General features: G+C 40.3%; 2 protein-coding genes across 4 annotated transcripts; one reads left to right on the top strand and one right to left on the bottom strand.

Moving 5' to 3' along the window:
• The first annotated feature begins 10813 nt into the window (after positions 1–10813).
• On the top strand, positions 10814–78241 carry UBTD2 (ubiquitin domain containing 2). 3 transcript variants are annotated; one of them, XM_049874322.1, is made up of 4 exons: positions 10814–11028; positions 11757–13443; positions 56951–57187; positions 74446–78241. In XM_049874322.1, the coding sequence occupies exons 2-4, from the start codon at positions 13434–13436 to the stop codon at positions 74841–74843; spliced, it is 645 nt and encodes a 214-aa protein (XP_049730279.1). In that variant the 5' UTR covers positions 10814–11028; positions 11757–13433; the 3' UTR covers positions 74844–78241. The 3 variants fall into 3 exon arrangements, with proteins under 3 accessions (XP_049730279.1, XP_049730278.1, XP_049730277.1); XM_049874321.1 differs by lacking the exon at positions 10814–11028 and having other exon boundaries at positions 11079–13443; XM_049874320.1 differs by lacking the exons at positions 10814–11028; positions 11757–13443 and adding an exon at positions 11080–11294 and having other exon boundaries at positions 74446–78240.
• Positions 78242–82300: 4059 nt separating this feature from the next.
• On the bottom strand, positions 82301–89809 carry EFCAB9 (EF-hand calcium binding domain 9). The gene is made up of 5 exons (XM_049868994.1): positions 89674–89809; positions 85878–86026; positions 84398–84574; positions 83396–83513; positions 82301–82308 (listed from the first exon to the last, which is right to left on the bottom strand). Exons 1-5 carry the CDS (start codon positions 89807–89809, stop codon positions 82301–82303), a joined length of 588 nt encoding a protein of 195 aa, XP_049724951.1.
• Between the last annotated feature and the right edge of the window lie 13109 nt (positions 89810–102918).

Here is a 102918-nt window from a genome sequence, read left to right as displayed (position 1 = left end):
CTGTAGTCTTAAGCAGGTTGCCAGGCCTTTCTGCAGAGGTAACGCTGGGTGGGTTTGAACAGCCAACCTTTAGGGGAGGGCAGACTGTTTGCATCACCTAGGGATCTTCACACAGGCTTAGGGGAATAAAATTAAAATTTATAGATTTATAGAACAATTGCAGGGAGTAGATTCAGGCACAGCTCTATTCCAGCTCAGACGATTTTTAGGAATTGGCTTCTTCCTCTTTCTTAGCTTTGTTTTTCTGTGTGTTGGCTTCCCTCTTGGGTAGGCTTTCCCCTTTTGGTAATCTCAAGTTTTCACCTTACGCGGGTAAGACAGGGAGCAAAAGCCCTGAGATCCAAGGGTGCATGTTTGAGAAATAGCGAAGAGACTGGTGTGGTTAAAGGAGAAGCAAAAGAGAAATAGACTATACTATCAGGGAGGTAATAGGGGCTTGAGTGTGGAACCTAGAGACTTAGACAGAGAACAGAGATGCCCCCGAATCTACAAAGTAACAAGAAATGGGCCAGGGTGCAGACACAAAGCCATTCCCCAGAACAATGGGGCAGGGTATCTAAAAATAGCCTGCAAACTCCTTTAAAGTTGCCTTTCAGAACCAGCTGGAGAAAACCAGCCCAGGGACATGCACAGAACATCCACCTGTGACCGCTGTGTGAACTTCCACCAGGGGCAGTGATGGGCTGTAGCCCCAGCCGGGGAATTGAACCCGGGGAGCGAGAGACTGCCCAAGCATGACACCTCATAGTAAGTCCTGCTACGAATTCCAGAGGCCTCCAGGACAGGAGCCATCTTGGAAAGCTACTGCGTGCACCTTAGTTAACATATCCCCGCCTGTGCCTATGAATAAACATGAATCCTTTTCTGCCCAAGAACTTTTAAAAACTCAGGCCGGTCTTTTGTTCTGTGAGACAGGGGTATATGTTGCTCTAGGCTCTCCTCGTCTCCACTTGCAAGCCTCTTCAATAAAGTGTTGGTCGTGTGGAAAACTCTACGTGCCTTACCTGCTCATTCTTGACCAGTGAGAGCAAGAACCTTATTCCTGTAACAGGGACACCAAGCAGCTCTTCCTCCTGGATTCATGTTCAAAAGACAGATTCTTCCCAACAGTTAAAAAAAAAAAAGTCTTGGATCTGACACTTATGGGCCCAAGGTAGATCACATGAGTTTGGAATACACTGACTGTCTCAAACAGGGGTCCTGTGCCCTCCTCATGATCAGTTGGAGTTCAGACCGTTGTGATCCATAGGGTTTTGTAAAAATAGCATGTGGGAGGCATCTGACCTTCTGTCTCTTCACAAAGGGAAGGAGAATCAAGATCAACAGCCCAAGGCTGATTCCTATGAGGCAGAAGTCAGACATGCCTCCTCTCTCCGCCATCTTTATCAATTCTGACACCAACCGTCTCTCCCATGGCACTCTACTTCTCTGCTAAGGTCGATAACTCATTGCAATGGCCACACAGAACTCACAGACAATACTCACAATTATGGGGTTTATTAGGGAAGTAACCGTTTACAGTTCAGGTTCAGGAACGCTCAGGATACAGTTCTTCCCTCAGGACAACCTCTTCCCAGCAAGAATCACAGACAGGCCTCTCCCTGGCCCTCAGCCTCTGCCTTGCTTGGGCAAGTGTTACAAAGCTCTTTTACCTCGGGCCGATAAGCGCCTAAAGGCACCCCACTCTGCTAGTAAGCCTCAGCCCAAAGGCACTCAGCTTTCTCTCTCCGTGGACCAGAAAACCCACTGCGCTGTCTCCTGCTGGTCTCTCCTGCTGCCATTTCTCTGCCACTGCTTCTTTCTGTCCAGTGCTACAGCTCTCTCTCTGTCTCTCGTTCTCCTGGTTCCAGGAGCTTCTCAGCACAGGGATTCCCACTTCTGGCTCCCCTACCTTGATGGCAGTGGGATCCTCTCTCTCCTGCCTCTGGGATGGCTCACCATAAGCCCAGCAGGATGGCAAAACTGACCAATCCCTTTAGTGGGCCACAATTACCTTAGCTGCACAGTCCCGCCCAATCACCTGGATGGGAGTTATAAGACCATGGCGAGCAAGGCCACACAAAATTGATCCATCAGTTTTTATTGGCTAATTTTCAGAAGTAGATCGCCAGGCCTTTCTTCCTAGTCCATCTTAGTCTGTGCCATGAATTGAATTGTGTCCCCCCAAAATAACCATCAATGTGGCTAGATCGTGATTCCCTTGTATGATTGTCTACCATTTTAGATGTGATTTCCCTACGTGTTGTAAATCCTATCACTACAATGTAATAAGGTGGATTAGTGACAGTTATATTGATGAGGTCTATAAGATTAGTGTCTTAAGCTAATCTCTTTTGAGATATAAAAGAGAGAAGCGAGCAGACAGGGGGACCTCATACCACCAAGAAAGCAGTGCCGGAAGCAGAGCGCGTCCTTTGGACCTGAGGTTTCTGTGCTGAGATTATCCTAGACCAAGGGAAGGCTGGTGACAAGGACCTTCTTCCTGAGCTGACAGAGAGAAAGCTTCCCCTGGAGCCAGCACCCTGAGTTCAGACTTCTGGCCTGCTGGACCGTGAGAGAATAAACTTCTCTTTGTTAAAGCCATCCACTTGTGGTATTTCTGTTATAGCAGCACTACATGACCAAGACAGTCTGGAAGCTCCACTGAAACCTGTTCAGCATCACAGCAACACATAAGCCTCCATTGCCAGATGGGTGGTGGCTGTGCATGAGGGGCATTGGCCGGGAATTGAACCTGGGTCTCCAGCGTAGGAGGCGAGAATTCTATAATTGAACCACCAATGCCTCAAGCCATATCCCTTTACTCCAAAATATATCAGTGTGTTTTTCCTAACAATAAGGATATTCTCTTTCATAAACAGAAAGTAGTTATTAACTTTAGGAAATTTCACATTGATACACTATTTTTGTCTAACCTGCCATCCATATTCCAATTTTATCACTTGACCCGATAATGTTCTTTATAGAATTTTTTTTCCCCTCCAGTTCAGGGACCAGTCCGTGATCACACATTGTATTTATTTCTTGTGTTTCTTTAGTCTTCTATAGTCTGGAACAGTTTTTCAGCTGTTCATTTATTATTATTAATATTAATATTTTATTGTTTCTGGTGAAGATTTACACAGCAGTTTAAGTTCCTATTCAACAATTTCTACACAAGTTATTCAGTGACATTGATTACATTCTTCACACTGCATGAACATTCTCATTATTTTCATTCTAGTTGTTCCGTTTCCACTAATCTAGTTTCCCCGTCCCCTTACATTCTCATCTTTATTTTAAAGTAATTGTTGACCAATTGATCTCATATAGGTGATTTTTTAAAGGAGCACAGTACTAACAGATGATATTCATTCAGTATTTTGTGAGTCAATCTTTTATTTAACCCTCAGGGGTTAGTTTTGGTTCAAGGTTTGAAGAGTATCTCAGGGCAATAGTCTTAGAGTCCTCCCCTCTTGACCGTCTAGTAGGTCTGGTTAGCTTTTCTTAGGAATTTGAGGTTGTGTTCCACATTTTCCTCCCATTCTATTAGGGTCCATCTATTGTGGTCCTGACTAGAACACAGTAGTAGTAGCTGGGCACCACATAGTTCTTCTGGTCTCAGGTAGATGAAGCCATATTCATTTTTATGACATTGATTTTAAAAAAGCCCCTCCCTTCTTTTTATTATAGAACACCCCTCCATTTGGGCTTAAGCGATGTTTTCTCATGATTACAGTCAGGTTATGCATCCTCAGTGAGATTACTACGACATAAATGATATTCTGTCATTCTCCAGGAATCCTGTTTACAGGCACATAATGTCCATTTCTTCTCATTGCTGATACCAATTTTGATCACTTTGTCAAGACAGTGTCTATTTTTTTCTACTGTCTAGTTATTGTTTTTTCCCCCTTGCAAAGAATAAGCAATTTGTGGGAGATATTTTAAGACAATGCAAACTCCCAGCTCCTCATCAAAAATTTCTTTCATATATTTAGCATCCACTGATGATCCATTAATGATTTTTGCCTGATCCAATCCTTATTGTGATAGTTGAAAAATGATGATTTTCCAACTCTAGCACTTCATATTTACAAGTCAGCATTCAGCATTCCAATGTAAACAAGAGCCTTTCCTTCTCTCTTATTTACTTGTCTATTATTAGGACTCATGCATTCCTAATGTTTTAATGGTTTATAATTCATTACTGTCCTGAATTATTTTAGTCCTCAAACCACCCAAGATTTGGCCAATCAGAACCCCTTCAAGCTATCTCCAGTGTTCCTTGTGACATGTCCCCATCATTTTTTTTTTTTTTTTTTTTTTAGTATCTCCTCACTTTATAGCATAACAAGATGTTCCAGTCTCATCTTGTCCTTTGTCTTCTCTAGTCCTGGAATTTACCATTTCTACAAAAAGCCCTGGTTTCTTTTAGTGGGAAATGGTATTAGAGATCAAGATCTCGGTGCTATATGTATGTATTACTATCTTGCTTCTAAGTACACACACACATAATCTCACATACATATAGAGTATATATATACACACATATACATTCATACATATACGTACATATGCATATATGTATGAATGTACGTGTGTGCATGTATCATATACATATATAAAAGTACCTGTATGTGTAAACACACACACACTGTATTATATATTTCAGAAATCATGATTTCACATTAATACCAATTCTAGTTCATCTCCACCAAGTTCTTCTTTGCCTTTTCATCCTTATTATATCTTTCTTCTTCCACAGTGAGAACCCCAGCTCCCAACAATATCAACACATGTACTTATTTGCTCAATCATATATCTGGAGGCCTGGTGGCACAGTGATTGAGCGCCACAGCTGCTAACCAAGAGGTCGGCAGTTCAAATCTACCAGCCGCTCCTTGGAAACTTTATGGGACAGTTCTACTCTGTCCTATGAGGTCACTATGAGTCGGAATCGACCCGATGGCAATGGGTTTTGGTTTTTGGTCATAATATATCTAAGATAGTTCCCAAATTGTTTCACCCATATCAGTATAAACATCAAACCTAATAAAAAATAATTCAGGATTTATTTAGAGTTTCTCCTTCAACCCCAACCCTGACCAAAAAACTAAGAGCATAGTGTCTTTGTAAGTGACTTGGATTAGTTCTTTTTTTTTTCCCTTCAGTGTTGTTTTGTTATCCACAGAAACGCTGGCAAGTGGATTTGTTTGTTTAGCTTTCAGTTGTAGGTAATTTTGGTCTCCTTATTTTCATTGATTTAAATTTTTTAACACGCAGAACATTAATGTCTTAGTTATCTAGTGCTGCTGTAACACAAATACTGGATGACTGTAAAGAACAGAAATTTATTTTCTCACAGTTCTGGAGGCCGAAAGTCCAAATTAGGGTCTCAGCAGTGTTGATTGTCCTTTTTGATAGCACTAGGCATTCCTTGGCTCCTTTGTGATTCTCACAAGGCATTTGTCTTTCCTGTTTGTGTTCACCTCTGTGTGTAATCTGCTCTTTTTGTAACTCAGAAGTGATTAGGTTTAAGACACACCTTGCATTGATATGGCCTTACTAACATAAGAAAGCAAAAAACACTATTTCCAAACAGGATTACATCCACAGGTAGGGGTTAGGATTCCAACACATATTTTGGAGGGACACAATTCAATCCACAACAGTTAACATGCTTCCAAAGGGGGGGTTGGGGTGGAATATTGTCTTAGTCTGCGTTCGAGGAGCAAAACCACTGAAACATATATATATATAAAAACATAGAGAGAGATTTACTTCAAGGAAATAGCTCACACAATTGTGAGGAAATGGCTCGCACAATTGTGGGGCTGGCAAGTCCCAAATCCATGGGTCAGGCTGCTAGGTAGAGAATATATTGGAGGAGAAAGCAGAAGAGGATGCAAGAAGGCCAGTTAGGACAGTATTACGGTAGCCAAAGTAAGAGGTGGTGGTGAGGGCAGAGATGGAGAAGAAGTGGACAGACTCGGAATATATTTTATGGATAAAGAGGACTTATTAATGGTAACAAAAGAAGTGTCAAAACTTGTACATTGAAAACCATAAAACATCATTGAAAGAAATTTAAGACATGAATAAATGGAAAGATGCACATGTACCTGGACTGGAAGGCTTAATGTTATTAACATGGCAGTTAACCTACATATTCAACGCGTTCCCTATCAAAATCCCAGCTGCCTTTTTTTGCATAAGTTGGCAAGCTGATTCTAAAATTCATGTGAAAATGTTAGAGACCCAGAATAGCCGAAACAATCTTGAAAGAGAACAAAGTTCAAGGACTCACACTTCCCAATTTCAAAATTTACTACAAAATGACAGTAATCAAAACAGTATGATGCTGGCATAAAGACAGATATAAAGATCAAAGGAACAGAATTGAGAGTCCAGAAATAAACCCTCAAATTTATGATCAGTTGATTCTGAGCACAGGTGCCAATACAATTCAATTGAGAAAGAATAGTCTTTTCAACAAATGGTGCTGGGACAACTGGATATACACATGCATAAGGCTGAAGCTGGATCCTTACCTCATACCATATAAAAAAATTAACTAAAGATGGATCAAAAACTTAAACATAAGAGCAAAAGTTATAAAACTCTTAGAGGAAAACACAGGAATAATTCTCCACGACTCGGGTTTTAGACAATGATTTCTCAACTATGTATCCAAAAGCAAAAGCAATAAAAGAAAAAAAAAATAGATAAATCAGATTTCATCAAAATTAAAAACTTGTGCTGCAAAGGACACTATCAAGAAAGTGAAAAGACATCCCAGAGTAGGAGAAAATATTACAAACCATATATCTAATAGGAGTCTTTACCTAGAATACACAAAGAACTCTTAAAACTCAACGATAAGTATTTTTAAATGGGCAAAGGATCCAGATAGACATTTCTCCAAAAAGGATATATGAATGGCTAATAAGCAGACAGAAAGGTGCTCAACATCATTGGTCATTAGGAAAATGCAAATAAAAACTACACTGAGGTACTACCTCACACCCACTAGGATGATTGTAATAAAAAAGATAGAGAATAACAAGTGTTGGTGCGGATGTAGAGAAACTGGACTGCTCATACATTGCTGGGAGTAAGGTAAAACAGTGTAGCTGCTTTGGAAAACAGTGTGGCAGTTCCTCAAAATGTTAAACTTTAGAGTTACCATATGACCCACCAATTCCTCTCCTAGGTATATACCCAAGACAACTGAAAACATATATCCACACATAAACTTGCACACAAATGTTCATAGCAGCGTTATTCATAATAGCGGAAGCAACTCAAAGGTCCATCAACTAATTAACGGATAAATAAAATGTGGCATAGCCATACAGTTGAATATTACTCCATTTATGGTTATAAAAAGAACTTATAGATGGTACAACATGGTTGAACCCTGAAAACACGCAAAGTGAAAGAAGCCAGTCACAAAAGGCTACACTGTATGATTCCATTTATATGAAATGTCCAGAATAGGCAGAACCATAGAGAGAGAAATAGACTAGTGTTTGCCTTGGACTGGGGAGAGATGAGTATGGGGTTTCTTTTGGGATGACGCAAACGTTCTAAAATTGATTGTGGTAATGGTTGCACAACTTTGTGAATATATTAAACACCACTGAATTATATCACTTTATAAGTCAGTGAATTATATGGTATGTGAATTATATCTCAATAAAGCTGTTATTAAAAAAACAGACACACACAAGAAAGCACTGGCTCTACGGGAACATGTTAAGTGGATTGGGCCGTGCTGGGAAGTTTAGATCGATAATGCTAGACATGATACAGACAGGACAGTTAATAAAGAGCCCCACAGAGCTATTATTATTGACCTTGCTTTATAGGTGAGAAAACTGAGCTCTATAGAAATTTAAGGTCACATAGCTAGTACATAATGGAACCTGGATCCCAACCCAGGAAGTTTTAAAGCAGAGCCTGGTCCTTTCACTGCTGTACTACTGTGCTTCCTAGAAACATGTCTCTCTGCTTTAAGATGAAGACAGGGTGGAGAACATTCGTAGCTGTGAATCTGTAAAATGGATGAGACTGCTCTCTTTCCTAGTGCCAACTCCACGGCGCTCATCAGAAAGCACTTATCGCTTGGTTGCCTACCATCTGTTTAATAGACATCGTAGAAGTCAGCCTTGGTTTCTGCAATTTCTGAAGCAAAATTCAGGATAAAGCAGTCTCTTTGAAAAGATTTAGCTTGCAGCTTCTCTCCTTCAGGGAAGTGATGTCTGTCTGCCAACGTGAATACTCAGCTGAGAATGATCAGATAGAAGTCTTTGTGGAACAGTTTCTGAATCTCACGAGCCACCCTGAAAACTCATAAAAACATCGATTGTGTGTAATTTCTTTTTGAAGATTCATGGCTACAGTTGAAAAAAAAAAAATTTTTTTTTTTTTTGGACAATGCTAATTCTTCAGTAAAAGTTTAATACAGCAGACTTCTATTTTTCACAAGACATTTGTGCTTCAATATAAATGTAGAGGCCTGTGTGTTGTGTATGTTTAACCCTTATTTTTATCTGATTAGCAAATGAATACAAGGACCTAAATCTTTGTCTGCATTTTGGACTCTTCCTGTGAGCTGGCTTCCCAGATGTGGAATAATCCCAAGTCAAAGGTATGAACATATTTAAGGCTCTTGATCCACATTGCCAAATTGCTTTGCAAAAAGATTGAACCAATTACACTCCCACCAGCAGTATATGAGAATATATTTAAATGCAAATTCCAACTGCAGTGTCTTTTCTTAGGTATTTCACTTAAAAAAATGTTGCTTTTTTTTTTTTAAATGCTAAGCAAAAGCTGACCCAGGATGTTAAAAAAAGAAAGTCTGAAAGAAAAATGGAGCAGATAGTTAAAACAGCTCTTAGATATAAGCTTTACAAAGGCCCAAACATGAAGATAACCATGTTGTTAGATGCCCTCGAGTCAGTTCTGACTCATAGCCACCCTAGGTACAACAGAATGAAGCACTGCCTGATCTTGTACCATCCTCACAACCATTCCTATGTTTGAGCCCATTGTTGCAGCCACTGATTGTCAACCCATCTCGTTGAGGGTCTTCCTCTTTTTTGACGACCCTCTACTTTATCAAGCACGATGTCCTTCTGCAGGGATTAATCCCTCCTGATAACAGGTCCAAAGTAGTCTAGAAGAAGTCTTGCCATCCCCGCTTCTAAGCAGCATTCTGGCTGTACTTCTTCCAAGACAGATTTGTTCGTTCTTCTGGCAGCCCTTGGTAAATTCAATATTCTTCGCCAACACCATAATTCAAAGGCATCAATTCTTCTTCCATTTTCCTTATTCACTGTCAAGTTTTCATATGGATATGAGGTTACTGAAAACACCACGGGTTGGGTCAGGCACACCTTAGTCCTCAAAGTGACATCTTGGCTTTTTAATAGTTTAAAAGAGTTCCTCTGCAGCAGATTTGTCCAATGCAATATGTTGTTTGATTTCTTGATTGCTGCATCCATGGGTGTTTATTGTGGATCCAAGTAAAATGAAATCCCTGGCAACTTCAATCTTTTCTCCATTTATCACGATGTTGCTTATTGGCCCAGTTGTGTGGATTTTTGTTTTATGTTGAGGTGTAATCCATACTGAAGGCTGTGGTCTTTGATCTCCATCATAAGTGCTTCAAGTCCTCTTCACTTTCATCAAGCAAGGTTGTGTCCTACGCATATCGCACTTTGTTAATGACACATCATAACTCACTACCTTAGAGCCGATCCCGATAGAGACCCTAAAAAACAGAGGAGAACTGCCCCGGAGGGTTCCCAAGGCTGTAATGTTCAGGAAACAGATTGCCATCTTTAGGAAAGCAGACTGCCACGTCTTTCTCCCGTGCATCGGCTGGTGAATTCCAACTGCTGACGTTTGAGTTGGCAGCCGAGCGCTTAACCACTGCACTGCCAGGACTCCTTCAATGAGGCATCAAAGGAAGCACAATTCTGTAGGGGCCATTAACAATTTGGCTTAGATTGGAAGAGCAAAGGCCAAGAATGTGGGGTGTGGTCAATGGACCACATTCTAGTTTTAAAAACGCAGGCTAATTTTATTTATACTCCACGTTGCTCTAACAACTACTTAAGGTACCTAAAGGCAGGATCTGGAGAAGCAGTACTGTGTCTTCACAATCATCCCTGTGAAAATGAAACAAACCCACGCCCCCTGAACTGTGGTCAGTCTTATCTCTCCCCACACGGGATGCCCCACCTCGGTAATCTGAGTCCAGTCTGCAATCATAGTGACAGCCTCCCTCTCCGACTCTAATACGGGGACACAGTGATTTAAGGGGGGGGTGTAGGGATACGGACGGTAAGTGGAAGCCCAGACTTGAGATACCAACCCAACTGAACTCTACACGATTCCAAAAGGTGCTGGGACCTCAGCATTGAGCCAGAAAACCGCCCCTCCCTCCAGCTATTTGGGAAATCGCCAGCCCTCATCTGCGAGTCTTCCATTATTTTCTGTGGCCCACTCCCGACCCGCTTCTACCAGAAAGATAAAGAGCAGACGTCCGAGAAGCCAGAAACTCGACTTTGTTCTCATTTCTCACGTTTGTTCATCCTTTCCTGCTACATCTCTCTTCCCCCCTTTCCTGTCCTCTTCCCGTCTTCCTTCTCTCCCCCTTTCCCTTCCTCTTTTCCTGGGACTGATCCCCCTTCGCCTCTTTCTCTCCCCTTCCACACCCCTCGCAGCCTCCCGCAGCCAATCAGAGCGCAGGCCTCCCGAGGCCACGCCCCCTCCCGGCCGTTCCGGGCGGGCCAGGCAGAGCCCAGGCCGCGGAGCTGGAGGGCGGCGCCGCGGGGCGGGGAACCGATGGGGCCTGGCGGACGGGCGGCGTCGGCGCGGGGGTCGCCCGGACGCACGCGTGCGGGGCTGTGAGGGAGCGAGTCGGGCGCTGGGGCCCGCCCGGGATGGGCCAGCCCCGGCCTGGCGGGACCGAGCCGGAGGCGAGGGCGGCGCGCGGGCCAGGCCTGGCGGGCGGACGGCCGGGAGGCTGAGGTAGAAGTGGGCGCGGAGGAAGGGGCCGAGCTAAGGCGGTGGGTGGAGCGGCGAGGGGGGCGGAGGCTGGGCCGCGACGGGCGAGCGGAGCGGCGCGCCTGTCCGGAGCTCGGCGGCGTCGGCGCCGGAGGAGGCTGAGGCGGCGGCGGGCCCGGACGAGCGCCCGGAGGTGGCGGACGAGGCGCCGGGTGCCCCCATGGGCGGGTGTGTGGGCGCCCAGCACGACTCCTCGGGCAGCCTCAACGAGAACTCGGAAGGCACCGGAGGTAGGTGAGCGCCAGGGGGCAGCCTCGGCCCCCCATTGTTCCCGGCCAGGCCCGGCCACCTGTCCCGACCCCCTGCCGGCCCGCGGGCGGCGCAGCCGGGGCCCCCGCGCCCCTTTGTCATCCCCTCGTGCACGTCACTCCCCGCGTCCCGCTTCCGGCTGCCCCACCGGCCTCGGGGGTTGCCCCCTTTCCTCCGCAGCCCCGGGGAAAAGTCTGCGCGTGGAGATGCAGCCCCGGGCCTCGCCGACCCCACCGCCTCGGCTCGGAAAACTCGGACCAGAAACTGCCTTTCTGGCCACCTCGCTCCGTCTCCAGCCCGTTTAATTATTCAGGAACAGGATGGCGGCGCTGGGGTTGCAGAAAAGCGAATTGATGGGGCGGAGGGGGGAGGGGGCGGGGAGCCTGATGCCTTCCCTCCGACTGGCCCCGCCACATCTCTCCGCACCCTTCCTTGTTCAGCAGAGTTGGCCGGTCTCAGCTTTCCTGAGTTTCAGATGACAGCTGCCCTGGTTGGTTCCAGTTTGGCCATTTAAACCTGCAAGTTTCTGGAGCTCGACTGGGGAAGTCTCAAGTGGCCACAGGCATTATTTTAAGGAGGAGAGAGGAAACGATCTGCCCGAGTAAAACGTGGCTTTTCTTGCAACAGGATGGAGTTTTCGGGCCAGTTTGCTGTCGGGGTGGGCTACTCAAATTCCGATCAGTGTTACGTAAAGGAAAATATGTAGGATAAAAGTGCAGATGCATAAGAGTCTGACTTAACCGAGTAGGACCAGTACTTTTAAATTAAATTTTCGAACACGGAACGCACTTCTACTTTCTTGTAAACAGCAGTTGGCAGGGGAGAGGTGTTTTAATTCAATCGGTGTTGTCGTATGGGATGTCATAATACAATTCATTTCACCAGTACTCGAGCTAAGTAATCTTTTGCCGTGTTCATGCTGTGATTAGTAGAGGTTAGAATGCTTTAATTAAAGAATAAACAGCTGCTCAGGGGTGGCAAAGATAACAAAGGTTTTGTACGGACTCGATGTTAGATGTCTCAGAATAACGAGCTGTATAGAGAGAAGTTCCTAAACTAAATTGACGAGGGTGAGAGGGTGTACAACTTTTTCTTAACATACTGACATTTAGATCAGTTGCTTGTCCAGTCACTTAAAAAAAGTTGTCTGTAAATCGTATGCACTTAGATTTAAGCCGATGAGTTTCCTGAACTACTGGATGTGACTTTTAGCCATGCCACTTTGTTAAAATCTGTGAGTATCCGTATGACTAAATCCTGAGCGAATAATTTGAGAGCTCAGTGAAGGGTGTCTTGGAAAAAAAAAAAAGTTCGTGAAAACACTATAGTGCATTTCATGTCGTTGCATTATTTTTTGGTGACACATTAACAACTAGATCCTCAGTAGCAAACAGGAAAATAAAAGGGTCCTGATTTAAAACAGCCTTGGGTCAAATTGGCGTCAAAAAAGTTCTTCCTCCTTGAGGTGATCATTAATTGTTCTGAAACCTATTAGTATTTGTTATAGGCAGTATTTAGTTTTAATTAAAAATATTTTCTTAACACTCTAGTTTAAAATTCTACCCAGTTTTTCTTCCCTTAGTAATGAACTTGAACCAATTTATTTAAACCTTTTGTTAGTGTGATTTAAGACCAGCCAAACATTATTTGCATGGGCTTTTAATAGTATGAAGCCTTAGATTTGGGTAATATATTACCAACAATGTCCACTTACATAGCTATAGTGTCAGTATCTTGGAGGGCTGAGTTCTTGGGAAGGAAAGCTATGCTCCACTTTTCTGAAGTAAAGTTTGGGAAAAGACACATTAATCATCAGCCAATCTCTTTGTTTTCTTCTGGAGAGAGGGGTGACCCTGGGGGAGGGGCTGTGTGAGATAAAGTGGTTAATTTTGGAATTTAATTATGGAAGCCTTTATTTTCTGTTACTGTCATGATAACCCAAACCAAACCCGTTGTCGTCAAGTCGATTCCAACCGTAGTGACCCTACAGGACAGAGTAGAACTGCCCCAGAGGATTTCCCAGGAGCGCCTGATGGATTCGAACTGCCGGCCTTTCAGTTAGCAGATGTGGCTCTTAACCACTATGTCACCAGAGTTTTGAGAGTTAATTGTTTAAAAGAATGAGCTCAGGTGAGTGTTCCAGGTTAACATATTATGTTAAGTAGTTCTTGCGTACTATATAGAATGTTTTTGTTGGGAAAAGGCAGACTTTTTCCTAAGGGTGTTAGCACAGAGCTTTAGCTTTTCAAGCATAACAAACATGGTTAGTAGTTTTAATCTGGATGTAACAGGTTATGACAATTCTATCAACAAGGAGTAAAATATATTTTTCAGATGCTTTTCATGAAAGATTTAAAATGGTAAAAATTTGGATGCTTCCTGTGTATTGATCATGTGACTCATTTTACAATTGGTTAAACCCTTTCTGAATATCAGCCAGTCTTAGTTAAAAAAATTACTGTTTTTTTTTTTTTGTTAACCTTTTTGGCCAGTTGAAATAGTGTAGTTTCCTTTTGGATCCAAGTCTGTTATATATGCAAATGATCAAGTGTAGATTGTGAAAAGCTTCCTTATTAGCTGGATTACTTTGAAAGAATGGGGGAAATTTTTGCAGGAGACTGTTGAATATGGAGATGGCTTAATTCAAATGATAAGATTTGTGTTATCTATTATTTTGGAATCATTTGTAGTATCTTCTCCTGGCATAACTTGCCTAGAATTCAGTTTTTGAATTTCAGCTACTTTGAGCATTTTTTAAATGCCTAATTTTAGCCAAAACAGGTATATAGCAGAGAGGTTATGCAAGATTATTTAACAGCTCTCTCCAAGCTATCATGCTTCTAGGTTTCCAGTTATTTTGATATATTTAGATGGCGTATTCTGGGTGGCTCTCTACCTTATGATGATGACATTGCGATGCTGGAGTTTGCACTTAGGACCTCTAGAGGAGGCTTTAGCCCATGGCATTTGCTGAGGAATTAGGTCCCTTATGATTTTTTATAAAATGAAAAAAACAAAATTAAATAGTCGAATACAGCCAACTAGGTTCTTTTCTCACTTTGTTCACCTCTTTAAGGAAGGTGTAGTAATGTGCAAAGTAGGTTCTCTGTTTTCTGGGTGTATCATTCATTCTGTACATTCAGTGATATCCCAGGTGGACTGATTCTGGTGGTCACAAGTTTCCAGGCTCACAGGTGGATAAGGTAATGCTGAATGCTGGACCTTGATTTCTTTAGTCTTTATTTTTGAATATCTTGGGAACATCATGGAGTCTTTTCAGATTACAGACACCTACTCAATGAGTAACAATGGGTTTTTGAATAACAGCTACCACTTATCCAGTATTTATTATGTAACAAGTATTGTGCTAAGTGATTACGTTATCTCATTTAGTCCTCATCAGCTTTGTGAGGTGGATAAGTAACCTCTATTTTATATGAAGAAATTGAAGTCCCCCAAAATTAAATAACTTGTTTAACATCATGTAGCTTCTAAGTGGCAGTCAGAACTTGTACCCACGGCTATAATAAAAAATACTAATTTCCTTTTTTTTCTCCTGGTTTTATTTTTTAAATCTATATAACCAACCCTTCATTGATGAAGAAGATAGATTTATAACCAATAATTCGTGAACCTTATAACTGAAATTTGCATTCTTAACTATGAGTAGAAAAACTGTTTTCAGTTTATTTCCTCTGTCTAATCTGATGAAAAGGCTTATTTAGCAGTGAACTTTTTTTTTCTTTTTAAGTTGACAGGTAATCCATAATCCCTTTTCAGCTTCTTAATGAAGAGATGATGGTTGTATTTTTGGGGGGAAGCATTTTGCAATCAAGCATTGGATACCCACTAAAATATGCCCAATGTTGTATTGGTTACCGTAGCTCAAAAACAGAAAGAAATCATAATCCTGTTTCTTAAATGCATCAAGATCTTTTTTTTTTTTTTGAAAAACAATATAATATGCACAACCAGTTATAAAATACAACATAAAACATATAGGTAGGTAAGTAGGTAGCTAGATCATAGCATGAAGTGTGCAAGAGCTGAAAGAATAAAGGAAAACAAAGCAGTCTTAGCAGGATAGAGCTAGTTAGAATAGGCTCTTTCAGAGTGACCAATATAAGCTGGTAAAGAGAACATACCAGATGGAAGAATGGTTATGAGTTAAGACTTGAAAATGGTTGTAAATAATACATGCACTGGGTAGTGGTCAATAAGGTGGCTGCCTTGATTCGGGCAGTGTGTGTGACAGGAAATGATGGAGAAGTTGGACAGGTAGTGAGTAGAATGCTACTGTGGACTCTTGAGGAGGGCACATGATCTGATGAAAAGAGAGACTGAAAGAGTATTGTTGTTAGGTGTGTTTGAGTTGGTTCCAACACGTAGCAGCCATATGTACAACAGAACAGAACACTACCCAGCCCTGCACCATCCTCACAATTGTTACATTTGAGCCCATTGTAGCAACCACTGTCAGTCTATCTCCTTGAGGCCCTTCCTCTTTTTCACTGGCCCTCTACTTTGCCAAACATGATGTCCTTCTCCAGGGACTGGTCCCTCCCAGTAACATGTCCAAAGCATGTGAGATAATGTCTTGCCATCCTTGCTTCTGAGGAGAAAGAGTATACTGACTATATTCATTTAGTAAATACTTGTTTAGCCACGGTTGTGTGCTCATTGCTGAGATTACAACAGGGAGCAGAAAAGTCCCAGCCCTCAAGGAATTTACAATCTAGCACATTGCTACTCAAAGTGTGGTCCCTGGACCAGCATCATTGGCATCACCTGGAGCATGTTTAACACGATCCCCAAATGATTCTTAGGCACATTAAATCTTGAGAAGCCCTGGTCTAATGTATTCGTTGGTATTGCTGTTAGTTGCTGTGGAGTCGATTCCTACTCCTGGTACCCCATGTGTGCAGAGTAGATCTGCTCTGTAAGGTTTTCAGGACTGTGACCTTTTGGAAGCAGATCACCAAGTCTGTCTTCGAGGAGCCTCTGGGTATGTTCCAACCACCAACCTTTTGGCCAGTAGTCAAGCACTTAATTGTTTGTTCCGGATTGCTTAAAGTGGGAAGAGAATAGAGTCAGGAACCCATTAGGAAAAAAGAAATGGCATGAGTTGGTGACGTATTGGATGCAGGAATAAGGAAGAGAAAGAAAAGTGAAGTAATTCCATATTTGTGAACCTTGGTGACCAGGAGGATTGAGATGGCTTGACTGGTATTGGGAAATAAGAAAGGGGTAGCTGGAGAACACCCTAGTTTAGCTTTCAGTATATTCAGGTTTAAACAATAGAAGAATTTTTAAGTGGAGACATCATTTAGGGTGGTACAGAAGGTTAGATATGAAACTCCTAGATGTTTAGAATTATGAATGTAAATTTTGAAGTTTGAAGATGTAAAATGACTGCTATAGGTAAGTGAAAAGAGGAGGAAAGTACTAAGAATTGACTCATGAGAGATTCACATATTGTTTTATGATGTTCGTTACTAACCCCACGACATGTCAACGCTCTCCCTTCTCCACCTTGGGTTCCCTATTGCCAGCTTTCCTGTCGCCTCCTGCCTTCTAGTCCTTCCTCCTGGGCTGGTGTGCCCCTTTAGTCCCTTTTTATTTTATGGGCCTGTCTGATCTTTGGCTGAAGGGTGAACCTCAGGAGTGACTTCATTACTGAGCTAAAAGGGTGTTCGGGAGCCATATTCTGCAGTTTTCTCCAGTCTCTGTCAGACCAGTAAGTCTGGTCTTTTTTTTTTTTGAGTTAGAATTTTGTTCTACATTTTTTTCCAGCTCTGTCCAGAATCCTCTATTGTTAACCCTGTCAGAGCAGTCAGTGGTAGTAGCTGGGCACCATCTAGTTGTGCTAGGCTCAGCCCGGTGGAGGCTGTAGTACTTGTGTTCCATCAGTCATTTGAACTAATCTTTCCCTTGTGTCTTTCGTTTTCTTCATTCTCCCTTGCTCCAGATAGGGTGAGACCAATGGATTATCTTAGATGGCTGCTTACAAGCTTTTGAGACCCAGATGCTACTCACCAAAGTAGAATGCAGTACATTTTCTTTATAAACTATGTTATGCCAATGGAGTTAGATGCTCCCCGAGATTTCTTGACTCCTGCTTCCACGGGTATTGGTTGTGAGTCCAAGTAAAATGAAATCCTTGACAACTTCAATCTTTTCTCCATTTATCATGATGTTGCTTTTTGGTCCAGTTATGAGGACTTTTGTTTTCTTTATGTTGAGGTATAATCCATACTGAAGGCTGTGGTCTTTGATCTTTATCAGTAAGTGCTTCAAGTCCTCTTCACTTTCAGCAAGCAAGGTTGTGTCATCTGCATATCCCAGGTTATTAATGAGTCTTCCACCAATCCTGATGCCCTGTTCTTCTTCCTGTAGTCCAGTTTCTCGGATTATTTGCTCAGCATACAGATTGAATAGGTACGGTGAAAGGATACAACACTGACGCACACCTTTCCTGACTTTAAACCAGGGAGTATCCTCTTGTTCTGTCTGGACAACTGCCTCTGTGTACAGGTTCCTTTTGAGCACAATTAAGTGTTCTGGAATTTCCGTTCTTTCCAATATTATCCGTAATTTTTTTTGATCCACACAGTCGAATGCCTTTGCATAGTCAATAAAACACAGGTAAGCATCTTTGTGGTATTCTCTGCTTTTAGCCAAGATCCCTCTGACATCGCAATGATGTCTCTCGTTCCACACCCTCTTCTGAATCTGGCTTGAATTTCTGACAGTTCCCTACTGATGTACTGCTGCAACCGTTTCTGAATTATCTTCAGCAGAATTTTACTTGCATATGATATTGTTTGATAATTTCCACATTCTGTTGGATCACCTTTGGAATGGACACAAATATGGATCTCTTCCAGTCAGTTGGCCAGGTGGCTGTCTTCCACATTTCTTGGCATCTTTTTTTTGAAACATCTCAATTGGTATTCCATCAGTTCCTGGAGCCTTGTTTTTCACCGGTGTTCTTCAGTGCAGCTTGGACTTCTTCCTTCAGTACCATCAGTCATTGTTCATATGCTGCCTCCTGAAATGGTTGGATGTTGACCAGTTGTTTTTGACATGGTGACTCTTGTGTATTCTTTCCATCTTCTTTTATGCTTCCTGTGTTGTTCAATATTTTGTCCATAGAATCCTTCAGAATTGCAAATTAAGGCTTGAATTTTTTCTTCAGTTCTTTCAGTTTGAGAAATGCCAAGCATTTTCTTCACTTTTGCTTTTCTAACTCTAGGTCTTTGCACATTTTGTTATAATACTTTGCCTTCTTAAGCCGCCCTTTGAAATCTTCTGTTCACCTCTTCTACTTCATCATTTCTTCCATTCACTTTAGCTACTCTGTGTTCAAGAGCAAGTTTTAGAGTCTCTTCTGACACCTGTTTTGGTCTTTTCTTACGTGTCTTGCGTGTGTGTGTGTGATGCAGGACGAGTAATTCTCTATAAGACATTCCTTTATTCTTTCACCAAGAATATCATACATCACTTTTCCTTATGTATTTTCAGTGTCCCATACGTTACTTCTATACACTGCCTGCGTTGTTTATTGACTGTTGTTTTATGCTTGTACTCTTTCGCCTATACGAAAGAATGAAGCAGAACCGAGTATGAGGGGGACTGAAGATTTCATCTCCTCCTTTAATCCGTAGAGTCACAGTGGAAGTAAAAATCATATTTTCTGAGTTGGTGAACTTTATGAGAGGGGTGCAGAAAATTTCATACCACTTTGGTGAGAGACTTAGACTTTTGAAAAAGACAGTAGTCATCGAGTTAATTCATGGAGATACCATGTGTGTCAGAATGGAACTGTGCTCCATAGGGTTTTCATTGGCTGTTTTTGCAATAGTAGTTCATCAGGCCTTTCTTCCAAGGCCTTGAACCCACCTGGAAATAGGAAGCATTTTACTTGATGTGAAGCAGGTGGCCGCTTTTACCAGGGAGAGTGTTGTGGGGAGTGGGCTCAAAGAAAAACACCCAGCAAGAAGGCGTTGGTTGAAAATACCTAGGTAGGTAGGTTTGGCAGGTATAAGAACTGTAGATCAGGGAAGCTACAGTTGGAAAATATTGGACATGGGGAAACTGAAATGATCTTTGTGGAGATACTTAAGCATTAGAATTTGTATTAAAAACTAACATGGGCTGTTGTAGCTATTGCCTAACTGGCTACCTTCCACTGGGCTAGTCCCACTCTGTTTTCAATCTTTTATCAAGCAAAGTGGTTGAATTTTTCCCCCAATCAAAATATTCTTGGAATTTATGTTGGAGAAAGGCATTTTAAAAGAAAATCCTGGTTATGGATATTAAATGAGGCATTTTTCATCTCTAATTTATTTAGGAACTGGTATTAACACTATGGACAGAAGCTTTAATCCATTGGAAATTATAGTAATCTTCATTCTTCTGTCTTTTGATAGACCAGTCTATAACAGCTTTCTTCTTTTTGGACAGATTTTGATAGACGGATTTTATTTTAAAGCAAACCGATTTTCTGACTCTTAACTGCAAAGCCCTGGCAGCATTTTGTTAGTACGGTTGTAATATACCCAGGTGAGTCTTCTAATGGCAGTGGCTATTGAGTGTTAATCACTAATAATAATGAACTTATGCCTTTAAGTTACTGAATTAGTTATGTATCTCTTGTGGCTTTTGGACAAAACACATTCTTTGGCTCTAAGAGAACATTAGGTCGATTTCGGTTAAGCACATGATCGAATTAATTGGGCATAATGATACATTTGCTAATTTAGCGATTCTCTCATTTTTCCTTACTGCAGACCACCTGAATGGTTTATCTTCATTTGGTGGACCACTGCACCTGACTCTTCCTGCTACCCCTCACCATCCCTACCCAGCTTTCTGCTTCTGCTTATCGGGCAGCACTAGGCTACCAGCAAGCTCCTCATGATTCACTGGTAGTTCAAGGACCATAGGTTGAAAACTTTACTAACGTGTATGTACTTAAAGATGCACGTGTGTTGGCCGAGAACAGTTAGCATGTATTCATTCGTCTTGCATCAGCTACATTGAAATGTAGTCAGCAAAAATTAAGTTTATTTTTAAATATAGCCAAATATTGAGCTCTGAGAGGTTATATATTCCTGAGTGTACATTGGGTGTTGTACTGTCATATTTTTGCATGCGTGCAATTAAACTTTTAGAAGTTTGCATTATAGCTCTGTTTTCAGAAATGGAATTTTTCTTGAAATTAGGTGTCTAGGAAAAAATATTTACATGTGAGAGTAACTGTAAATGAATTTTTTTGAACAAGAGGTCTTAATGATACATATTTGCTCCAGACTTGATTAAATGAATAAGTGACTTTTAGGCTTTTCTGACTGAGTTCTTAGCCTCAAAGGGAAGCGCTTAGATAATTTTTGCTTTTATTATAATTGGCTGTTAGGTATAAGCAAGTTCAGACTACTTTGCATCAGTTCACATAGTTTCCATGCTTGTGGGCTGTGTGACAGGAGTATAAAAGGGGCAGAGTAACAAATAGTCCAGTTCATTTAGTCATAAACCTGCTTTATGATAAATGATCATTTCCAACTCAGAACAGACATATTTCTTAGATGAGTTAAGATGCTTCTTCCTGTAACTTAAAATAGCCAGCCGCCATTATTTTTAACTCCCGAGCACTTGAAGCTAGCTCTAACTAGAGCTATAAATAAGACCTACTTGTGATATTAAATAGCTTATGTTCTAAGGGAGGGTCCATACAGGTAAATAGGTAAAGTTTTAAAAGTTTCTATGGCAATGAAAAAAATATTATGGAGATTCGAGGAATAATACAGAGCAGGGACAGAAAGCGTCACTGAAGAGGTGGCATTAGAAGTTGGTCTTTGGAAGAGGGGTGGGACTGGAGTTCAGTAAATGAAGAAAAAACAGAAAAACATTCTATAGGTAGAAAAAATTACTTCTACAGTAACATGACATTTCGGGGCATTGGCAAGAAACTTGTGGAAGGGATAGGTGAAATATGAAGTTTTTAAGGTTGTTGGAAACCCTGGTTGCGTAGTGGTTATAAGCTACGGCTGCAAACCAGAAGGTTAGCAATTTGAATCTACCAGGTGCTCCTTGGAAACTCTATGGAGCAGTTCTACTCTGTCCTGTAGCGTTGCTGTGAGTTGGAATGGACTAGATGGCAACAGGCTTAACAGGTCAAATTTTGGGAGGCCATAATTGCCGTTATCAGTAGACCAAGACCAGTTTCATAGCTAGTTATTTAAAAAAAAAAAAAAAAAAAAATTTTTTTTTTTTTTTGTGCTTCTAAAGAAATAGGAGCCCTGGTGGTGCAGTGGTTAAGAGCTCTGCTGCTAACCAAGAGGTCAACAGTTCAGATCTACCAGCCACTTCTTGAAAACCCTATGGAGCAGTTCTGCTCTGTTCTGTAGGGTCGCTATGAGTTGACATTGATTGACAGCAACAGGCTTGGGCTAACTAATTGCCATGGAATGCTATATTCTGCAAGGTTATTTTATACAAAATTCTGATGTACTAGGTTGTTACAGTCTGTAAAAGATTCTTAATCTTTTATAACTTTAATGGTATTGTCAGAAAAAGCATAAGACACGTGTTCAATTTTTTTTTACATGCACTTATATGTATTTGTCCCAGATCGGCCTGTCTCTTAATTAGGTCCCAGTTTTCTGGCACATTGAAGAGTTTGGAGTGATTCTGCAGACGTTAACTGTGGTATTTTGAGCTCAGTTTCTTCCTTCCTTAAAAGAGGAGATTGGGTTAGTTAATCTTTACGAAAATTGTATCAAATTCTTTTTTTCAAATGACATTTTTCAACCATTGAAAAGTTGAAGGACTAGTACAACAAACTCTTGAATAAAAAAACTCTTGAATAGTCACTGGTTATTTTAAACAGTTTTGTTGTATTTGCTTTATATATTTGTGTATATATCTTTTTTTTTTTTTTTTTTGCTTAACTGTTTGAAAGTGGATGGGAGAAAGATGTGGCAGTCTTCTTAGGTAAAGATTATAGCCTTGGAACTCGACGGGGCAGTTCTACTCTGTCCTATAGGGTCACTATAAGTCGGAATCAACTCCATGGCAGTGGGTTTGGTTTTGGTTTTTGGTTTGAAAGTGAGTGCGGACGTCAAGACACTTCAGCATGCATCTCTTAAATATAAAGTTGTTCTCCTACAACAGTATTTCACTCCTAAGAAGATTAGCACTTGTTCTGTAATATTTTCTGAGATCTAGTCCGTAATCAGAATTTCCCAGTTGTCTCACAATTGTCTTTTATAGCTTTTTTTTTTCCAAAATAGGGTCTAGTCAGTATTTACACATTACATTTGTTTGTCTCTTTGTTGTTGCTGTTAGTTGCCACGGAGTCAGCCCGACTCTTTGCAGTCCCATGTGTGGTGCAGAGTAGAACTTGCTCCATAAGGTTTTCTCGACTGTAGTTTTTTTTTAACCTTATTTATTTTGTTGTTGAGAATATACACAGCAAAACATACACCAATTCAAGTTTCTATATGTACAGTTTAGTGACACTGATTATATTCTTTGAGTTTCAGAACCATTCTAACCCTCCTTTTCTGAGTTATTCCTCTCCCATTAACATAAATTCACTGGCCTCTAATCTGATGTTTCAAGTTGCTGTTGTTAGTTTGATCCCTTACAGATAATTCTTAAAAGAGCTTAATGCCCAAGGTAGATATTTTTTACTAGCTAAGCTGAAGTGTTGTTTGGTTCTAAGAAGACTTGGGATATTTTTAGTGTCACGTTTAAAGATAGTCTCAGGGTACTAGTTTCAGGGGTTCATCTAACCTTCATAGCTCCAGGAAGTCTGGAGTCCATAAGAATTTGAAATTCTGTTCTGCATTTCCTCGTTTTGATCAGCATTCTTCTGTAGAGTCTCTGATCAAAATGTTCAGGAATGGTAGCAGGGCACGATCCAGTTTTTCAGGTCTCATGGTAAAGGGGGGAAACCCTGGTGGCGTAGTGGTTAAGTGTTATGGCTGCTAACCAAAAGGTTGGCAGTTCAAATCGTCCAGGCGCTCCTACTCTGTCCTGTAGGGTCACTACGAGTCAGAATTGACTCGATGGCACTGGATTTGGCTTGGGCCTGATGGTAAAGGGGATAGTTGTTCAAGGAGGCAATTAGCCACACGTTTCGTATCCTCCTCCTATTCCTGACATTCCTTCCTCTGTTGTACCAGGGGGCTAGAGACCAGTTGTTGTGCCTTTGATGGCCACTTCAAGTTTTTAAGACGCCAGACACCATGCAACAAGCTAGGAGGTAGAACTGAAGCACTAAACATGTTGTTAGGCCAGCTAAGTGGTATGAAACCGTAAACTTAAACCTACAAACCAAGGAACCAAATCCCATGAGGATGTGGTTGTACATAAGCAGCCTTAGCAGCTACTTTTTTTTTTAAGTTGATGTAAATATGCCTAGCACACGGCTTTTGCCAGTTCAGCTTTTTACAAGTGTACAACTATTGACAGCAAGTACACTAATCAGCTGTGTAACCCTTAATCAACACATTATTTCTATCATGGTTACCCCCCCCGCCCCCGTCCCTGGTAACCACTAATGAATTTTGTTCTCTATACATGTCTTTTCTTGTCTTTTTAAAAATATAAGTGAAGTCATACAACATTGGTCCTTTTGTGATTGACTTATTTCATTCAGGATAGTGTCTTCTAGCTTCATCCATGTTGTAGCATGTACTGGCTGTAATCTTTATGGAAGCAGTTCCCCAAGCCTCTTCTGCAGAGTCTGGGTGGGTTCAAACGGCCAACCTCTGGATTAGCAACCAATTGCAGACTGCTTGCACCACTCGGGGTTTTTTAGTCTCTTTTAACCTAAAACAGCCCCCTCCCTTTTATCCCACGACATAGACTTTTTGAAGAGTTTTGTAGAATGCTCCCCATTCTGGACTGTCTTATTGTTTCCCTGTGGTGTCATTTAGTGTGTTCTTCTGTCCTCTATATTTCCTTTAAACTGAAAATAGGTACATCTGATTCTAAAAAGACTATGATTCTTTAACCGTTTCCCAGGTTATAGTGGATCCAAACTCTTCTCAGTTCTCTGCTGTCTATCCCGACACTGGAATAATCTTTTACTACTGAACAAGTCTGAGCTTTTTTCTCATCTTCCACCCAGAAATAATCCTGCCATCCTTCGAACTTCTGTAGTACTATTCTTATAGTACTACCCTTCCCACCTCTTTTTTTTTTTTTTTTTTAACCTTTATCATGGTTATTTTGTCTTCCCTCGGTATCTACTGGGGATTGAGTCCTTGTATAAAATGGTTTCATGTTTGCATATAACCTATGCACATCCTCCTGTATGTTTTAAATCATCTCTAGGTTACTTATATTACATGATACATTGTAAATGCTATGTAAATAGCTGTCTTATCGCAACGGAAGACTTGCTCTGGGAGGTAACTGGAGTTTCTTGAGCTCTTCTGGGAATGCTGATGCAGCCTCGGCTCCTTCCTCCTTCTCCTCAACCCCCTCATGCTTAGCCTTTGAGGGGTTGCTTTGACCACTTCATTGCTTTTTAGGAGACTTTTTTTTTTTTTCCCCACAGAAACAAAGGGTGCATACAACACAAGTAGTGAATGAAGGAGACACCAGGCAAACAAAGCTCAAAACGAGTGCTGGAGGGAGACTGAGGATCTGTGAAATGGCAGGAGGCTACAGCCGGGTGTGCCAGCACATCGCTTCATTCGAGGGAATTCAACATAGTGCTTTACGTGCAGCAAATTCAAGTTTTGGTTTTTGGAACTTTCCCTGTTTTTCCGCCTGAATATTTTTGATCCATGGTTGGTTGAATCCGTGGATGTGGGCTGACTGTACATTATTTCTCAGAATGTAAGCTACACTGGACCTGGGAGAGAGTCGTAGCTTTGGTTCTTTCATAATGCTTTAGCCTCAGTTAACATTTGTGTGGAACATGTCCTTGACTTTAGAATGGCATCGGGGAGAAAGTAGTATTCACTTAATTACATCGTGACTATATGAGGTGGTAAAAAGATCTGGGAGTCAGAACCCTTGAATTCTTGTTCCACCTCTGCCTCACTATAACTTGTTGCCGTCCAGTTGATTCCAACTCATAGGAACCCTATAGGACAGGGTAGAAACTGCCCCATAGGGTTTCCAAGGAGTGCCTGGTGGATTTGAACTGCCAGCCTTTTGGTTAGCAGCCAAAGTCTTAATCACTGTGGCGCCAGGGCTCCTGCGTCTCTTTATATAGGACCTTAAATAAGTGACTTGGCTTCCCAGCTTCTTAGTTTATCCTCATCTATAAAATGAGCATGTTGGATGAGATCAATAGAGTCAAACTTTTTAACAGTTAAATCTTCTCTTTAGATGCATCTTGTATTGAGCACTAACATATCAGCCTTAGAATTTTATCTTTTTATTTCATTTTGGTTGTACTAGGTCAAGAGAGTCTTGATTGAGAGAAAAATAAAAACAAACTTGAAAAAAAAAAGTCAAATCCTCTTTTAGGTGTATCTTATATTGAACCGAATCAACCTCACTGGTCTGGGTATATTGAACAGCAACATATCAGCCTTTGATGTACCTTTGGTCGTGTTGGGTCAAGAAAGTCCGGATTCACAACAAGTAAAAATAAACAATTTAAAGTCTCATAAAGTTCTGTAGGAGATTTTTTTAAGGTTGAAGCATCAACACTGTCAGTTGTACCTACAACTTAAAAATTAACATTTGCCTGGCAGCATTATGACTTCCATTTCCACTGAACATTGTTCATTTATGTGTGACGAGGAGCGCGTATGCTCAGCAGGCACATTCGAGCTTGCTATGGCCTTTAAGTGAGCCTTGATGTCCGTGTGCTGTATTAGTGTGCTCACTTCGACAGTTTTACGTGAGTAGATATATGTGTGTCTGTCTTAACAAAAGACACCATGCAGAGATACAGTCTTCCCAATTGGTGACACATTTACTAGAAGTTTCCTATGTTTCCGAAATGTATAGAGGTAGCAAGAGAACCTTCATTCCGATGTCTTCACAATAAATGTGACTCAGTAGCACAAGCTAACATGTTTTGTGGTGATCCTTATGTTTGAAATTTAACGTCTGCTATGTGATGCTTTTTATCATGGTTCTTAAAAATAGCAAAAACATATTTTACAAAGTAATTTTAATCATATTTGTGGAACTCTGAAGCAAGTGTTTATTTTGTTCCCTTGGACTCTTTGGAACTCAGTTTTAAAGCCCAGTTTTACAAAATCATGTGACTAGATACTAGGAAAAGGTATTTACCTAGCAGAACTTCGGTCCATTTTTCCCAACTCTGAGAATATTGTACTGTGTTAGGCATTGTATTAGATGTTTGGAGTTTTATGGAATTACTGAAAGAATAGTACTACATTAAGAAGTTTACACAGAAGAACTAATTGCTTCCCAAATTAACTTTAATGCCAAGAGAACTGTTTAAAAGCAAACAAACGAGAGATAAAACATTTAAAAAGACAAGGAATCAGTGAAGTGTAGTGACCATTGTCTGGTTACAGATTCTCAGAAGTTATTTACTTACCCAGTGCCATCACCCTTTTCACCACCTCCCTACCCCTGCAAATTGATGTGCGTGTTTGCCTGGAATTCCTAGGGTGGGAAACAAGCCCTCAGGTGGTCTTTCTCTTCCCAGAGCAACTCTTGCCTTCCTAATTCACTCTATAAACAAAATTGTTTCATTATTTAAGATGTGGACTTTATCTCTCACCCCATCAGAAGCTGAAAATGCACCTTAGTGCTGTGAGGCCAGCTCTACTGTCTTCCCCTCAATATTGTAAGCTGTATGAGGGCAAGGACTTTCCTGATTTGCTCCTTACTGTATCCTCAGTATCTAGCATAGTTTTGGGTATATATACAATAAATAGTCGTTGATTGAATGAATAAATGTGAAATAATGAACAGTTGTGACTTTATCACTTAGAGAGTGAAATTTTAGTATTTGGCTTTAATGGTTTTATCTAGTTTTTGGGTGAAGTTATTTTATTACTAACTAATTCTTTAGTTGTACAAAAGCCCATTATTTTTCAGAGACTGTCTAACTCTGGGATAGATTCTTGTGCATTTGATGAAAGGAGGCAATGACCGAATTTTTTGTTAAGGCCTCCCTACTTATCTTGTGTTTAATTGTGTATTATTTTATTCTGCCATCCATAGCAAACCTTGTGGTGATTTGTATTGCTTTTTATATGAACAGAGGACTAATTATATTTCTGGCCCACCCAGCCCAGGAGTTGTGTAACGCTGCAGTTGGGCCGATTTTGTGCTTATGTTGAATGAAAGATCCCAGGTTTCATGAGGATCTTTAACCATACACAGCCAATGATGGAGACACCCTTTAGGAATTAGCTGAACTTTTTTTTTTTTTTTTTAAGCAGAGGAGGCTGGAGGAAGAGAAGAGTCTGGAGACAAATTGTAGGTTTGGAACTTATCTTTGAAGTACTTTAAAAAACCCAGTTGATTCTGACTCATAGTGACCCTATAGGACAGAGTAGAACTACCCCTTAGGGTTCCCAAGGCTTTAATCTTTGTAGAAGCAGACTGCCACGCCTTTCCCCTGTGGAGTGGCTGGTGGGTCAGCTGATCTTTCGGTTAGCAGCTGAGCGCTTACCCACTGCACCACCAGGACTCCTTTGAAATACTTTAAACCCATAGCTGTTGAGTAATTACAACTCATAGTGACCCTATAGGACAGAGTAGAGCTGCCCTTTGTGGTTTCAAAGGCTGTAATCTTACAGAAGCAGACTGCCACATCTTTCTCCCATGGTTTGGCTGGTGGGTTCAAACAACTGACCTTTTGGTTAGCAGCTGAGTGCTTAACCATTGTACCACCAGGGCTCCTGTGAAGTATTTTTAAAGTCTAATTTCACTCCTTTTTTATTAAAATCTTCCTTTCTGACCTTATTTGCACAAGAAGCATTTATTGACCACACTATGAGATATAAAAATATACTTGTGTGTAAATATCTGAACAGCCTAGCACAGTGGCTTATAAGTAATAGGTACATATTTAGTGAATGTGTGAATCTTAATGGCTTTTCAATACTTTAAAGTTCACAAATGCAGTTAACAAATATGTGAGAAGAACCATGATTTTTTATTAACAATACATTACATTTTTTGTTGTACTTTTCAGTTTTTAAGAACATTCACATCATTTTGTTGATTCTTAAAAGAAGCTTTTGACCTTCGGAATGCCAGTGTTTTACAGAGGAGGAATCTGAACCCCAGAGAGTGTTTTATTTGAATAAGGAGTAAAAGGAGTAGTCTAGCCTGTAAGCTCTGCCTTCTAATTTTTAACTCAGTATTCTCTTCACAGATGGTGAGGGTTTTGGGTTGACATTTTTCCCTTGCAGCAGAAGTGTATGTGAGTGTTTTCCTTCGTGGCAATAAACACAGTTGCGTCGAAGTTAATGGAATATGGTTCTTAAGAAGCTTGTGCTTATACTCCAAAATAGAGATGATGGCACTAGGAAATGAGGCGGGTAATTGTCTTTGGTCTTAGTCAACAAATTTTACCGTAAAACCTGTGAAAGCCAGAACCTGTGTAAGGCGGAAACCTGTCAGAGAAGGAAAATGCAAGTGTTTTCCACTAAATAGTGATCGAAGAGTGGTGACTCACCCTGTCAAAAGCGGAAGACTTTCAAGACCTGGAAAAACAAGGCAGTCCTGTCAAGTTCCGGCTCTCACAGTTTTCACTTGCTGTATATTGCATTTCACGAGATAGAAATTTTGAACTAAGATCTTAGTTATTTATCTAACTGGTTCATAACAAAAAGTGATAATTCCCTTACTCATCTTTCTTTATGCCCCTTGGTTATAATCTTTTTCATCATTACCTTTGCCTCCTATCTCAGACTGAATGTTGTAGCTTAAAACTCTCTTCAAGCTTGACGGGAACTAAGCAATTGAACTGTGTGGAGAACAGTTTCCTTGAGGTTCTCAAAGTACAAGAAAGGAAGGCTTTATCTAACCTGGAGAAAGTTTAAGTTTTTCTAGGCCAGTGCCCTTGAATCATCCATAGTAGAGTACTGGAAGATCTTTCTGCTTCAGATTATAAAGCGGTGATTGTCCCAAGGGGTGAGTTGAAGGAGATTACATGAAGGTGCTGTCTGATTGGTATATCCAGCAGTTAACAGGATGGGGTTGGAGCCAGAAGTGAATGAGCTCTTGTGCTTACAGTATCAGCATATGAACATGTGGAGCCACGTCTTCATGTTATAGCTGGTAAAAGGGGCGGAGGAGTCAACAGTTAACATGCTTGGCCGCTAACCAAAACGTCGACAGTTCGAGTCCATCCAGGGCCCTCGGTGGAAAGGGCTGGTGATCTACTTCCGAAAAATCAGCCGTTGAAAAGCCTACGGAACACAATTCTACCCTGACACACATGGGTTTGCCGTGAGTCGGAGTCGACTCAGTAGCAACTTGTTAGTTTTTAGATAAAAGGGGCAGAGACCATCCTGTCTCCTGAAGTGCCTCACCCAGAAGTAGTGAAAGGAGGGACCCATGGTGATTCCATAATATAAAATTTCACTGGCATGGCTTGTGCTTTTTCTGGCAGTCATCAGTAAATTTCTGCCTTGGACTTCAGTTACCTTGACAATAATAATTTTGGCTTTTGGTCATCCTGTTGCCAAAAATTAGTGTATTGGGCTTTATGATTAAACCCTGCTGTTAATCTGGCTTTTTCTGCTCTGGGTTGTGATGTCATGTTATGTATACCTCTCTCAGCCTAAATGATTTCAGAGTAGTCTGTATGCCTTTTAAATTCTCATAATTTTCAAGTGAAAGATTGAGATGTGCCACTACATATAGCAGGTAGGACATAGTGAAAAGGAACTTGGAGAGCAATAAAATGATACCCAATAGTTCTGGAATGAACATTGAATAAGTCACGTAAGCTGTAACAGGAGCTCTGAAAATGGGGAAATTGCTTATCTGTTATTGAGTGAAATGTGATACTCTTGGAAGCAAGAGGAGAGACTATCTTTTTACGCTGGATAGATTGTGGGGTAGAAAACATATACCAACTGAGAACTAAATATACTGATTAGAAATTACAAGATTATCTGCACAGGACAAATAAATGATTAAAAAAAACTTTTCCATAACAAATGATCCTTAAATAGTTTAAGAAGAGAATAATAAATGGGGACAGAACTTGCATTTAAATGATGAAGGCAGGTTTTTCAATTTGGGACAGGATTCTTAAATATTAAAACTCATACATGGAAGATTTTATCATTTGTTAGAAACAGAGGAAAGAGAAAATTTCAGATAAAATGCTGAGGGAGATTAAAAGAAGAATTAAGATATAGAAAAAATTCAGTTTCCATGGAGAAATAGTTCTGATTCAGTTATAGGAAGTGTAAAACACATTGGCAGGTTATTTTTGTAGGAAGATCTTAGGGGAAAATGTTATACAATTTTAATGTATAGGAAAATATTGATTAATGTTATCTCTGCATTTTCTCTTGCTAGTCTGAAAGCTTATTCTAGCATTGCCAAACTAAATCAATACCTGGTCAAAAGTTCAGACTAGAACACTTGTAAGGTCATTTTTGCCTTCTAGGTAAAACAGAATAGTTAAAGCTTTTGATTCTTAGGTGCTCTCTGTTTCTCTATGCATACACACATGCGCGCACACATATATATATGCAGACATTATTATTTATAGTCCTCTTCCACTGTTTTATATGAAAACTTGTTTAGGATTAATCTTTCTTGCTGTATTTATGGTTATTTTTAGCACTTTTATAAACTCGGGGGGGGAGTCAAAAAGTATATTTAAGAAAAAGTAATTCATATGTATCCTGCCATGTAACATAAACATTTTAGTGTACATCTTTTCAGACTTGATACGTGTGTGTGAGAGAGAGAGAGAGGGAAAGGAAGAGAATAAAAATGGGATCACATGTTCAAAGAAACTTAAAAATATTACTGAGGTCATTGCAGCTATGGCTTCTAGTGTTTGACTTTACTGATATTCTAGCTTTGGAGTTGTAATGGGAATGTCATTATTTTCATTTGGGAAGGGATTGTCAGTATATTTTTTTCCAAAATTGACCTTGCTGTTTAAGAGTTAGGAATTACTAGAGTTTATGTTGACACCACAATGATGTGAGTGATGCAAAACCCAGGATTTAATCTTGAGAAATGCAGTGTAGATTACAACAAAGGGAATACCTAGCTAGTAATGGACACGTTTCCCAAGACTTGTTTTGTGTGTAGTTTGCAAGCATATAGTAAATCTTACTATTATTAACAGTACTTTATAACGACCCTATGGAACAGAGTAGAGCTGCCACATAGGGTTTCCAAGGCTGTAAATCTTTACAAAAGTAGACTGCCACATCTTTTATGAGCCAGTCTGTCTTTTGGCTGAAAGGTGACCTCTGGGAGTGATTTGAGTCTATGTAAATAACTTGCTTCTTATCAAACAACCACAAGTTTTAGCATCAGTTGTTAATTCTTGCTGGAAACATTTATTACTGTGATGGTTGCCTAGTGATGATTTTCAGTCGTTTCTTCTATATTAATTGGTATTTTAATGTAAGGTAAAGCTCTCTCATCTTCCCCATTCCATTAGTATGGATTCAAGGCTTTATTCAATGAGTATAATTTGTTGCTGTTGTTATTTTGGTGCTCAAATCATACGAGATTGCCCAGTGGGAGCTCCTCCAGGCCGGGCCTTGTATCCTTTTACATGCCCCCATTACTCCTTGAGTGCTTCATTGCTTTCTGGCTTAATAAGATGTTTCAGGTTTATCTTTTATTTTACTTGTGCCAGCCCTGGAATCTGGCACAAGTAAAATATATCAGCCAGCGATCCCTAGTTTCTTTTAGTGGAGGATGGTATTTAGAAGCCAAGATCTAGACTGTGTGTGCTGAGTGCTATTGAAGTGTCATTACTGGTCCTCTCAGTAGAAAGAGCTAGGAGATATGCAGTCAGTTCTCATTATTCATGGTAGTTATGTTGTATAAAGTCACAAAACTCAGTGAATAGAAAACCAGCCATGTTTGACCTCAGCTGGGAATGTACACGTCAAGTAACTCAAGTTTTTTACTGTTCTATGCATGCACATGTCCATGAATGACTAGGAAAGCTCTGCCAAGTGTTGATTTTAGAGTTACAAGTAAATTTTAGGTGAATTCGCAAATACAGAATCGGGGAATAATGATGCTCAACTGTTTTAAGGGCATAGGCATACAACTGCTGTATTTGGCTCTATATATTTTAATACATTAAAAACAAATTCATACTGGTATCTCTAATTCCAGTTCAGCACTACAGGGTTAATTCTAGCCTTCTCTATTCGTATTTATAGCTCCCTTTTCTCTTCCTGGGAGCCCTGGTAGTGCTGGGTAAGCGTTCAGCTGCTTACCAAAAGGTCGGCAGTTCAAATCCACCAGCTGCTCCTTAGAAACCCTGTGGGGCAGTTCTACTGTGTCCTGTAGGGTCTCTGTGAGTTGGAATTGACTCTAGGGCAACGGGTTTGGTTTCCCTTTCCTGGAGCCATGGTGGTGCAGTGGTTAAGAGCTGTGGGTGCTAACCAGAAGGTCAGCAGTTTGAACCCACCAGCTGCTCCTTGGAAACCCTATGGGAGTAGTTCTATTCTATCCTATAGTGTCACTATGAGTCTGACTGGGTGGCAACAAGTTTTTTTTGGCCTTAGGGTGCCTCATCAACTTGTATCTACTCAGGGTACATCTATATAAACATGCAGTAATCATACATAACAACTAGATTTTTGTGTGACATTTGGTATGCAGTCTCATTACTTTACAGTTATACCTGATATAGAGCAGGTTTTACTATGTTCTGATACTTTGAATGTCTCATTGAACTCCTTATTTGAAGTGAGGCTAGTTTCTTTCCATTGTATATTGTTGTTGTTGTTAGGTGCCGTCGAGTCAGTTCTGACTCTTAGTGACCCTACACGCAACAGAGCGAAGCACTGTCAGTCCTACGCCATCCTCAACAATCGTTGTTATGCTTGCGCCTGTTGTTGCAGCCACTGTGTCAGTCTGTCTCATTGAGGATCGTTCTCGTTTTCACTGACTCTTCACTTTACCAAGCATGTGTCCTTCTCCAGGGACTGATTCCTTCTAATAACCAGTCCAAAGTATGTGAGATACAATCTCACCATCCTTGCCTCTAAGGAGCCTTTTGGTTGAATGCTTCATATAGTCCAGCTTCTCGGATTATTTGTTCAGCATACAGATTGAATAGGTATGGTGAAAGGATACAACCCTGATGCATACCTTTTCTGACTTTAAACCACACAGTATCCCCTTGTTAGGAAACCCTGGTGGCGTAGTGGTTAAGTGCTACAGCTGCTAACCAAGAGGCCGGTAGTTCAGATCCACCAGGCGGTCCTTGGAAACTCTATCGGGCGGTTCTACTCTGTCACTATGAGTCAGAATTGACTCGACGGCAGTGGGTTTTTTTGGTATCCCCTTGTTCTGTTCAGACGACTGCTTCTTGATCGATATATGTACAGGTTCCTCATGAGCACAATGAAGTGTTCTGGCATTCTCATTCTTCACAATGTTATCCATAATTTGTTACGATCCACACAGTTAAATGCCTTTGCATAGTCAATAAAACACAGGTAAACATCTTTCTGGTATTCTCTACTTTCACCAGAATACATCTAACATCAGCAGTGATACCCCTGGTTCCATGTCGTCTTCTGAATCTGGCTTGAATTTCTCACAGTTCTCTGTCAATATACTGCTGCAGCTGGTTTTGAATGATTTCCAGCAAAGTTTTACTCTCGTGTGACATTAACGATAACATAAACGGCAAGTATACACATGGACTTTGCCAGATGGAATGCACAGGAATCAAATCAACTACATCTGTGGAAAGAGATGATGGAAAAGCTCAATATCGTCAGTCAGAACAAGGCCAGGGGCTAACTGCAGAAGAGACCACCAATTGCTCATGTGCAAATTCAAGCTGAAACTAAAGAATATTAGAACAAGTCCATGAGAGCTAGAGTATGACCTTAAGTGTATCCCATCTGAATTTAGAGACCATCTCAAGAATAGATTTGATATGTTGAACGCTAACGACCAAAGACCAGACAAGTTATGGAATGACATCAAGGACATCATACATGAGGAAAGCAAAAGGTCATTAAAAAGGTAGAAAGAAAGAAAAGACCAAAATAGATGTCAGAAGAGACTCTGAAACTTGCTCTTGAACGTGGAGTAGCTAAAGCAAAAGGAAGAAATGGTGAAGTAAAAGCTGAACAGAAGATTTCAGAGGGCGGTTCAAGAAGACAAGGTATTATTACGACATGTGCAAAGACCTTGAGATAGAAAACCAGAAGGGAAGGACACGCTTGGCATTTCTCAGGCTGCAAGAACTGAAGAGAAAATTCAAATTGCAATATTGAAGGATGCTACAGGGAGAATATTAAATGATGCAGGAAGCATCAAAAGAAGATGGAAGGAATATGCAGAGTCACTGTACCAAAAAGAATTGGTCAGTGTTCAGTCATTTCAGGAGGTAGCATATGATCAAGAACCAATGGTACTGAAGGAAGAAGTCCAAGCTGCACTGAAGGAATTGGTGAAAAACAAGGCTCCAGGAATCGATGGACTGTGAACTGAGATGTTTCAACGAATGGATGCAGGGCTGGAAGTGCTCACTCGTCTGTCAAGAAATTTGGAAGACAGCTTCCAGCCAACTGACTGAAAGAGATCCATATTTATGCCTATCCCCAAGAAAGGTGATGCAACCGAATGTGGAAATTATTGAACAATATCATTAATATTACACACAAGTAAAATTTTGCTGAAATTTCGATTGTATGTAGTGCCATAGTGTCTTTCTGTATCAGTGCATTGTTTAGCTTGATTGCACAGTGAAATGAAGCATACTTACACAATACACTTTTTGATTTTTGAATGTTACTGTTCTGATTTCTCTTTCTCTGTTTAAACAATAATAAGAATTTCTTAGCTTTTTATTGACATGAAATCTAGAAGAGACTTTTTTTTGAATGGGTTAATTCAGCAACTCAGTGATTTGGGCATCTTTTAATTAATAGGGAGAAATATCTAGTGTTTGAGAAGCATTAAACTGGGAGATGATCCTATATTTTGCTGCTTCATCCTTGTCTCTACCCATGATGAAAATCCTCAAATATTCCTATAAGACTATTGTTATAGAATAGAGTTGCATTTAATTGGGGATATATCCTAAAAAAATACCTAGATATCATTATAAAGTGATTCTATTGTAAAAAAAAAAAAAAATTAAAAACCCCAATAGCATTGTATTAAGGCATCAGTGTACTCATTCTATAAGGAGATATTTGAAAGAATGAACTGTCTTAAATACAACTTAGTATGATTTTTCATCTTTAGACTGACTTAGAAAATGAAACTATAACAACTTGTTAATCAAATTCTCTTTATACACAATGGAAATAACTATCCAGTTTGTTTCCCTTTCTGGGAGGAGATGTTCTTAAGCTTAGTTTCTAGCCCTTGTCAGTGAAATAACTATGTCTTTCCCTGCCTCTACCTGTCTTGGTTAACTGTGCCTTCTTGCTCCCCCTTCTCAGTTCATCCGTATCCCATAATCTTAGCGGTGGAGACAGTACAATTTCTGTAACAAGCTTCTAGCTCGTTTTAGGGGTATACATTGATTTAATTAGCATTGTATGTTTTGGTTTTAACAAAAGAGAAGGATGGTTTGTTTTGGTTTTTTATGTAATATCCATACTTAATAAAAAATATTTTGTTTTATTAATATGCTAATATTCTGATTTACAGTCTCCACATTTATTTTGCATTACTTAATATTCAAATTGGAAACCCTGGTGGCATACTGGTTAAGTGCTGTGGCTGCTAACCAAAAGGTCAGCAGTTCGAATCTACCAGGCTCTCCTTGGAAATGCAACAGGGCAGTTCTATTCTGTCTTACAGGGTCGCTATGAGTCGGAATCGACTCAACGGCACCGGGTTTGGTTTTGGTTTTTTTAATATTCAATTTTATACAGTGCTTACACATTTTAGCCACTTGGTAATAAAGGCTCATTAATGATTCTGGCAGAGATTGTGACTTTGGGCCCTTATTTAGTTGGAAGTGAGTTCCTGGGTGGTACAAAGTGTTAACATGCTCATTTGCTAACCAAAAGGTTGAGGTTCAAGTCTGCTCAGAAGTGCCCCAGGAGAGAGGCCTGGCCATATTCTGAAAATTAACGCCATTGAAAACCCTATGGAAGAATGAGGCAAAGAGAGGTAAACACTGTGATTTTCTTTCTTTCTTTTTTTTTTTTTTTTAGGGATATTTTCAGGTGAACATGGATGAGATTTTAAGATTGGGGGTAGAATATCTGTAGCATGTATTCCTAACTTCCTATGCAATTGGGAAGAATATTTTTATAATTCTTAGAAAATAATCAAGTAGACCCTGAAGATTAGGATAAACCACAGCGTAAAGTGGTAATTGTTGCAAATGAGCACTAGTTCTCAACAGAGGATGATTTTGCTCCTTGGGACAAGTGGCAGAATATAGCTGGAGACATTTTTGGGTGTTACAAATAAAGAGGAGATGTGGTACTTGCATCTAGTGAGCCGAGACCAAGGATGCTGCTAAACTTTTGACAATTCACAAGACAGCCCACACAACAAAGATTTATTTGGCCCAAAGTGTCAGTAGTGTGAAGGTTGAGAAACCCTACCATAGAGAAATGGCAGATATTTTGAGATCACTTGTGTAGTAGGTAGTAGACTCTGCCCTACCTGCTTCATTAGTATGTAACTTTTTAGAGTTCTTAACATCTTTTATTGTTTCCTGTAGGGATGCTTCAAAGACTAGGGTTACTAGCTGTCCCAATTTGCTGAGCACAATTCCAGTTTATGCCTCTTGTCCCAAAGTAATTATTAATTGCTTCCCATTTCACTCAGCGACCTTGTTTGAATGATAAATTACATGCTCATCTTAACTAAGACCTCATTTCCTTTGTGGTTGAAAAGTAAGGTGCAAGGTTATGGTATTTTATTTTCCAGTTGACTGGTTAAGCTATTGCAGGAACAAATACGTCTCTTATCACTGCTGAAAATAATAAAATCATGCTATCTCTTAACATTTTGCTCTTTTTTAGGTCTGACTTTATATACCTTCTACTGTAATTTAAATCCATTTCCTTTGATTCTATCCTTAGAGGTAGTTGTCACCCTCTTCCACATAATTTTCCAATTAATTGGTGTATTGAGTGTTGCAGTGAGTGATAAAAAATAACAATGGCAGGCAGACCACTGAATGAATCTAACACAAGCACACATAAGAGTCAATAAATTGATCAGTTAGGCAGCATGGAAAATTTCGGGAACTTCTAAAATTTAGAAAATCCCTTAGCTTCAGTCACATTGGCCTTCTTTAATTTTGGGTGCTACACTCTGCTCAGAAACCCTGGTAGTGTAGTGGATAAGAGCTTCGGCTACCAAAAGGTTGGCAGTTCAAATCCACCAGGTGCTCCTTGGAAACCCTATGGGGCAGTTCTGCTCTGTTCTTTAAGGCCGCTATGAGTTGGAATCAACTCAGCGGCAACGGGTTTTTTAATACTCTGCTCATTCTTGTATCAGGCTTTCGCGCAGGTTGTTCTAGACAGAGAGAACAATTTTGCCTTCCTCTCTTTGCGTGGTATACTCATTCATTTTCTAGAGTCCCACTGAAATATCACACACTCAACGAAGTTCCTTACTGACTCTCTTCCACCTTAAACTCCAAACTAAATGAGATCCTCTTGTTGTATACTCATATTAGAAAATAATCAAGTAGGCATATACCTTTCCTTTGTGGTTTTTATCTTAGTAAATGTTTTGTGTGCACTTGAAAAGAACATATTCTTCTGGTGTTAGCTACAGTGTTCTTATCAATATCAATTAGGTCAACTTGGTTGACAGTGTTTTTCACTGTTCTGTATCCTTACTGATTTTCTGTCCACTTGTTCTATCAATTACTGGGCAAAGGGTATTGGCCCCACTATAATTGTGGCTATGTCTGTTTCTCCTTGCAGTTTTATCAGTTTTTGCTTCATATGTTGTGAAGTTCATTTATTGGTACACATACGTTTAGGATTATTTCCTCTTGATGAATTTATCTTTGTCATAATGAAATCATCCTCCTTATCCCATACTATTTGCTCTGAAATCTACTTTGACTGATTCTAAAATGGTCACTACGGCTCTCTTGATTAGTGTTAAAATAGTATATCTTGTTCTGTTCTTTTAAACTGTGTATATTTAAAGTGTGTTTTTTTGTAGGCTTCATATACTTGGATCTTGCCTTTTTTTTTTTTTAACCTAATATGATAATCCCTGCCTTTTAATTGGGATGTATAGACGATTTACATTTAATGTGATTGTTGCTATAAACCAAACCCATTGCTGCAGAGCCAGTTCTGACTCATAGTGACCCTGTAGCACAGGTAGAACTGCCCCATAGGGCTTCAGAAGAGACAAGGACCTTCCTCCAGAGCTGACAGAGAGATGGCGCCTTCACCTAGAGTTGGCACCCTGAGTTTAGACTGCTAGCCTCAGAAACTGTTAGAAAATAAATTTCTATTCATTAAGGCCATCCACTTGTGGTATTTCTGTTATAGCAGCACTAGAGAACTAAAACAGTGTGTTTAGGCCATTAATATTTTATATAATTATTTATATGGTTAGATTTAGACCTAGCATTTTATTATTTGTTTTCTGTTGCTTCCTTTGTTCCTCATTTCCTGCCTTCATTTGGATTGTTTGAATTTTTTTTTTTTTTAATATTGTACTTCAGCTTACTTGTTTTTTTTCCCTGTATTTCTTTGTATTACTTTAATGGTAATTAAAGGCCCCTTTACTCTTCCTTCTTTATATATAGTTGTCATTTGTATTTCATCTACATACGTAGAAAATCCTAGTACAGAGTGTTGTTATTTTTGCTTTCTACAGCCATAACGTAATTTAAAGAACACAAGAGAAGAAAATTTTTATTTTCCCATGTATTTACTTTTTTGGGGCTGCTCTTTGGGTCGACTTGATAGCAACGGGTTTGGTTTGATTTGGTTCGTTCATTCTTGAAGCTCCATATTTCTTCAGGGATCATTTCCCTTCTCAAGAACTTTTTAAACCTTTTTAAATTCTGTTTTATAGGACTGCTGGCAACAGGTTCTCTTAGTTTTCTGTCATTTGAGGATGTCTTTAATTTGCTTTTCTACCTAATGGATATTTTCATTGGATATAGAATTCTGGGTTAGCCACTCTTCTTTCAGCCCTTTAAAGATGATGTTTCGCTTTCTTCTGGTCTCTGGTAAGAAATCTAGTCACTGAAATTGTTATTCCCATATATATAATATATCACTTTTCTCTGGCTGCTTTCAAGATTTTTATCTTTGGTTTTCTGCAGTTTGACTGTGATGTGTCTGGGGACTGTTTTCTTTTTTGGGCTTCACTGAGCTTTGTGAATCTGTAAATTTAAATCTTTCACCATATTTGGGAAGTTTTCAGCTATTTTCACTACATCAGTCTCTTTTTCCTCCTCTCTAGGATCCCAGTATCACAAATGTTAGACCTTTTGCTTATGGTCCCCAGGGATCTTAATTTTTTTCTCAAATGTTTTTGTTTGTTTCCTTCAGATTATATGATTTCTATTGATTGATCTCTCAAGTTCGTTAACTTTCTTCTGCTATCTCCATTCTGCTATTGCACCCATCCAGTAAATTTTTTAAATCTTGGATATTATATTTAGCTCTAAAGTTTGCATTTGGCTCTCTTTTACAGTTTATCTTTCTGTTAAGAACTTTTCATTTGTTTTGAGAGTGTTTTTCTTTACCTCACAGAAATTGTTATAATAACTTCTTTAAAGTCTTTGATAATTCCAACATCTGGGTCATCTTGGAGTGTGGCATTTGTTGATTGTCTTTTCCCTTGAAAATTGGTTACATATTTCTGGTTCTTTGTATGTTGAATAATTTTGGATTGTATCTCGAACATCTGAAATAGTATGTGAGAATATAAGTCCTTTTAAAAACTTATGAAGAATGTTAGCTTGTTTTGTTTCAGCAGATCATAGACCCTGTTAGGTTCAGACAGCACTTTTTCTGCTTTTATTGTCAGTGGTTTTGATGTCAGTAAAGCTTTTAAAACATTTGCTAGGGGATGTTTTATATCAGAGTTCATTTCTCAGAGCCTTCGCTGTATATTGGCATGATCCCGTGTATGTACCTGGGACTTGTGTCGTTTCTCTGCAGTTTCCCTTTTGGTGTCTACTTCCTAGGGGCCCTTTTCTTTGCCCTCTGACTAGAAAGACACATTCCTCACAGTGTTTGCTGCCAGTGCTACTGTACGGTTGTCTATAACTGGGACTGTTCTCAGGGCAAAGAAATGATAATAAGGAGAGAGAAAAATTAACCCCTACTTTTTTCTGAGTACATTATCCCTTCTCTTGGTTTCTCTGGCTAGAAAAATGGGTTTTCCCACTGAGTTTTACATGCCTCTCCCACCACTATTGCCAGGAGAGTTAAAAAAAAAAAACTGGGATTTCCCTCATACATTCTGCTTACATTGGCTCCTTTTTCTGGTACTCTGGCCAGAGACAAAACCTCTCAGGGTTCTTGCAGTGCCCCCTGCTGTTCAGGTCTGCCCAGGGGTCACCCTTAGCTCGCCCCTAAAAGGGATGTTTGAGTTTTGGCTCCTTCCCAATCTGCCCACTATTTTTAACTTTTCAGAGTCAGGGCTTAAGGATATAAGTTGGAATCTGAACGTAAAAATATGTAGGAAGATTAGGCATTTGCCTAAAAGACATACCTAAATAGAACTCTGAATTTACAAGTTTGAGTAGCAAGGATTCAGCTTCTGCCTTATAAGCTTGGTATTTCAAATTTACAATTCCTAGATCTTTTATTATAATCAAATATGGAGGATTTCAGTAATTGTGTACATATAATGGTGAGTATACAAGAATGATGTGGTATATGGGTCAGACCTGAAGTGCCATTAATGTTGCTTTTGTGTCTTACTATATTTTTCGCAACTTACACACACATGTAAATAATTGCGTGCACACATATTACATGCAGAAATGGTGAAATTATATAAAAAGTTTGGACATAACGCACCCGTGCATATACCACGCATGTCTCATGACATTTCCAGAAGTGACTTTTGGCGCATTCACCCTCCTTTAATAGTCCAAAAATGGTACTTTTTATCATATTTCTATAATAAAGGTATAAGCCATGGTCAAGGAGCCGTGGATCAAGTTTGGTAGTACCCCAGTAATAGGAAAATAAACAGTTGAAATTGGGTGTTTATTAACGTAGGTTGATACTTATATCCTTACTGCTTTCGAGTCATCAGTCGGAACGTTCAACCTACTGAAGCCTGTCCATAAATCACGTGCTCTCAACTGGAAGGGTAAACAAAATAAAGCCTGCACTAGCATAAATGGCATCAAGTAGCTCTTAGTAAGGATCTCAATTCAGTCTGCATTGACATAAATGTCCAGTCTTCTGACTCTGGCTTTTAATTGGAGGAGATGGCTCTTGGCTCAACAGTTGAATGTGCAAACCTTATCAGATCATCTTAAATGTAACCATTAAGTTATGTTAGTTCTGCATATAGTCTGATTGTCTTATTAGCAGAAATGTCTTTGATCATAAGTCACCTTAGTCACATGCTTGTGAGCATATAAAAAGACCCTTGCTTCTTATACACATCACATTTGAATTTTGTCATCTCTCGAAGAGGTTCCTATGTTTTTGACATTCCGGCCACCAGGACTGTAGGTGCTTCAGGTATGAAAACTCGCCATTACAACTGCTGGGCACGCATGAGAGGGCTGGCCTACTGTAGTCCTGAAGTAGGCAGTCATGAAAGGGTTATTAAGGGTTATTAACCATCCCATAGTAGTTGTTTTTCAGAAAAGTCTACTCTTGTGACATTTTTGTTACTTTTATAGCACTTCACCATGATTGGTCAAATCCCCAGGTTTCTTGTTTTCTCCTGGCAAGAGGCCAAGGCACAGGAGCGCTGACTCCGAATCTACTCACTGTATGACCTTCCTGGGGTGGCAGTAGTGAGCCGTCACCATTTTTTCAGGGCTGTGTGCAGTATTTTTAGAGCTGTGTGCAAAAACCCATTCACTAAAATTACACAGACTGTGCATGCATCAAGACTGAAGATCTTCCCCTCATTGTTCATGCATATGTATGTCACTCCCTGTAAAAGGAGCAAATCTGCCCTGCTTCAGAGAGCTGGCAGCCTTAGGTCACGAGACCCTGCCTGTCTCCCAGTTTGCAAACTGAATAAACATTTCTGTTCTTCCAACCCTGTGTCTGGCTGACTTCAATTCGCTAGTCTGCTTGACAAAAACCTATTAGTTGATGGCTTCAGTCCTTGGTTGCACTGTGAGGGAGGTGAAATGAAAGCCGATGGTGATTTTTAAGAGCGTTATGATGCCCTGTGAAAAACTGCCCACCAGTGTGGTTGTTCATTGTACAGTAGTCTCCCCTTATCCACAGTTTAGCTTCCTGCAGTTTCAGTTACCTGCGGTCAACTGTGGTGCAAAAATGGTAAGTGAATAGCGTGATGAAATCTCACGCAGTCCTGCTCCATCCCACCTGGGGACCGCACTCACATAACTTTTATTACAGTATATTATAATCTTTTATTATTATTTATTGTTAATCTCTTACTTTACCTAATTTATAAATTAAACTTTATCATAGGTATTATGTATGTATGTATAGGACAAATCATAGTATATATAGGATTTGGTACTATTGGCAGTTTCAGGCATCCACGGGGGTCTGGGAATGTATCCCTCAGGGACTACTGCAATAAGAAGGGAAAGATGGACTGTGATGTTATGAAAGTATGGGTAGATAAATGTTGTAGGCAGGGGTGATTCTTTTTGAAGAAATCTTTACTAATTTTTAATGCCATGGCTGCTCACAAAGAAAAAAACATTCAAAATTATATATTCAAAATATAGCAGTCATACCTGGTGGCCTTACCTGCAAGCTGCAACCACTAGATATAGCAGTCAATCACCTGTTCAAGACTTTGTGAGAAGAGAGTGGGATATATGGATGAAGTCTGCAATTCATGGGTTCACACCACCAGGATGACTGAAGCAGGTGAGGTTTGCAGAAGTCTGCAAGTAGGTGGCCTCTGCGTGGGGGAAAATAACTCCAGGAACTATCCACAGTGGCTTCAGAAAGGCTGGAATTGTGTACCAGCAGAATACAGGTGACGAGGATGAAGATGCTGAAGGCAAGGATGATGATGATGTATATCGGTTCGGAAGTCACAGAAGAGTGTCTGCAGGCAGCTCTGAGATATTTCAGTAATGATAGTGACAAGAGATCAGACTCTGAAGGGTTCTGGGAGTCAGATGGTGATGATAACGAATAAACTAAAATGGCTTATTTTAAGATGAATATACAGTTTCTTCTGGTAACTTTTGTTGATTTCAAAGACATTGGTTATCAGAATTAGGCTTCAGTTTAAGATTTATGGAAGCAATAAAATATAAACACCACCTTTTTCTTGTAGTTCTAGCCCTAGGATCATTTCTTACCTGATAATTTCTAGTTCTTCGTGCATTCATACTTTTTTAGTTTCAACATGGTGTCCCATATCCGTCACAAGCCCATTCGGTTCACCATTGGTCGCATTTGGTTTAGGGAAATACCTACCTTAAATGAAGTTTCCATCAGATCAGCTTTATCCCAGTAACATTAAATCTGCTAGACAGAAAAATAACTGAAATTGAAGTAGGCAACATGTAAAAAAGTACTGGTATAGCACACTTATGAAAATAATGCAGGGGTTGCACCATTTGCAAAAAACATACGATGAGTGTATTTGTATAAAAACACGGTACTTTTCAAGGAGTTTTCCCCAATTTTTTATTGGAAAAATATTCAAACATGAATAAACAGTACAGTGAGCACCCATGTACTTTCCATATAGATTCAGTAGTGGTTAACATTTTGCCATATTCATATTTGTCTGTCTTACGTATATACGTATAGACACACTCCCCTTTTAATAGCTGAACCATTTGAAAGTTGTAGATATCATGACACTTTGCTCCTGAAACTTCAGCGTGCCTCTCCTTTATGAATAAGATTGTTTTCCTATATCACTATAACACCATTACCATACCAAAGAAAATTAAATAACATCTATTGTCTAGTCTTATTCATATTTCTTCAATTGATTTTTTAAAAAATCAGGGTTCGATCAAGGTTTATATGCTTCATTTAGTTATGTCACTTTTGATCTAGACCACTGGTTCTCAACTAAGGACACTTTTGCCTCCCCACCCACTTGGCATTTTGCAATGTCTAAAGACATTTTAACTTGTTCTTTTATCCTTTGTATTTTCTGTAAACAGGAAATTCGATTTAGAAGCTTAATTAGATTCGAGGCGAGAATACTTCATATTACAACATGTGATGAGGCACAGAATGTCATTTTATCCCACTTTTTGTGATGCTAAGTTTGGTCATTTGGTTAAGGTAATAAGTGCCAGATATCTTCAGTGTAATTTCTCCTTTGTAATAAGTAGTATATGGGGTGATCCTCTTAACACCTTGAATATCTTGTTAACCATGATGCTTTAGTAACTATTGACGTTCTTTATCTGAATAAGATTTGGGGTTGCAAAAGAGTGATTTTTATAAATCTGTCATTCTTTTTCTTCTTTTGTTACTGGCATTCTTCTGTAATGAAAAGCCTTTCTTCTCCCATACCCTTTTTAGTAGTACTAGGGATTCTTGAATTTTTATTTAATACATTAAAATCTGTTTCAGTCATTGTTAATTGTTAGAAATGATCCAGATGTTGTCTTTTATAAACTGTCTCCTCTGTACTTTTGATAAGTTGTCATTAGTCTTTGAGTACTTTCTTGTTCTCTTGACAAAACCAGGCATTCCAGGTTCACTTTTAACTTTTTCTGCTCTGGACTTGAAATTAGTCATTTCTCTAAGTAGCCCCGGTTCTTTTTAATGGGAAATAGTATTTAGAACTAAGGTCTGGGAGGTAGGTATGCTCATTGCTACTTGGTTGTCATTGTTTCTAAGCCCTTTTAGTCAACAGAGCTATAAAATACCTTTTATCTTTAAATCATGAGTTTATATTGATATTTCCAATTCAAAATTAACTTTTTTTCTCTCTCTTAATTGTGTTTTCTCTTTCATTAAAAATCTTGGTTACTATTGGCATAAATATAGTTCCTTGTTTGCTTTATCCTCAGTAAGCATCAAATATTTCTGAATTATAATACTTAGTATTATAATTTTTTGTATTCTGACCTACTGAGTGAAGTTTAAGATGTCTTTGATTTTTTTTCTTAGAATTTATCCTATTAAAGTTGTATTATCAGTGTATTATGTTCAAAATTAACTTGAAATAATTATATTCTTTGTTATATTATTTCCTTGATGTACAGTTAGATTTATCTCTGTTAAGTTTTAGGGTTTGGTTCTTTCTGCTTTTTGGTTTTGATTTTGTGTTTTTAATATGAAGAATATTTACAATTTTTCAAAAGTCAAATTTGTGTAAAAAGCTGTACTCAGAAGCCCTCTTCCCATTCCTGTCCCTTCCAACCTATATCCCCTGTAAATAAGTGTTTTTATTTTTTTCTGGTTTATACTTCCAGTGTTGTTTTTGTTTTTGTTTTAAGAACCGAATATATACATAGATTCTTATCTCTCCGATTTTCTTAAAAAAAAAAAGGTTCCACTGTATACACACTGTTCTGTATATTGCTTTTATTTGACTTACATATATCCTGAAATTACATTAATCCAATATCCTCAAATATTACATATATCATGGGAATCATTCCCTAGGGCTCTTCCTCATTCTTGGCAGCTGCATTATAGTTCACTGTATGAATGGACCATAGTACATTTAGGTTATTTCCAATTACAAATAAGCCTGCAGGAAATAACTTTTTATGTTTCATATTTATGAAAGTATATTTTTGAAGATGGAATCCTAGAACTGGGTTTGCTAGATCAAAGGGTGAATAAATAGTGATTTTGTTAGATGTTGCCACATTTCCCTCCCTGTGGGAATCCTACCACCACCCATCTGTCGGTTGTACTGTGGTGGCTTCCTTGTTACAATGTTGTTGGAAGCTATGCCAATAATATTTCAAATACCAGCAAGGTCACCTGTGGTGGACAGCTTTCAGTGGAGCTTCCAGACCAAGACACACTAGGAAGATAAAGGCCTAGCAATCCACTTCTATAAATTAGCCAGTGAAACTTCAGTGAAATGGTATCTCATTGTGGTTTTGATTCACATCTCTTTGACGGCTAATAACGTTGAGCATCTTTTCATGTGTCTGGTGGCCATTTGAATGGCTTCTTTGATGAAATTTATTTAAGTCCTTTGCCCATTTTATGATTGGGTTATTTTTCTTTTTATTGTTAAGTTGAAATTTTATATATATTTCAGTTATTAGATTCTTATTGGATATATGGTTTCCAAAGATACTGTCCTATTCTTAACTATTCTTGTTTGCTTCTCTACATTTTTTTTGTTGTTGTTTAAAAACAATTTTTTTAATTTATTTTTTATTATTGTATGTCTCAGTCATATAGTGCTACTGTGATAGAAATACCACAAGTGAATGGCTTTAACAAAGAGAAGTTTATTCTCTCACAGTCCAGTAGGCTAAAAGTCCGAATTCAGGGTGCTGGCTCCAGGGGAAGGCTTTCTCTCTCTGTTGGCTCTGGAGGAAGGCCGTTGTCATCAGTCTTCTCTTGGTCTGGGAGCATCTCAGCTCGGGAACCTCAGGTCCAAAGGACGTGCTCTGCTCCCGGCACTCCTTTCTTGGTGGTATAAGGTCCCCCTCTGCCCACTTCCCTTTCCTTTTCATCTCTTGAGAGATAAAAAGTGGTGCGGGCAACACCCCAGGAAACCTCCCTTTTCTTTGGATCAGGAATGTGACCTGAGTAAGGGTGGTGTTAGAGCCTACCCTAATCCACTTTAACATAAAATTACAGTCACAAAATGGAGGACAGCCCCACAATACTGGGAATCATGGCCTAACCAAGATGACACATATTTTGGGGGTACACAATTCAGTCCATGACATTATACTTTGGATGAACATTTACAGAACAAAATAGCTTCTCATTAAACAACTAGTACACATTGTTTTGTGACATTGGTTACCAATCTCACAACATGTCAACACTCTCCCTTCTCTACCTTGGGTTCCCTTTTACCAGCTTTCCTGTCGCCTCCTGCCTTCTAGTCCTTGCCCCTGGGCTGGTGTGCTATTTGTGTTCTTTCTTTTTGCTTTATGGGTCTATCTGATCTTTGGCCGAAGGGTGAACCTCAGGAGTGACTTCATTACTGAGCTAAAAGGATGTCCGGGGGCCATACTCTTGGGGTTTTCTCCAGTCTCTGTCAGACCAGTAAGTCTGGTCTTTTTTTGTGAGTTAGAATTTTGTTCTATATTTTTCTCCAGCTCTGTCCCGGACCCTCTATTGTGACCCCTGTCAGAGTAGTCAATGTTGGTAGCTAGGCACCATATAGTTGTTCTGGACTGAGTCTGGTGGTGGTAGTCCTTTGGACTAATCTTTCCCTTGTACTTTGGCTTTTTTCATTCTTCCTTGCTCCTGCTGGAGTAAGGCCAATTGAGTATCTTAGATGGCCACTCACAAGCTTTTAAGACCCTAGACACTACTCACCAAAGTAGAATGTAATACATTTTCTTTATAAACTGTGTTACGCCAGTTGAGCTAGATGTTCCCCAAGACCATAGTCCCCACAGCCCTCAGCCCAGTAATTGGGTCAGTCAGGGAGTTTGGATGTGTCTGTGGAGCTTCTGTAACCTTGCCTTGTGTAAGTTGTGCTGGCCTCCCCAATATTGTGTACTGTCTTACCCTTCACCAAAGTTACCACTTATCTATTGTCTATTTAGTGTTTTCCATCACCACCCCTCCCCTCCCTCGTAACCATCGAAGATTGTTTCTTTTTGTGTGTAAACCTCTTCTTCAGTTTTTACAGTAGTGGTCTCATACAATATTTGACCTTTTGTGATTGGCTTATTTCACTCAGCCATCCTTATGAGAGTCTTCACAGATTCATCACCATTCTTTTTCATTGTGTAGTACTCCACTGTTTGTATGTACCATAGTTTGTTTATCCATTCATGTGTTGATGGGCATCTGTTTTCTACGTTTTTGCTATCGGGAACAGTGCTGCAATGAACATGGATATGCATATGTCTATTCATGTGATGGCTGTTATTTCTCTAGGATATATTCCTAGGAATGGGATTTCTGGATCATACGGCATTTCTATTTCTAGCTTTCTAAGGAAGCGCCATATCGTTTTTCAAAATGGTTGTACCGTTTCACGTTCCCACCAGCAGTGCATAACAGTTCTAGTTGCTCCGCAGCCTCTCCAACATTTGTGGGGTTTGTTTTGTTTTGTTTTGTGCCAGTAATGGTGGGGTGAGATGTATCTCATTGGTTTTGATTCCCATTTCTCTTAATGGCTAGTGATGGTGAGCATTTCCTCATGTGTCTATTAGCCGCTTAAATGTCTTCCTTGGTGAAGTGTCTGTTATCCTTTGCCCATTTTTAAATGGGATTATTTGTCTTTTTGTTATAGAGGTGTTGGATTTTCCTGTAGGTTTTAGAGATTAGACCTTTGTCAGATTTGCCATAGCCAAAAATTTTTCCCCAGTCTATAGATTCTCTTTTTTCTCTTTTAGTGAAGTTTTTTTGATTAGCATTTAAGTGTTTAGTTTTCAGAAGATCCCAGTTATCTAGCTTATCTTCTGGAGTTTGTGTGTTGTTAGTTACGGTTTGTATTATCCTGTTAATGCTACGTACCAGGCCCTCTAGCGTTGATCCTGTTTTTTCTTCTAGGATCTTCACAGTTTTGTGTTTTATATTTAGGTCTTTGATCCATTTTGAATTAGCTTTTGTGTATGGTGTGAGGTATGGGCCCTGTATAATTTTTTTTGCAGATGGACATCCAGTTGTGCCCACACCATTTGTTAAAAAGACTGTCTTTTCCCCATTTGGTGGACTTTGGGCCCTTGTCAAAGATCAGGTGACCAGAAGTAGATGGATGTACATCTGGGTTCTCAACTCTGTTCCATTGGTCAATGTATCTGTCATTGTACCAATACCAGGCTGTTTTGACTACCATAGCTGTATAGTAGATTCTGAGGTCAGGTAGTGCGAATCCTCCTACTTTTTCTTCATCTTACAATAGGGCTTTATTTATCTGGGGCCTCTTCCCTTTCCATATAAAATTAATGATTAGTTTTTCCATCTCTTTAAAGAATGCTGTTGGTATTTGCATTAGGATTGCATTGTATTTGTAGATTGCTTTGGTAGAATTGACATTTTCACAATGTTAAATCTACCCATCTGTGAGCATGGTGTGTTTTTCCGTTTATGTAGATCTCTTTTGGTTTCTTGCAGTAGTGTTTTGTAGTAATATTTATTCCTAAGTATTTTATTTTTTTAGGGCTATTATAAATGGTATTGTTTTCCTGATTTCCTTTTCGCCGTTCTCTTTATTGGTGTATAGGAATCCAACTAATTTTTTATGTGTATCTTGTTTCGTGCTACTTTGCTGGATCTTTCTGTTAGTTCCAGTGGTTTTCTCATGGAGTCTTTTGGGTTTTCTGTCTATAGTATTGTATCATCTGCAAGTAATGAAGTTTTACTTCATTACCAATTTGGATGCCCTTTATTTCTTTTTCCTGCCCTACTGCTCTAGTTAGGACTTCCAACACAATGTTAAATAGGTGTGGTGATAAAGGCATCCTTGTATTGTTCCTGCTCCCAAGTGAAATATTTTCAGCCTTACTCCATTAAGAATGATGTTGGCTGTTAGTTTTGTGTAAATCAAAAAACCAAACCCATTGCCATTGAGTTAATTCCGACTCATAGTGACTCTATAGGACAGAGTAGAACTGCCACAGAGAGTTTTCCTAGGAGCACCTGGTAGATGTGAACTGCCAACCTTTTGATTATCAGCGGTAGCTCTTAACCGCTATGCCACCAGGGTTTCCTGGTTTTGTGTAGATGCCCTTTATTATGTTGAGGAATTTCCCTTCTATACCTGTTGAGAGTTTTTATCAGAAATGGGTGTTGGACTTTGTTGAATGCTTTTTCTGCATCGCTTGAGATGATCAACTCTACATGAATTTGAGTCAACTCATCTAGTTTCAGAAAAGAATTTTTTTTAATTGAAATTACATTAGGTATAGATATTAACGTGGGCAGAATTGACATCTTTATGATGTGTGGAATTTTCCAGTTCAAGAACAAGAAATGTCTTTTATTCAAATCTGCTTTTTGTATTTTGGGATTTAATTTTTTTTTTCCTGATATAGGTGTTTCATATGTCTTTAAGTTTCTTCCAAGTGTTTTATCTTTTCTCTTTCATTATATCTTCTAGTTGATTATTTCATGTATATACAGAAAACAAACCCGTTGCTGTCAAGTCAGGTCAATTCTGATTAATGGTGACCCCATGTATTACAGAGTAGAACTACTGCTTAGAGATTTCTTTATGAAAGCAGATCTCCAGACCTCTCCTCTGCAGCACCACTGAGAGGGTTTGAACTGCCAGCCTTTATGTTAGTAAAAATTGTGTTAGTATGTTAGTAGTTGAGTGCAAACTGCTTGTGCCACCAGAAAGCTTATATTTGATTCTGCTACCATATTTAAGTCTCTTACTTAATTTTAGCATTGATTTTCTTGCATTTTCCAATTACACTATTGTGTTCTCTGCAATTAGATAGTTTTACATCTTTCTTTTTGATTCCTACACTCTAATTTTGTTCTGATTGTGTCGGCTGACGCCTTCAATACAGTGTTAAATAGTAGTGGAGATAGTACACATCTTGATTTGTGTGCCCTTTCTCCCCCCAACTATCCATGAATTAAGAGAAAAAAAGGTGCTTTCATTCCAAAGAATATGACTCTAGATAATGCCATGGCCCCCTCCCTCAATGAGTCATCTGAGAGTTTAATGTATTACTTAAAAGCTGTGCTCTGTTGTTATGTGACCATATTATTGTCCCAATTTTAAATAATTTTATTCTTAAAACATTTTTAAGTGAGATTTAAATGTATGGTTTTGTAAAACTTTTAATAAGATTTGCCCATTAAGAAAAGTCCTTGAGCATACTATGTTGCAGGTAGGCTTTTCTGTTGCCAGTTTGTGTGTTCAAGTCATTGGTAAATAGGTTTCTTATACTCTGAGGAAGCGGCTATGAGGTCATCATTATGTGGACTTTTCTTCCTCAGTGCACTTACCTCAAACAGCATTAGAAATTTTATATATGCCTATAAAAGTATGCTTTCATTGTTTAATTTTTATGAGCTTTAGGGTATAAGCATGATAAAAGTTCTCATTTGTATTTTATTATAAAACAATTGCATCAAAAACAGTGTATTTGAGTTACCTAGATGGGTATGTATATGTGCGATTTTTACTGCCTTATCTGTAATAGATGCTAAATACTTAGAAGTTGAAGCTAACAGACCAGAAAACTGCACCTCCCCCTGCTTTATGGGGTTCCTCTTTGGTGAGCTTTGTGCCTCCCAAGAAATGGATGAGGTAGTAGATTGGACGGGGCTGGGAAGCTGGTGCTGCTGTTAGTTTTTCTTTGTCCAATCCTGGACTGAATATCTACTGGCCATAATGAAGCCCAAGAAAGATTGATCAGTACTACTAGAAAAACAACCCATACTTTATTCAGAGTGAATCTTTGTTACTGATTTGGTATGTAAAAGACAAATTTCTTAGCCCAAGTATGTATATAAAAACCAAAAAACCAAACTCGTTGCCCTGAGTCAATTCCGACTCAGTGACCCTATAGGACAGAGTAGAGCTGCCACCAGGGTTTCCACGTATGTATATAGTGTATTCTAAGTTTATGTGAGAATAAAATATTTTGTGAGTATTCTTTTAGGTTAGCACAATCTGTTATGGAAGGCTTTTGTATGATCTACTTTTAACTTGGGAGCGACAGAAAAATTCTCCCTACAATTTCATGACCCTAAGCCTCTTATGTGATCAGTCTGATGTAGGAGCATTATCCCAATCCTGTCCCTCGCTGCCTTAAAGTCTTCAGAATCCTTTGAAACAACATTTTGTCCTTTGATCGATCGTGATCTCTTTAAATGTTCATTTTTTTCCTCAGGCTATTAGGGAAGCTAACGATTCCAGTTTTCAATCTATTAAAAAAGCTGTTACTGCTGGGGTCATATTTGTATTTATCCGTTATATGGATTTTGGCCTCTCTTCATTTGAAAAGTGCCTGCATTAAATCAGGGTTTTCGAAGAGAAACCAAAAACAAGAAGACAACTACAATCATTTTTCATTGTGGAAATCGTTTCTTATTAGGAAAATGTCCCAATGAGCTTTTGGTAAAATGCATTCAATCATAGAGTAAAAATAGTTAAGATTTTGCTGTTTAGCTCAGAGAAGCAAACCTTGCTTGAATTTGCTATATATCAGCTCTATTGTAGGAAGAAGTGTTGAAAGGTTATAAAGAAAGAAAAGATAAGGAGTAGATGGATGTGATTAAGAGGGTTCTGAGAAGAAGATAAGTTTTAGGCAAGGTTTTAAAAATAGTAAATGTGGATTGATAGAAAAAAAAAAAGGTATAGCCTTCTGAAGAAACTATACTCTTCAGTAACCTTTATGAAATTACTTAGATTGCTTTATATTATTTTAAATTTTAGATTACTTTATTAGCTGTTTCTTGTATGTTAAATCATGAAAGAAAACTAAGGATGGTTGGTTGCCTGCAGTTTAAAGATTTAGACAAATTTAGGAATTAAAGGATATTTCCTATCTTTAAATTCTTTCATTGCTGGAGTGTAATACTTAGTCCCAGATACTGTGAATGGTACTGAGCATCTGTTTCTTGGTATCAAGAGGCAGAAGATGTACAAAACAGATAAATGTGAACATTTAGGAGCATGAAATAAAATTCAGTTAATATCTCACATCTTTTTTCTTCGTAATTGAAAATGGTTGACTCAGTGCAGACGTAACAGTTTAACTACTAGGCTGATTTCTGTGTCCAAGTATTTTCAGAAATGTAGGTTTGTAGTACCTCCTAAAATACAAGGACAAGATTTGGTGAGCAAATTCCTAGAAAATATACTCTGAAAAATACACAGAAAGTACAGGGCAATTACAGCTTTAAAGAAGGGACTCTGTGCTAAATTCTTGGAGTGTCAGGTTCTGTTCAGAAATTACCAAAAAAAAAAAGACAGCCTATATATTTTTACAAAAATGTTTAAAGATTTTTTATTTCGTATATTTAAAACAAAACAAAAAAACCAAACTCATTGTTGTCAAGTCAATTCTGATTCATAGCGACCCTGTAGGACAGAGTAGAACTGGCCCATACAGTTTCCAGGGAGCGCCTGGTGGATTCGAACTGCCAGCGCTTTGGTTAGCACTTAACCACTATGCTGCCAGTGTTTCCTTATTTCCTACAATACTTCTAAATTTATTTTTATTTATTTAACCAGTACTTATTTGTAAAAAAATTTTTTTATTTGTCGTTTTATACTGGTTGTTATTGTAAGTGCTTTACAAATATTAACTTATTAAATCCTCCTAGCAACCCTAAATGCTTTCATATTTTCACAAGAGGATAGTTCAAATGCTTTTACTAAATGCTCAGTTTTCCCCAGTTAATTGTTTATGTAACAAAGATGAGCGAGGCAGTTAACTGCATTTACTTTGTTTGGCATGAAGCTTTTAACTTCAGATTCTGTAGAGGAAATTTTGTACTGCTTACTGATATCCCTAAAATGGTATTTTATGTTGCAAAATATTTAATTTAATAAATGACATAAGCAGATATATTTTGTATTACATATGTTTGTATTATAGGGAACAGAATAGAGATTTAGGAGCAAGAATAAGCTTCCTTCATGTCACAAGCATTTGCTTAGTCTTATTTACTTTTGTACAAAGCAATTACTTTCGAAATTTTGACAGCATATAGATTTGAAAATGCATTTGGAATGATGGTTATCATCAAGCAGCATAATGTATCATCTGTCCTTTTTGTGAAACTTTGTTCTTAATGCCTGCTGCAGATTGAAGGGAGATGAAATAAAGCAACTCTGTACTTGTAAGGAAAGTGTCTTTACTTTTTCCAAAGTATTTTCAGCCTTTATTACAAGATTGTTTTCCTGTTCAGTTCCTCTCCTTAAGGACCTCTCTCAGTTACTTCAGTTTTAGGTACTGAGATTGGAAATTTTTGTTGTCGTCATTGTTTTTGCCTTTGCTTTGTGATTCTCTTACAGTGATGGGAAAAATTATACCAAATTTTCTGTGTGGTACATGTATTACATTTCTTTTTCACCTTCTAGGATTTAAGGATAGACAGTTCTCTGAAACTACTGAGGTAGACCTGAACCTTTACTCAAATAGCTGTCTTAATGAGTCTGCCTACCTATTGTGTCCTGTCTTCCACACCCTGCTCGTTAAACTGAACGGTGTTGTACTCATCTAAAGGTTAATCTAGCAGAAAATAAAATTTAACTCTCATTTCATCTGGTTGGTGGAATCAGTGGGTGAATTGTGATTTTCTGACGTAGTGTGAACACTTCTTGGAGAATAATGCCTTACCTGCATACATCTATATTATTTGGAAGATGTAGGGAAAGTCATCAGTATCAATTGCGTCTCTCACTTATGAATTAAACCTGATACAGATGTCTGTACGTTACCCTTCGTAGACTCTCAGGAAATACTTGTTGATTAAATAAGACTTGGATTCCATTTCTAGCTCTGCTGCTAAATAGTCTGTTTTCCTACTCTCCTGTCCACACCCTTTTAGAACTCAGTTGGTTTGGATTTCACTAGGACAATTTAGAGGGTCAAGCAGTGAGCCAAAATGCTGAGTGTTTTGAAGAGAAAATCAGCTGGTGATGGCATGGTGTGCCACCCTGAAGGTGAGAGGATGGAAGACACCTGCCGCCTTTAGATCAAGTGATCAGATTGGGTGGAGAGAGCCTGGTTTAATCCAGGGGTATAACCAAATACCCTTTGCAGCATTAGTTGGTCCTGTCATCCTGGTATAGGGTATAGAGATTGCCTGCAGGCTAGAGTCGTTTTGTTTCATTTTCTGTTACGCATAGCCCAGATTTCGTTTGGCCCTAGGCCATTGGGGGAGTGGTTAATTGCATGGATACTTTAGAACCATTTTGAGAGTAATGTCTCTTAAATTAGCATTTTTCCTATTAAATATAGAACATTGAATTTTGACACACTCTCTACTTCCCACCTACTCTGTCATTTGTTTCCCACCTACTCTTACCCAGCAGTCTTACCTTTTCATCATGCCTCTATTTTCTTTTTACCTCTTCTCTCATCTATCAAACTATTATGGCTCTGTGTCTGAGTTCTGCAGAGCCTTAGACAAGAATGGCTGTATGTCCGTATGACTCATAGAAACAGATGAGCATATACCAGGTTAAGTATCTGGGTGCAAAGAAGCTGCATTAGGATTGTTCTAGAACTGCTGCTTGTAACATTCTCTAAAGAGAGATATTGCCACCTAAACAAAAAGGAGTGGACTCTTGCTCTTTTTTTTCTTCTCTTGGATTGAAACCAGAGTATTGTTTTGCTGCTGCTGGTGGTTGGGAGTGTATCCCTTGGCCAAGGATCTGGATCATCTGACCCAGTCCTAGTTCCTGCAGAGATTGAGCCACTGGCTCTACCCGTCTCCTCCACCGCTTTCTAGATTACCACCTGTTTGAGTTCCAGAGAACGGCATTCACAGTCCTTTAACTGAAGTTCAGAGAAGGGAATGTGAGGAAACGTTCCTATGATTAGGTTTTTTCAGGTGGTTCGGCTGTTAATCTCCTGGTACTGCAAAGCAGTCTCTTGCTTCTTTATAAAGTTTCTCAATTCCTGCTTCCTGACTTAATGTGCCCAAAGATCCGAGAGTCAAGCTACCATTGCCATTTGGTTCTTCCTATGTATCTTGATTCTCTTTTATGAAATTCCTTGACTATTTTTAAGGAGCCTTGGTGACGCAATGGTTAAGCGCTCAGCTTCTAACTGAAAGGTCAGCAGTTCGAACGGCTGGGACCAGTCTGTGTAAGAAAGATGCGGCGGTCTGCTTCTGTAAAAATTACAGCCTGGGAAACCCTATGGGGCAGTTCTACTCTGTCCTATAGGGTTGCTATGAGTCAGAATTGACTAAATGGCAATGGATTTGGGTTTTGGTTTGACTGTTTTTATATCCCGCCCGTATAGTCTGATGAAACAGTTTTTTACTCTTTCTTCTAGGTAATTTTTAAAAACATCCTTTGGAGAAAGTGTACTGAGTTGAAAAGAGCTACTAACTTGCTTTTGGAAGCTTTGGGTAGTCATCTAATGTCTCCATTTGCTTTTGTAGTTCCAAAATAGGTTAGGGGAATTTCAGAACCCAGGAATTAGCTAACAGGCAAACTTCTAGCTGGAATTTGGATGAAAGAATCAAAAAGAGGGATGGCCAGATACCTTTTGATGGTGCTTTTATAAATTTTAGTTTTGATGTCAGTCTTTTATTTTTCTATTCAGTTGCTTTAGGTCGTAACCAGCCTTTGAAAAAGGAGAAACCAAAATGGAAAAGCGATTATCCTATGACAGATGGACAACTGCGCAGCAAGAGGGATGAATTTTGGGATACTGCACCAGCTTTTGAAGGCCGCAAAGAGATCTGGGATGCCTTGAAGGCTGCAGCACATGCTTTTGAGAGTAACGATCATGAACTGGCGCAAGCAATCATTGACGGTGCAAACATCACATTACCACATGGTAGGTTTGGGGTTCCTCAAGGCCAAAGGGAACACAGTCGGATCATTTGTAATGGCAATTGGGAACCCAATGGGAAGCATTTGGTTTTCTTTCTATGCATTATTCTAGTACCTTTTTTTTTCTTTAACGTAGCAAGGAATAGCATTCCTCTTTGCTTCTTTGTATACCTTTCAGTTTGAGACAGCTTTTACTTTGTGTGTTTATATTTTCTTAGGTTGTTTTAATATTTGTTAATCTCAGCAAAGAGAACACACTTGGCAGCCTGTGTTTTCTTGTTTCCATGTAACCTAGTTCTCCAGTAAGGCCTCTTTTATTCCCCCAGCCCATCTATTGGAGCTTCTGCTTCACCGATTGCCTACTCCCGTTAGATGATAGTCTCAGTTCAGATCTCAGAAGTGTAGAGACTCAGTAGATGTTCCTTTGGTCATTGTACTTTCTTATCAGTGCTATTTTTAGTATAATGAGCAAACTGAAACTTAGAAGTGAATCCCACGCATTCTTAAGGATAGCTTTCTGTGATTGTAGCCCTGAGCATTATGAGAAACCCCTTTCCGTTCCTAGGAATATGATTCTTCTGACCACCAAAAGCTTTGGATGTTCCCAGGGGTGCTTATATGCTGGGCCGTGCACATACTCTTGTCGGCCTCCTTGATTAAAAGCACATATGGAAAATTTTCATGCTATGTTGAGTTCAAGGTGGTAATTTTGTATTCATATTTTTTCTTTTGATTGCTGTCTTTGTACATTTCTTTTTTCAAGTTTTTCAAGTTAATATTTTTCTATAGTTACCTCTTCAGACCCATTATAGATAATCATCTAAATTCCTTAGCATCGTGTTCTACTTATTGTTAACCTTCACTGTTTATTTTCAGTCTCTCCCTTTATTTGTCTGCATCCTTAGAAGAACAGTGCTTTTTACTGTTTAATCATCTGCTTTACGTCCTTTGACTCTACTTCAAATAAAAGATATTTAACTTAATATCATTGCCAGCTTTCCGAATCTGTTAATTTTCTGAGTTAATTGTGCTTCCAAGAAACATTTCTTATTTTATAATACACAGCTGTCCTGCATTTTACTATGAAAGTTTATTAGTATGCCCTTGTGTTGTTAATAACATTTTTTGAGCACCCACGTATGTAAGTCACTTTTTTCTACACAGGTGCAAAAATGATCCCTTCCTGCATTTGAAGAACTTAGAATGCCATTTCATGGATGACATTTCATGAAAAATCCTTATTTTCCTGGGTAGTCTCTAAATTATTTATTTTCCTCTTATATGATTGGGGGGGTAGAAGGGGACATTGTCTTGCTCCACTACCTTTTTCAGTTCTGTAATTTCTGTCTTCAGATACTACCTTTGTACAGTATAAGGGGAACGGCCTACCTTTACAAATAGTTTTATTGTCCTTCTCTTTTTGATGCTTATATCCTATATATTTCAAGCAGAATATCCCAGTTTGTATAGGCTCGCAGGTTGGGATAAGGTCATGTACGTTTGGTTGTCTTAATTTAGAAGCCTGAGATCCAGAACCTTGGAACTTTTGATTCCTTACTTTGTACTTATCATAGTTAACGACAGGAATATCTGATTGTGTCCTGTAAATTGTGGCCTCATTTAAAAATCATGGAGGCACAGTGGCCCTGCTTCGTGTAGTGCAGGACCCCAAGCATATGCCCATTGGTTGTGGGCTCGTGTCTAAAGACTCAAGTCCCTCATTTTTGTTCATTCGTCTGTGAATTGCCAAGGAAAGTAATGGTGCTGGCAGCCCTACCAACCAACAGATCAGGGAGAATTATTCTTGAATATTTGGGAATATTGGATGAGCCTCTACTTCTCTTTTATATTTTCTACTTCAGCATGAAAGAATCAAGCTGATGTCTGCACCTTCCTCCTTCAACTCTCTGGAATAACTCTCTATTATTTTTATTGTCGTTGGTACCCTTGATCAAACTTTGTTCATATCTGAAACTTATCAATGATAGTTCTTGGGTAGACTTTTTAAATTATATTCTGTCATATACTTTCCAACTCACCGGCAGTGTATAACTAAGGTATTTAATTGTATGCTTTTACCTATACTTACTCAGTGGTATTGCTAAAAATTTTTGCATCTTTTTGGTGTTCTTATATATTTGAAACTTTGGGTGCATTTTGTTGTGTTACACCCTAAACATTCTCAAGTACTTCCTATTTTGAAATTTAAATTCTTGCATAAGCTTCAGCTATTGTTTAGCTCAATGTTTAAAAGCACAGGCTTTAGTATCAAACCTGGCCTCATTCCCTGCCTCTACAATTGTACTCACCAGCTGTGTGACTGGGCAGATCACCTCCTTGTAAACTTTGGTTCCCTCATCTAAAAATGTGGGTAATAACTACCTCATAGGGTGATTGTGTTGATTAAATGTGATAGTAACACATATAAATTGCTTACCATGGCTTCTGGCATCAAAAAAGCACTTAATAAATAGTGGTGCTGATGATTGTATTTCCTGAACTCTGGTATTAACAAATTCCTGTACCAAAATCTTTAATCATAGATTTTGATAATTTTCTGGATATATTGTCTTCTGGTGACATCTTTCTTGGGCTTTATGCTGTACTCTTCTCGGAGGAGACTGTGCCCTTCAGTATATGCCTGGTGAAATTTTTAGATTGTTTTGATTTGGTAGCAACAGTAGTCTCGTATATATTAACTGCACACCAAAGCAGTGAGGACATAGTTAGGTTGGCCTCATCCCATACCTGATTTGTGCCTGTTACCTTCACCTACATCTGTCTGTATTACCCATAGAAGTATTGAGCAGATCGTAGATGGACAGTCTGAAGAGATTGTGGGGCATAGACTCCTTTCTAAAGCTTCCCAAATAAAATCCCTCTCCTTTCTTGTTTTCATGTCATCCCCTTTGTCTTCTCTTCCCATAATCTTTTTATTTTCTCGACCTTATTCATACTGCACTCCCAATACAAATACTATAAAAAGCTCTTTAAAGTTTGAGAACCATGTGAAAATTTCTTGGTGTTTGCGTATGTCCTGCTGTGTTTTCTGTGTTGTCTGTTATCTTAGGTTGTTCAAAATGAGCAAGGATTGTGCTTTAGAATGTATCATTGTTATGTGCACAGAAATTGTGTGTTTGTTGATGGCTTTTTTTCCTATGTGATACATGGTTACCTTCTTTCTGAGTCATTTTTCAAGGAACCAAAAAAAACACCTTTCCCTCCTGTTTCCTCCTTCTTTTCTTTTTCTTGTAGTAGTTCTTTGGATAATTATGTTCTTGTCTTAGTTCCACTGAGCAGTTTGTATTCATTATATCCCTGCTTTGTCCAAGAACAAAATTATTTTGTGTTTTTTAATTATCTTCCCCTGTTAATATCAATGATAAGTCTTTAGTTCATTGTTCCCAAATGGCAATGGGGAGAATTAAGAGAGACCTTAATTTCGTATCTACCTGAGAGTTTATATACACACATATATATTTTCACTTTGGAAATTATAACTCAGATTGAGGATGGTATGAACATGTGTATTGTGTAAAAAGCTCCCTAGTTTACCCTGATACCTTGCACCCCTTTCCGCAGCCTCCCCATCCTAGATAAACTTTATTTTTCTAGATTTGCACAGCATTTTTCTATTCATTGTCTTAAATTTTTTGAAGACTTACTAGCTTTTTTCCTTTCCTCTTTTTTATTCACTGCTGTTTTGCCATTACTTAGAAATCCTGCAAACATTCTCAATATAGTATTTCCCCAGTGAAACTAGGTTGTAGAAAAAATCACTTGCCCAAATTAGCATAAATAGGGTTAAAAAAAAAAAAAAAAGACAAGCCCGGTGGTGGTCATTTTTGCTTTTCAGAGTCTGGTACATAATGTAATGGCTATTCAGTAAGTTTTAGTTAAAGCTTGTTTAGTCTAAGCTCTTAGGTGGCAGAAACCGTGTCTGTTTAATGTTTTTTGATGATGTAATTATTTTATAAAGATGAAAAGGGACTTTAAAAATTACCTACTCCCTTCTCCTACCTTCTAAATTTCTAGAAAGGTTGCTGTCTGTCTTAACATCTATGATTATTTCATAACTATTAGCCTGAGGATGTTTTTTTTATATCCGTGTAGCTCAAATGTAAAAGCTCTTCTCCTAACCTACCTTCACTAATATTCAAACGGTATCTTTTTTCATTACTTACAGACTGGTAACTCCAACTTTATTCTTCTTGCTTATTGCCAAGCACTGCCAGTTCTCTAATTGGGATTTTGAAACCCTGTTTACCAAGCACTCATTTCTTTTGTCCTTTTTCATTCTTGGGGATATGGAGGATAAAAGAAGGTAATTAACTCTTGAAGACTTAACTTTTTTTAATCCCTTTAAAATATGGGTTTTGAAGAGTTGTCCAGAATTTTTTTTTTTTTCCTTTTTTCTGGTCTTTTTATCTCAAGGTATATCAAATATGAATAAATAAAATTACATATAATGCAACTTAATTTTTTTTTTAAACTAAGGCACTTATAAATAGCATATAAAGAATATTTTTATGGAACAGGAGCTGGCATATGATGAAAAGAAAGCTGGACTGAGAATCAGGAAGACATAAAATACCAATAACTCATGTTCTGAGTGCTCGCTGTGGGTCAGGCACTGTCCCAAGTGTTACATAATCTTGATTTTATTTCATTCTCATGCCCATAATAATCACCTGTAACAATTTCTGTTTTTCATAGATGAGAAAACCAAAGCATAGAGGGGTTAAATAATTATTCCAAAGTATTAAGTCATAGAATTGGGATCTGAACCTAAGTTGTGGATCCAACCGTAACTAAACCAGCTTAATGCCCTGAACAAGTCATTTCATCTCTATTTTTTGAAGCGATTACATAATCGATCTTCAATGTTTTTTCCATGTCTAACATTTTAGACCCCTCCTACACTATATAAAATCTTTAAAAAGGTGTGTTGTTGTTGTTGGGTGCCGTTGTCGCTTTTCAACTCTTAGTGACCCTATGTGATGGAGCAGAATTGTCCCATAGGATTTTTTAGGATGTAACCTTCTCAGGAAAGGTATACTTGCTATTGATACTAAGGGAAAGGAACAGATTCTGTAGAACACGGACAGGTATGATATTGTAGATGCGTGGGCCTTGTTTTCCTTTCCCTAAAGTGTATCAGAAGCCCATTAGAAAGCACCATGAATTCTGGTTGCTTTAAAGATCCCTGTAAGAATTTGTCATTTAACAAATTTAATTGATAGGTTAATTCATGGACCTAAAGCTTAGGAATGAAAGCATGAAAATATTGTACTTACCTGGAAGATGGTGTTTTTACTGTACTGTTGAAGTGTTTTGGATGAAACAGCTCCTTAATAAAGGATCTGATGATCGATTTATTATAAATTAAATGTTACATCTTTTTTCTCTCTCCTCAAAGAAACAAATGGTTTGGAGTTAAAAAATACAGATTTAGCCACTCCTGTCACTGTCACCCTTTTCCTTCAAATACAGCCATAAAAACTCTAAAATAGCCAAGGTAGGAGATTGCCCTCGAGTTAGTAGGCTTGCTCTGAAGAAGATCTCCTTTCTCTGCCAGTCTGGGTGTTGGGGAGGGAGGGGCAAGGGCTTCTTGACGCCCAGTGTCCCAGGGAAGGTCTGTGCCAAGTTCTACTTCTGTAAAGCCAGGTCAGCTTTAAATAGACCAAGGTGTCTGTGTGCTTCTGGTCTGCTCCTCTGTCCATTTTAAAGAGCTGACACCCTGGAATTAAAGATCAGTGTCCCCTTAAAAATGTGGCAAAATGCTACACAAGTTCTTAATCATGGCTTGGCTATCACATGACTGTAGCAATGCATACAAGCTAAGCCATCCTTCAGCTCTGCTTGTTGAAGAGATGACACATTTGATTCTCCCGAATGCTGCTGTCTTCGTAGCTGGTTTGGTGGAATGAGAAGGCTACAACTCGTGCTTCTCCTGAAGCCTGACTACCAGATATCAGTATAATGTAATTCTCAGCAGTGTGTTTGTGTAATAGAGCCTTAAACACCCCTGGCCTGTTACCTGCTAGCACCCCGGCCGTCCTGCAAGATCACTCATACTGTCTGGATGGATGAAGGATAATTTTGATGGCCCTTTTGACATCATTGTGATTCAGGTCTGTACAGAATCTCAAAAAGCATAAATCAGTGGACTCAGGCTTTATGAAACCTTGATCTTTTGTGACATTGCTATTGGTGAGCTGTCCCCATAAGTCTAGTTCTGAGATTCAAAATTTATGTGAGAAGGGAACCAGCATTTTTTTTGAGTGTTTTCTTTCTATGGGCTTATTTATGTAGTGGGCAGTTTTGCATGTATTTTATTATTTAAGCCTTACAACAACTCTGTGAAGTAGGTACTATAATCCTTGAGGAAGCAGACTCAACAATATCATAGAAAATTAGGGTCCAAATTCAAATTTGTGTATTATTCACTCTAAAGCACTGGGCCTTTCATCAGAGCTCACTGCCTTTCCTGGAGTGATCTGTTCTCCCATCAGGCCCAGCAGCAGACTACTTGAGTTGGAAGTCTAACCCACTGTTTCATTCCTTACATTCTTTCTGATATTTCAGTGTTCTCGTCCTTTTGAGCTATATCCAACTCACTTATTTATTGAGGCCTTCTTTTGTCATAGAACGTCACGTTTGTTGGAAAATAGTGGAGTTTAAGCCTTCTGGGTCAGTTAGAAAAGAGAAATTACGAGTAAAGGTGTGCTGTCATGCATCTTTTGATGGATGAGACCCCATTGTGTAAAAGCCTCGGAGTTCTAGGACATTGGCAGCCTAGTCCATTTTCATAGCAGATTGACACTGTGTTCTAAATACTAATTCTTTCAGCTTTATTGAGGTGTATTGACGTACGTTCAACAGTGCGTATTTAAAGTATACATTTTGATCAGCTTCGCCATTATGTAAACACCCATGAAACCATCACCACAATCAAGATAACATTGTCATATCCCCAAAAGTTTCTTTGTGCAGATTGATTTTTAACTTTTACACACCTGTTCACTTGACTCTGCTTAATCTCAGGTGATGAAAATTTTAAGAGTGAGCTGCACTTTTATAAGAGTGAGAGGAATAGAGGTATAAGCACTGAGGCCTTTGAACACTTGAAAAGACATCTTTCTTTTTAATCTGAAAGACTGAGAAAATGTAAAACATTAGGTTTAATGGCATTTAGTAAAGCTTTTTTTATTATTTGGCATCTAATTTAATTTTATGTTTATAATCTTTCCTGTGTTTTATTGACTATGCAAAGGCATTCGACTGTGTGGATCATAACAAACTATGGATAACACTGCAAAGAATGGGAATTCCAGAGCACTTAATTGTGCTCATGAGGAACCTTTACATAGATCAAGAGGCAGTTGTTCGGACAGAACAAGGGAATACTGATTGGTTTAAAGTCAGGAAAGGTGTGTGTCAGGGTTGTGTTCTTTCACCATACCTATTTAATCTGTATGCTGAACAAATAATCTGAGAAGCTGGACTATATGAAGAAGAACGGGGCATCAGGATTGGAGGAAGACTCATTAACAACCTGCGTTATGCAGATGACACAACCTTGCTTGCTGAAAGTGAAGAGGACTTGAAGCACTTACTAATGAAGATCAAAGACCCCAGCCTTCAGTATGGAGTACACCTCAACATAAAGAAAACAAAAATCCTCACAACTGGACCAATGAGCAACATCATCATAAATGGAGAAAAGACTGAAGTTGTCAAGGATTTCATTTTGCTTGGATCCACAATCAACAGCCATGGAAGCAGCAGTCCAGAAATCAAAAGACACATTGCATTGGGCAAATCTGCTGCAAAGGACCTCTTCAAAGTGTTGAAGAGCATAGATGTCACCCTGAAGACTAAGGTGCGCCTGACCCAAGCCATGGTATTTTCAGTCACATCATATGCATGTGAAAGCTGGACAATGAATAAGGAAGACCGAAGAAGAGTTGACGCCTTTGAATTGTGGTGTTGGTGAAGAATATTGAATATACCACGGGCTGCCAAAAGAACAAACAAATCTGTCTTGGAAGAAGTGCGGCCAGAATGCTCCTTAGAGGCAAGGATGGCGAGACTGTGTCTTACATACTTTGGACATGTTGTCAGGAGGGATCAGTCCCTGGAGAAGGACATCATGCTTGGCAGAGGACAGGGTCAGCGGAAAAGAGGAAAACCCTCAACGAGGTGGATTGACACAGTGGCTACAACAATGAGCTCAAGCATAACAACGATTGTAAGGATGGTGCAGGACCGGGCACTGTTTCGTTCTGTTGTGCATAGTGTCACTATGAGTCGGAACCGACTCGACGGCACCTAACAATAACAACATCTAATTTAATTTTATGTTTATAATCTTTTAGTAAAATATTTTGAAGCTTGATTAAAGACAGCCATAGAAAACAGTTGACCAAGGAAAGTAGAACATCATCTAAGTAAGAGATAGATAAAAACAACTTGAGAAAACTATGCTGAAATAAGAGCAGAAGGTGGAGACCTGGCAGCTCTTTCCCGCCGTGAGGCGCTCTCAGGGTTTCCTGACTTGGGGCGATGATGCCCTGGCAGTCGTTATCCTGGTGCCATCTGTCTCTGCTAGGACTCGAGGCCTTCGGTGGGTTTGTGGGAAGAAAACAAAAAGACAAGTGTGTCCCTCCACAGAGGATAATAGGTGAGCAATGAAAGCCAGACTGACTAGCCCCTCTGTAGAACTAATCAAGAATTGTGCACTCAGTGGCCCATGAGTGATGATTAAAACCTTTTGATATTGCAAATGCAGACATGGCTAAAAGTGATTTTGGAAGGTAGAAAAGTCCTTACATTATCAACTTTTAGAGTGGTTCCTTCCCTTTTGTCTTTAAACACACTGATCTCATTAAGCAAACCTCTCTGTCTCAGTCATCTACTGCTGCTGAAACAGAGATAACCCCAAGTGGATGGCTTTAACAGAGAGAAATTTATTTTCTCACAGTCTAGGAGGCTAGAAGACCAAATTCAGGGTGCCAGCTCCAGGGGACGGCTTTCTGTCTTTGTCGGCTCTAGGGGAATGTCCTTGTCATCAACCTTCCCTGATCGAGGAGCTTCTTAGCACAGGGACCCCGGGTCCAAAGTACAAAGCTATTCTCCTGGCTCTTGTTTCTTGGTGGTATGAGGTCCCCCTTTCTGCTTGCTTTTCTCTTTTATATCTCAAAAGAGGTTGGCTCAAGACACAATCCAGTCTTATAGATTGAGTCCTGCCTCATTAACATAACTGCTGCCTAGCCGACCTCCTTAACATCATAGAGGTAGGATTTACAACACATAGGACGATCATTTCAGATGACAAAGTGGTGGATAGTCGCACAATACTGGGAATCATGGCGTAGCCAAGTTGACCCATATTTTTGGGGGACACAATTCAATCCATGACACTCTCCATCATCTAACTAGTGCCCTGTCTCCCTCTCACTCTTCTCAAATTTTGTAGATAAGTCATTGATAGTAATACATCCGTTTTTGTCCCACACTGGCCAGCCTCACACCACTGAAACCTCAGATCACCATTTCCTTTCGTCTCACCTCAGAGACCTCATCTTCCATTTCCTTCTTTACCTGTTATTAGCATGACTGGCAAATAACGTTGTCAGGCTGCATTTGACACTGTTAGCTTCTCACTCCTCATGATTTGTCTCTGGCTGTTCATATTTGTCCTCTGCCTCCCCCTGCACCCAGGCTCTTTTCCCGCTTTCCATTAACCTTGTCTTTAACTGGGAACCAAGTCCTGTATGTATGTATGTATGTGCGTATATATGATTATTTCACTCTGTCACTTAATAATTGCATGGCCCTGGACAAGTTCCTTCTTTCTGCTTCATTTTTCCCGTTTGTGAGATAGGTATAACAGACACCTTGTGGGGCTGTTCTGTAGAGGATAAGTGTTAAAATATGAAGTGCTTAGACAGGGCTAGAACGAGTAAGCACTCTTAAGTGTTTACTGTTATGTTTAAACTTACACGTTTGAGCTCTCACTTTTTCCAGTGCTGCTTCTGTTACCTACAGGTAATTCAGCCACAGTGTCTTACCAAACCTGAAACAGTTAAAGACTAAGCAGAGAATCCTCTAACATCAAGTTCTTTGTCACTCTGATTTCCCAGTTAGGTGATTCTTCTTTTTTGTTTTTTTTTTTTTTCCATCACATCTAACCTGTCATCAGGTCCTACCAGTTACCACTGATTCTCTCAGGTCTGTTTTCTTTCTGTTTCTATAGTCGGGCAATCATTTAGCAGGCCCCCCTGGTTCCAGGCAGTCATTCTTCCTTCATACAGGTGGTAAAATAATCTTCAGGCTTTGTCTTGTTAACTAGTATAACCCTAGCATCTAGAACTTTGATTGACATATAGATTAAAAAAACTACTGTCGAGTTGATTCCAACTCACGGCAGCATCACAGGTGTCAGAGTAGAACTGCGCTCCAGGGGGTTTTCAGTGGCTGGTTTTTCAGAATTAGATTACCAGGCCTTTCTTCCGAGACACCTCTGGTTAGACTCCAACTTCAGCCTTTCAGTTAACAGTGAGCCTTTAACTATTTGCACCACCCGGGCACTCCTGGCACGTAGCAGACAGTTGATATTTCTTGAATGTTAGCCACCTCTAGGAATTTTCTGTAGTATTAAGTCTAAACTCCTTAACCTTTCTATCAGGTTTTGCACTGTTGCTGCCCATTTGGTAATTTCACCTCACTTATTCTATATTCTACCTCAACAGGCACTTGCTATTCTGTACTTACCTTGTACTTATTCTTGTTTTCATATCATTTCCTCTTTTTTGGAATGCCGTTCATTTCTCTTGTGTGTCTTTAAGGTCGTGCCCAGAACCCACCATTTCTACAGCGTTTCTCCTTTTTGGCTTTGCCAGCTCTAGTCATTTTTCCATTCTGCGATGTCTCAGCTCCTGTGTTTCAGTTATCCGTTTGTGATTAAGTCTTTGGTGAGGATGTTGTATCTGCCTGCCCTGGTAGTAAGCTCCTGGGCATCAGGGACAGCCATCTTAGCTCTCTTGAACCTCTTTCCTCAGTGCTAGTGACACACCCCGCATACACTGAGGTGTTTAATAAACATTCATGCAGTGACTGTGGGATGTAAGAATTGTTTCCTAGTGACCCTACGAAGGGCTAAAAGAGGTAGTTTGGGGTAGTGATCACTACTAGCAGAGAAGTTTTGCTTTTAGTAGAGATTTGGGGGCATTAAGTGGTGGGGGACTGGGAGTAGATTACTTAACAGGGCCCAGGCTGTAGAGGAGCCAGTCTGCTCTGGATAGGTAATCCTGGAGTAATATTCAGCTGTGGACTATGCTGTAAACGGTGATTATTTTTATTGATATAGACATACCTCATTTTATCGTGCTTCACTTATTGCACTTTGCAGATACTGGATTTTTTTTTTTTTTTTTTTTTGCAAATAGGTTTGTGGCAACCCCTGTGTCACGCAAGTCTTTCGGTGCCATTTTTCCAACAGCTTGTGCTCATTTCGTGTCTTTGTGTCACATTTTGGTGATTCTCACGATATTGCCAACTTTTCCTGATCTCTGTGATCAGAGATCTTTGATGTTACTATTGCGATTTTTTTCAGAGCGTCACAAACTGCACCCATATAAGATGGCAAACTTAACTGATAACTGTTGTGTAGGTTCTGACTGTTCTACCGAGCGGCCGTTCCCCCATCTCTCTCCCTTGCCTTAGGCCTCCCTATTCCCTGAAGTACGACAAGGTTGAAATCAGGCCAGTTAGTAACCCTACAGTGGCCTCTAAGTGTCCAAGTGGAAGGAAGAGTTGCACATTTCTCACTTTAAATCAAAACCTAGAAATGATTACGCTTAGTGAGGAACGCATGTTGAAAGCTGAGATTAGGCCTCTTGCGCGAGTTAGCCAAGTTGTGAATGCAAAGGAAAAGCTCTTGAAGGCAATTAAAGGCGCTACTGCAGTGAACACATGACTGATAAGAAAGTGAAACAGACTTATTGCTGATAAGGAGAAAGTGTTAGTGGTCTGGATGGAAGACGGAAGCAGCCACAACATGCGCTTAGGCCAGAGCCTAATCCAGAGCCAGGCCCTATCTCTTCGGTGCTGCGAAGGCTGAGAGAGGTGAGGAAGCTGCAGAAGAAAAGTTTGAACCTAGCAGAGCTTGGCTCATGAGGCTGAAGGAAAGAAGCTGAGCTGTGTCCGTAACATGAAAGCACACGGTGAAGCGGCAAGTGCTGGTACAGCAGCTGCGGCAAGTTACCCGGAGGATCTAGGTAAGATTGCAGATGAAGGGGCTGCACTGAACAGGTCTTCAGGGTGGGTGAAACTGCCCTATACTGGAAGAAGGTACCACCTAGGGCTTTCATAGCAGGAGAGGAGTCACTGCCTACCTCCAAAGCTTCCAAGGACAGGCTGACTCTCCCGTCAGGGGCTAACACAGCTGATGACTGGAAGTTGAAGCCAGTGCTTATTTACCATTCTGAAAATCCTAGGGTCCTTAAGAATTATGCCAAGTCTACCCTGCCTGTGCTCTATAAAGGGAACCACAGAGCCTGGATGACAGCACATGTTTACAACGTGGTTTACTGAGTATTTTAAGCCCGCTGTTGAGACCTATTGCTCGGAAAAAAAGATACCTTTCAAAATATTAGTCCTCATTGACAGTGCACCTGGTCACCCAAGAGCTCTGATGGAGACATGCAAGGAGACTAATGTTTTCATGCCTGCTAACACAGCGTCCATTCTGTAGCCCATGAACCAAGGAGTAATTTTGACTTTCAAGTCTTGTTATTTAAGAATACATTTCGTAAGGCTATAGTTGCCATAGATAGTGAGTGATTCCCCTGATGGATGTGGGCAAAGTAAATTGAAAACTTTCTGGAAAGGATTCAGCATTCTAGATGCCATTAAGAACATTTGTGATTCACAGGAGGAGGTCAAAACATCAACGTTAACAGGATTTTGGAAGAAGTTGGTTCCAACTTTCATGGATGACTTTGAGGGGTTTGAGACTTTAGTGGAGGAAGTAACTGCAGATGTGGTAGAAATAGCAAAATAACTAGAATTAGAGGTGGAGCCTAAAGACGTGACTAAATTGCTGCAATCTCATAAAACTAATGGATGAGGAATTACTTCTTACGGATAAGCAAAGAAAGTGGTTTCTTGAGGTGGAATCTACTTCTGGTGAAGGTGCTGTGATCATTGTTGAAATGACAACAAAGTATTTAGGATATTACATAAGCTTAGTTGATAAAGCAGCAGCAGGGTTTGAGAAGATTGACTTCAGTTTTGAAAGAAGTTCTACTGTGGGTAAAATGCTATCAAACAGTATCACATGCTACAGAGAAATCTCTCATGAAAGGAAGAGTCAACTGATGTAACAGACTTCATTACTGTCTTATTTTAAGAAATTTCCACAGCCACCCCAACCTTCAGCAACCACTACCCTGATCATTAAGCAGCCTTCCACATCGAGGCAAGACCCTCCACCAGCAAAAAGATTATGACTTGCTGAAGGCTTAGATGATGGTTAGCATTTTTTAGCAATAAACTGTTTTTTAATTAAGTATGTACATTTTTTTTAGACATAAAACTGGTGCATACTTAATAGACTACAATAGTGTAAACAACTTTTACGTGCACTGGGAAACTAAAAAATTTATGTGACTCACTTTATTGTGATATTCGCTTTGTTCCGGTGGTTTGGAACCTAACCCACAGTATCTCCGAGATATGCCTGTACTTTATTATCCCAGATATTTAATTTGGGGAGAGAATAAAACTAGCTTTAAAATAAAATTAAATCGTATTTGACTTCATGGTGTGGATTTGTAACTCAGATTATAATTTAGCAGAAGTGGGCAAAAAAGTAGACGAGCCAGAAAACTTAAATAAAAAACAAGGCACCTTTTTTAAAAATATTAAAACGTGGAGCTTCTAAGTAACAAAGAATCTGGATAGTTAAATTTTGGTATCATGAACTGGAGCAAGAAGATACACTGTCTAGCTATACCCTTCAGTGGCATTTTTGTTCTTACCCATTTGTGATTTGAAAACTGAACCCTCACTTGGCTGGACTGAAGGGCAGAAGGGGAAAGACTCCTCGGTTCTTTCCATTGTGATGGAGGAGTGATTATTCAGATCTAGGAAGAGCCATTGTACCTATGAGAGCATACCTTTGTTTTGAGATGGGTGTGCACTACTGTTGGGGCACTATGTTGTTGTCGTTAGGTGCTGTCCAGTCAGCTTTCAATTCATAGCGACCCAATGTGACAGAGTAGAACTGCTCCACAGAGTCTTCTAGGCCGTAATCGTTACTGAAGCGGATCTCTAGGTCTCTCTTTTCTCCTGAGAAGCTGCTGGATGGGTTTGAACCACCAACCTTTCTGTTAGCAGCCGAGCACTTAACCATTGTGCCACCAGGGCTCCTTGTGGCACTATACAACGTGCCAAGAGCCTTCAAGGTAGTTTGGGGTAGAGATCACTAGAGATTTGGGGGCATTAAATGGTGGGGGACTGGGAGTAGATTACTTAACAGGGCCTAGCCCTAGTTTCCAGGGAAGTAAAAAAATGCAGGCTGCTTTTCAGTCAGGACATCATTCTGCCTGTAGTTGGACCGCTTCAGTTTGTAGTCCTGCTATTTTACTTTTTTTTACATCTGCCATAGGGTATGAAGATGAAGAAGCAGGCATAAATCTGGAAACCAGTGGTCAGCACTTTCATCCTACCTCGTTTTGCTGTTTGACAAAATGATTTTAAGTTATATTCAAGTTTGCACAGCTAGTTAGTAATAAGGCTGGGAATTTCATCTTGGTGATCTAATTCCAAAAGTTAATAATTGGGAATGTTTTTCGCACAGAACAATCATGTAAATATATTATTGTACCCGTAAAATAAGGCTGATGCTGTTTAAACCCCCAACACCAGCAGGTTATGTGTCTGAAGATGTTTTCCTAACAGAAGTGATAGGTCTGTAGTGAGCTCTTCCTTTTTCCTTGTTCTCCTGATAGCCAGCCCATCTGAAAGAAGTGTTAGGCTTTGCGTCAGCTATGTATAAACAGTGAAGCTTACTCAGCAGACTCTACCCAATTTATAAATACATTGGCACTGCGGTGTGGTGGTTACTGGTATAGGGAGCTGCTGGTGGTCACAGCTGTGCTTGAAGTAGATCATTTCTACAATATAGCAGTGTTCAGATTCATTAGTGAACAACACAGAGGCCAAACAGTATCTTTCAATATCTGGGGTAAGGGAGCAGAGGTTCATGTGTGTTATGCTTGATGACTGAGCTATCACCAAGCCCATCTGAGGTAACTTAGAAAGCAATCCCAATCTACCCCATTGCGGGTTGGTGACGACTGTTCAGTCTCCTTTCAGATGGTTTGTATTTTCACCCTACTGATTGGTAATGAATAGGCTTACCAGTGATAAGCAACTCAGTCGACTTTGTTCATCACAGCATAGTCTGTTCATTTGCACGGGCTAGCCCAGTGACCACAGGGATGGGTTCATGAACTCACCTGCTCATTGATACCCACTTCTCAATGTCCCACTCCCCATATTCACTACTGTGCGAATGAGTGTTTTGAGTATGGTAGATGTTTTCTTTAATCCAAAGTGATAATCAGCTAACATTAATGTTCCAGATTGAGCAAAGGACATGCTATAAATAACATTGAAATGAAACATTCATTAAGTATTCTTTCAAGTGCCCCAGGGGAGGTCCTGGTAATTATAATGCGTTGTTTATGCTTTATAAAGAAATGAGCACAAAGGAGAATGAAGAAAACCAAAGACACAAGGAAAATGTTAGTCCAGCCAAAGGACTGATGAACCACAGCCTCTACCAGCCTGAGCCCAGAACAACTAGATGGTACCTGGCTACCACCCCAGACAGCTCTGACAGGGATCACAATAGAGGGTCCCGGATAGAGTGGGAGAACAATGTAGAACAAAATTCAAATTCAAAAAAAGGACCAGATTTATTGGTCTGACAGAGACTGGAGGAACCCCCCCTCCAAGCCTATGACCCCTGGACACCCTGCTAGCTCAGAATTGAGGCCACTCCCGAAGTCCATCTTTTGGCCAAAGATTTAGACAGGCCTGTAAAACAAACGATAACACATCTGAAGAACGTGCTTCTTAGTTCAATCAAGTATACAAGGCGAAATGGGTAACACCTGCCCAAAAGCAAAAACAAGAAGGCAGGAAGGGACAAAAACACTGGACGAGTGGACACAGGGACCCCACGGTGGAAACAGAGAGAGGGCTCACACATTGCAGGGATTGCAATCAATGTCACAAAACAATTTGTGTATTAATTTTTGAATGAGAGACTAATTTGCGCTGTAAACTTTCACCTAAAGCACAATAAAATTTTCTTCTTTTTTACATGAGCCATTAATACTTTTTTTTTTTTTTTTTTAAACCACATATGCTTTCTTTCCCTTCCCTGAGCTAGCTGGTTGTAAATTTCATACGTCTTTTGTTCTTCCTTTTTAACCCATAGCTTTTCTGTAACAGATTGATTAATTGGGGTAAATAAAACACCTCAGTCATTTCTATGGTAATTGCGCAGATGAGATTTCCTGAATTAGCCATGAGTCTGAGGCAGCCGGTAAGCTTGTAATTTCTAGTTTGTGGTCTCTTTGGACTAAGCACCTATGGCCACGCCCTTCAATTTAGGAAGTCCAGGCACTAAGAAAACTACTCTGGAACATTCTGTTGTGAACTGGGCATAGGAATCCATTTTTTCCGTGTTTTTTTTTTTTAAATAGGTGATCCATTTCTTGAAAAGATATCCTTTTGATTTGGTTTAAGCATTAATGTTGTTGCTGTTAGGTGCCATTGAGTCAGTTCTAACTCATAACGATCCTATATACAACAAAATGAAATACTGTCCAGTCCTGTGCCACCCAAGCATTAATAATATTAATAAATTTGAATTTTGTGTGCTTTTATTTCCTGTGATTATCTTTTAATGAAAGTGCAAATTAGCTATAAAATGACTTAGAAGGGGTGAGGCTGAGGGGGAAGGAGCTAGGGTCCTAGTTTACTTAAAATTAGATAAATACTCAGATAATTGGACATGGGCCTCGATGATCATCATTGATGACCATCTAACAATGATTGGCATTACTTTATATTTTTTCTCTACAATGGTTTGTTACTAAGAGCAGCTTATGCAGTTTGCAGGATATAAACAACAATGCCTTTGTTTAGATTTAACTCTTTTTTTCTCTGTCTCTGAAGGTGCACTTACAGAATGCTATGACGAACTGGGAAACAGATACCAGCTTCCAGTCTACTGCTTGGCACCACCAATTAACATGATAGAAGAAAAGAGTGACATAGAGACTCTGGATATTCCTGAGCCACCACCCAACTCTGGTTATGAATGTCAGCTCCGTTTGCGCCTTTCCACAGGCAAAGACCTCAAACTAGTGGTCCGCAGTACAGACACGGTATTCCACATGAAGAGGCGGTTACATGCAGCAGAAGGAGTAGAACCAAGCAGTCAGCGTTGGTTCTTTTCTGGCAGACCTCTCACTGACAAAATGAAGTTGGAAGAACTGAAGATCCCAAAGGACTATGTTGTACAGGTTATAGTGAGCCAACCTTTGCAGAACCCAACACCAGTTGAGAACTGAACTAGTCCTGTTGGCTGGTCCTCCAACCCTCTCCTCCCCTACTCCTTTTTACGGTTGTTAATGTTGTTGTTTCCTACCCTATGGCGTGAAATTTATTTTCACTGCTCTGAATTCCCTATGAATGAATTTAGTTCTGAGGAATGACCAGTGAAAATTTCCATCTGTGATGGAGACCAACAAAAATAATAAAACACAAAGAGCCAGCCTTTGAGACTCATGCAGTTACAGTTTCTTGTTTGCAAGGCAGTTAAGGAATAAGACAGCCATTTATTTTGAAACAACCAACCCTATGTAATGGCTGTATTTAAATTGGACTGTAAACAGAACATTGCATTCATGAAGAACAGCACCTAGCACCTTTTGAATACAAAACTTTTTTTTTTAATAAATCAAATTGTACAATTTCCAGAAATCATCGATGATAGTTACAAATTTGAGCTTTTTTTATGGAAACTGAAAGAGCAGAGATTTGCTTCTATTCTGTTTTAATTACTATTTAGCCATAAAGGAGTAGAGACTGGCAAATTGTGTTTCAGTATCGCTTTTCCCATCCCCATATGTCGAGCTCCTTATTTACGCTCACACTAAATTTTGGTGCCTTCCATCCTGCTGATGGCAGCCACCCTTCTGGAACACTAGGCAATAATTTAGTTAATGCAGTCAGATCTCTGATTTTCAACTGATACTCAGTTGAAAAGTCCCTCGTCTTCTTACTGCATGGGTATTTTGAAATGTCTATATAACAAAGCTGTTATGTTTTCATATCCAGGCTTAGGAGGTCACTACTATATATACCTTCATTGATCTACCTATTCTGCTTAGAACTTTTCATAGCTAACCAGCCCCCCAAATGCACAGTTCCTGGGCCAGGAAACACTATGAATCAAGTATAGCTGTTCCCACTACAGAATAATAAAGTAATACCTCTTCTTCCCCAATTTGTAGGAAGGATGCAAGAAAAATCCGTCCTATCTATGCCTGAGAGAATTGTGCCTATTTTCAGTCTTTTAGAGAAAATTTCAACTCATAATTTACAAGTGTAAAAGGTTTACCAGGGTCACTTTAAACATCAGCAGTGAGACCAAATGATGAAACATTGCTTTATACCTTAGTGCTTTCGGTTCACTGTTAACCTCTAGTCACAGTGGACAACTATTTCCCTCCCTGATCTTTCCTAGCAAAGAGGTAAATTACGAACCATCTGCAAATTGGATTAGGGGACTAAGAAATTGGAAGGTAACCTGATTCTTCTGTAGTGTAGCGGGGAGGAAAGCTGCTGAGAATTATGTTTAATTTGGTGTCTTTTTAAAAAAAGTTGGTTCCATACGTGAGAAGGGGCTAACGTGATCACTTTACCCCCAGGAATCCATGAGATGGAAGAGTAGAGGCAAGAAGGCACTTCTGCTGCTTTCAGTTGGACAGTGTCAAACTTCCACACCTCTTCGGATGTGAAGCACCATTATTAATTTTAACGGCAAAATGAAACTGCTAATTAGTTTAAATGCAATTATTTAAAATGGTATTAAATTTCCTATAGCCTGATTAGATATATCTATAATTGTAACTTCTCATGTTTCTAAGAGCTTTAACTAGTTCCCTTTTTTTATGCAATCATTTTTAAGATTGTGGCTACATCTGACTTAGGTTTGTTGATGATTGAGTCTGAATTCAAGAGAAGACAGCAGCATTAATTCCAAAGGGGGATTTTTACATTCGGAGGTGAAAGTATAAAGGGTATCTAAATAAAATGCCTCTGTCATTACAAGGTTTCTTTTGTTCGTTTGTGTGCCACATTGAACAGCAACATCTCAGCGTTTGTCAACTGGAAAAAAAAAGTTCAAAGCTATTTTTCTTAAGTAAATTTGGTGATATCATCAATGACCTATAGTTGGTAAAATGTCCTTTTTGTTTGTTGAGGATCTGAGCTGTCTTAAGAGTTTATTTTAAAGGAACATATACTTTGAATAATAAATTCCCCAGGCATGTTTAACGAACCTAGGCGAGAAAACCATGGTGCTGTTTAATTGTAAATAGATTGATGTAAGATTGGACCAATACTTGATGTGTATAATTTTAGTATGTAGGGTTTTTGTGCTTTTTAAAAAAAAAAAAAAATTGTTTTTCAATTTTTCTCCTTGTCTTTGCCTTTATTCTGGGTTTTTAGTTATTGTTACTCTGTATAAAGGTAATCTGCCTCATTCAATGAGAAGTGTGAAGGTTTTCCTCCTTTTTTTAAAACCTCAACTCAATAAATAACAAGTTCATTATCACAAAGTTAGGCTTCGCTATACAGAAGTTTACACGGCCATTTATAGACATGCTTCATCTTCTGCATTTAAATCTTGGTCTGAAATAGGTTGTCTTTTTTTCCTAAGAATCATGCTGTAAAGCAAACTCATAATTCAGAAGCACTGAGGTCATTTGTTACCCATTTTGAATCAAAATAGCAGATTTTGTTTTGTTAAATTTTATTTAAAATAGGCACTACATGTGCATGATTAAAGTGTTCCAAACATATCACAGTGAGAAGAGGCTTCCTTATACTCAGTCTCATCTCCCACTTCTCCTCAGAGCTAACGACCCTTACTGGTTTTCTGTGTGTCCTTAAAGATACTCAAGTATAGTGGTTCGCAAACTTGAGCATGCTTCAGAATCACCTGGAAGGCTTATGAAAACCCAGATTGCTGGGCCCTTCCCCCAGAGTTTCTGATTCAGTAGGTGTGGGTGGGTGGGGCCCAATAGTTTGTATTTCTTACAAGTTCCCAGGTGGTAGTGGTGCTGCTCGTCTGAGGTCCACTCTTTAACAATCACTGCTCTAGCGGATATGAGTATATTCACCCACCAACCCAACCCCCTTTTTCCATAAATACATAAGCTATTCTTCCGCACCTTTGGATTTTCTCTTAATCTTTCAGAGATTGTTCTATGTAAGTACATCTGGGGCTGGTGCGTTGCGCTTAGAGCTGCAGTGGCATTCCATTGTATGGAGTACCACAGTGATTACAGACCTTTCATCCTGGGCAATTAGGCTATTCCCACTCTTTGGCTCCTGTGAACCATGCTGGAGATAGACCTTTGTGTCTGTACAAATCTAAGGAATGCACCCTTAGAGCGAGAATTACTAAATCAAAGAGCATGTCCGTTAGAGTGGATGCTGAACTACACTCCAAATAGCTTTTACCAATTTATACTCCTACCACAGCAGTATGACAGCTTATTTCCCTGGACCCTAACAACGTTTGTATCTTTGCCAGTCTGATAGGTGAAAAGCTTTGTCATATGGTTTTACTTTGTATTTTTTCTTGTGAGTTAAGTTTAGCATCTTACTGTATATTTAACGGCCCTTTGTGTTCTGAGAATTGTCTTTACGTTTGCCCACATTCCTGTTGCTTTTTTGTCTATATCCTCTTGATTAGTAAATCTCTTTCTAAGTAAAGGAAACTTGGCCTTCTCTGTCATGTGTTGTCATTTCTTTTGTTTTTGCGAAATTTACCATGTGTAAATTTTAAGTTTTACACGATTGTGTCTGTCCATCTTACGTATTTTATGGCTTCTGGGTCTTTCCCATCCTGAGATTATACATTTTTTTCTCATGTTTTTAGTATTTCTTTTGTGGTTTCGTTGTTATCAGGAGTTTATTTTGGTGCAAGGAGTAGCAGTCCAGATTTTTTTTTAATACAATTTATAAAATTTCCTTATACAATTAATTAAATAATCTTTGTTTTTTTGTGTGAACATTTTACTGTGGTTTGGTTGAAAGTTTACAGAGCAAATTAGTTTCCCGTTCAATTTATACACATTTTGTGACGTTAGTTGCAGTCTCCTCAATGTGACAGCACTCTGTCCACTTCCTCCCTGCGCTCCCCATTTCTGTTTTCCCATCTTTCCTGCCCCTTCCTGCTTTCTAACTTTCTTTTTGGGCAAATGCTGCCCTTTTGGTCTCGTATGGTTGACTGTCCTGAGGAGCCCGTTCCTTATGGCTGATATCGTTCATTTTATAGGCCTGTCTATTACTTGGCTGAGAGGCGATCTCTGGGAGTAGGTTCAGTTTTAGGTTTCAAGGGTGTCTAAGGGTCATGGTCTTGGGGGTTCCACCAGTCTAGCAGACTAGTAAATCTGATCTTTTTCATGAATTTATAGTTTTGTTCACATTTTTCTCCCACTCTGTCCAGGACCTTCTTTTGTGATCCCAATCAGAGCAGTCGGTAGTGGTAGCTGGACACCGTCTAGTTCTTCTGGTGTCAGGCTAGTGGATTATTAAATAATCTTCATCTATCTTTCCCCATTGATGTGAAGTCACCTTTAATTTTATGACAAAGTTTCTAAGACAATATACTTTTTAATGGTCCTTGTTAATTGGACCAATTACCAGATAAACCTTTGTGTCTACCTCCAGCTCTCAAATATACCATGATTTAACATTTTTATTAATGGAGAAGAGGGGAAGAAAAGGCTGCAGCCAATAACCTCTTGCTGTAGCCAGTCTCCTGTGATTTCTGTTTGGGTCTCTTGTAATCTCTTTAGCTTCTGGTCCCCCTGGCTCTGTTGGGGCTGCTCAGATGGATGGCTATGCTCATCTCAGCAGGTGTCAACATAATCAATTCGTCTTTCTAGCCTTTGTCTTTGGCATGAGACTTCCAGTGATAATACATGAGAGCTAAATAGTGGTGAAGAGAAATGATTTCACTTCCCTTCTCCACAAAATTCTTCCTTGTTCCAGCTGATAGAGATTGTGGCCACGGCCCTGGGCTGAGCTCCAGCAGGGTAAGTCATTTCTTCAGTCTAGCCTGCCATTCTTCTATCCTCATCTCTGCCCAGTGCTTAGGTGCCCAGAACCAGTCACACTTTGTTGACCAAGACATTCTATTGTAATTATGACTTAAACCAAAAAAACCTGTTGTTGCTGAGAAATAACTCAGTGACCCTGTAGGACAGAACAGAACTGCCCCATATGGTTTCCAAGGAGCAGCTGGTGGATTCAAACTGCCAACATTTTGGTTAGTAGCTGAGCTCTTAACCTTAGGCCACTAGGGCTCCAGTCATGACATTACTACTATCCGAAATGTACAGTGTCTGAGCTCTGCACTTAAAAGCATAATCCAGTAGATTAACTCATTCTGGAAATAATGAAGCATCTACATGCATACCTATAAACTTTTTTAAAAAAAATTTTCAAGTCACATAATTGAGAAAAAAAGGTCTAAAGCGGACATGGATTGTTTTCTTTGTTCTACTCCTAGCCCCAAAGGAGTATGGCTTTATTGGTGCAATTGAACTCTAGTTTTTACACTGAAATTCAGTCTGGGGCCATGAGAGCTAACTGCACAGTGTCCTGCCTCTACCCTAGAACCACCCAGTTTATGAAGAGGTTCTTAAAAGGCATCCTTTTTTTGAATCTGATAGTTGGTTCACAATGCCTTTCATACTCACTCGAATGATTTCCAGAGAGGAGGTGCACTGGGTTGAATAGTGTCCCCCCAAATTCATGTCTACACTGAACCTGTGAATGTGACCTTATTTGGAAACAAGGTCCTTGCAGATATAACTCAATTTAAGATGAGGTCATCCTGGAGTAGGGTGGGCCCTAAATCCAGTGATTAGTGTCCTGGGAGAGGGAGATTGGGGACAGACAGACAAGCAGACAGAAAGGGAAGGTGGTCAGGTGAGGACAGGGGGAGACTGGAACAGTGCACCTGCAAGCCAGGGAACGGCAAGGATCACCAGCAACTACCAGCGGCTGGTAGAGGTGAGGAAGGATTCTCCCCTGAAGCCTTCAAAGGGATCCTGGCTTTGCTAACACTTTGATTTTGGATTTCCTACCTCCAGAACTGTGAGAATAAATTTCTGTTGTGTTAAGCCACCCGGTTTGTGGCAACTTGGTAGAACAGCCCACGAAACCAATACAGAGGAGAAACTAGACCACTTGCTAATTTCCTGCAACTTCAGTCAGTGTGGTTTAAAATTTTTTATGTATCCAAAATTCATACCAAAAACCAAACCCATTGCCATCGAGTCAATTCCAACTTTTTTTTTTTTTTTGGAATGCCGATAGGGTCACTATGAGTTGCAACTGACTGGATGGGAATGACTTTTTTTTTTATGCCTATTACTGAAGCCCTGGGGGCGCAGTGATTAAGAACTTGGCTGCTAACCAAAAGGCCGGCAGTTCGAATCCACCAGCCACTCCTTGGAAGCCTTATGATGCAGTTCTCTGTGCTATAGGGTTGCTGTGAATTGGAATCGACTCAACAGCATTGAGTTTTTTGGTTTATACCTATTATCTTTGGCTATCCTTCTTTTCTTGTCCCTTTCCCCCATTCTTTACCAACAGAGTCTGAAAAAAAAAAAAAGTATACGTGTCATGGTTTCCCTTCATCTCAGGAGCATTCCCTCTTTGAAAATGAAAGAGAAGCTTTCTTAAGACCTTTTTGTAGTTGTCTCCTCCCAGAACCATGCCTAGATCCTAAAGCCATCTGGTAGCAAAAGCCATCTGGGCTGCCACAAAGAGGCAGATACCCACACCAAGATGAGCTTAACGGTGAGGGACTTTGAAACAATAGCTGATCTCTAGCTGCTGTTTTCCAGCCAGATAGCACTAGTCGGTTGGTACAATACTCTGTGTAGGTGTAGTGCTATCTATACTTGTTTGGCAGAGGGTCATCTTCTCCTGAGAGCATACTTGCAAACGTCACCAAATCAGAGGAAGGGAGAAGTTATAAGTGAAAGGCTTTGCATCTCGTTGTCTTCACAATTCCATGAAACAGATGCCATTATTCCCATGTGAAAACCAGAAAGCAAAGAGAATTAGGCATGACTTAGGTTTTTTTTTTTTTTCTCTCACTGTATTCAGTTTGGATAGCACTAATGTGAAGAAAAGAGTTTTGGCTGCTAAACACATTATTCATACAAGTGTGTTATCAAAAGTCCATGTCTCTTAAACACAGAGAAGTATTCATAGGAATTATCTAACATGATTTCTATTAATTAAACAAGTAACTTATTTCGTAGTTCAGTCATGTTATATGAGTCATGTATATGAGACTAAATGGGCACACCAGCCCAAACGCAAATTCAAGAAGGTAGGAAGGGACAGGAAAACTGGACAAATGGAAACAGGGAAGCCAGGGTGGAGAAGGGGAGTGTTGACACATGGCGGGGTTGGCAACCAATGTCACAAAACAATTTGTGCATTAACTGTTCAATGAGAAACTAATTTGCTCTGAAAACTTTCACCTAAAGCACAATTAAAAAAAAAAAAAGTTTAACTTACTATGAATGACAATCTTAGATAAGCAGTATTCTTATCTGTAGCACATAGACAAAGTATAATCAAACTTATTTTTGTTATTAGGTACTCTAACTCATTGAATGTCTTATGATTAGTTATATAATATAATGTATCCTTAGGAAATCCTTGGTTTCTACTGTACATGAGTTGTATTTCTTTAACTTGTTCCTCAGAAATCTAGGGCAGAAGGAGATATGGTAATCATATCCTTAGGAAATCCTTGGTTTCTACTGTACATGAGTTGTATTTCTTTAACTTGTTCCTTAGAAATCTAGGGCAGAAGGAGATATGGTAATCAGAATGATGCAAAAGGGATTTCTGAGCCAGTGAACTGCCAGCTTAAAGCTTAGAATCTGCCACAGCTGGAGTGAGTTACTCAGCTCCCTGGTGGTAAGTAAGCAAAGGCACGTCATGGACCTTGCATCTAAATACTGACTCTACCACTAGTGAATCATGTGTGGGTAAGGTTCTTAATCTCTAGGCCTCAGTTTCCCCATCTGTAAATGGAGGATCAGAACACCTAATCCTCAGAGTTACAAGGATAAATTTAAGCCATGTATTTAAGGTACCTACCCTAGCCAAACATGTAATAAATGGTAGTTATCAACATGATAGAGTCAGGGAGGAATCCCAAAGTTCATGCCAAAAGGAATGAAAATTATTCAAGGCACTAATTACACAAAAGGGCATACAACAATTCTTTTACCCTGGTAGGTCTGATACAGTCTTAAGCATCAGAGAGTAAATCAGGTTATAGGAAGAACACAGCCCCCACATCCTTAAAATTCTATTTCCCTTATGTGGCCAGAGGCACTTCACCACTGGCCACTCTGAGGTTTCTTTCACCCAGGTGGTCTCAGTCCAAGGACTGGGAGGATGGAAAGGATTCTGAGAGTATTGGGTCACTAGCAACAAATATCAGGCAAGTGTCACCTTCTGTCAACTTCTTAGCTTCAGTAAGTGTTGGTAATTACTATGGAACACAGGGACCTAACGAACAGCGTTGATCTGAGCAGCAGCAACAGAATTGGGACTTGCTGACAGAGAAGGTGGTTCACGGTGAGTTCTGAGTGAGGTCAGTAGGTTAGTAAGATTAAGAATCTGCTGCTGAGAGAGCAGTCATTCAGACCCTTCGCAGGTAAACAGCCATGTAAAGATAAGCATTTTGTGTTCTAAATTTATTTTTAGACATGTTAACAGTTTCCATTTTATGCCCTACTTTCAGATTCTTGTTTTTGAAGAGTACTTCTTGAAAGCACATCACCTTGTTTTGACACTGTCTTATTGAGGAGGTGCTGTTTCTTCTTCTCAGCTTTCTGCCTCTCCTGGTATTTGTCAATGGAGAAGAGAGTAAACAGCTTAAATTCCTTGTAATTAAGACGCTTTTGGTGAAAGAAAAAGAAAAATTATTTCAGGGAGAATTTGATACTTTGTTGCAGATATCAGCAGGATTATAATCAGTTCTCATTGAAAAACTTGGAAACTTAAAAAAGCTCAGTAATTAGGACATACTTGTAGTCTAGTACCCAGGAATAGAGAGAAGTATTGTAGATTCCAAGGGAACCGAAGGTCACTTACTTCTTCTGTATCAAGTCCAGACACTTCAGGCTGGCATCTAAGCTTCTTTACAATGTCATTGTCGCACCTTTTCAACCTTAGCTCCCACTTACTTCCCCAGCATGGACTTCCTCTTTAAATGGGCAGAATTCACTGTCTTCACCATAGCTTTGTTCTCAGGATTTTACTCATGTCCCCATCATAGAATTCCTTTATTTCTACTTATTCAAATCTATAACACCCCAGCACCAACTACTGCCATGTTAATATATTTCCGTCTTTAAACTTTTGCATTTTTTAATCTATGTATGTAACACTGCACTTTTATGTTCAACCTTATCCCTTCTGTGGGCCTATAAATCTCTTTTGTTCTGATCTTGTTGTGTGCCATTGACTGACTCACAAACGACCCTGTATGACAGAGGAGAGCCGCCCCATAGGGTTTCCCAGGTTGTAATCTTTACGGGAGCAGATTGCTAGGTCTTTTCTCTTCAGGAGCCACTGCGGGGGTTCAAACTGCCAACGTTTCTGTTAGCTGCTGAACGCTTAACCATTGCACCCCTAAGGCTCCTTCTTCTTATCTTAGCACCATGCAATGTGCCTATCTGAGCAAGTTTTTTCTACCCTCCTCCTCCTCATCCCTCTCTACTGTAGTTAGTAGGACACTGCCCCCTGCTTTCCATGCCCCACTTCTAGGATCCACACTTACATGGTCACCTGTGATGTCAAAGTTATGGTAGAGCTCTTTGAGTTCCTGTTTTTTAATATTGAAGAGAAAGTTGTACAACTTTAAGTCATCCAGGCTAATTCTCAGGTCCCCATCCAGGTCAAGCAGCTCAAAGACAGGCCGGGAATGGCGATAAATAAATTGCTCTTCCAAGTGGTTCTGTTTTTAAAGAAATACGTAAGGCAAGGAAGAGTGGTGTTGGTGCCACTTTCTAAACTTGTTACATCAAGACTCACGTTCACTTGTCTATTCCCTAGAAAACTAAAAGGCAAAATCATAGAAGTTAAGCGTTGGTAGGATTCTGTCATCAGTGCATCAAGTCCTGCTTTAGCATCTGCCTTCAAGGGGAACTTACTGCCACCTGTAGTAATCAATTCTATTGCTCGGCAGAACTCTAGTCACCTCAGTGCATTTCCTTATAGTCAGTGGAAAACTACTTGTGAAGCATCATGGCCCTGACAATAAAATGGTGGTCACACAAGGTCCCTGATTTCGGGGCATGGGAAGTAGATAAATAGACCCTACACTAGAAGGGTGTCTAAAGTAAGGTGGCAACCCAAGATGAGCATGTCTCATCTCACCCCCTTCAGAGAACTTGCTGAGAAAAGGGATCGTTGAGGGTGTGAAGCACTTGATATGACCCGTAGAGAATCATCAGATAAACCAAGTATCATGGATTGAATTGTGTTACCTAAAAATGTACGTCCATTGGCTAGGCTATGATTCCTAGTATTGTGGTGTTGTCTGCCATTTTGTGAGCTGATGTGATTATCCTATGTGTTGTAAATCCTAACCTCTATGATGTTAATGAGGCAGGATTAGAGGCAATTATGTTAATGAGGCAGAGCTCAATATCTTGAGTCAATCTCTTTTGAGACATAAAAGAGAGAATACAGCAGAGAGGAAGGGGACCCCATACCACCAAGCAAGACAAGCCAGGAGTGCAGCATATCCTTTGGACCTGGGATCTCTGCACTGAGAAGCTCCTAGACCAGGAAAGATTGATGACAAGGACCTTCCCCCAGAGCCAACAGAGAGAGAGCCTTCCTCTGGAGCTGGTGCCCTGAATTCAGCCTTCTAACCCCTTAGACTGTTAGAGAATAAATTTCTGTCTATTAAAGGCATTCTCTTGTTGTATTTTTGTTACAGCAGTGCTAGATAATTAAGACACCAAGCGAGGAAGGATATGCCAAGCAGGGACATGCCTAAGATCTGTGCTTTAGAAAGGAAGGCCATTGAGGGGGCTGGAGATGGGCAGAGGCTGAGGAGACACTATTGAAATGTTCTAGGTTATAGATGGACTATTTGGGAACCCAAATTAGTCTCCCCCATTTTTTCTTCCTCTTGTTTTCAGTGAAAGGAAGAAAATTTTTGATGTATTCTTAATTCAGAGCTACCTTTAGCAAGGTGATGGCAGCAGCCAAGCTTTTTCCTCTGCCCCAGAGCCTCACTTGTTACTTGCCTGATGTGACAGGAGTATGCAAACCAACATGTAGAACTGGTCAAAGCCAATCTCGCCCACAGCATTCCAGTCCAGCATGTCAAATATAATCATGATCTGTGGCCGGTTCAGGTTCGTCACATGATGCAGGAAGTGAAAGAACAGCACGTCTATTAAGGTGAGGAGATGGATTATTCAGAAGCACTCCCAGAATGCCAAACAACCAGGAGCTACATGTTGTTGTCGTGTGCCATCAAATCGATTCCAACTCATACAGTGACCCTATTTGACAAAGTAGAACTGTCCCATGGGGTTTCCTAGGCTGTAATCTTTATGGGACATCACCAAGTTTTTTCTCCTGTGGAGCTGCTGATGGGTTCGAACCACCAACCTTTAGGTTAGTGGCCAAGTGCTTAACCATAGTGCCACCTGGGCTCCTTGCGAGCTACATTAAAAAAAAAAAAAAAAACCCAAACCCACTACCATCGAGTCGATTCCAACTCATAGTGGCCCTATAGGACAAAATGGAATTGCCCCATAGTGTTTCCAAGGAGCAGCTGGTGGATTTGAACTGCCAACCTCTTAGTTAGCAGCCAAACGTTTAACCACTATACCACCAGGGTTCCAAAGTGGGTGTTATTTTGAAAGCTCATTGACCTGGGAAGACTATTGTTTCTGGCTTTGCCAGTATACCTTCCATGATTCCAAGCACTTCCCACACCTTTCTCAAAGCTTAATTGCCCTTGAGCTATGTGGAAAAGCACTGTGCCAGGTGCTGCGGTGGATGAGATGGTGGGCAGGGCTTGGTTCCTAACTCCAGCTCACACACTCGATGGAGCAGGCAGATGCGCACACATGACTGATAGCAGGCAGGGGCTAACATATCTAAAAAGCTTGTATGTGGAAGGAGAGTTTAATTCTCGCTTGACACCTAGGACAGACACTTCCTTGGAGAAGCTGACATTTTACGTGGGCCTTTCCCTGGGTGGTGGCACAAACGGTTAAGTCCTCAGCTACTAACTGAAAGGTTGGCGGTTCAAATTCACGCAGAGGCACCTCGAAAGATAGGCCTCCAACCTACTTCCAAAAAATCAGCCATTGAAAACCCTGCGGAGCACAATTCTACTGTGATACATATGGGGTCGCCATGAGTCAGAATCAATTCAATGCAACTGTTTGTTTTGTTGTTGTTATTTTCTTTTGAAGGAAATAATTAAAACTTAAGAAAAATTAAAAATCATTCCGCTTCTACGAAAGTATCAATATTCCTGACATTTGTATGAAGAAAATGCATTTGGCTATGGGGAAGGGAACTAACATTATTGAACACCTAGTGTGCTCGGCACTTTGAGTGCCACATTGCATTTAACCTTAACAATCCTACAGGGAATGTGGTACCATGCCCCTTTTATAATAAGCCCCAGATATTAACTAGTCTATATCAGCACTTCTCGAACTGTGTGGGTCTACCAGTCACTTGAGGATCTTATAAAAAGACCGATTCTGATTCAGGAAACCTCACATAGGACTGAGATTCTGCCTTTCTAACAAACTCTGAGGGGACGCAGACACTGTTGGTCTGGGGACCACACTTTGAATGGCCATAGTCCATTTTACTAGAAAGATACAGAGCTGGGATTCAAATGTAGGTCTGTCTGACCCCACAGCCTGTGCTCTTTCCAAGGGGAAGCCACCTCTTTTGTACATTAGTTAATGCTTATTCAATCAAATACATTGAGGGGAAAAAATGCTGTAATTCAAAGAACAAGGAAAGTGTTTGCCTGACACTCTGTTCACTATGTCTCGATGAGTATAAGATGAAAGAAACAAATATGCTGATACATTTATACATTGGTAGGTCACTGTACACATTGTGTAGACAAAATCTTGTATGGCAATTTAAGGGGTTTTCAAGTATAACTTTATCTATATGTGATTTCCCTTTACCCTTCAATTATAGACACTACCTCTTGCATAAGATGGGGCTCCATTGAATAGCTAAAATATATCTATGTAACTTGGAGTCCCAGCTGAAGAGAGCCAAGAGCACTGAGCCAGCCATCACAGTGTCATGATTTGGGGGCTTCTGATGGTCTCTTGGTGTTTCTATGCCCCACTGTGTATGAACGCTGGGGAACAACACACCACACACACAGTAAGTGATATTTGTGTAGTTGCTACTTGAGAAATTTTATAGTGTGATATTTTGTTGTCAATTCATGGCAACCCGAACAAAGTGTTGCCCTGTCCTGCACCATCTTCATATTCGTTGGTATGCTCGAGTCCATTGTTGCAGCCACTGTGTATTTTCAGTGCGTTTCAACCTAGGGGGCTTATCTTCTAACACTATATCAGACACTATCCTATTGTGATCTACAGGGTTTTCATTGGCTAATTTTTGGAAGTAGATCACATCTTTCTTCCTAATCTGTCTCAGTCTGGAAGCTGTACTGAAACCTGTCCAGCAAAGGTGACCCTGCTAGTATTTGAAATACTGATGGCATAGCTTCCAGCATCACAGCAATATGCAAACTACCTCAGTACAACAGGTGGGGTGTGGTACTTAGTAGCTACTCAATAAATCTTATTTTAAAACCAGCTGGATCTGGCCCACTCAAGTCCCCAAGGCATTAAGTCACCACCTCCCAGGAAGACAAACCTTAAGGCTGTCCCTTCACTCTTTCAGGTCACTATCCAGTCCCTTGGTGACCAAAAGACATGAACATGACTTCACCTTTCGGTGAATTGCATCACTGGGCAGTGGTTTAGTTCCTTGGGAGATCAGAGCCTTCTCAGCAAACATTCCAGTGAGATTAAGAGAGCGAGCTCTGGAGTCAGAAAGCCCTGCTTTCAGTCTCAGCCTGGCTACTTACAGCTAGGCGCCCTGCAGGTGTCTATCTAGGGCAGGCTTATTGCAAAGACTGGTCACATACTGTGTGTAAATCTATATGTTAAGAGAAAATCTATATGTAAAAGTATGAGAAGAAAGTGTCCTCCTATTTTTATTATTATTTAAGATTGAATGGATTCTTTTGAAAATATTTATGGGGGAAAAAAAACCCTTTATTCACAAATGACATTTATCTCTCTGAGGTCAAAATGAACGACCAGACCAAAACCAAACACCAAACCTGTTGCTATTGAGTTGATTCCGACTCACATACCCTTCCTTTATCCTAAAAAGAACCTAAAGTGTTTTAGGGAATTATAACTGATCTTTTATTAGTTTGTGGACTCAAATAACTTTTTGGTCACTCACAAGTACCAAGAATTAGGATCTTACAGAGCATCTGACCCAAACCTCCCATTTGACACATGAGAGAGAGAGACAAAGTCCTGCCGAGGGGTCCTGAGGGCTCGTGCCTGAGTGCAGTTCAGTACCCAGGAATATTAATTATAACAATAACATTTATTAAATTCTTATGATATGCCAGGCACCGTGCTAAGCATTTTCCATACCTTAACGCATTTAAGTCTTATCTGAAAAAACTATGAGATGGACTCCACTATTAGAAGCCTCGTTTTACATATAAGGAAAATGAGACTTAGAGAGGATGATGGCATGTTCTCCAACCAGGAATAATGGGTGAAGCCAGGACTCAAACCCAGCAGTGTGACCCCAGAAAGAGCCTACAATGTTATCCTTCCCACTCAACTGCCACAGTCTCAACACTCATTTGGCCATTTCTCTCTGTGCTTCATGTAGAAGATAAAATAAATATTTGTTAGCTAAATGGTTTCTGGTTCTGCAAGTTCACCTGCCTGTTAATTAAAAACCAGGTAACCACCCCAAGGAAACACTTTCAAAAGTACTGACCATTCAAGGTGTTCTTTCGGTGTACATCAAGAAGTTGAAAATATTCGATTAAGGCCTTCACATTTCTCACAGATAACAAGCAGTATATTTTGTCCAGATAGAGGTACCACAGAAACGATCCTTGCTTTAGTTTCATCTTGGTACTCTAGAAGTCAAAGGCTCTTAACAAGAACTATTCATGGAATAGAATAGGGAATTCTGCCTCGGAACTAGAATGTTGGATAGAGTATCTGAGTAGCTTTGGCAGGGAAGGTCTGTTCCCAGCTTTGGCAGGGAAGGTCTGTCTAGGTAAAAAAAAAAAAAAAAGAGGAAACAGTCAATAAAAAAATTAGAATTGCTTCCTCCCAACTCTCAGCCTTGCTATAGATATTTATTGTTATAAGTTTCTTGTTAATTTAATTATCCCTCTGTCACTCAAATATATGCAGTTCTAAGCTGCAATCACAGACTGTTTAGAAATGTACAAGAAAGTGTACTATATGTAAAAACCTGTGTTATGAGGCCAAAGCAATTCGTAGAGGAGTATTAATAGCCTAAAAGCAGTTAAAGGCAGTCTCCAGGTTATGAACATCCAACTTACATCCCATAGTTATGAACCAACCTCATAAAGCCTACTAAAAATTCAAGGTAGAGTCAGCCCTCCATAACCGCAGGTTCCACAACAGAAGATTCAACCAACCACAGGTTGAAAATGTTTGGGGAAAAAAAGGAAGTTCCAAAAGTAAAACCTGAATTTGCTGCACACTGAGCACTATGTGGAACCCACAGGAATGACATGATGTACAGGCACACCCTGCTCTAGCCACCTGCCATTTCACAGATCCTCAGTCTCTCTCTCCAGCACTCGTTACTTGAGCACTGTTCACCTCGCACCTCGTTCATTCGCTACTTATGCTGTGTGCACCCTTTGTTTCTGTGAAAAAATGGCTCGTAAAAAGCAATGAAGTGGTCAAAGCAATCCCTCAAAGGCTAAGTGTGAGGGGATTGTGGAGAGCGTGAGGAAGGAGTTTAAGGCTAGTAAGGGAGATGGCTGGCTAGCTATGGAAAGCACTACTGCCTCAAGAACTTCAACATCAAGGGAGAATCGGCATCGGGCGATACTAAGAAGCATTGGTGTTCCCAGAAGAGCTCATGAAACTCTATCAAGAAAGTCTATCTTTCAATGGAACAGAATTGAGGATCCGGACATAAATCCATCCACATCTGAGGAGCTAATATTTGACAAAGGCCCAAAGTCAGTTAAATAGAGAAAAGACAGTTACTTTAACAAATGGTGCTGGCATAACTGGATATCCATCTGCAAAAAAATGAAACAAGACCCATACCTCACACCATGCACAAAAACTTACTCAAAATGGATCAGAGACCTAAATATAAAATCTAAAACGATAAAGATCATGGAAGAAAAAATAGAGACAACACTAGGAAGATAAAATAGGGACAACACTAGGAGCCCTAATACATGGGATAAGCAGTATACAAAACATTACTAACAATGCACAAACACCAGAAGAGAAACTAGATAACTGGGAGCTCCTAAAAATCAAACACCTATGCTCATCCAAAGACTTCACCAAAAGAGTAAAAAGATTACCTACAGACTGGGAAAAAATTTTTAGCTATGACATTTCCAATCAGCGTCTGATCTCTAAATCTACATGACACTGCAAAAACTCAAGTACAAAAAGACAAATAACCCAATTAAAAATGGGCAAAGGGTATGAATAGGCACTTCACTAAAGAAGACATTCAGGTAGGTAACATATACATGAGGAAATGCTCATGATCATTAGCCATTAGAGAAACGCAAATCAAAACTACAATGAGACTCCATCTCCAGCAAAGCTGGCATTAATCCAAAAAACAAAATAATGAAGGTGGAGAGGTTGTAGAGAGACCGGAACACTTATACACTACTGGTGGGAATGTAAAATGGTACAGCCGCTTTGGAAATCGATTTGGTGCTTCCTTAAAAAGCTAGAAATAGAACTACCATACGATCCAGCAATCCACTCCTTGGAATATATCCTAGAGAAATAAGAGCCTTTACATAAACAGATATATGCACACCCATGTTCACTGCAGCATTGTTTACAATAGCAAAAAGAAGGAAGCAACCAAGGTGCCCATCAACAGATGAATGGATAAATAAATTATGGTATATTCACACAATGAAATACTATGCATTGATAAAGAACAGTGAGGAATCTGTGAAACATTTCATAACATGGAGGAATCTGGAAGGCATTATGCTGAGTGAAATTAGTCTGTTGGAAAAGGACAAATACTGTATGAGACCACTATTACAAGAACTCAAGAAATAGTTTAAACACAGAATATTCTTTGACAGTTACAAAAGCAGGAAGGGAGGGCAGGAGAAGAGTTTTCACTAATTAGTAGACAACAACTATTTTAGGTGAAGGGAAAGACAACACACAATATAGGCGAGGTCAGCACAGTAGGACTAAACCAAAAGCAAAGTTTCCTGAATAAACCAGCGTAGCAGGGGCTGGGGTTTGGGGACCATGGTTTCAGGGGACATCTAGGTCAATTGGCATAATAGAATCTATTAAGAAAACATGCTGCACCCCACTTTGGTGAGTGGCATCTGGAGTGTTAAACACTAGCCAGCAAGTGGCCATCTAAGATGCATCAATGGGTCTTAACCCACCTGGAGCAAAGGAGAATGAAGACACCAAACACATAAGGTAATTATGAGCCCCAGAGACAAAAAGGGCAACAGAAACCAGAGACTACATCAGCCTGAGACCAGAAGAACTAGACGGTGCCCAGCTACAACCAATGACTGCCCTGACAGGGAACACAACAGAGAACCCCTGAAGGAGCAGGAGAGCAGTGGGATGCAGACCTCAAATTCTCATAAAAAGACCAGACTTAATGGTCTGACCGAGACTAGAAGGACCCCGGAGGTCATGGTCCCCAGACCTTCTGTTAGCCCGAGACAGGAACCATTCCCAAGCCAACTCTTCAGACAGCGATTAGACTGGACTACAAGATAGAAAATGATACTGGTGAGGACTGAGCTTCTTGGACCAAGTAGACACATGAGACTATGTGGACAGCTCCTGTCTGGAGGGGAGATGAGAAGGCGGAGGGGGACACAAGCTGGCTGAATGGACACGGGAATACAGAGTAGAGAGAAGGAGTGTGTTTCATTAGGGGAGAAGCAACTAGGAGTATATAGCAAGGTGTATATAAATTTCTGTATGAGAGACTGACTTGATTTTTAAACTTTCACGTAAGGCACAATAAAAATGTAAAGAAAGTCTATCTTCCAAAGCAAGTCTCCAATTGTGATGAAACAAGTATTTACCAAGTATTTACATTGTACTTGGTATTATAAGTAGTCTAGAGATGATTTAAAGTAAATGGGAGGATGCGTGTAACTTATATGCAAATACTATGCCATTTTATATAAGGGACTTTAGTATCCATAGATTTTGGTATCCATGGGGGTCCTGGAACCAGTACCCCCCAGATAAGAGGGACGACTGTATATATGATTCTTAATAACAAACGAGTGCTGCTTTGTGATGAACATGAAAACATTATTATTATTATTACTGTATTATTATGTGTTATGGATTGAATTGTGTCCCCAAAAAATGTGTGTCAACTTGGCTGGGCCATGACTCCCGGTGTTGTGTGGTTGCCCACCATTTTGTGATCTGATGTAATTGTCTTATGCGTTATAAATCCTAATCACTATGGTATTGATGATGCAGGACTAGGGCAGTTATGTTAATGAGGTGGCACTCAACCTACAGAATTGGGTTGTACCTTGAGTCAATCTCTTTTGAGATATAAAAGAGAGAATTGAGCCGAGAAGATGGGTACTTCACTACCACCAAGCAAAAAGAGCCAGGAGCACGTCCTTTGGACCTGGGGTTGCTGTGCTGAGAAGTTCCTAGACCAGGGGAAGACTGATGACAAGGACCTTCCCCCAGAGCCAACAGAGAAAGCTTTCCCCTGCTGCTGGCACCCTGAATTTGGATTTCTAGTGTCATAGACTATGAAAGAATAAATTTCTTTTTGTTAAAGCCTTCCCCTTGGGATATTTCTATTATAGCAGCACTAGATAACTAAGACAGAATTTGATACCAGAAGAGTGGGGTACTGCTCTAACAGATATCTACAATGTAGAAATGGTTTTGAAACTGTGAATGGATAGAGGCTGGAAAAGTTTTCAAGTGCATAACAGTAAAAGCGTAGATTGACCTGAAGAGACTGTTGGTGGAATTATGAACATCAAAGACAATTCTGGTGAGGACTCAAAAGGAAGTGAGAAGAGCCGTAACACCAGACACAGCGCAGATGGCAAGGCTCAGCAGCAGAACCAGGAAACTAGTGTGAGACGGTGCTAGGGCCTACCCACAGAGTGAGAGAGTGCCTTTGCACAGGAGGCCTCCTGGCAGAGTGGGGTGCCTCTGGGCACAGATGAGTGAAGGTAGGCTTGCCGACCCACAAGCAAGAGAGCAGAGTGCCTTTAGGCCAAGGTTTACTGGAGGAGTGGGGTGTCTCCAGGCACTTATCGGTAGAGCTAAAGAGCTTTGCAGGACACTTGCCCAAGTAGGATAGACTCTGGGCTGGCCCAAAGGCCTGAGCAGCTAAGTGGCCAAGAAACCAGGAATCAAAAGCTAAAGAGATGAGGAACACAGGAAACAGAGCTGCCTCGGTCACAAAGGGTAGGGCCATGACCTCTGAGGTCTCAAAGGGTGGCCCCAGGGGCTTTAAAGGGCGGGACCACAGCCTCCTAAGTTTCAGAGTCACATCTTCACCAACTCGGTTCAGGAGTGTGGGGCTGCCTAGTGCCTGAGAGATGGGGCCAGATTTGCTGCTCAAAGCCGAGGAGGTGGCACTGCCACACCTAAGGGGCAGAAGAACAGGCCCTGTCAGTGTCAAGGGGGTAGGGCTGTCACTCAGATGGACTACGAGAATGGGGCCACCCAAATCTGAAGGAGCAAAGTTGCTGTCCCAGTGGGCCTGGAAGGTGGAGCTGAATTCCAGGGCCCAGGGGCCTCTACCCAGAATCGGGAAAGTGTGCCAACACCCAAAGTTTGGAGGGCAGGGCCATTGCCTAAATGGTCTCAGAGAACAGAGGATTATCTTCAAACCTTGAGAGCTAATTTAATGTGTTCTGCTGACTTGTTTGGTGTCTGTTATCCCTTCTTTCCCATCAATTTCTCCCATCTGTAATGGAAATGTCTACCTTGTGCCTGTTCTAGCACTGTACTTTGGAAGCAGATAACTAGATTTCACACATGAAGAGGAATTTTGTAGAAGATGCGATTTTGGACTTCAAGTTGATTTAAGACATTTGGGATGATATAACGGGGTGAATATGCTTTACATGTGACAAGGACATGAACTTTTGGGGGCCGAAAGTCGAAATTATGGATTGAATTGTGTCTCCCCAAAATGTATGTGTTGTAAATCTTACACTATGTGTTGTAAATCCTAACCTCTTTGAGAGTAATGAGGTAGGATTAGAGGCAGTTATGCTAATAAGGCAGGACTCAATCTCTAGGATTAGGTTGTATCTTGGGTCAATGTCTTCTGAGATATAAAAGACAGAATCGAGCAGAGAGGATGGGGACTTCATGCCACCAAGAACAAAGAACAAGGAGGGGAACATGGCCTTTGGACCTATGGTCCCTGCACTGAGAAGCTCCAAGACCAGGGAAAGATGAATGACACGGACCTTCCTCCAGAGCCTACAGAGAGATAAAGCCTTCCCCTGGAGCTGGTGCCCTCTAGCCTCTTAAACTGTGAGAAAATAAATTTCTTTTTGTTAAAGCCATCCACTTGTGGTATTTCTGTTACAGTAGCACTAGGTTACTAAGACATTATGTTAAAGATGTTTTAGTGTATCTGGAAGTGTTTAATGTCTTTTATGCATAGAAAGATACACTATATACTAAGAAAAACACTCCACTAACTGGTGTCAGATAGGAACCATACCTAATTGTTCCAATTTACGTATAAATTTGACTTATAGACGACTTAGGAATGAAACTCTGTTACCTCAAACCGCAGATTCAAGCCCCCTGCCTCAAGCCAGTAGTGAGACAGGAGGAGGTAAACAGCAAGAGGGCTTTATTGAACACCGTGTTCAAGAGACAGAGGGGGCAAAGTTTCCCCCAGATTCTGTCTGCCCCAAGAGGGCTACAAAAGGGTTTTATAGGGAGAGGGTCAGGGTTTAGAAATTCCCAGGAATGTTGATTCTTCTTTGAGGGGGACGATGACGAAGTGACTTATTGTTGACGTCTTGCAGGCCTCTTTAGGCCATCCTGGTTTCGGTCACTGGATGGGTCCGGGTTTTGCTCAATTATCTCGGGTGCTGATGGTGTTGCCTATTGTTTTTGTCACCTCAGAGAGAAACGTGGTTTAATGAACAACAAAGATCTTGATTACCTTGTTTTTCTACAATGGAACAATTGTGAGACAGATTCCAGAGCAAATAATCGATGTTTTCAAAGGCTAAAGATTTAATCACAGCTTATACAGCTTAAACTAGAAGATATATTCTCTCTTATTTGAATACTAAAACACTACAGAAAATGTATTTTCTCTACTTCAACTCATTCATAATCCGGGGACTGCCTGTACTGAGTTTTGGGGTCATAAATATGATGTTTTATCTATAAAACACTGGGTGAAAAAAGGTTTGGAGAGAGATATATCTTCTGAGGAGTTTGGGTTTATGAACTGAGAGGCATGAACTCGGGGAGGACAACAGTAGGGAAGACATTCTCTGGGGCAGGCTTGTCCTATGGAAACCAGGGGCCACCCCAGAATTCCTCTTCAGAAGTGGTGGTGCAGAGGGGTGGTGCTGAGGTTGGAAGCTGGGGCTTAAAGCTGCATCTGCATCTTGCACATCAAAGGATGAGGTTGCTAATGGAAGAAGGGGTGTTAAAGGTCTCCCCACTTTGGTGCTGCCATTGAAAAGAACAGAATCCCCAAGCAGCAGCAGCAGCAGCAGCAGTAGGGAAGGTGCCACCACTACTGGCAATGACATAGCCAAGAATCCCGAGATCTTACCCGTGCCAGGCGCTGCTGTAAGCACCTAGGAGGAACGAATTCATTTCATCCTCATTAACAACCCCATGAGTCAGTACTATTATTATTCCCACCTTAAGGATGGGGAAACTGAGGCAGACACAAAGAGGTTAAGAACTTCCCCAGGGTTATCCCTTGTTAGGGGCAGAGCTGGGATTCGAACCCAGGCACTATGGCATTAGAGTTCCTGCTCTGAACTCTACACATAAGAGTGAGGAGGCTCTGGGGGACGATGCAGAGGGCAGGGGACACACAGTCCACTTACTTCACCTCCTCGCCCCTGCCCTTGCCTTCAAAGCAAACCCTGAGAAAGAACTGAAGATGTCAGAACTAGGCTCAGGGGCTCTGGACCAACACACACTGGGGCCAAGACGGGATGGAAGGTGCCTTACCCACAGCTTTCCATCATAGTAGTAGGCTCCCAAGAGCTTCACGATGTAGGGGTGGTCGCAGGTGGCCAGGATCTCGATCTCCACGATGTAGTCCTCCAGCTCCTCCTCACTCTTGGTCTCAATTACTTTGGCTGCAGCCAAGGCGCCTGTCTCCTTGTTCTTGGCCTGCAAAGCAGAGATGGGAGAGGTCAACAAGGCACACTCAGTAGGAAAGTGGCCCTTGGAGGCCTACTCAGAGAGTCCAGCATGAGATAAGGGGTGTGAAAATGGAAGCCAGTGTCCAGAGGGGAACCAAGGAGGTGAACCAGGAGATACTTGCTTAACAATGGCCAGTGCTGTGCATCATACCAGCATAGACAAGCAGGCAGAGAAACAATGTTCTATGTTTGAAAAAAGGAAAAAGTATGATATACCCCATACTATTTAGAAGAACAGGATAGCTCTACAAATGTTGTTGTTAACAGCTGTTGAGTCAGCCTCCAACTCATGGCACCTCTATGAACCCCTTCCCAATGGGCCTTGGCTAGAGAGTCAGCAGCTTACGGCCACCCCGGGTCCACCCCACCCCCACTTGCCAGCTCCCGCCTGCGCCGTTATTTTTTTCCCCTTTCTTCCTTTTCTTTCTCCCTCCCACCTATCCCTGAATCCAACCTCTAAGCCTTCCCCCTGGGCCCAAACCACACCGCCACAAGTAGAGAGCTACAGACTCACCAGCACCCCGGCTCCCATCCATCCCCACCTGCCCCCATCCATTCCAACTCGCCTGTCATGGATTGAATGTGTCCCCCCAAAATATCTGTCAACTTGGCTAGGTCATGATTCCCAGTATTGTATGACTGTCTACCATTTTGTCATCAGATGTGATTTCCCTATGTGTTGTAAATCCTATTACTATGATGTTAACGAGATGGATTAGTAGCAGTTATATTGATGAGATCTACAAGATTACAGAGTGCCTTAAGCTAACCTCTTTTGAGATATAAAAGAGAGAAGGGAGCAGAGAGACAGAGGGACCTCGTACCACAGAGTAAGCAGCACCAAGTGCAGAGAGTGTCCTTTTGACCTGGGGTCCCTGTGCCTGAGAAGCTCCTCGACCAGGGTAAGACTGATGAAAAGGACCCTCTTCCAGAGCCGACAGAGGGAGAAAGCCTCCCCCTAGAGCTGATGCCCTGAATTTGGACTTGTAGCCTACTATGCTGACAGAGAATAAATTTCTCTTTGTTAAAGCCATCCACTTACGGTATTTCTGTTACAGCAGCACTAAATAATTAAGACACCATTCCCACCCACCCCCACCTGCTGGCGCCTGCCGCCCCATTTTTTTTCCCTTCCTTTTCTTTCTCTCGCCCATCTAGTCCTAAATGCCACCTCTACCGCTTCTCACCAGGCCACACCGCAGCACCGCAGAGATAGCCACCAGCCCACTACTGCCCCAAGTCTGCCCCACCCCCACCCGCCAGATCCCACTGTGCCATTTTTTTGCCCTTTCTTCTTTTTCTCTCCCACCTGGCCCCATACACCACCTCACCCCCTGGCTGCCGGAGCCTGCCACACTGCTGCAGCTAGAGAGCCATTGCCTGGCCAAAACCCCAGATCTACCCTGTCCCCAATTGCCAGCTCCTGCCAAGCTGTCATCATTTTTTTTCTGTTCTGTTTCTTCCTTTATGTTCTCCCTCCTACCTTGTCCTGTGTGCAAACTCCACCCATTCCCACTGGACACGGCTGTGCTGTCACGGATAGAGAGCCTGCCACTGCCCTCGGTCTGCCCCGCCCCTATCCACGGTCCCTACTGTGTCGCCATTTTTTTCCTCCCCCCTAGTCCACCACATCAACTGTCCTCCCTTCCCACTGGCTGGCCCCCACTGCATGATCACTTTTTTTCTCTTTTTTCCTTCCTTACGTTTTCTTCTCCCTCCCACCTAGCTCTGTATACCACCTTCCCCACTTCCTGCTAGCCCCTGCCATGCCACTGTAGTTAAGAGTGCCACTGGCACACTGGCCCGCCCACAACTGCCAGCCCTCACTATGCTGCCATTTATTTATTTACTTATTTATTATTTATTTTTTTTACCTCCCACCTAGCCCTGTACATCACCTCCCCCCCTTTCCTGACAGCCACCAGGTCTGCATACCCCTACCCGCCAGCTACCTTTTCGTTTTCTTTCTCTCTTTTCTTTCCTTTCTTCCCCCCTCCTAGCCTAGTATGCCACCCTCTTTCCCACTGGCCCTCATCATGCTGCCACATCTAGAGCATTCTCGGCAGTCAGACCCACTGCCACACTGGACCCACACTGTCCCTCCTCTCCTGCCACTAGGCCAACTGCTGAACAGTGGGAAGTGAACCCATACCACTCCCTGTCTGACACTCACATCTATTTGGCAAGGGGCCGTGAATGCTCTCACATCGCTGGACCAACATCAGGAAGCAGACAGCACCTACCCAGTCCGCCCTCAGTCACCTCACCAAACCAGCGAATAGCAAAGCAGGCTCACCATGCCAGCTGCTGCCCTGCCCACCTGGACAAAGTGATGAGAGAATTCTTGCCCACATATGAGAAAGCAGCAAAGCATACCTGGATTTCCTCCTCTGTCACATACAAGCAAAACAAAGAAACTGGACCAAACAAATGAACATACAATCGTTAAATAAATAATACCTTAATGTCTCAGAGACAGCAGACAATATCAAAACATAAAAAAAAAGGTGGAAAAAATGGCTCCAACAAGGCACCAAAATAATCAGATAACCTTCCAGTAGAAGAAAATACAGTGGAACGACCTGATGTGGAATTCAAAAGACTAATATTTAGGGCTCTCCAAGAGACTAGGAAAAAGATCAAAGAAAACATGGACAAAACCAAGGAAGAAATAGACACAATCATGGAAAACACAGACAAAACCAATTAAAACATAGCCAAAATCAAGAAAGACACAAAGCAATAGAAGAATTCAGGAAAATAATACAATAACAAAAGACCAAAATAAATAAACAATTAGAAATCATACAAAACAGCAACTAGAAATCCAAGAGATAAACAACAAAGTTTCAGAAACGGGCAACTCAATAGAAGGTTTTAGGAGCAAATTTGAAACACCAGAAGACAGAATCAGTGAGACTGAAGACAAATCTATGGACACCACTTTGAGGAAAAATCAGAGAAAAGAATAAAGAAAACCTAAGAATTATGTGGAACACAGTCAAGAGCAAAAATTTGTGTGTGATCAGAGCTCCAGAACAGGGGGAGAAAATGGAAAACACAGAGAAGATTGTTGAAGATTTGCTGGCAGAAAACTTCCAAAATATCATGAAAGATGAAAAGCTGACCATCCAAGAAGCTCAACTAACCATATAGTCACAAAGACATATCATAATCACACTTGCCAAAACCCAAAACAAAGAAAAAATCCAGAGAGCAACTCAAGAAAAATGAAAAGTCACTTACAAAGGGGAAAGAATAAAGCTAAACTCTGATTACTCAGGAGAAACTTTGCAGGCAAGGAGGCAATGGATGACATATTTAAAAGCATGAAAGAAAAAAAATCTGCCAAGAAAGAATAATACATCCTATAAAACTTTCTCTCAGATATGATAATGAAATTAGGACATTTCCAGATAAACAGAAATTAAGGGAATTCATAAAAACATAACCAAATTTACAAGAAATATTGAAGGGAGTCCTTCGATTAGAGAATCAACAAAATCAGATAAAACCAGAGTCTAGGACACAGGACAGCATCAGCCAGATACCAACTGTCATAGTTATCTAGTGCTGCTATAACAGAAATACCACTGGTGGATGGCTTTAACAAAAAGAAATTTATTCGGTCATAGTCTAGAAGGCTAGAAGTCCAAATTCAGGGCACCAGCTCCAGGGGAAGACTTTCTCTCTCTGTTGGCTCTGGGGGAAGGTCGTTGTTGTCAATCTTCCCCTGGTCTAGGAGCTTCTCAGCACAGGGACCCCAGGTTCAAAAGACGTGCTCTGTTCCTGACTCCTTGGTTGGTGTTAATGAGGTCCCCCTCCTCTCTGCTTGATTCTCTCTTTTATCTCTCAAAAAAGTCTATCTTTTATATCTTGACATTGACTCAAGATACAACATAATCCTGTAGATTGAGCTCTGCTTCATTAACATAACTGCCTCTAATCCTGCCTCATTAACACCACAGAGGTTAGGATTTACAACACACAGGATAATCACATCAGATCACAAAACGGTAGCCAACCACACAATACTGGAAATCATGGCCTAGCCCAGTTGACTCACATTTTTGTTGGACACAATTCAATCCATAACATTATACCCTTTGGCCCCCCAAAATTCATGCCTTTGTCACACGTAAAACACATTCACCCCATCATATCATCCCAAAAGTCTTAAATCAATTCCAAGTGCAAATGCAATCTTCTGCAAAATTCCTCTTCATCTGTAAAACCTAGAATACAAGTTATCTTCTTCCAAAGTACAATGGTGCGACAGGCACAAGGTAGACATTTCCATTACAAATGAGGGAAACTGGAGGAAAAGAAGAGATAAGGGGCATCAAGAAAGTCCAAAACACAGCAGAACAATTTACACTAGCTCTCAAGGCTTAAAAATAACCCTCTGTTCTCTGAGACCATCTAGGCAAAGGCACTGCCCTCCGGACTCTGGGTGTTGGCCATTGTGATCATTAAAATTGGCTGGGTCATGATTCTCAGTAATTTGGCAGTTATGTTGTACTTTGGCCGTGATAAAATGAGGTAATTACGTCCACGATGAGAACTGATATAATGTGATAACCTCTATGATGGGATCTGCTGTGAGTAGCCAACCAGCTGAAAGGGAGTTTCCTTGGGGGTGTGGCCTCCCTCCAATACAGGTGGACTTTCTGGTAAGGCTCATGGGCTTTTGCTCACTTCAGATCATGTGGCTGGCTCCTGTTCATCTGACCTCCAGTTCTTGGGACTTGAGCTAGCAGCTTATCTTCAGACTTGCCTGTCAATCTTGGGATTCATCAGTCTTTGCAGCCTCTGAGTCAGAGCCCTGTTGTCCCTGTGGCTACATGAATCAGGAGAACCTTCCAACCTGTGCCAGGGACTTGGGATGTTCCAGCCTCTACAACCTCATGAGTCATTTCTTTGCTATAAAATCTTTCTATATATATACTTATACAATTTACTGGTTTTGCTTCTCTAGAGAATCCAGCCTAAGACAACCACGCTCTCTGGATGCTGGGTGGAGGCTCCTCAGCACTGGGCTTCTGCTCCATCTTCCGGGCCCACTGAGATGGCAACTCTGCTACCTTGGCTTTGGGTGGCCCCATTCTCCTAGTACATATGAGTAGAATCCTTGCCCCCTTGGCCCGGGTAGGCCCCCATCCTTCTGCCCCTTGGGCATGGCAACACCACCCCCTCAGTTTTGGGCAGGAGATCTGGCCCCAACTCCCTGGCACTCATGAAGAGAGCAGCCCTACACTCTGCAACCGAGATGATGAAAATCTGACTTCTTGAAACCTGGGAGGTTATGGCCCCACACTTTGAGACCCAGCAGGACACGGTTTCAACCTTTGAGACCCCAGAGGTCATGGCCCCACTGCTTGAGACTGAGGCAGCTCTGATTCCTGAGGTTAGGATTTACAACACATAGGATAATCACATCAGATAACAAAATGTGCACAACCACAAAATACTGGGAATCATGGCCTAGCCCAGTTGACACACATTTTTGGGGGCACAATTCAATCTATAACACCAACCTAGGTAGAAATCTCAATAATAAAACAAAGCTAAAAGAC

The sequence above is a fragment of the Elephas maximus genome, chromosome 2 (assembly GCF_024166365.1).
Source record: "Elephas maximus indicus isolate mEleMax1 chromosome 2, mEleMax1 primary haplotype, whole genome shotgun sequence".
NCBI lineage: Eukaryota > Metazoa > Chordata > Mammalia > Proboscidea > Elephantidae > Elephas > Elephas maximus.
The sequence above is the reverse complement of the archived record's forward strand: the minus strand, read 5'-3'. Positions and strand labels throughout refer to the sequence as shown.

Bases quoted from the DNA above. Each gene is read 5' to 3' on its own strand.
- EFCAB9 (XM_049868994.1), bottom strand. From the start codon at position 89,809: ATGAAACTAAAGCAAGGATCGTTTCTGTGGTACCTCTATCTGGACAAA. The intron at 84,575-85,877 runs GCAAGTAACAAG...CTTTAAAAACAG, and splicing joins GCATACTCCTGTCACATCAG to AACCACTTGGAAGAGCAATT. The intron at 83,514-84,397 runs GTAAGTGTGGAT...TTTCACCAAAAG, and splicing joins TTGACATCACAGGTGACCAT to CGTCTTAATTACAAGGAATT.
- UBTD2 (XM_049874320.1), top strand. From the start codon at position 11,225: ATGGGCGGGTGTGTGGGCGCCCAGCACGACTCCTCGGGCAGCCTCAAC. The intron at 11,295-56,950 runs GTAGGTGAGCGC...TTTTCTATTCAG, and splicing joins GAACTCGGAAGGCACCGGAG to TTGCTTTAGGTCGTAACCAG. The intron at 57,188-74,445 runs GTAGGTTTGGGG...CTGTCTCTGAAG, and splicing joins AAACATCACATTACCACATG to GTGCACTTACAGAATGCTAT.